This window comes from Oncorhynchus kisutch, linkage group LG22, assembly GCF_002021735.2.
Source record: "Oncorhynchus kisutch isolate 150728-3 linkage group LG22, Okis_V2, whole genome shotgun sequence".
NCBI classification, from domain to species: Eukaryota; Metazoa; Chordata; class Actinopteri; order Salmoniformes; family Salmonidae; genus Oncorhynchus; species Oncorhynchus kisutch.
The window spans coordinates 10,764,598-10,898,763 of record NC_034195.2 but is presented as its reverse complement, the minus strand read 5'-3'; the positions used below and the strand labels follow the sequence as shown (position 1 = coordinate 10,898,763).

The 134,166-nt window shown below is 43.7% G+C and overlaps 3 protein-coding genes and 1 long non-coding RNA gene across 8 annotated transcripts; 2 read left to right on the top strand and 2 right to left on the bottom strand.

Moving 5' to 3' along the window:
• Positions 1-15,118: 15,118 nt before the first annotated feature.
• On the bottom strand, positions 15,119-55,923 carry LOC109866849 (Krueppel-like factor 5). Of its 5 annotated transcripts, XR_004204885.1 has the most exons (6): positions 55,640-55,920; positions 38,680-39,559; positions 38,370-38,429; positions 18,169-18,357; positions 17,100-17,947; positions 15,401-16,516 (listed from the first exon to the last, which is right to left on the bottom strand). XR_004204885.1 is itself a non-coding variant. In XM_020455717.2 (4 exons), exons 1-4 carry the CDS (start codon positions 55,775-55,777, stop codon positions 26,005-26,007), a joined length of 1,257 nt encoding a protein of 418 aa, XP_020311306.1. In that variant the 5' UTR covers positions 55,778-55,923; the 3' UTR covers positions 25,796-26,004. The 5 variants fall into 5 exon arrangements, 1 of the variants encoding a protein (XP_020311306.1); XR_004204886.1 differs by lacking the exon at positions 17,100-17,947 and having other exon boundaries at positions 15,124-16,516; XR_002251743.2 differs by having other exon boundaries at positions 15,399-16,516; positions 17,100-18,357.
• Positions 55,924-63,381: 7,458 nt separating this feature from the next.
• On the top strand, positions 63,382-75,475 carry taf6 (TAF6 RNA polymerase II, TATA box binding protein (TBP)-associated factor). The gene is made up of 16 exons (XM_031801979.1): positions 63,382-63,585; positions 67,625-67,785; positions 67,974-68,060; positions 68,463-68,616; positions 68,871-68,927; positions 69,078-69,194; positions 69,453-69,574; positions 70,406-70,483; positions 71,241-71,342; positions 71,531-71,713; positions 71,863-71,937; positions 72,045-72,170; positions 73,753-73,926; positions 74,165-74,356; positions 74,604-74,915; positions 75,043-75,475. The coding sequence occupies exons 2-15, from the start codon at positions 67,630-67,632 to the stop codon at positions 74,898-74,900; spliced, it is 1,920 nt and encodes a 639-aa protein (XP_031657839.1). The 5' UTR covers positions 63,382-63,585; positions 67,625-67,629; the 3' UTR covers positions 74,901-74,915; positions 75,043-75,475.
• A 16,289-nt stretch (positions 75,476-91,764) lies between these two features.
• sat2b (spermidine/spermine N1-acetyltransferase family member 2b) lies at positions 91,765-116,961 on the top strand. Its single transcript, XM_020457048.2, has 6 exons — positions 91,765-91,936; positions 97,284-97,335; positions 97,425-97,508; positions 115,827-115,928; positions 116,177-116,217; positions 116,401-116,961. Exons 1-6 carry the CDS (start codon positions 91,874-91,876, stop codon positions 116,578-116,580), a joined length of 522 nt encoding a protein of 173 aa, XP_020312637.1. The 5' UTR covers positions 91,765-91,873; the 3' UTR covers positions 116,581-116,961.
• Positions 94,304-95,096, bottom strand: LOC116356351 (uncharacterized). The gene is made up of 2 exons (XR_004204866.1): positions 94,968-95,096; positions 94,304-94,668 (listed from the first exon to the last, which is right to left on the bottom strand). It is a non-coding gene; the product is annotated as an uncharacterized LOC116356351 (long non-coding RNA).
• Positions 116,962-134,166: the final 17,205 nt, after the last annotated feature.

The window sequence follows — 134,166 nt, the reverse complement described above, 5'->3', positions numbered from 1 at the left end:
ATACATGTTTAACTGCTGCTCCAGTTTCAACTTCCACCTGACTGTGCTGCTGCTCTAGTTTCAACTGTTCTGCCTTATTATTATTCGACCATGCTGGTCATTTATGAACATTGAACATCTTGACCATGTTCTGTTATAATCTCCACCCGGCACAGCCAGAAGAGGACTGGCCACCCCACATAGCCTGGTTCCTCTCTAGGTTTCTTCCTAGGTATTGGCCTTTCTAGGGAGTTTTTCCTAGCCACCGTGCTTCTCCACCTGCATTGCTTGCTGTTTGGGGTTTTAGGCTGGGTTTCTGTACAGCACTTTGAGATATCAGCTGATGTACGAAGGGCTATATAAATAAATTTGATTTGATTTGATTTTGAATGAAGACGGAAAAACACGAACAATACAAAAACAAGAAACGTAACGCGAAAGGCTTGTATACATATTTAATAAAGTTGGAAAACACGAACAAACCAACAAACCTTTGATCTAAACGTACTCGGGCAACATCAACCTCAGGGTGCGCACGCAGCCACTTGGCCGCATGACCAAAGTGCCACGGCAGCTGTTCCGCCCGAGGACCCGTGTTAGACCACACCATTACGCTTCTCGCCTGATACGAGAAGAACACCCGCAGGAGGTAACCGGACGGGTGTATCACTGGATGAGCAAGCTCCGTTAACAAGAAAGAAACAAAAATTGCGTCCAGCTTGAGGGGGAAATGTGGTACCCCCCTACCTCCCTCCCCGATGGGACAGAGCATGCGTGCCCTGGTGACCCACTCGCACCTGCCACTCCACATGAACTGAAACACAAGCCTCACTAGAGGCCTCCTCAGACAAGCCGGCAATGGGTAGATTTACGCCAAATACAAAAGAGATGGCAACACATACACCTTTAGGACCAGGACTTTGCCCATAAAAGACAAATACCTAGCCTTCCACATTGCTAGCTTCCTCTGTACCACTGCGACACGCATGTTCCAGTTTAGCGTCGCTGAGCCGGAGGTCTCAAAATGGACCCCGAGAATCCTCAGGGCCCCCTCACAGAGAGATAACCCCCCGGGCACATCCGTTCTACCACGCCATCTTCCGAAAAACTTGAGTCCTTGCACAGCAGCAAGGAAGTGTCGTCGGCGTACTGCATCATCTTAACACGCAGCCCACCACTTCCAGGGATCAACAAGCCTTCCAGCCCTGTGTCTGCCCTAATGGCAGCCCCCAGAGGCTCCATGTACAGAACAAAGAGGAGAGCCGAGAGTGGGCACCCCTGCCTGACCCCAGACGAGAGGTCAAAAACGTCACCCAAGTGACTATTTATACTAACTCGGCACCCCGCTCCGACATATAATGTACGAATCCATCCTATGAACTTCTCCCCAAATCCTAATCGACCTAACACTCTGAATAAAAAGGATCTATTCACGCGATCAAAGGCTTTCGCCTGATCTAGCGCTGCTAACATTAAAGGCAGTCCTCTATCTTCAACCCAAGCGATGGAGTCCCTGATTAACTGTAGGTTCCATCTAATAGAGCGCCCCTCTACCCCACACGTCTGATCCTCATGGACGACGTAGGGAAGGGCTGTGCGCAACCGGTCTGAAAAAACCTTTGCATGTAGCTTGTAATCTACACACAGCATGGTCAACGGCCGCCAGTTGCCAAGGTCTGTTACTTCCCCCTTCTTATATAAAAGTGACAGCACACCAACAGCCATTGATCCCCCCGGGAACCCCGTCTCAAGGATGGCCTTCAAGACTTCGAGGACCACTGGTCCAAGTATACCCCAAAACTTGAGATAAAACTCAGCCGGCAGCCCATCCATCCCAGGCACCTTCCCTTTTCCCATCCTCCTAAGAGCGCTCAACCTCTTCTAGTGAAATCTGGGCCTCCATCACTTCTCTAATGTCCTCCGGAAACCGCCTGGACAAGTGTTCTAGAAACACATTTCCCTGCTCTACATCTATTTCCCTTTCCTTAAATAAACCTTGGAAATGATCAGTTGTCACCCTGACCATATCCTCTGGTTCTCTAACTATACTACCATTTTCTTCCCTAACGCCATGCATTACTTTCCTACTCTGTCTGGCCCTAACCGACTTAAAGAACATAGCAGAACAAGTCTCATTATGTTCTAGAAAGCCACTGTGCGCACGTTCCAGGAAAGCTCAAGCCTTCCGCTCCTGCAACTCCCTGAGCTGCGCCTTTAGGGTTGCGGATCTCTCCCAGTCAAACGACCCGCCGAGGTTGCCTGCCTCGTATTCGAGTTCAATTAACCTTTGGATACGATCCACCTCCCTCCTCTCCTCCCTTTTTTTCCTCTTGCAATACCCTATTATAAAAGCCCTAATCCTCACCTTAACTAATTCCCACCACTCTAACACCCCCTCGCACATGGACCGGAGGCCTTCAAGCCTCCAAAAGAAACCATAAAACCCGTCAACAAAAGCCTGCTCCTCCAGCACATCCCGATCTAACTTCCAGTACCCCCTACCAAAGAAGCAGACTGGCGACCCCACCTGCAGGAGCACCCCGTCGTGATCCGAAAAGAAAACAGGCAACAGCCGCCCAGACAACTTACCCAAAGACCTGGGTACAAAAATATAGTCGAGCCTCCGCTCAACCCCCCTGGAGTTGCGCCATGTAGGACCGGCCATTTTCGGAGTAGTGTGCAGACCACCATCTACCAGACCATGGCAAGCCATTAGCCCGGCAATGGCGCCTGCACTGCTATCCCCCCCTATTCCTAAATCTGTATTAAAATCCCCCCCTATCACTAATTTCCTATTTGTGACACACAGGGGCGTCAGACAGTCCACCATCTCCCTCCTGTCTGCCACCACCTGTGGCCCATACACCACCACTAATCTAAATTTACAATCCCTTATCGTGACATCCACCCCTATAACCCTCCCCTGCATTACCACAAAATAATTCTCCACTTTTACCTCCCTGTGCCCACACAAAATCCCTACCCCCGATGAGTGCACCCCCCCCAATACCCCAAACAGACTCCCCCTTGTCCCACTCCCTCTTAAACCTACTAACATCCCCTCCATCCCTCAGGTGAACCTCCTGTAAAAAACAAAAATCAAACCCCACACCTTCCAAATAACTAAAAACCGCCCTCCTCTTAACAAAATCCCTTAAACCCCTTACATTTAAAGTAACAAAAGTAAAATTAGACCCCATGAAAGAATCAAATAAAAACATGTAATACACTCAAATTCTAAACCCAGACAGAAAAAAAAAACAGGAGACTCACCCGATGCTCCCCTGCTCCATATCTACCGGTGACAACACCATCCGTACTCCCGACATCCCCCCCCCCTCTTCCTCCATCTCACCAACCCAGGATGCAGGAATAGTGTTTGGCTCCGGGGTGCCCTGCACCCTGGGTCTACCCCCAATATCCTCCCCCTCCCCAGTGCTGCAGCTGGATTGGAAAAAAAAAAATCGGGGAGGCTGAGTCCCCAAACAAAAAACTCCCCACCTCCTCCTGTACCCAGTCCTGAGTCTTGTTAGGTGTGTCCCCACCCAACAGAAGTTGAGGGCCTGGGGAAACCAGCAGCAACCCAGAGGTTTCTCCCACCCCCATCACTCTCTTGACCATCCCCTCCCTCTCACTGTCGGCCAATAGCACCCTCCTCTTCATTCTCTTCTTTGGTGATGGCGGCAGTGGAGAGATACCACCCTCCCCCCCCGCCAGCTCCTCCACCATGCCCCTCATCTATTCCACCAGGGCACTTTCCCCCCACTCCACTTGCTCTTCCACCGTCTCCTTCTCCAACACTCCTCCCTCGCTTTCTTCTCTCTCATGCTCCTCCACTCGGTTGCCCTCTTCCGCCGCTTTTCCTGGTTCTCCTACTCCCGTGCCTTCTGTTTCCTTCTCTCTTCCATCCGCCGCTTCTTGCTCCTCCTCCTTCCTTGCGGCCTTCCCCTCTGGACCTGTACTCTGGTCATGAGGCATGCTTCCTTCCCCTCCTCTTCTTCCCCCATCCCCCGCTCCTGCTCCCCCCCCAGCCGCAGACGCATATGACCTCTGACGAGCCGGGCACCCCCGCCACAGGTGTGCTGACGAGCCACACCCGTGGCACGCCTTAGGCTTGTCACAATCCCTCGCCTCGTGTTCCTCAGATCCACAAAATCAGCATTTTCTTGTGCTGCACGAGGCGAAAATGTGGCCGTAGGCCATACAGCGCCTGCAAAATGGGGGCTGACGTGCATAAAACAACGTCCCCCTGTCAGCCCCTAGGGAGAACATAGCAGGAGGATGTAGGTAGCCACCATGTCCCTTTGGGTCCTCTCTGAGGAGGGCCTGGAAGCCTCTCCTCCCATTCCAAAACCCAAGGGAGTCTTTGAGGTGCTTTGCTGAGGAGACGTTATCCATGTATCTCCCCAGAAAGGCCCTCACCTCTTCATCCTTAACGTATGGGTTGTAAATGTTGACAGTTACAACCCTAAAGTTATTCTTCGCCAGGCTTGTTATTTCATAGTGGCTCATCGGCCGCTCACCTCCCACTGCTCTTGCCCTTCTCAGGATATCATCGTGTTTCTCCTGTATATAGTGCCACGTCGTATGCTCCCTCCAACGAGTTGCCTTGGAAACAAAACACGTCCTTCACCATCAGCTTTAGAATCCCCATCAATATTATCCCTCCAAAAGTTTCCCGTCCTAAAGGCTCCAACTCCTTTTCCTTCCAAGCAAACCGAATCGTGTTGGCCAGCCCAATCCCAGGGACCGACCGTGTTGATGTATTTAGCACCATCTCCGCAAGGAGAATGGCGCTCGTTCTCTTCTCTTCCAAAACAATGAAAAAAGAAAATCCAAAGTGACTGAGCCTATCTGGTGACAACTAACACAGAGACAGGAACAATCACCCACGAAACACTCAAAGAATATGGCTGCCTAAATATGGTTCCCAATCAGAGACAACGATAATCACCTGCCTCTGATTGAGAACCAATTCAGACTGCCATAGTCTATGCTAGAAAACCCCACTAAGCCACAATCCCAAAACCTACGAAAAACCCCAAGACAAAAACACACCACATAATAAACCCATGTCACACCCTGGCCTGACCAAAATAATAAAGAAAACACAAAATACTAAGACCAGGGTGTGACATTAAGAGTGACTTTTGGGACAGTGGGAAGAATAACATGCATGAGAGTAATATTGTCAACCTCATGGGGGAGCGCTATGACAGAGAATGATGCACAAGTGGTGAAGGTGCCTGTGAAGCTGCACTGCCTCAGACTGTTTATGCAACTCCGCCCATTCTTTCCTAGCAGCCAATCAAATTCAAATTGTAGATGGAGGGACAGCAAGAATATTTTTGAAATATTTGATGCAGGTGGGAAAAAAAAAAGCACATTGCATCCAAAAACACTGAAATATGTAGATTATTTGCGAAGACTATTTCCAATTTATACAAGCTGATATACTGTAGATTGCTGGTTAGTTATCTTTTCAAATGATCTAACGTAGCTTGCTAGTTAGCTAGCTGCATATTGCTGGCTATTTGTCAACATAATGCAGCAAGTACAGCAACTGTTAAACTGCTTAGCTACCTATTTTCTGTGAAGCAATTAGCTAATCGCAAACTCTAATTTAGCTGGCTGGTTAGATAGTTATAACTATCTTTGCATCTAACAAAATGCAGGCTCCTCCCAGGCTGATCAGTGTACTTAGAGGCCTTAACTAGAGTTGATGTCCGAGCCCCAGTGGAAATCAAATTAGCATAATACAACAATCCCCCCCCAAAAATCTGTCAATTTGAACTAGAGATGCATCTCAGTGAATCCACCGCACCTGCCAATGTCGCGCTTCCGCATCTGCGGTGAAAGGAGAGCTAGAGCCATGTTTGTCAGACAATGAGACAAAATACTTTGTCTGTAGCATCCGAATGGTTTGGCTGACAAAACTATTATGATGGTGTTCTCCATTTTCTCCCACAAGTGTATTGGGACTCGTCTGAAGTCGGTACTGACAATCTGCCAACTTCTGTCTGTAGCATCTGAACAGTTTGGGCTACACACTCATATGAATCCTCTGTGGAAAGTGGAGACTCTCACGGACACAATGGTGTTCTCCGTTTTTCTCTACTACCCCCACAAGCGTCTGAAGTTGGTTGGGCGCCGTCCTCAAACAATCGCATGGCATGTTTTCACAAGAATTTAAGCTTTCAGCCGATATAAGACACTTGTATGTACCTAAATGTTTAATATCCATATTATTTATGATTATTTATTTGAATTGAATGCCCTCCAGTTTCACAGGAAGTTGTCCCGTTAGCAGGATGCCTTAAGGGCCTCCCGGGTGGCGCAGCAGTCTAAGGCACTGCACACCTTTATTTAACCAGGTAGGCCAGTTGAGAACAAGTTCTCATTTACAACTGCTTCCTGGCCAAGATAAAGCAAAGCAGTGTGACAAACAACACAGAGTTACACATGGAGTAAACAAACGTACAGTCAATAACAATAGAAAAGTCTATATACAGTGTGTGCAAATAAGGTAAGATTAGGGAGGTAAGGCAAAAAAATAGTCATTACAATTTAGCAATTAAACATTGGAAAGATAGATGTGCAGAAGATGAATGTGCAAAGAAGGGGAAAAAATAACAATGGGGATGAGATAGTTGGATAGGCTATGTACAGGTGCAATGATCTGTAAGCTGCTCTGACAGCTGATACTTAAAGTTAGTAAAAGAGATGAGTCTCCAGCTTCAGTGATTTTTGCAATTCGTTCCAGTCATTGGCAGCAGAGAACTGGAAGGAAAGAAGCCAAAGGAGGAATTGGTTTTTGGGGTGACCAGTGAAATATACCTGCTGGAGCACGTGCTACAGGTGGGTGCTGCTAAAGTGACTGGTGAGCTGAGATAAGGTGGGGCTTTACCTAGCAAAGACTTATAGATGACCTGGAGCCAGTGGGTTTGGCGACGAATAGGAAGCGAGGGCCAGCCAACGAGAGCGTACAGGTCGCAGTGGTGGGTAGCATATGGGGTTTTGGTGACAAAGCGGACAGCCCCGGGTTCGATCCCAGGCTGTCTCACAGCTGGCCGTGACCGTGAGACCCATGAGGCGGGGCACAATTAGCCCAGCGTAGTACGAGTTAGGGAAGGGTTTGGCCGGCCGGGATTTACTTGTCCCATCACGCTCTTACGGCACCTTCTGGCGGGTCAGGCACCTGCAAGCTGACTTTGGTTGCCAGCTGGACAGTGTTTCCTCTGACACATTGGTGCGGCTGGCTTCCGGGTTAAGTGAGCAGTGTGTCAAGAAGTGGTGCAGCTTGGCATGGTCGTGTTTCAGAGGACGCATTGCTCTCAACCCTCACCTCTCCAGAGTCTGTAGGGGAGTTGCAGCGATGGGATAAGACCGTAACTAACAATTGGATATCATGAAAAAGAGGTAAAAGTACATTTTTGTAATTTTTTTCAATGTATATATTTTTGGGATGCTTCAAGGGGTCTTAAAATTCTAAATCAAATAGCAAAATGATCCTTGGTATGACCTTCTTAAAACAATTGCATATAGCTTAGTAGCCTAAAACCCCAAACAGCAAGCAATGCAAGTGTAGAAGCACGGTTGCTAGGAAAAACTCCCTAGAAAGGCCAAAACCTAGGAAGAAACCTAGAGAGGAACCAGGCTATGAGTGGTGACCAGTCCTCTTCTGGCTGTGCCGAATAATAATAATCGCAGTAGTTGTCGAGGGTGCAGCAAGTCAGCACCTCAGGAGTAAATGTTAGTTGGCTTTTCATAGCCGAACATTAGGAGTATCTCTACCTCTCCTGCTGTCTCTGGAGAGTTGAAAACAGCAGGTCTGGGAAAGGTAGAGAGAATTAGAGAGAGCATACTTAAATTCACACAGGACACCGGATAAGACAGGAGAAGTACTCCAGATATAACAAACTGACCCTAGCCCCCCGACACAAACTACTGCAGAAGAAATACTGGAGGCTGAGACAGAAGGAGTCAGGAGACACTGTGGCCCCATCCGATGGATCTGAGGACCCATGCCAAATCTTTTCAGTCTCCTGAGGAGGAATAGGTTTCTTGTGCCTGCTTCATGACTGTCAGGATGTGCTTGGACCATGTTAGTTTGTTGGTGATGTGGACACCAAGGAACTTGAATCTCTCAACCTGCTCCACTGCAGCCCCGTCGATGAGAATGGGGGCGTGATCGGTCCTCCTTTTCCTGTAGTCCACAATCATCTCCTTAGTCTTGGTTATGTTGAGGGAGAGGTTGTTATCCTGGCACCACCTGGCCAGGTCTCTGACGTCCTCCCTATAGGCTGTCTCGTCGTTGATCAGGCCTACAACTGTTGTGTTATCTGCAAATTTAAAGATGGTGTTGGAGTCGTGCCAGGCCATGCAGTCATGAGTGAACAGGGAGTACCGGAGGGGGCTGAGCACGAACCCCTGTGGGGCCCCTGTGTTAAGGATCAGTGTGGCGGATGTGTTGTTACCTACCCTAATCTCCTGGGGGCGGCCCGTCAGGAAGTCCAGGATCCAGTTGCAGCGGGAGCTGTTTTGTCCCAAGGTCCTTAGCTTATTGAGTCGGAAGTTTACATACACCTTAGCCAAATACATTTAAACCTGTTGTGACTCGGGGGCAGTACTTTCATTTTTGGAAAAAAAACGTTCCCGTTTTAAACGGGATATTTTGTCAGGACAAGATGTTAGAATATGCATATAATTTACAGCTTAGGATAGAAAACTCGAAAGTTCCCAAAACTGTAAAAATATTGTCTGTGAATATAACAGAACTGATGTTGCAGGCGAAAGCCTGAGAAAAATCCAATCCGGAAGTGCTTTCTGATTTGAAAGTGCTGCATTCCAATGAGTCCCTATTGAGCTGTGAATGGGCTATCAACCAGATTACTTTTTCTACGTATTCCCCAAGGTGTCTACAGCATTGTGACGTAGTTTTACGCATTTATGTTGAAGAATACCCGTAAGCGGCAACATTGCGCAAGTGGTCACCTGATGCTCCAGAGAGATTCTCGTGTAAAATACAGAGGTAGCCATTACTCCAATCGGTCCTACTGAAAAACGAATTGTCCCGATGGATATATTATCGAATAGATATTTGAAAAACACCTTGAGGATTGATTATAAACAACGTTTGCCATGTTTGTCGATATTATGGAGCTAATTTGGAATATTTTTCAGCATTTTCGTGACCGTAATTTCCGGTTGATTTCTCAGCCAAACGTGAATTAAACGGAGCTATTTCGCCTACAAAAATAATATTTTGGGAAAAAAGGTACATTGGCTATCTAACTGGGAGTCTCGTGAGTGAAAACATCCGAAGCTCGTCAAAGGTAAACGATTTAATTTGATTGCTTTTCTGATTTCCGTGACCAAGTTACCTGCTGCTAGCTGGACAAAATGCTATGCTAGTCTATCGATAAACTTACAAATTGCTTGTCTAGCTTTGGCTGTAAAGCATATTTTGAAAATCTGAGATGACAGGGTGATTAACAAAAGGCTAAGCTGTGTCTCAATATATTTCATTTGTGATTTTCATGAATAGGAATATTTTCTAGGGATATTTATGTCCGTTGCGTTATGCTAATTAGTGTCAGGCGATAATTACGCTCCCGCATGCGGGATGGGGAGTCACTAGATTAAACAGTTTCACCATTCCTAACATTTAATCTTAGTAAAAATGCCCTGTCTTAGGTCAGTTAGGATCACCACTTTATTTTAAGAATGTGAAATGTCAGAATAAGTATAGAGAATGTATAGAGAAAATATTTATTTCTGCTTTTATTTTCATCACATTCCCAGTGGTCAGAAGTTTACATACACTCAATTAGTATTTAGTAGCATTGCTTTTAAATTGTTTGACTTGGATCAAATGTGTTGGGTAGCCTTCCACAAGCTTCCCACAATAACAAAAATGTTGGCCCATTCCTCCTGACAGAGCTGGTGTAACTGGGTCAGGTTTGTAGGCCTCCTTGCTCGCACACACTTTTTCAGTTCTGCCCACAAATGTTCTATAGGACTGAGGTCAGGGCTTTATGATGGCACCTCCAATACCTTGACTTTGTTGCCCTTAAGCCAATTTGCCACAACTTTGGAAGTGTGCTTGGGTCATTGTCCATTTGGAAGACCCATTTGCGACCAAGCTTTATATTCCTGACTGATGTCTTGAGATGTTGCGTCAATACATCCACAAAACTTTCCTACCTCATGATGCCATCTATTTTGTGAAGTGCACCAGTCCCTCCTGCAGCAAAGCACACCCACAACATGATGCTGCCACCCCATGCTTCACGGTTGGGATGGTGTTCTTTGGCTTGCAAGCCTCCCCCTTTTTCCTCCAACAATGGTCATTATGGCCAAACAGTTTCATCAGACCAGAGGGCATTTCTCCAAAAAGTACGATATTTGTCCCCATGTGCAGTTGCAGACTGTGGTCTGGCTTTTTTATGGCGGTTTTGGAGCAGTGGCTTCTTCCTTGCTGAGCAGTCTTTCAGGTTCTGTCGATATAGGACTCGTTTTACTGTGGATATAGGTAGTTTTGTACCAGTTTCCTCCAGCATCTTCACAAGGTCCTTCGCTGTTGTTCTGGGATTGATTTGCACTTTTTGCACCAAAGTACGTTCATCTCTAGGAGACAGAGCGCGTCTCCTTCCTGAGCGGTATGACGGCTGAGTGGTCCCATGGTGTTTATACTTGCATACTATTGTTTGTACAGATGGACGTGGTACCTTCAGGCGTTTGCAAATTGTTCCCAAGGATGAACCAGACTTGTGGACAAGTCTACAATTTTCTTTCTGAGGTCTTGGCTGATTTCTTTTGATTTTCCCATGATGTCAAGCAAAGCGGCACTGAGTTTGAAGTTAGACCTTGAAATACATCCACAGGTACACCTCCGATTGACTCAAATGATGTCATGGCTTTAGAAGCTTCTGATATGCTAATTGACATCATTTGAGTCAAAGGCACAGTCAACTTAGTGTATGTAAACTTCTGACCCACTGGAATGTTGATACAGTGAATTATAAGTGAAATAATCTGTCTGTAAACAATTGTTGGAAAAATTACTTGTGCCATGCAAAGTAGATGTCCTACTTGACTTGCTAAAACTATAGTTTGTTAACAAGAAATTTGTGGAGTGGTTGAAAAAAAGGTTTTAATGACTCCAACCTAAGTGTATGTTAACTTCCAAATACAACTGAATGTATGCACCATAGAGGTATTTTAGAATGTTCGCCTGCTGTCTGATTAAAACATTTATGGAGTCGTGTTTTGTAAATGATGACTGTGGTCTTTGTGTTTTGCCAATTGCACGATCACACTAGCAGCGAATAGATACGATTATCCTTGTTCAATAGAGCCATTGGACATCTCTACAATGTTCCTACCTGCCACGACATTGCAGGATATCTAGGTGGACTCATTTTCCCTGGTTTTGTAAAGACTACAGCCTGATGGGACCCCTACTTCCTTTTGTGTTCACACCTTCAAAGGCAGGCTTTTCAAAAAGGGGACGGTACTAGTTTCTACAGGTTCAAGGGAGGTATATTACCCTGCATTTTTAATAATGCTTTTTTTTCTGATAAAAACTAGTTCATTGCATCCGCCGTGGAGCCCAGTTTCATAATATGACCATATTTCCCAGCTGCTTGCCTTCATTTTGAAATAATCGCGAAAAAAACAGGCCTTATTTTAGGGCATTTTTCATCCTGCAAGCTCCTATTAGTTCTATTGAGCCCCCGGCACCAACTCGCCTTCCGAACGTTCTATTCCCAGTTTATTGCTCTAAATCACAATGCCTGCTTCGCTATTGTTGGCAATGAGACCTGCTCACGTTATTGGTAGTTAAAATGTAAAGAAACAAACAAAATACTCATGGAACTCTGATGTCGTCCCATTGTTTCCAATAGATGAAATATGTATCTCGCAATGTGTATATTTTGATTTTTTTTAAGTCGTACGCCATTTTAATCTTTAGTATCTCCTATTTATAATTATGTAAGTCTCGGCAGCGAGCTCGGTTGTGATCGATCACAAGACCAGAAATAGTCTGAAGTTGTTACGACTCTGAACTCTCTGTCTCCTGCGTTTGACTCCTTCATCCACTACACCCCGGACATTACAGAAGTTTTAAGTTTTTCCCTACTTTCTCATTACGCAGACATAAGTACAGTTGACACCATCGAGGTGCGGATGTTAACTTTCCACACAAGTCGTTTTTTTACAGTTCCGTCCAACAAACAGATTGTAGTGGTGAAATAAAAAGGGATACATTTTTTTAATGCCATTTAGGCAAAATGGAATTCTAAGCATCACTCCAGTTAAAACAGGCTCTGCGAACATTCAATTCCATTCAGTTGCTATTGGATCGCGCTAGTGTTCCAGCTTAGCCAACGTTCTTCTGCCGTTTTTCAGCCTTGGGTGAATTTTGACTCGTTCTATTGTCTAGCCTACTGCACTGTCTATCCGAGATGGCTAAATAATTACAATGGCTGCTTCTGATGATTAGTCTTTGCAAGAAGAGCTGGACGACAAAACAGTTTATGTTCTTTTATATACTGACATAGGGCAGTATGTCCCTACTAATTTGAGCCAGAATACATAGAAGAGGAACTGAGATAGCAAGAACTGCGAGACCAGCAAGCAGCGATGGGGAACTACAGTCACACTCCAACTGGTGAATGTCTGTGTGGCAACGAATTCGATCACAGACAGTTCTTACTGGAGAGGGTCACTGCAGACCCCCATTGACCGTGTGTCTATGACAGACCATCAACGTTTCGACGCACATATGGATCGAGGTGTGCTGAGATGTTCTTCAGAACCTCCTAGATCAACTAGCAGCAGCGGCCTAGACCAGCTGGACCCGGAGGGAAAATGACGAACGAGTAAGTTGCTGTTGGTAGCTAGCTAGTAATATAAGCTCTCTTTTCACACGAGGTAGTGTTGTTCAGTACAGTATAATTTGGTGATTGATTCGTCCATAACAGGGCTTGCTAATACCACTACAAGCCAAGCTAGACACGTTTGTGCTAGCTAGCTGTGTTTGCTATACCTAAAATGTACTGTAGACTAACGTTATAGCTAGCTAGCCTCAGTGCATCTTATTAGTAGCAAAACTGGAGAAATGTTTTGATGATGATGAGTAAAGGAATGACTTTGGCTTTTATGACCCTTATTAGTCTTTAAGTAAGTATCTGTGTTGTAGCTAGCTAGCAAGTGTTAGCTAACATGTGTCTGTGAGATGTGTATTCTGCATCATGCTGCTACAGTACGAATACAGACAGTACACAATGATTGCCCATGAAAGTCTAAGTGTTTTTGTCATACAGACAATACCGCTTGGTGGCCTACAGATTTTTTTTTAAATTTTGTTCTACGTGGGCGAAGCTAGGCACAGGACGCCAAATGCCTGAGTGCGCTGTTGGGGCCATTCAAGCAATTTATCCCGCAAACGATATGTTGGATAAAATAAGTTAATGACTAGAGGAGATGTCCATAACAACAATCTCCTTGTATCAAAGTGACTCTGGATACCTCACCCCACCCACCAAACACACCCATATGCAAATATTCCCTTTCTATAAGCTTTGTATTCATTATAGGCGTAAGCCCCATATACTACCCACCACTGCGACCTGTACGCTCTCGTTGGTTGGCCCTCGCTTCATACTCGTCGCCAAACCCACTGGCTACAGGTTATCTTCAAGTTTCTGCTAGGTAAAGCCCTACCTTATCTCAGCTCACTGGTCACCATAGCAGCACCCACTCGTAGCACGTGCTCCAGCAGGTATATCTCACTGGTCACCCCCAAAGCCAATTCCTCCTTTGGTCATCTTTCCTTCCAGTTCTCTGCTGCCCATGACTGGAACGAATTGCAAAAATCTCTGAAGCTGGAGACTCACATCTCCCTCACTAGCTTTAAGCACCAGCTGTCAGAGCAGTTTACAGATCATTGCATCTGTACATAGATGGGCTGTTTACAGATGGGCTATCTACCTACCTCATCCCCATACTGGTATTTATTTATTTATTTTGCTCCTTTGCACCCCAGTATCTCTACCTGCACATTCACCTTCTGCCGATCTACCATTCCAGTGTTTTATTGCTATGTTGTAATTACTTCGCCACCATGGCCTATTTATTTCATTAACTTACCTGATTTGCACTTTGTTTTCTTTTGTTCTACTGTATTATTTACTGTATGTTTTGTTTATTCCATGTATAACTCTGTGTTGTTGTATGTGTCGAATTGCTACGCTTTATCTTGGCCAGGTCGCAGTTGTAAATGAGAACTTGTTCTCAACTAGCCTACCTGGTTAAATAAAGGTGGGAAAAAAAGAAAAAAAGCAACAAAAGAACAACCGAAACAGCTCCGTCAGGTGCAAAACACACTAAACAGAAAACAACTACCCACAAAACCCATGTGGGAAAGGCTACCTAAGTATGGTTCTCAATCAGAGACAACTATAGACAGCTGCCTCTGATTGAGAACCACACCCCGCCAAAAAAAGAAATCCAAAACATAGAAAATAAACATAGAATGCCCACCCTAGTCACACCCTGGCCTAACCAAAATTGAGAATAAAAGCCTCTCTATGGCCAGGGTGTGACAGGTGCTGCCTATTTTGGCCAGGACGCTCTTGAAAAATATATTTTGATCTCAATGAGCCCTTCCCGGTTAAATAAAGGTTTAATTCAAAATAAAATTCCACTGACATTTTTCGAATAATTAATTTTTGCAGAGACAAAAAGATCCCACCTTGTCTAGTGTATTTTGTTTTGTCGACATTTGGAAAGTTTACCAAAACATTTTCTGTTACCATCAGGCCTGTCATGAGGTTTTTTTGTCTGACATGTATTTTACTCTCATTAAAAGGTTGGAGGGAAACCTGGGTAGTGTTACCTTTAGTTATTGTGTTGGAGGCAGCATTTTGTAAAGTGGAATACACAGGCATAGGAATATTGAAGTTGGGTTTGAGTTGTCAAGAACATTTTAGATGGTTTACTTTATTTGATTCAAAGTTTTATTTTGTACAGTATATTTATTTATTCATAGTAATCTATATTATTGTTTTTATATTATTCAAACCTTAGAATAAAGATTCATTGAATGCCTGAAGATTGACTGAGTTGTGTGTACTGAGTTGTGTGTACTAAGAAGATAGCATGGTTAGGTAAAGTTTGAGCTAATAGTACCTAACTAAATCGAGGTAATCGGTTTCCAAAAATGGTAAGTTAAGTAAGGTCAAAAGAATGAGTTTCGTTGAAGTTAATATGTTGAGTTGGTACGACTATTGCGCTACAGAGAAAGCATAGCAATTAAAGATGCAGCAATTAAATGTTTTCAATTAATTAAACAATCTTTTAAAGTTAAGTACAGTTAAAAAGAGTTTGCATGAAACCATTAGGTTAACTACAAGTCATTCAAAAATAATTAGGTGTGACCTTACTTTTAACTTTTCAGTTTAACAGACGTTTCTTTTAGGCGATCGTTTTCCCCCCCCAAAAAATGAGTTCACAGAACTTGTTGGGTTTTTCAGTGTAGATAATACAAGACACTGTGATAACCTTCACCCTCCCAACTGCCGAACCTCACATAGAGAACTGACTATCAGATATAGAGGTACCATACTCTGGAATTCTTATCTTTCACATTGCCAAAACATCATTATCCCTCAATAACTACAAGTGAAGACTGGGGGTCAGCCTGATGAACCAAACTCCTCAGTAATCTTCTCCATATAGCCTAGCACTCACAGGCACGCACATTTAAACAAAACAAATATTACGGTTCAATTCATTTATACATGCATAATTAGTAAGTTTCGTTATGTTTTAACAAACCTTTTTTTTATTTTGTACTGATGTATTATATATTGTTGTTTTTTTTGGTGTGTTTTTCATGTAAGCCCTTGGGCTTCCAAACACACCTGCACATCATTTAAAAAAATTTAAAAAAGATATCTGTACTGTTGTCTATCAATTGTTTTCTTTGGTGCAAATAAATGCAAATAAAAGTGTTAATAACATTAATGGACATTTACAGTGAAAGAGCAGCGGTGAAATTAAATGAATATACTCTGTTGGATTTTGGACATTCTCAGCAATTAATTACAATGTAACACTTTTCAGTGATATAAGCAACCTTTACCACCTCAGACGTAAGCAAACAATAGAGTATTTTAGATTTCTACAGTGACACCATCTCCCTGTGGAGTTCATTTGGAAAGAGACCATTTAGCTACATAGGGAGGGAGCGTGGCTTGATCCGGCAGGAATGTCTGGTGAGGATGTACATTGCATTCATTATCTGTCAAAAAGTGGTGTCTAAATGTCCCACACAAAAAACACAAACTAAAACATACCATTTCAACATGTAAACGTATAAATCTCACCATTCAATTGAAGCCAAATGTTGCTGCATAAATTCTTCTCTGTCCACAGTATTGACAATTCTTCAGGTCCCTTGGTTTAGTTTCTTGTATTATGAGTCCTCAATGTTTCCAGCCAGACCTGCTTCGTCCTGTAGATTCCTCTGTCAAGTTCAAATGTAAAAAAAATGTGTGTTATCATTTATGTAGAACAATCAATGCTTTATCATACGTGCATCTGCAATGTAAGTCTGTGGGTTTATATTGTTGGGGATCATTGTGGATGTTTACTGCAATGCTACTGATACGTTGGTAGTGCTATTTATCTTGTTGGGGATCATTGTGGATGTGTACTGCATGCTACTGATAAGTTGGTAGTGCTGTTTATCGTGTTACATCTGCACTGTAAATCTGGGTTTATATTGTTGGGGATCATTGTGGATGTTTATTGCATGCTACTGATACGTTGGTAGTGCAGATGTAACAAGATAAATAGCACTGTCAGTCTGTGGGTTTATATTGTTGGGGATCATTGTGGATGTTTACTGCATGCTACTGATACTTTGGTAGTGCTATTTATCTTGTTACCTCTGTAACTTATTTGTTCTGTCACCAGTAGTAGCATTGTTTACCTGTTTAACTAATTCACATCGTTTCAAGTACAACATTGAAAGTTAATGTGCCTACTGCATGGTAGTATTTCTTATTCCGAGTTTGAGGTTTATCAGTCAACAGCCAATCCCTCACCTCCGTGGGGACGTAGATGTGCTCAGGAGGGCAGGTAGCAGGCGCAGGTTCACTCTCCAGAGCCTGGTGGATGTCCACATCTATGTCCCAAAACACAGGGCCAACAATATGGGAGGACGGATTGATGGGCTGGAGGTCACTCACATAACTCTCAATCGATGTGGAACCGCAAGGTAAGGGACATTCAGGTGCCCAGGCAGTGATTTTCATCCTCGACCAGGAGATGGTGGGGTCATGACGTTGGAGCCACGGAAGGCCGAGGATGAGGAATGGAAGGCTTTCTTGGTGCATGGGTCCCACGGTAAGGGTGAGTGGTGCTGTGATGTGCGTGATAGTGCCGGATTCCAATGGTTGTTTATCAAGGGCTTGGGCCGGAAAAGGAGAGGAGAGCAGGTACGCGGTGATGTTCAGGAAGGAGATGAGGGCCTGGTTGATAAAATTCCCAGCGACACCAGAGTCCACTAGAGCTTTAGAGACAACACCTGAGAGACAGCCAGCGAAATGGAAACCATGAAGGGTATGGTGTAAAATGTGATGAAGGAACACTCACGCCGACCCTGGGAGATGGATGATCAAGGGGAAGTCCCTCTGTCCCAGTGGACTCCGGGTTGGGACGCACCGGACACTGCTGGAGCCAGTGCCCCTCCTGGCCTCAATAGGGACACAGCCCCAGGTGTCTCACGCCAACTATGTCTGGACCTCCTCGTGCAGTCCTCTTGAGAATAGGGTGTGGAGTACACCCTATTCATTCCATCCGTTGAAGGCTGCCACGGTCCGGAAGGTGTACTCTGCAGCGGTCTGGGCACCCTGCCGGAGTTGGAATGGTTTCTCACCTTCCGCTCTGCCCTCTGGTGGATGGTCAAAAAAAACACCCTGAACATAGCTATGAATCCCTCGTAAGAACCCAGATCTTCCTCTCCTCTCTCCCAGGCAGCCGTAGTCCACTCCAGCGCCCGCCCGGTCAGTAGGGAAATGACCGTGGCAACCTTGGACCTCGCGGTGGTGGGGGCTGCCATCTGATGAGCGAAATAGAGGGAGCACTGTAGTAGGAAGCCATGGAATCACTGACCTGGGTGGCCTGCTGGGTAGTCTGGGGGACTGGCTCGCTGGGATGGCTTGTGGTAGAAGGCCCTCTGCTGGTTGGAGGTGAATCCTCTTGGGTGGCGTCGAGATGGTGGTGGATGTGGTGTTGGCGGATTAGGTGTCCTTGTTCATCGACTGGCTGGGAGATGTCCTTATCTTTTGCCGAGGCAGTATTCTGTAGCGCAGGGAGTCAGGAAACAGAAGGTCAGTGTAATAATAATCATGAAGATAATACAAGACAGGAGCTGTGTACTGAATGTAACCTGAATGTAACCAATACTGCCTGATCACTAAGGGCTATATGAAGGAAGAATAATCAGGGTGGTGATGAAGTCCAGGTGTGCTTAACGATGGGGAGCTGGTATGTGCAATGTGGGTTGCCAGTACCGCTGGTTAGTAGAGCGGCAACATCATGCGCCAGAGTGGGATTTGACGTGACACTTCGGCAAGTTTTTAAATTTACACAATACCTGTTAGCAAAGGTGACATGCAAGAGCTTGTCTTGCATAATATCTACTTCGATGCTGATTAGCATTTTCAAATCTGAGAGTAAATAGAGGTTGCATACAATGTTGTCACGTTCTGACCTTAGTTCCTTTGTTTTGTCTTTGTTTTAGTATGGTCAGGGTGTGAGTTGGTGTGGGCAGTCTATGTTCATTTTTCTATGATTTGGGATTTCTGTGTTTGGCCTGGTATGGTTCTCAATCAGAGGCAGCTGTCAATCATTGTCCCTGATTGAGAAACATACCTAGGTAGCCTGTTTTCACCCTTGAGTTGTGGGTGCTTATTTCCTGTTTAGTGTTTTTGTCTTTCACCTTACGGGACTGTTTGTTTGTTATTTATTGTTTTGTTCAGTGTTCTAGTACTTCATTAAAAGCTATGAACACTTACCACGCTGCGCATTGGTCCTCCTCTCCTTCATATGATGACCATTACAAATGTATTATTTATTTAACCTTTATTTAACCTTTATTTAACTAGGCAAGTCAGTTAAGAACAAATTCTTATTTACAATCACGGCCTACCAAAAGGCCTCCTTTCGAGGATGGGAGCTGGGATTAAAAATATATATATATATGTAGGACAAAACACAATATAGCTCTATTTTAATAATTGATTATATACAGTCATTTTTTTTTTTTTGATACTTACAGTATGCAACAAAATCAGTTCTGTACAAATTTGAAAGAACAACTTTTTTGTGTATTGTATTATTTTTGTTGTTGTTGTGAAATCCTGAGAATGAATAAAGAGATTTCAACTAGATACAGTTTTCGTGTTGATGTTCCTTCATTTTTAATGCTGGATATGATTTCTCTGTTACTTATCTAAGTGTTATCTGCTATGAGATATTGTAGGAGGAGTGACTATTTAGCAATCAAACCTGACATCAGAAATTGGGTTAATAGTTCCGTGGACTTCTATTTCACTTCCATGGAAACCAAAATTAATAGGTTCTACTCTTCGGAAGAGAAATGGCCATGAACTGAGAACAGTTCAGAGGCCGGGATTCTCCAAGTCGTCTTATATAGCAGCGCATTAGACAGCTGGCCATGTGCCCTATAAAGGACATTTCCCAAACGTTTGCAGTTATCACATTAATGGTAAATGCTACGCATGTCGGCTCAAGCGTAATGTACCTTTAAAAGTCAACAGCAATATGCTGCTTTTTAGTGCGTCTTGGATTGAATCCCAGCCAGACATGTTCAGTAGGGAACAGCAGATACAGGCTACAGCCACACAGTAGAAAGCAGTGTCTGTAGAAATATAGCAGATTTGCAGTTATCTTTTTCATATGATAGAGATGCATACAATTCTCCAATAGCCCTAATATATTGCTTTGAACAACATTTCTTCCTATAGCATTCTGAATGATGTGAGCAGACTTTCCTTAGATCGCTTGATGAAAATGTATCCTCAGAATAATTGTTTTTCAACTAATGGTCACATAAAGAACATATAACAAATAGATATTAAAAGCCCACACCAGTGAAAATCCAACTGGAAGACAATGCCAGCAGAGTTTACCCATGATTTTTGCAACGATGCAAATCAATAATTGATTGTTTAAGTCAAAGTATGATATATTTGGGTTTGAAGTGGGAAATCCGAAGTGGGAACTTTGTGGAAGTCCGTGTCAATGACGTGTAAGTCCTTTGACTTACGTGACAGTTATGGGGAAGGCTTTAGTCAATTTGTAACTACCTTCCTTACAAACATTTTCGAGCTAACAAGTATGGGCTCCTTACATACAGAGAAAAATGCATGTGAAAATGTTTGTGTGAAATATAAATAATTAAATTCCACACATGTATTCCAAATACATTTACAGATGTATGTCACACATGAAAATACATTTTTAAAATGCATACAAAATAAATTATTTATCCCGTTTTTGCATCCCAAAAATATATTTTAATTTTAAAAAATCTGTCTAGGTATTCTGTTACCAACCTGTTGCTACTGTAGCTTACTGCGGTCTGAAATTCACTTGTTGGATGTTGGATGGGCTGACGCCGGTGAAACGGTAGACATCAGCTATATTATTCTGATGAGTGGATAGATAAGTGTTAATGCAGCTGGGACACGTCGTTTCTGGAGACGTGCACAGCGGCGCTACAGCAAGAGTGTAGCTAGCTTGCTAACAAGTAGCAGTTGCTCAATAACTATACAAGTTTGGCTGGCTATCTAGCTATAGCTAGCATAGCTAACTGTGCAGTGAAGAAATCCATTTGAAATAAGTTATTATGTCGCTCAGTGAGTAAATCACTGCTTTACCAGTACTAACGCTGCTGCATCATAGTTTTGTTACCAACGCAAAGGTGTCTCTACAATAATAAACCTAGCTGTGAAGGAAATACAATTCAGGTACAAAATTTAGTACAAAACATAATTATGTTTAAATTGGCAAGCTAGCTTTCAAAGTGTATGTTGCTAGTGAAATTAGTTCATCCCTCAATTTCGCACTTCTGTGTTTAGCAGAGTAACATTCTGTCCTATCCAACATGCACCATGCCATTTTCTGTCAGGTTACTCATCCCGGCCCCCGTCTGCTCTCATCCCGGCCCCCGTCTGCCCTCATTGTCAAGTTCATAGAATTTGATCCATGACGACAGACAATGTGACTATAATTGTTAGTCACAGTCTTGTTCCATCGCTGCAACTCCCGTACGGACTCAGGAGAGGCGAACGTCGAGAGCCATGCGTCCTCCGAAACACAACCCTGCCAAGAAGCACTTGACAAACGGCTTGCTTAACCCGGAAGCCAGCCACACCAATGTGTTGGAGAAAACACTGTACACAGCTGACGACCGAAGTTAGCGTGCATGCCCTCGTCCCACCACAAGGAGTCGCTAGAGCGCGATGGGACATGCCGGCCAAACCCTTCCCTAACCCAGACTGCGATGCAGTGCCTTAGACCGCTGTGCCACTCGGGAGGCCTATTGATGTTTTAAGCCTACGGTACTGGCTGGAAGAATGGATTTTATGGTATAAACTGGAAGAATGCTTTATGGTATAAACATTGATAAGGTCATAACAGAGGAGACAGACAGATTCCATTCATAAAGACAGAATGACAGACACACAGTATAAAACCAGTTGTGGGTTTTGCCCAAACAGATATGACTTAAGCCCTTTAGTTCAGTTATTACTAAGTAGTTACATAGGTATAAGGGCAACTTAGGGTGAACAGTTACCAGCCCTCTTTCAAAGGTCAGCCAATCGTCACTTGCAGGTGAAAACAATTCACAGCATACAGGGGTGGTTTCCTGGGAACCCATCCCTAAATGTACTCTGCTTTGACCACATTGTACTATATATACCAAAAATGTGTCCATCCAACATCATTACGTTAATGAATAATTATTATGACCAATAGTGTAACAAAAGTGACATTTCCATGGAGTGGTTGGGCATCGTCTCATACCCTGCTGCCAATATCTTTGAACGTGGTAACCTGAACGAATCATATTGGCACACACACTAGAAAAAGATAAACTCTCATCAGGCTACAATACAAAATATAAAAACAGATTTGTAAATATCAAAGTCTGTATGGGACGATTCTAATTTTAAAATGTATTAAGGTTAAAAAAAAATGATATGGCTATAGAATGTATTTTGAGCTGTAGTAGGTTGAACACAAAGAGTTTATCTAAAAAAAACACTATCGACCAATTTTTCACATCTGTGTTTTTTCATCAGAATTGACTTCATCATGATTGCTTATGGGTACCTTCATGTGTGTGTAAAATATGAATGTTCTCCGATTTTTTTATTAATACATTTTTACTAAACACTATACATCCATTGTTTAGCATATCCTACAGCATTTGACTGATATGTGGTGTTCTCACCTGACCATCTTAAGATTAATGCACTTACTGTAAGTCGCCCTGGATAATAGCGCCTGCTAAATTACAAGTGTAAATGTTTTACATACAGATCTCATATTACCGTATTTGCTACTTTTTATAATGTATAATTTGTACAATTCTTTATAAAAAAAAATCTGTTACTTGTTACGCTTGACTATGTAAAACCTAGCAGTACTACTTATTACACTGAGAGTGGGGCACATATTACATTTAGCCAAAAAACATGATTATTATTAAAATGATTTATCAAGTAATATATTTTATAGATGTCTGTCATTGAACAACCCCATGCCATGATTAGATAGTGAAGAAACACACCCATCTCTTTCATAATTTCTGTAAACAATGAAAGCTAATTTACCAACATTTCTGAAAATGTATATATATATATATATATATATATATATATACACACAGGATTTTGGAATGAAACTCTTCATTTATACATAAATAGTGAGGTTCCAGTGCAAGACTAATTAACATTAAACCATAATAATCAAAATAATAATGTATAACACAAGTATGAACTGTTGAACAAACTATAGAAGATAAAACTGTAAATATATGTAGGATAATGTAATGTTATCCTCTGACAAAGAGGTTTGTCTCCAGATATGGAATAAAAATAAACATTACATGACTGTTTCTAAATATAAACATTACTTCCGAAAGATTCTAATGATTGTGGAGGCCAAGTCATCTGATGCAGCACCATCACTCTCCTTCTTGGTCAAATAGCCCTTACACAGCCAGGAAGTGTGTTTTGGGTAATTGTCCTGTTGAAAAACAAATTATGGGCAAACCAGATGGGATGGCGTATCTCTGCAGAATACTCTGGTAGCCATGCTGGTTAAGTGTGACTTGAATTCTAAATTAATCAGTGACAGTGACACCAGCAAAGCATCATCACACCTCCTCCTCCATGCTTCACGGTGGGAACTACACATGCAGAGATCATTCGTTCACCTACTCTGTGTCTCACAAAGACACGTCTTTGGAACCAAAAAACTTACATTTGGACTCATCAGACCAGTCCTTGTGTACTACTCCCTTCACAGAACAGCACAAACAGGCCCTAACCAAAATAGAAAGAGGAGTGGGAGGCCCCAGTGCCCGACTGAGCAAGTGGACAACATCAGTCTCAACTTAAATAGCGAAGAGGCAACTCCGGGATGCTGGCCCTCTAGTCAGAGTTCCTCTGTCCAGTGTCTGTGTTCTTTTGCCCATCATAATCTTTTCTTTTAGTGGCCGGAGTCGCCTCTTCACTGTTGACGTTGAGACTGGTGTTTTGGGGGTACTATTTAATGAAGCTGCCAGTTGAGGACTCATGAGGAATCGGTTTCTTAAACTAGACACTAATGTCCTCTTGCTCATTTGCGCACCAGGGCCTCCCACTCCACAGTGGGAGGCCCTGGTGCCACAGCTGAAGTTCCACAGTTGAAGTTCAACTGTATATATAACATTAGTGGTCAATCCTAGTAGTCTGAATTTTAACCTGTACATACAGTTGAAGTCGAAGTTTACATACACCTTAGAAAATACATTAAAACTTAGTTTTCACAATGCCTGACATTTAATCCAAGTGCAAATTCCCTGTCTTAGGTCAGTTAGGGTCACCACTTTATTTTAAGAATGTGAAATGTCAGAATAACAGTTGAGTGAAGGATTTATTTCAGCTTTTATTTCTTTCATCACATTCCCAGTGGGTCAGAAGTTTACAAACTCAAATAGTATTTGGAAGCATTGCCTTCAAAATGTTTAACTTGGGTCAAACGTTTTGGGTAGCCTTCCACAAGCTTCCCACAATAAATTGGTGAATTTTGGCCCATTCCTCCTGACAGAGCTGGTGTAACGGAGTCAGGTTTGTAGGCCTCCTTGCTCGCACACGCTTTTTCAGTTCTGCCCACAAATATTCTATAGGACTGAGGTCGGGGCTTTGTGATGACCACTCCAATACCTTGACTTTGTTGTCCTTAAGCCATTTTGCCACAACTTTGGAAGTTTGCTTTGTTCATTGTCCATTTGGAAGAAACATTTGCGACCAAGCTTTAACTTCCTGACTGATGTCTTGAGATGTTGCCTCAATATATCCACAATTTTCCTACCTCATGATGCCATCTATTTTGTGAAGTGCGCCAGTCCCTCCTGCAGCAAAGCACACCCACAACATGATGCTGCCACCCCTGTTCTTCACGGTTGGGATGGTGTTATTGTCTTGCAAGCCTCCCCCTTTTTCCCCAAACATAATGACGGACATTCTTGCCAAACAGTTCAGAGGACATTTCTCCAAAATGTATGATCTTTGTCCCCATGTGCAGTTGCAAACCGTAGTCTGGCTTTTTTATAGCGGTTTTGCAGAAGTGGTTTCTTCCTTGCTGAGAGGCCTTTCAGGGTAATTCAATATAGGACTTGTTTTACTGTGGATATAGATAATTTTGTACCTGTTTCTTCCGGCATCTTCACAAGGTCCTTTGCTGTTGTTGTGGAATTGATTTTCACTTTTCGCACCAAAGTACGTTCATCTCTAGGAGACAGAATGCGTCTCCTTCCTAAGCGGTATGACGGCTGCGTGGTCCCATGGTGTTTATACTTGCGTACTATTGTTTGTACAGTTGAATGTGGTGATTGCTCCCAAGGATGAACCAGACTTGTGGTCTACAATTTTTTTGCTGAGGTCTTGGCTGATTACTTTGATTTTCCCATGATGTTAAGCAAAGAGGCACTGAGTTTGAACGTAGGTCTTGAAATACATCCACATGTACACCTCCAATTGACTCAAATTATGTAAATTAGCCTATCAGAAGCTTCTAAAGCCATGACATCATTTTCTGTAATTTTCCAAGCTGTTTAAAGGCAATGTCAACTTAGTGTGTGTAAACTTCTGACCCACTGTATTTGTGATACAGTGAATTATAAGTGAAATAATCTGTCTGTAAACAACTGTTGGCATAATTACTTGTGTCATGTACAAAGTAGATGTCCTAACCGACTTGCCAAAACTATAGTTTGTTAACAAGAAATTTGTGGAGTGGTTGAAAAACGACCTAAGTGTATGTAAACTTCCAACTTCAACTGTATATACAGACAGACAGGCATACAATGTGCATCCATTAACACATGGAGCAATTGGAGGCAGGTGTCCATGGTCCCCTGTTTCTTTGAAAGTCCATACCTCCCAATGATGATGTTGTCATTACAGGAGCAGACATTTTGATCTTTGTGTTGGCCCTCATGCAGTGCAATGTATTCTGGGGCTTCAGGATGGTGGTGATGTGTCCCTCTCTTCTGGTGACGCTTCAGGTGGTCGTAGCATGTGTGTGGGTGGATGTGTTGGTGGTTGGGTGTTTATGCCGGTGCATATGCTCACGTGCATGTACGTATGTGTGCGTGTTTAGTTCTGGTGACATTTCAGGTGGTCGTAGCGTGCGCGTGTGCGTATGTGTTTAGTTCTGGTGGCGCTTCATGTGTAGGGCAAGGTGATCGGACCGGGAGAAACAGCGCCTGCAGGCTACACACTTGAAGGGCTTGGCTCCCGTGTGTTTACGATAGTGTCGTGTCAGCTCGTCAGAGCAGGCGAAACGCCAGTCACAGCCCTCCCAGTTGCAAGAGTATGGTTTCTCTCCTGAAACACACACAGAGAGAGACCAGGGATGTAAATACTGTAAAATACCTATTAGTATGGGTTCAATTGGTGAGGCCTGTGTGGCTGTTAGACAGGGATGTAAATACTTTGCAAATAATCTGTTCGGAGCAAATAGTCTAAGGTACAGGTCTGTGCAGGGAGGCAATAAGAGATAGCTGTTCAGCAGTCTGATATCCTGGTGGCAGAAGCTGTCTCTGAGCCTATTGGTATAAGACGCGATGCTCCGATACGGGTTGGTAGATGGTAAGATGGTGCAGTTGCAGTACCATATGGTAATGCAGCTGGTCAAGATGCTCTCGATTGTGTAGCTGTAGAACTTCTTGAGGATCCGAGGACCCATGCCGGATTTCTTCAGTCACTGGAGGTTGAAGAGGCACTGCTGCACCTTCTTCATCAAGCTGGTGGTGTGATTGGACCATCTCAGGTCCTCTCATGTGCATGCAGAGGAACTTGAAGCTTTTGACCCTCTCCACTGTAGCTCCGACAATAGGGGCATGCTCCTCCTCGTTTCCTGTAGTCCACGATCACACAAGGGGGTTGAGCACACACCCCTGGGCGTCCCATGTGTTGAGGGTAAGTGTGGTGGAGGTGTTGTTGCCTACCCTCACCACTTGGGTTCTGCCTGACAGGAAGTCCAGGATCCAGTTGCAGAGGGAGGTGTTCATTCCCAGGACCTTGAGCTTAGTGTCAAGCTTTTTCTCATATAGGTGTTCCTCTTGTCCAGGTGGGTTAGGGCAGTGTGTAGAGCAATGGCGATTCTGTAATCTGTGGATCTGTTGGGGCGGTATGAAATTTGGAGTGGGTGTCAGGTAAGGTGGAGCTGATGTGGTCCTTGACCAGTCTCAGCAGCGGGGGCCCTCATAGGAGGATCGGTGTTGATTATCTCAAATCAAGCATAGAAAGTGTTTAGTTAATCTGGGAGAAACATTGTGATGTACTATTACGCATTGATGTTGAAGAATACCCGTAAGCGGCTACATTGCGCAGAGGTAGCCATTATTCCAATCGGTCCTACTGAAAAAACAATTGTCCCGGTGGATATATTATCGAATAAATATTTGAAAAACACCTTGAGGATTAATTATAAACAACGTTTGCCATATTTGTCGATATTATGGGGCTAATTTGGAATATCTTTCGCCGTTTTCTTGACTGCAATTTCCGGGCGATTTCTCAGCCAAATGTGAAGAACAAACGGAGCTATTTCGCCTACAAAAATAATATTTTGGGAAAAAAGGAACATTGGCTATCTAACTGGGAGTCTCGTGAGTCAAAACATCCGAAGCTCAAAAGGTAAACGATTTAATTTGATTGCTTTTCTGATTTCCATGACCAAGTTACCTGCTGCTAGCTGGACAAAATGCTATGCTAGGCTATCGATAAACTTACACAAATGCTTGTCTAGCTTTGGCTGTAAAGCATATTTAGAAAATCTGAGATGACAGGGTGATTAACAAAAGGTTAAGCTGTGTCTCAAAATATTTCACTTGTGATTTTCATGAATAGGAATATTTATGTCCGATGCGTTATGCTAATTAGTGTCAGTCGATGATTACACTCCCGGACCCGGGATGGGGAGTTCAGGCAAATGAAAGTTCACATGTTTGAGATGGCATTTCTGACAACAAAAAAACGCATTTTGATAAGAAAATATTTTATGTTTTTAAACGTCTCTCCTGTGATTTGAAGGGTGCTGAGGCCTGGATATGGCAGCTGTTCAACTGACAGCATTAACAGATTGACAGATAATACACTTGAACTATTTGGTCAGGTGGCAGTTGTGCAACAGTTGAGGTTTTATCAGTCTAACATTGCCACACACACATACAGATGTAGGATCTTAATTTGATCGCCCTGTTGCAATGCAGGACATTGAAAACTTGTAGAATATGAGGTTTAAAAAGGCTTCTGAAGTTTCAGACTTGATTTTCCCTTACGAAAAATGTATCAACCCTTACAAAGATGTCCATTCAATATAATCCACATAATAATTCACATTTCCTATTGCTGCAGAATTGTTTTCCTGCTGTAGCAAACTGCCTCAAATTAAGATCCAACATCTGTATGCACGCATGTACAACACACGCATGCACAAACACATGCCTGTTTCATGAGGTATCTACATGGTTTTACTAAAAGCCAGCAAACAATACCAACTCTGTGAAGCCCATAAACCAGGGGTCTCCAAACCTTTCTAGCATGGCTTTCAAAAATAAAACATGTTGTGAGCTACAAAAAATGTCAAGCTTTCAAATAGGAACATTCTCCTCTCTCCTGCAAGTCTTCCTGGGGTCCTTTGTGTACAATGTAGAACATAATTTTTTTATACTAAGAAAAACCTGCGAATGTGTAGATGTGTCCAAACTTTTGTCTGGTACTGTATGTGAAATCAACTCTTGTGGCTTAAAACATGCTAATAATGGTCCTTTGAATATATATATTTTGTATACTTCCACTGGTATGCCATCCAGCCCTGGAGTTTTCCCAACCATAAAGGCCCCAATTGCATCAAGCAGTTGCTCCTGTCATTTGGCCTTCACATGAGACTTTCTGTACAGATGTTAATTTTACAATATTATTAGGAAGAAAATCCATACAATTAGTGTCAGTTAGTGGAGATGGAGGAGACTGAAACGAAAACATATTCTTAAAGTACTTTACTTCCTCTTTCAAAATATAATTTGGTGAATCATGTGACTCCATCATTTGTAACAAGTTAATACATTTTTGGTAGCATTTCTATATTGAAGATTGAAAAATAATTTGGTGCATTTTTCCCCATATTTCCCCATTTTCCCCTGTAACGGTCTGAGTGTAGTGGGTGAGGAGTCAGGCGCAGGAAGCAGAGAGTTCAGGGGAGTGCTATTTTAATGCACTGAGAAACGCTGAACATAAGCCAACGATCACAATAATTAATCCCGCACAAGGAACCCTGCGGGCGGGCTGACTAATAAAACCTTACTACCTAACTCAAAACAGGTGCACACAATCAACACATAAGGAGGGGGAGGAAATAATCAGTAGCAGCTAGTAGGCCGGCGACGATGACCGCCGAGCGCCACCCGAACGGGAAGGGGAGTGTCCTTCGGTCAGAGTCGTGACATTACCATTTATGTAGGAGTGGTTGATTATCAGACACGCAACAAGAAGGTCTGATATCATTATTACTGAAACAGGACCCAAGGGATGGATGGATGGATATATATATATATATATATCCAGTCCATTTAAAAAAATACGAGACCTGTAACACTTCAGTGTTGTGATTAAAAATCCTAGCAAAATGCTTTGCGCATAGAATTAAAAAAGTATTGTCAGATATTATTCATCCTAATCAGACAGGTTTTTTACATTGACGATACATTGGAGATAATATAAGACAAGTACTGGAAACAATAGAATACTATGAATTATTGGGGACACCAGGCCTGGTTTTCATAGCTGATTTTGAAAAGGCTTTTGATAAAGTACGACTGGAGTTTATATATAAATGCCTAGAATATTTCAATTTTGGGGAATCACTTATAAAAATGGGTTAAAGTTATGTATAGTAACCCTCGGTGTAAAATAGTAAATGGCTAAATCTCAGAAAGTTTTAAACTCTCTAGAGGAGTAAAACAAGGTTGTCCACTATCGGCATATCTATGTATTATTGCCATCGAAATGTTAGCTGTTAAGATTAGATCAAACAATAATATTAAGGGATTAGAAATCCGTGGCTTAAAAACTAAGGTGTCATTTTACGCTGATGATTCATGTTCTTTTAAAAGCACAATTAGAGTCTCCCCACGGCCTCATAGAGGATCTAGACACTTTTGCTATTCTCTCAGGATTAAAACCAAATTATGAGTGTACTATATTGGATCACAAAAAAAAAAAAAAAAAAAAAAAAAAAAAAACACATTTTACATTACCATGTAGTTTACCAATTAAATGGTCTGACGGAAATGTGGACATACTCTGTATACAAAATCCCAAAAGAAAGAAATTATCTCCAATACATCAATACATTTTATAGAAAGTTAGCAAAAATAGATGAGATCTTGCTACCATGGAAAGGAAAATACCTGTATTTGTGGAAAAATCACCCTGATGAACTCTTTAGTCATATCACAGTTGACCTATTTGCTTATGGTTTTGCCTACACCTAGTGACCTGCTTTTTAAATTATAAACATAAAATATTCCATTTTATTTGGATAGGCAAGCCAGATAAAATTAAAAGGGCCTATTTATATAACGCATATGAATTAGGAGGGCAGAAATTATTCAATATTAAAGCATTAGACCTCTCACTAAAGGCATCAGTCATACAAAAGTTATACTTAAATCCAAACGGGTTCTCTAGTAAATTGGTACGAATGTCTCATCCTGTTCAAGAAGGGCCTTTTCCCCTTTATTCAGATTACACCGGCCCACTTTCGATTGTTTGAAAAGGAAATAATCTCCAAAATCTTTTTTTAAACAAGCCTTAGAAAGTTGGTTGCAATTTCAGTTTAATCCACCTGAAAAGAGAGAACAAATAAGTTGTTAAATTCAAATATATTTATTGATAAAAAAAAAAAAAATTAAGTATAATTTTTGAGAATGATATCATAAATATGACTGGTGGAGTTGTCACACATGCAGCTAACACAGACATATGGAGATGTCTGCCCCACCCAAAATTACAACCAATTAATTGGAGCATTACCACAAAAATGGAAGAGGCAAGTAGAAGGGGAAAAAAGTAAGGAACTTGTATGTCGGCCCTGCATTAAAGAACATAAATGGTTAAAGAAAAGTGTGATAAATAAAAACATACCAATTTCATTTAAGGACCAAAAAACTGACAGCTGTGCCATATAAATTGCAAAATAGTTGGGAAGAGATTTACAATGGGGTTGCAACTTATAGAATGTTATATATATGGGGGGATACAATCTTCCCAGCTCTGCAGATTCTGCTGTGAGGAGTCATTAGATCATTTATTTTGGTATTGTCCATATGTAGCTCGTTTTTGGTCACAGGTCCAGGAATGGCTGAAGAAATGCAACATTTGCCTAGAACTAACGCTGCAGACACCTATACTGGGTGATTTGAAAAGCCATAGTCAAGCAATCATTAATATAATTATTATTTTAGCAAAAATGTTTATTTTTAATTTACAATCTGTAGAAGCTATGAGAATAGAAATGTTCAAGTTGTTTGTGAAGCATCACAGCACAGTTGAAAAATATATGGCAAATAGAAATCCAAAATGGATGATGTTGAGAGATCGATGGGAGAGGTTGAATGGAGCTGAAGGGTAGGACTAATAGCAAGAAAACATGTAGTACATACGTGGTCTGTAAAATGTATATGTTCAGAACTTTTGTGAAATAGCACAGTTACAAATATATATCAAACTGGACGGACATCAGAAATAGAGGAAGGACTAAAAACAAAAAAGAACTATTGTAAAATAGACTGAATGTAAAATGTGTATAAGATGTATAAATTGAAGATAAAACCTGAAATGTTTATTAGTTTACTCCAATTGGGGGATCGGTGGTAGGGTTTGCGGGAATAATAATAAAGGTATATTCTTTAAAAAAGTATGTATGTCTATATAGGTATGTGTATGTATATATGTGTATATGTATGCATGTATATGGATATATATTTACCCCCCAAAATATATGGGGGATTGGAAATGATGCAGACAATTACATTGATGGAACCAATATTCTTTCTGCAATATTTAGCTGATCCATCCCTTTAAAAAAAACTTTAAAAAAAACTTGTGGCTTCATGTTCTCTAAATATCACTTTCCCCCAAAATTGGTTATGGTTATGGTTATAGATGTGGCCATAAGCTAAAATACACATTTATTTGTTGCAGGGATTTACCGCCCCACATCTGAATTGGTTGTTTTACTGGACTTTTACTTAAATTGGCTTACACCTGTCATGGTTCCACCTGTCACCAGAGTGCAGCAGAGACCGTCCTAGAGACTTTAACACTTAGCTGTGCCCAATTTACTCATTATGATTTCCCTGTTAAGAGAGGTGTTTTCTGTTGTCCTTTGCAGAAGCTTGAATTGTTTACCGTGTGCATTCGTTTCCTGAGTGAGTTTGAGACTTAGTGTTTGTTGTTTTTTCAAGTGTACTGTGATCCTGTGGCTACCGTTTCTCAGTGAAGTATTATGTTTATCCTTAACCAGTGATTCCTCATCTGGTCTCTTCTCTGCACCTGGGTTCCAACCTTATCACATCACAGCAAGCTTCTGCCTAAACATGGACCCAGCAAAGACCAGATCAAGAATGTTGTAACCCACCAAGGAGCACTGATGGGGCAGCAGCAAGAACAACTCTCCCAAATATCAGAGACCCTCTAGGCCCTTACCGACTCAAACCACAGTTCAACCTCAACCCAGGAGGAGCCAATGTCCAAGTCTCACCGCCCAGTGCTACAGGCGTCACCGTAGTTCCTCCAGGGAACCTGCACCGGGAACCCAAGATCCCAACCCGGGAGTATGGCGGCCACCCAGGAGGATGCAAGGGGTTTCTCATTCAGTATTCACTGGTGTTCGAGCTACAGTCCTCCTTGTTCCACATCGATCGGGCCATGATCGCCTAAATCATCTCTCTACTCTCGGGCAAGGCCCTGGCTTGGGCAATGTAGGTGTGGGAACAGCAGCCACCATCCAGCAGCTCCATATTAGCCTTCATTGCCGAGCTACGACAAGTCTTCTACCACTCCGTCAGTGGACGAGAAGTGGCCAGTCGACTGTTCAACACCCGCCAAGGGGCCAGACCAGTGGCTGACTTCGCCATTGAGTTCTGCACCCTCGCCGCTGAGAGTGGGTGGAATACGGAGGCCCAGGGTTTGTCTAATTCCATCATGGATGATCTGGCCTCTCGGGAACTGGGAGAGGACCTCGTCCCTAATATGCTTGCAATCAGGATCAACAACCGCCTCTGAGAACACATGACAGTGCCTTTTTGACACCACCCCAGTATCCCGATTTCCTGAGGACCCCAAGCCCCCTGAACCCAGCATTAAGGAGCCCATGCAGCTGGGACGCACACTTCTGAGCTCACAGGTGCATGACAGGCGCATGCGAAGGCTGCCACTTCTACTGCTGAGGTCTCGGCCATCTCTGTACTACATGCCCAGAGCTGACGGGAAACGCCAGGGCTCGCCAGGTCAAGGGGAGACCCTGACGAGCTGTGCAGTTTCCTTCCCGGCTACCCAGTCATCATCTGTCGCTGCCCGCAATCCTCCACTGGGACAACTGTCGGCACCATACTCAAGCCTTCGTGGACTCCGGGGCCGCAGATATATTCATTGATCAGGACTTCGCCAGAGAATTACAACTCCCCTGCGTGAAGTGTTCCATCCCTCTGCAGATTCAAGCCGTTGAGGGACAGCCCATTGGCTCCAGTCAGGTGGAAAATCAGACCAACCCCATTCTAATGCAGGCTGGGGTGAACCACTTAGAGACTCTTAGTTCTCTTTTGATCACTGCTCTTGAGAACCCCCTTATCCTTGGGTACCCCTGGCTAGCGCTACAAACCCACTAGTCTCCTCGTCCATGAGACACCTACTAGACTGGGGTAAGGACTGCCAGACTAAATGTCTAAGACCCCAACCAAGAGCCTTGCCGTGTCCTCCAGCCTCCCTTCCCTCGACTGTGCCATATAACTCCTACCCTCTCGACCCCTGAAGCAGCAATGGACAATTACATCCGTGAGTCACTGGAGGCAGGTTTCATTCAGCCCTCTACATCCCCAGCTAGTAGAGGCTTCTTCTTCGTTGGTAAGAAGGATGGAGTCCTGTGTCCTTGCATTGATTACAGAGGGCTGAACCGGATTACAGTCAAGAATCGTTACCCCCTACCCCTGATGTCCGTCAACTTGGAGTTGACCCAAGGGGCCCAATTCTTCACCAAACTAGACCTCTGCAACAATTACAATCTGGCGAGAATCAGATGAGTGGAAAACTGCCTTTAACACCCCTTGTGGTCACTGATTATTTAGTCATGCCCTTCGAAATATCGAACTTACCGGCAGTCTTTCAAGCATTGGTCAATGACACTCTTAGGGATATGTCAAATCTGTTCATCTTTGTTTACCTCGACGACATCCTGATTAATTCCAAAACCCTTCTGGAATACATACTGCATGTCCGCCGAGTCCTGAGACGCCTCCTGCAGAGCAAACTATATGTCAAGATAGAAGTGTGAGTGCCATGTATCCCAAGTTTCCTTCCTGGGTCAAATTATCTCTACCGCATGCATCCAAATGGACCCCGTAAAGGTTGAGGTGGTCGCCGACTAGTCCTGTCCCACCTCACTCAAGCAGGTGTAACGGTTCCTCGGGTTTGCCAATTTTTACAGACGATTTATACGCAACATTGGTGCGGTGACAGCGCCTCTCACGGTCCTAGCCCACAAGTTCTAGACCCGTTTTTGCTGGACTCCAGAGGCTGACAGGGCATTCATGGTGCTCAAGTGACATTTCACCTCTGGACTCATCCTCGTTCATACTGATCCTACTCATCTCTTTGTGGTAGAGGTGGATGCCTCAGACACCGGAGCAGGGGTGGTCCTTTCACAGCGGAACGAAGAGGACAAGAAATTGCACCCATGTGCCTTTCTCTCCAAGCGGTACTCGCCAGTGGAACGCAACTACGATGTAGGCTACTGGAAGCTCTTGGCGGTTAAGTGGGCAAATACAGCGGGCCAACCTGGAGCTGGAGAAATTCCTCTGCTGTTTCGTCTCCACCCAGGCCAGCAACTGGAGCAAGATCCTCATCTGGGCGGAGTATGCTCACAACACACTGCCAAACTCGTCCAGTGGAGTGTTGCTGTTCAAGTGTCAGTTCGGGTTCGCCCTCCCGTATCCTGAACAAGAGGCCGAAGTGGGGGTGCCATCTGCTGAGGCGTCTATTCATCAATGTTGCCGCATCTGGATCAGAGCTTGATCCACCTTGCTCTGCTCCTCTGCCCATTTGTTCGGCTTGGCCCTGTAGTCTATGCAGTCTCGTTATGAGAAAAAAAAGCGGAAGGCGGCGCTGTGAGTCTTCCTTCCTTGGAGAACTTTAGCTTCTGCATCGTCTTCTAGAGGGTCTGCAGACAGAGACCAAACGGCTAAGCAGGCTTCCCTGGCTTCCAGGGCCACCCCAAAGTCTGCTCCTGCTTGTCCTGTTACACAAGAGCAGCGCCAGTCTGCTTGGCACAGGTGCTGTTTTACTGCCAAGATGGCGCCGACAGACAGACATGGCAGATTCGCTTCTAGCTCCTAAGCAACTTTGAAGTATTTTTTTTTTGTGTGTGTTATTTCTTACATTATTAGCCCAGAACATTTATGTTATTAAATGCAGCTGAAAACTATTGGATATCAGAGCCACGGTAACTCACCAGCATTACAACCAGGAATACTACTTTCCCGAATTGTATGCTTTGTTCGTAACCCCCAGGGCAATTGAACTTAACCCAGCGGCTGCTCCAAGACGCCGCTCTGCCAGTGGAGAAGAGGTATTCGGAGTGGACTAGTCCGACAAATTGCTTCAGAGTATATTACTCGCTAATATTCAGTCTCTGGGCAAGGGTCTCCTTCCAGAGAGATGTCGGGGACTGTAAAATACATGAGGCAGCAATGACTTTCATGGAATGATGGCTCTCTAGGGATATACTGTCCCCATCCATACAGCCAGCTGGGTTCACAGTACATCTTGCAGACAGGAATAAAGACCTCTCTGGGAAGAAGAAGGGCGGTGCGGTATGTTTCATGATTAACTACTTATGGTGTGATAACATACAGAAACTCAAGTCCTTTTGTTCATCCGACCTAGAATACCTCAATCAAATGCTGACTATTACCTCCCAAGATAATTATGAGGAAAAAGTCACAGCCTTGTATATTCCCCATCAAGCCAATACCACAACGGCCCTTAAAGAACTACACTGGACTTTATACAAACTGGAAACCACATATCCCGAGGCTGCATTTATTGTAGCTGGGAGATTTTAACAAAGCAAATTTGAGGAAAACACTAACGAAGTTCTATCAAAACATTTACAAGAGTGAGTACTACAGTTAAACACTCGACCACTGCTACTCCCCCTTTCAATATGCCTACAAGGACCTCCCCCACCCTCCCTTTGGCAAATCAGATCACGACTCCATTTTGTTCTTCCCTTCCTATAAGAAACTCAAACAGGAAGTACCCGTGATAGTCTGACCAATCAGAATCCATGCGTCAAGATTGTTTTGAGCATGCTGACTGGGAAATGTACCGGGTAGCCTCTGAGAATAACATTGACGTATACACGGACACGGTGACTGAGTTCATCAGGAACTGTATATGGGATGCTGTTCCCACTGTGATTATTAAAACCTACCAAAACCAGAAACCGTAGATAGATGGCACCATTCACACAAAACTGAAAGCGCGAACCACCGCATTTAACCATGGCAAGATGACTGGGAATATGGTTGAATCATACAGTGTAGTTATTCCCTCTGTTAGGCAATCAAACAGGAAAAATGTCAGTACCAAGACAAAGTGGAGTCGCAATTCAACGGCTCAGACACGAGATGTACATTGGGGCAAAAAAGTATTTAGTCAGTCACCAATTGTGCAAGTTCTCCAACTTAAAACGATGACAGGCCTGTAATTTTCATCATAGGTACACTTCAACTATGACAGACAAAATGAGGGGGGGAAAAATCCAGAAAATCACATTGCAGGATTTTTAATGAATTTATTTGCAAATTATGGTGGAAAATAAGTATTTGGTCACCTACAAACAAGCAAGATTTCTGGCTCTCACAGACCTGTAACTTCTTCTTTAAGAGGCTCCTCTGTCCTCCACTCGTTACCTGTATTAATAGCAACCTGTTTGAACTTGTTATCAGTATAAAAGACACCTGTCCACAACCTCAAACAGTCATACTCCAAACTCCACTATGGCCAAGACCAAAGAGCTGTCAAAGACACCAGAATATACAGGTAATGAGTGGAGGACAGAGGAGCCTCTTAAAGAAGAAGTTACAGGTCTGTGAGAGCCAGAAATCCTGCTTGTAGGTGACCAAATACTTATTTTCCACCATAATTTGCAAATAAATTCATTAAAAATCCTACAATGTGATTTTCTGGATTTCTCATTTTGTCTGTCATAGTTGAAGTGTACCTATGATGAAAATTACAGGCCTCTCATCTTTTTAAGTGGGAGAACATGCACAATTGGTGACTGACTAAATACTTTTTTGCCCCACTGTATGGGAAATGTTCGATGTAGAGCTTTTCACATCGTGAGAAAACACACATTGCTGGCTCTGTTGGGAGCGGAAGCTCTCACGTACCAGTGGCCTCAGACCCTCCTTTATGCGTTTCCCTCTGTGTACCTTATTTAGCCCACACTGGTTACGGTGAGTTGGGAGGGCTTGTCGTTGGCCCAAACGACCTTGGCTTGAGCATATTGTTCGCCTTTTTCATATGATTCTGCGTTTTGCATCATTTGGTGGATGATTTCTGTATTTTGAAAGTTACATATCTTAAACTCGATTGCTGACAAGGAAAATATTTTGGGACAATGTCAACAATGGGCTAATGAAACAAATAGCAAAAGATTGTTTTTGGGGTGGAATTTTATTTTAAGAGCATCTGTGCGTCAGTCTAAGCTTAACTCAGTAGAGACTAAAGGATATTCCAGAGTTAACCATCCCTGAGACTGGGTGTGGCAACTCTTATATCTAAAGTTTAGTTTTAGGTAGAGTGGGAATTTATAAATTAAAACATAGCATCAACCTACGTGACATCAAAGAGGGCCAACCAACTTTCTGGTAGAGAATGCAGTGATGAGTCCTAAAATTGTCACCCGTAATAAAGAGAAGTGTGCTATGATAAACTGTATCTAATGGCTTCAATTATGTGTCAGATTTTTTATTGCTTGGATGTGACTGCCCCAGTGAAGAGTGATACTGAATTGAAGGAATTAATCTGTGCCTCGAGTTTATCACCTGAGGAAGGTCATTGGCCTTGTCAGGCTTGATTCTAATGTTCTTCAGTAGAGGGCACTAGTGCCTAAACTTTCCATAGCTGTGTTGTACCTCATTTCCCATCTTCAGAGAAGAGTAGTTATAGTCTGTACATTTTTATTTGTGTAATTGTACAGAGGAAGTTACTCTTTCTTACCTGTGTGTGTCCTTTGGTGTGCCTTCAAGTGAGAACTCTTTGTGTAAACCTTGGAGCAGCCTACAAGGACAGAAAATGGATGTTATTATCACTGAATGGATACCATGGAGAATTACTCAATATTGGCCTCCTGAGGTATTTATTTCCAGCACGTCTCGGTAAGCAAACAATCATGAAACGCATCTTCTGTATCTTTGACCAAACACGCTTTAGCCTTTAGCACATTAGCCTGCAAAGTATCTATATCAATGGTCTAAATGGCACTGTGGGTGCATTCATTCATCAATCCATCCAGAATCAGGAGGCTCACCGTCACAGAAGTGGATCCGTCTCTTCTCGAGCTCAGGGTTGTTCCGTCGGTTGTACCTGGGTCCTGTCAGCAACCATTGTCCGTGGGCCATAAGCATGGAGTGGTGGGACATCTGGGTGACCTTTAACCCCAGTCTGCTAGAGGCCTGGAAGGGCGGTGGAGTGGTCAGCAGCTCAGCCTGGTTCTCAGGACTACCCGGCTGCGAGTTGGGGGGTGAGGGAGGTAGACTGTGGGGCTGTGACTGGGGCGACACCTTGGCGTGGTGGTGGTAGAAATGCTCCGGCATTGCAAACAACGAGTCACCACCGCCATGACCCACCGTTGTCAAGGAGACACTGTTCAGGTTGAGCATGGTTCTACCATTGCCGGCTCCGCTGGTCCCTGATTGGCTGATGCGGGAGAGTGTCATTGTGAGGTCAGCTCCACTGACGGGGATGGGCATCTGGTAGACCTGCGGTTGTTGGGGGCCAATATGCAGCTCGGTATCTGAAACTGGGTGTCCGCTGGTGGCCATATCGGGTTTGATAAACATAGTGTTGACGGTCTGGGGAATGCTGAAGACAGACAAGAAGTCAGGCAGGGTCTGGATGGAGCAGGAAGCTGGGACGTCCAACCGAGGCTCTGTCTTGATGTGCTGGAGGAGATGGGTCTGGTGGTGCTGCTGGGGCTTGTTGGGCCGGTTCAGGCCGGTGCAGAGGTGGGTGGTTTTGGGGAGGATGAGGTTGATGTTGTAGGGAGCTGTGTTGTGCTTCTCCTCTGAGAAGTACTTGTCTACCAATGAGGCGCTCTCTCCGCAGTTCTTGTCTGTTTGGGCCATGGATGGAGGATGGAGGAGACTGCATGTGGTCTGGGGGAGGTACTTTTCCATCTCCAACAGGGTCTAGGGAGAGGGAGGAGGAGGAAGGGGGATAGATGGGGAGGGATGGAGGGAGAGAGATTAGATTAGATGGTGACACTTCCTAGAGCAATGTTGTGTGTCTAGGAAGAGTCTCTTGTAGCTGTGTTGGGAATGTGTTTCCAAAGAAGAATATCTGCTGCTCACTTTTAGATAATTTGTTGTAATGTTCAGACAGAAGCACTCTAATGTTTTGTTATGGATTCATGATGTGCGCTGAGTCAGGAAGCAAGTTCAGGGAGTGAGTGTTGTAATAAATAAATGCATCTCAATACAAACCAAGAACCACACACAGCCATGACACTGAAACAGTAACGCCTGGGGAAGGAGCTTAAGGAAGTGACATATATAGGGCAGGTAATCAAGGAGGTGATGGAGTCCAGGTGAGTGAAGACGTGCAGGTGCGCGCAACGATGTGACAGGTGTGCGCCATAACTAGAAGCCTGGTGACTTAGAGGCCGGAGAGGGAGCACACGTGACATTGACTAGCTTTTCATTTACAAACTAGGTTCTTTTTTTAAACTGTGTTTAATTGAATCCCTAGAAGAAAAAATGGGACATATTAAGCTATTGTTATTTTTCTAGGAAAGTTAAAAATGGATGCCGGATAAATATGGAAATGCAGCCCCAAAAGAAATCTGCCACAACTTTAACTGTGAGTTACTGAGGCCAAACGCTAGGGCACAGGGAGTTAATCCAAGCCAAAGCCCAGCCAATCAGTTGTGTAAAAATAATTCACTGAGCTGTTGATATACTTAAGCCCTATCCAGCTGTGCACAATGGCTTACCCAACATCAACTCTAGTGTTGATGTGCTTTTCAATCAAAATCAATCAAATTGATTTATAAAGCCCTTCTTACATCAGCTGATGTCACAAAGTGCTGTACAGAAACCCAGCCTAAAACCCCAAACATCAAGCAATGCAGGTATAGAAGCACAGTGGCTAGGAAAAACTCCCTAAAAAGGCCAGAACCTAGGAAGAAACCTAGAAAGGAACCAGGCTTTGAGGGGTGGCCAGTCCTCTTCTGGCTGTGCCGGGTAGAGATTTTAACAGAACATGGCCAAGATGTTCAAATGTTCATAGATGAACAGCAGGGTCAAATAATAATAATCACAGTTGTTGTCGAGGGTGCAGCACCTCAGGAGTAAATGTCAGTTGGCTTTACATAGCCGATCATTCAGAGTATCTCTACCTCTCTTGAAGGGCACTTCAACCTGTGTGTGAGGTCAATAATACTTGGAAAATTCCTTATTTTGAGATCCTCCTGTATGAAGCTGCTGCTTTTAAAACAGGGCACAAACAGGTCTTGTGTTGGTTGATTATGTTCTGGCAAGCAGGGAGGACTCAGGCAAGAGTCCTCCCTCTTGCCTGAGTGCCCGTGGACTACCTGGATTGGTCCAATAAGAAACGATTTTGTTTTCAGTTGCAAATGTTTTCCGTTGCATGCCGTAATGAACACAACCCTGGTTGCTTTCCTTCTAACCCTCTCACACACCCTGTTTATCCTCTATGTATCAGGAGAAGAATGGAGTGCACCTGAACCCAAGACTGAGTCGGTTAATGATTGTAGAACATGTACAACTGCTACATGCCAAAGCCCAGATAACAGAGAAAGAAGCGAAGAAAATATTAAACGTCTTATCAGCTCTACTCTGGGTTATGGGGTAAAGGGGGGGGGAAGAGTGGGGGTAGAGAAGAGTCAGGGGGGGGGGGGTTCCACAATTCCGGACCATGAACTTGCCTGCATCCCAAATGGCACCGTATTCCCTATAGTTCACTACTTTTGACCAGGACCCATAGGGCGCTATGTAGGGAATAGTGTGCCATTTGGGACACACCCAGGGGTGTTTCCATACTTCCGGTTCATGACCATGAAAGTGATTTCCAGTCAAAATACCAGCCAAGTCAATCATGCCCAATATTTGAGTACAATACTGTGCGATGAAAGATGACTAATGTCACATTTCATACCATGTCACGAAAGCGAAATATGATCAAATTTATTTCAATCAATCAAATGTATATATAAAGCCCTTTTTACATCAGCCAATGTCACAAAATACCATACAGAAACCCAGCCTAAAACCCCAAACAGCAAGCAACGCAGAGTAACTAGAGCATCTATACTGTCCAACAATACGATAATGCAATACAAATTCCTTTGTCTATGGTTAGCCATGCAAATATATCTGCAACTAATCTCCAAATCAACATCCAACAACACCACTCAAGAGTTCTTTGTGGCCCTCACATTTGGCACCACTATCCTTGACATAGCACTCAATGGTGTCTGAAGTCAAAGTGCAAGTAATAATATATACCATTTAGCAGATGCTTTTATCCAAATCGACTTACAGTCATGTATGGATCAATTTTACGTATGGGTGGTCCCGGGAATCAAACCCACAGCCCTGGTGTTGCAAGCAACACGCTCTACCAACTGAGCCATACAGGTACGTTGTCGACCTCACTATTTCTCCTCTTTTTTAGGACAGTCACTTTGAGGGGAATCAGTCATCTTGGTTTGTGAACAACAATGTAGTGTCATTTAGACTGCTGACTGGTGGTGACATACACAGTCTGGTTACAGAAAGTCTAAGCATTGTGACATGCTTAGACTGGCCATAGAGTATGAGTATTGAGAGATATAGGAAACCACTGTGACTGGTAATGATGTGTAGTTTGGTCAGAGAGGCTGACTGGTAGTAGTGTGTAGTCTGGGCACATACAGTACAGTTTGATTATTGACAAGGATGAATAGATGACCACTATGACAAACACAACAACCCAAACAGAGAGAGGAGATTACAATCATGAATTATAAAGGAAAAGCCAGCCACATTGCGGACACTGACGCCTTGCTCCCAGACAAGCTAAACACCTTCTTTGCCCGCTTCGAGAAAAAAACAGAGCTGCCAACGAGGACCACTGCCACTCATGAGGACTGTGATCTCTTGTTGTCCATGGCCTAGGTGAGTAAGACATTTAAGTGTGCTCAAGTGCCACAAAGAGGGACAGACGTGAAGAGGGACACAGATGGCCCAGAACAGAGCAGCACGTCTGGCCCATAAATGTACACGGAGAGCTAACATCAATGACATACATGTCAATCTCTCCTGGCTCAAAGTAGAGGAGAGATTGACTGCATCACTACTTGTCTTTGTGAGAGGTATTTACATGTTGAAACCACTGAGCGGTCTTTTCAAAAGACTAGCACCAAGCTCAGACACCCATGCATACCCCACAAGACATGCCAAAAGGGGTCTTTTCACAGTCCCCAAGTCCAGAACAGACTCGGGAAACATACCGTACTACACAGAGCCATGACTACATGGAACTCTATTACACATCAAGTAACTCATGCAAGCAGTAAAATCTGATTTAAAAAACAGATAAAGCTACACATTATGGAACATCATGGACTGTGAAGAGACACATAAAACAGGTAAGTGTCAAAACCGGGAGGACTAGTAAAAGAGAATAGAAAAGGCAGGCGCACGGAGAAAACACGCTGGTTGACTTGGAACATACACAACGAACTGGCACAGAGACAGGAAACACAGCGATAAATACACCAGGGAAAATAAGCGACACCTGGAGGGGGTGGAGACAATAACAAGGACAGGTGAAACAGATCAGGGTGTGACAAATACCTAAGTAAGAATGCTGTTCATTGACTACAGCTCAGCCTTCAACACCATAGTACACTCCAAGCTCATCATTAAGCTTGAAGCCCTGGGTCACAACCCTACCCTGTGCGATTGGGTCCTGAACTTCCTGACAGGAACCCCCCGGGTTGTGAAGGTAGGAAACAACATCCCCACTTCGCTGATCCTCAACACTGGGGCCCAATAAGGGTGTGTGCTCAGCCCCCTCCTGTACTCCCTGTTCACCCATGACTGCGTGGTCATGCACGCCTCCAACTTGATCACCAACAACGACGAGACAGCCCATAGGGAGGAGGTGAAGGCACTTGGATTGTGGTGTCAGGAAAACAACCTCTCACTCAACGTCAACAAAACAAAGGAGATTATCGTGGACTTCAGGAAACAGCAGAGAGCGGACCCCCCTATCCACAATTGAGAGCATCCTGTCGGGGCTGTTTCACCACCTGGTACGGCAACTGCACCGCCCACAAACATAGGGCTCTCCAGAGGGTAGTGAGGTCTGCACAACTCATCACCGGGAGCAAACTACCTGCCTTCCAGGACACCTACAGCATCCGATGTCACAGGAGACTGAAAAATATCTTCTATCTCAAGGCCATCAGACTGTTAAACAGCCTTCACTAACACAGAGAGACTGCTGCCTACATACAGAGTTGAAATCATTGGCCACTCTAACAAATTGATAGTTAGTCACTTTATTAATGACACTTTAATAATGATCTTTACATATCTTGCACTTCTCATCCCAGATGTATATACTGTATTTTATACCATCTATTGCATCTCGTCTATGCCGGTCGGTCATGGCCCATCCATATATTTATATGTACATATTCTTATTCCATCCCTTTACTTCGATTTGCGTGTATTAGGTAGTTGTTGTGGAATTATTAGATTACATGTTAGATATTGTTGCACTGTCGGGAATTAGAAGCCCAAGCATTTTGCTACACTTGCAATAACATCTGCTAACCATGCGTATGTGACCAATACAATTTTATTTTATTTGGTGCCAGGAAAATAACCTCTTCCTCAACATCAACAAAATGAAGGTGCTGATGGTGGACTTCAGCAGACAGAGCACGCCCCAACCCACATTGACGGGGCTGCAGTGGTGAAAAGCTTCAAGTTACTTGGCGTACCTTAAATGATAAATTCACACAAAGAGTTGGGTGAATAAGGTGCAACAGCTACTCTTCAACCTCAGAAGGATAAAGATATTTGGCTTCGCCCCTAAGACCCTCACAAACTTCAAAAGATGCATCATTGAGAGCATCCTGCCGGGCTGTATCCTCTCCTGGTACGGCAATTGCACTATCCGCAACCGCAGGTCTCTCCAGAGGGTTGTGCGGTCAGCCCAATGCATCCCTGTGGGCACACTGCCTGCCCTCCAGGACATTTACAGCACCCGGTGTCATTGGAAGGCCAAGATAGCACCGGAGGAGATGGCTGCCGTTTTACAGCCTCCTAACCAACTGTGCTATTTTGTTTGTTTGTAACTTATTTTGTACATAAAGTTGCTGCTAGCGTCTCTTATGACTGAAAAGAGCATCTTGACAGCAATTACTCAATTCGAACTGGACAAAGATTCTTTCTTTAATGAGTCTGATGCGAAGGATATAATGCTCTCTGGAGACCAGGCCCAAATCCCTGTCAGTTGCGTGAAGAAAAGGCGGAGCAGAGGGAGAAACTTGGGGTTTCTTGTTAGGATTTGTAGGCGAGTGAGTAAATCGCCATTACCATCGGTTCTATTGGTCAAAGTGCAATCACTGTAAAACAAACTCGATGATCTACAGTCGAGACTGTCCTACCAACGGGACATTAAAAACTGTAATATCTTGCGTTTCACTGAGATGTGGCTAAATGACGACACGGATAATATAGAGTTGGCTGGGTTTTCGGTGCATCAGCAGGACAGAGCAGCTACGTCTGGTAAGACAAGGGGCTGGGGGGGGGGTCTATTTGTCAAGAACAGATGGTGCGCGATGTCTACTATTAAAGAAGTCTGGAGGTATTGCTCGCCTGAGGTTGTGTACCTAATGATAAGCTGTAGACCACACTATCTACCAAGAGAGTTCTTATCTATATTATTCATAGCCGTCTATTTACCACCACAAACCGATGCTGGCACTAAGACCGCACTCAAAGAGCTATATAAGGCCATAATCAAATAAGAAAATGCTTATCCCGCCTAGTGGCCGGGGACTTTAATGCAGTCAAACTTAAATCTGTTTTACCTCATTTCTACCAGCATGTGTCACATGTGCAACCAGAGAAAAAAGGAAAAGGAAAAAAACTCTAGACCACCTTTACTCCACACACAGAGATGCATACAAAGCTCTCATTTGTCCTCCATTTGGCAAATCTGACCATAACTCTATCCTCCTGATTCCTGCTTACACAAGCAAAAACTAAAAGCAGGAAGTACCAGTGACTCGTTCGATATGGAAGTGGTCAGATGACGCGGATGCTACGCTGCAGGACTGTTTTGATAACACAGACTGGAATATGTTCTGTGATTGATCCAATGGCATTGAGGAGTAAACCACCTCAGTCACTAGCTTCATCAATAAGTGCATTGTCAACATCGTCCCCACATATCCCAACCAGAAGCCATGGATTAGAGGCAACGTCCGCACCGAGGTAAAGGCTAGAGCTGCCACATTCAAGGTGCGGGACACTAATCTGGACACTTATAAGAAATCCCGCTATTCCCTCAGACGAACCATCAAACAGGCAAAGCGTCAATACAGGACTAAGATTGAATCCTACTACTCTGACGCTCGCCGGATGTGGCAGGGCTTGCAAACTATTACAGACTACAAAGGGAAATCCAGCCGCGAGCTGCCCAGTGACGTGAGCCTACCAGACGAGCGAAATGCCTTTTATGCTCGCTGCAAGGCCAGCGACACTGGAGCACGCATGAGAGCACTAGCTTTTCAGGATGACTCTGTGATCACTATCTCCGTATCCGATGTGAGCAAGATCTTTAAACAGGTCCACATTCACAATGCTGCAGGGCCAGACGGTTAACCAGGACGTGTACTCAGAGCATGCGAGGACCAATTGGCAAGTGCCTTCACTGCCATTTTCAACCTCTCCCTGACCGAGTCTGTAAAACCCACGTTTCAAGCAGACCACCTTAGTCCCTGTGCCCAAGAATGCGTAAGTAACATGCTTAAATGACTACCGCACCGTAGCACTCATGTCGGTGGCCATGAAGTGCTTTCAAAGGCTTGTCAGGGCTCACATCAACGTGATCATCCCGGAAACCCTACACTAGACTTCAGTGCAGCTTTTGACATTATCGATGATAGTCTGTTTCTGGAAAAACGTGTGTTATGGTTTTACACCCCCTGCTATAATGTGGATAAAGAGTTACTTGTCTAGCAAAACACAAAGGGTGTTCTTTAATGGAAGCCTCACAAACATAATCCAGGTAGAATCCGAAATTCCCAGGGTAGCTGTTTAGGCCCCTTACTTTTTAAACTTTTTACTAACGACATGCCACTGACTTTGAGTAAGGGCAGTGTGTCTATGTATGCGGATGACTCAACACTATACACGTCAGCTACTACAGTGACTGAAGTGACTGCAACACTTAACGAAGAGCTGCAGTTAGTTTCAGAGTGGGTGGAAAGGAATAAGTTAGCCCTAAATATTTCTAAAATATTTCTAAAACGAAAAACATTGTATTTGGGACAAAACATTCACTAAACACTCACTAAACCCTTCTCCGGCACCATCTAGTTGAACATCATGCACTTAGTGTAGGGATGACCAGAGATTTTCTCTATCTGGCAGACTCACTAAACACAAATGCTTTGCATGTAAATGAGGTCTTAGCTATGGAGTGTGACCATGGCTATCCATACATTTAAAAAACAAGAGAATCGTTGTCTGGTTGGCTTAATATAAGGAATTTTAAATGATTTATACTTTTAATACTTAAGTATATTTAAAACCAAATACTTTTAGACTTTTAATCAAGTAGTATTTTACTGGTTGACTTGAACTTTTACTTGAGTCATTTCATATTAAGGTATCTTTACTATTACTCAAGTAGGTCCAACTAGGTCCAAGAGACTTCTAAACAGCTTCTACCCCCAAGCTATAAGACTCCTGAACATCTAGACAAATGGCTACCCAGACTTTTTTCAGCGCCACCTCTGGGTGAGCGTTTTCTTGATGGCTTATGGCGGAATACAGCTCATTCAATGAGGTCTTCGTGCCATCCCCTACCTAGCTACCAAGACTATTTGCAGTGCCCCCTCTCACCCTATCTTTACACCACTGCTACTCTCTGTTGTCATCTATGCATAGTCACTTTAATAACTTTACCTACATGTACATACTATCTCAACTAACCGGTGCCCAACACATTGACTCTATACAGGGGGGTACCGATATAGTCTCGCTATTGTTATCTTATTCTTATCCATATTTTTTTTTGCTGCCTGGATGGTTAGGGGCTCGTAAGTAAGCATTTCACTGTAAGGTCTACACCTGTTGTATTCAAATTGATTTGGGTTCTTTTTCCACCACTGCGGACGGAGTATACATCATGCAGCTCTGGTTCCCTCTGCTGGACGTGCCTGGTCTCGACGGTTGGGGATGATTGAGGCTGTTGAGTGATCAAGGGGCTGATTGCTCACCAACCATACGAGTCCCATAAACCTGCCATAAGGGCAGCACACAAGGTTCTTTTTCAGCGAGAGAGGTTGATCCTTATTGTCCTCCTCACGGTCTGCTAGAACCATGTCAACAGGTATTTTGCCCAAAGGAGACAGCAATACCCAGGAGCCAAGAAGACGGTAACCTGGAGGAGGTCTCCTGGTAGAGACCAATTCTTTTCTTTTTCTTTATTGTTTTAATAAACACCCTTGAAACTATCACACTATAGTTTGTCTGATCAGTGTAAACATTTGTATCCACCATCCTTGTCTGCCACAAGTGGTGGAGAATGCGGGCATTTGACAACGTGGTCAGATCAGGGTTGACATTTACGGCGCATCAGTATGGACGAGTTGATAGCTCAGTTCGTCCGGGCCCAACAAGCGGAACAGGCGGTTCAGGAACGAATGCTGGAGGAACAATGCCTACAAAATGTCCGCCTGGTTGAGGAAATCAGGAAGCTGCAAGGAGGAACGTCTACCGAATCGCATCCAAACCAGTTTTTAATAAAGCTAATGGAAAACAACATCATCAAAACCTGACTGTCCCAGTTCCTGTCCGTGCCCGTTCCTCTCCGCCCACTTGTACTTTGGTCCGTTCAAATGTGCAAAGGTAGGTTTTGATGTCGTTGTCCTCCATTAGCTGTATTAAAAACAGGTTTGGATGCGATTCGATAACACCCTAAAGGCATATTCTGACCTCAACGCTGAACAGGTGGCTAACTATGATGATCTCAAACGGGAGATACTCAGCCATTACGGATACAACCTGGCCCGTCAGGCCCAACTGGTCCACAACTGGAGGTTCGTGGCCGACACCTCCCTCCAAGCCCAGATGAGCGACCTATTGCGCATCACCAGGGCATGGCTTCTAACCAATGATTCCACCCTCTCCATGATAGACAAAGTGGTCACGGACCGCTTCTTAAGAGCACTACCCCATGACATGAAGAGTGTGACGAGTCTATGCGAGCCCTAGACCTTGGAAAACCTCCTGGGAGCATTAGAGATGCATCAGAACACAGATGTTCTGCTGAAGGGGAGCCGGGCCGAGTTGGGGAACCGTTCGAGTGGATGGAAGGACACCCCCACCGCAGTATTCCCCGGACCACCAGTCAGCCAGGCTAAAGGGCCGCAGACCATCGGAAAAACGGCAGAGGAGGTGTGGGTAAAAAACTCGCCAAGGAGGTGTGGGTATCCCAGCCAAACCCCTTACGCAGTGTGGTGGAACACATGGAGACTATAAGTGAGCGAATGACAGCGGTATGGCCAGTGGTAAGGGAAGAAATGGAGAAGGCCAAACGCACTCAAGTCAAGTTCTACAATCGGGAACCTAAACACGAGAGTTCCAGGTGGGTGACAAGGTGCTGGTCTTCATCCCCCATGTAAGTTCTTGGCAACATGGCACGGGCCGTATGAGGTGATAGAGAAGCTGGGACCTGTCAATTACCACATACGGCAGCCAGGGAGATGGAAACCCCAACATATTTACTACGTGAACCTATTGAAGAGGTGGCACGTGAGGACAGCCTTGGCCGTGTTATGGTCAAGACCCAGGACGCCGAGGGTACCAGTGGTTGTCCCGAGCAATGAGGACCTCGGCCAGGCCCAGAAGCAAGAGCTCCGGGAGTTCATCGATCGGAACACGGCCGTATTCGCCGAGAACATCGAACACCAAGTCCACACCCAGCCCGGGAAAACATTATGAAAGAGGCCATACCGGATCCCAGAGGCCCAAAGGTACACAGTGGCCTATTTGGATTATATCATCATCCATAGCCATGGTTGGGAAGAGCACCTGACGTGCCTCCAGGCGGTACTGGACGAGCTCAGGCATGCATTCCTTCCTGGGGCTAGAGGGATAATATTGCCGGTTAATTCCAAACTATAGTCGTCCTCACGGTATGCTAGAACCGAGGGGCTCGGGTCTTTTCCCCAAAGGAGACAGCAATACCCCGGAGCCCAGAAGATGATAACCCAGAGGAGGTTTCCTGGAGGAGACCTATTATTTCTACCTTTGCCTTCCGTCCTGCTAGCTAACGTTCAATCACTGGAAATATAAATGGGATGTACTGAAACGTATATCCTACCAACGGGACATTAAAAAGTGTAATAGCTTGTGTGAGTTGTGGCTGAACGACAACATTAAGAACATACAGCTGGCGGGTTATGCACTCTATCGGCAGGATAGAACAGCAGCCTCTGGTAAGACACGGAGCGGGAGCCTATGCATATATGTAAATGACAGCTGGTGCACGATATCTAAGGAAGTCTCGAGGTGTTGCTCGCCTGAGGTAGAGTATCTCATGAAAAGCTGTAGACCACACTATCTAACTAGAGAGTTTTCATCTGTATTTTTCGTAGCTGTCTACATACCACCGCAGACTGATACTGGCACTAAAACCTCACTCAATGAGCTGTATACGGCCATAAGCAAACAGGAAAATGCTCATCCAGAGGCGGTGCTCCTAGTGGCCGGGCACTTTAATGCAGGGAACCTTAAATAAGTTTTACCTCATTTCTATCAGCATGTTAAATGTGCAACCACCTGTACTCCACACACAGAAACGTGTACAAAGCTCTCTCTCGCCCTCCATTTGGCAAATCTGACCATAAATACAGTGGGGCAAAAAAGTATTTAGTCAGCCACCAATTGTGCAAGTTCTCCCACTTAAAAAGATGAGAGAGGCCTGTAATTTTCATCATAGGTACACTTCAACTATGACAGACAAAATGAGAGAAAATAAATCCTGAAAATCATATTGTAGGATTTTTAATGAATTTATTTGCAAATTATGGTGGTTTCCTCCAGACTTGACGTTTGGCATTCAGGCCAAATAGTTCAATCTTGGTTTCATCAGACCAGAAAATCTTGTTTCTCATAGTGTGAGAGTCTTTAGATACCACATATGACAAGCCGAAAACGCCAAGCAGGCTGTCATTAAACGTTTATTGAGGAGTGGCTTCTGTCTGGCCCTTCTACCATAAAGGCCTGACTGGTGGAGTGCTGCAGAGATGGTTGCCCTTCTGGAAGGTTCTCCCATCTCCACAGAGGAACTCTGGAGCTCTGTCAGAGTGACCATAGGGTTTTGGTCACCTCCCTTAACCAAGGCCCTTCTCCCCGGTTTGCTCAGTTTGCTGCAGACTTTTTTGGTACCCTTCCCCAGATCTGTGATTCGACACAATCCTGTCTCGGAGCACTACGGACAATTCCTTCGACCTCATGGTTTGGTTTTTTCTCTGACATGCACTGTCAACAGTGGGACCTTTCACAGACTTTCCAAATCATGTCCAATAAATTGAATTTACCACAGGTGGACTCCAATCAAGTTGTAGTAACATCTCAAGGATGATCAATGGAAACAGGATGCACCTGACCTCAATTTCAAGTCTCATAGCAAAGGGTCTGAATACTTATGTAAATAAGGTATTTGTGTTTTTTTATGTTTAATACATTTGCTAAAATGTCTAAAAACCTGTTTTCACTTTGTCATCATGGGGTATTGTGATGTCATCATGGGGTATTGTGATGTCATCATGGGGTATTGTGTGTAGATTGCAGAGGATATGGTTTTATTTAATAAATTATAGAATAAGGCTGTAACGTAACAACATTTGGAAAAAGTCAAGGGGTCTGAATACTTTCCGAAGGCAGTGTAGATTGTATCACCCAGAATGAAGTGTTTGATGATTACTATCATTGAAGTGATAAAAGATAGAAGTAGGGAATGTGGAGGAAAAATATATAGTCTGGAAGGACAGCCTTGAATTGTACATCTTGTCTCATACAATCATTGGTTCCTGTAGGTGCTGGGTAGAGATATGAGGGGGAGACGGTCATGACCCCCTCCTCAGACTTTTTGGCAGAATGCCCAGAACATGTTCTATAAGTTAAGATAGGAGACGGTGCCAGACACATGCAGGAACCAACCGTATGAACTATGCCTATGCTACTTGTCTGTGTAAGCAGTATATAAGACAACTAACGGGACTGCCACGGCAGAGCTATCTTCAGACCGGTACTTTATGCATCTAAGTTGACTGTGACCTCTCCAGCTTGCTGATAATAAATAAGAATTCATTTAAGATTGACTTCAGGTGTCCATGGTGGTAATTTCCGCGACACAATCAAGCTATTTTATTCTCTATTTTAAGACACCTGGGTGTATTAGAAACAAATATGTAAAGATTATTTGGTGAATCTTTTGAATTTGGCCTTTTTTATTTATTTTATTTTACCTTTATTTAACCAGGTAGGCAAGTTGAGAACAAGTTCTCATTTACAATTGCGACCTGGCCAAGATAAAGCAAAGCAGTTCGACAGATAAAACGACACAGAGTTACACATGGAGTAAAAACAAACATACAGTCAATAATGCAGTATAAACAAGTCTATATACAATGTGAGCAAATGAGGTGAGAAGGGAGGTAAAGGCAAAAAAGGCCATGATGGCAAAGTAAATACAATATAGCAAGTAAAATACTGGAATGGTAGTTTTGCAATGGAAGAATGTGCAAAGTAGAAATAAAAAATAATGGGGTGCAAAGGAGCAAAATAAATAAATAAATTAAAATTAAATACAGTTGGGAAAGAGGTAGTTGTTTGGGCTAAATTATAGGTGGGCTATGTACAGGTGCAGTAATCTGTGAGCTGCTCTGACAGTTGGTGCTTAAAGCTAGTGAGGGAGATAAGTGTTTCCAGTTTCAGAGATTTTTGTAGTTCGTTCCAGTCATTGGCAGCAGAGAACTGGAAGGAGAGGTGGCCAAAGAAAGAATTGGTTTTGGGGGTGACTAGAGAGATATACCTGCTGGAGCGTGTGCTACAGGTGGGAGATGCTATGGTGACCAGCGAGCTGAGATAAGGGGGGACTTTACCTAGCAGGGTCTTGTAGATGACATGGAGCCAGTGGGTTTGGCGACGAGTATGAAGCGAGGGCCAGCCAACGAGAGCGTACAGGTCGCAATGGTGGGTAGTATATGGGGCTTTGGTGATAAAACGGATTGCACTGTGATAGACTGCATCCAATTTGCTGAGTAGGGTATTGGAGGCTATTTTGTAAATGACATCGCCAAAGTTGAGGATTGGTAGGATGGTCAGTTTTACAAGGGTATGTTTGGCAGCATGAGTGAAGGATGCTTTGTTGCGAAATAGGAAGCCAATTCTAGATCTTAATGGCCTTACTGCCATTACCTCAATAAATGCACTAAATAACAAACAAAGATACACAAATATCCAAAGGATCTATGGTTTGTAGTGACTGAAATGCATAAGAAAGGTATTGAGGTCATCTGGTAATAAGTATGTGTATGTGTAAAAGTACATCTGCATTGCTGTCAAATGCAATTTTGTCACTGGAAATAAAATGCATATGAGTGAATGAGAGAAAACAGACAGGCCGCGATCATTTGTAGAAAATGTATGAGAGGAATTGTTACGATCTTCCCTAAAAGAAGTAGATTTAAGATGCAGTTTAAAATGTATTGGGCTGTAATCTAAGGTGTATCAGTCAAATAGGCTACAGTGGGAATAGAAAGTCACACTACTTTCAAATTCTGCATGGAAGAAAGGGCAAATGTTGCACAGTATAGGTGTTTTACTACATTTTCAGAAGTTTTTCATTTTTTTCACTTGGATATTGTGGGTTACTGTGTGTATATAAAGCCGGAAAAGGTATAACTGTATGTGTTTTCATTTCAGGCTGTAAGGCAACAAAAGGTGTACATTTTGAAAGGGGGTGGTGACTTTCTATGCCCACTGTACATATTTGAAACAATTGCAGCCTACCTGTGTTGATATCAACCCTAGAGGCATGTAACCTTGGCAGGCTACCTGTGTTGATATCAACCCTAGGCATGAAGCCTTGGCAGGCTACCTGTGTTGATTTCAACCCTAAGCATGTAGCCTTGGCAGGCTACCTGTGTTGATTTCAACCCTAGGCATGTAGCCGTGGCAGGCTACCTGTGTTGATTTCAACCCTAGGCATGTAGCCTTGGCAGGCTACCTGTGTTGATTTCAACCCTAGGTATGTAGCCTTGGCAGCCTACCTGTGTTGATTTCAACCCTAGGCATGTAGCCTTGGCAGCCTACCTGGGACAACAACATAGCACTCTGGAATATTTGGGGGGAACACTTAAACTATACTGACTGGGCCTATGAAGGGGGGCCACGTTTATTTCTAATCCCCAAGTCAATCACAGACTACGGGAGGTGCACAGTACCACATAGAGCCATGGCTACATGGAACTCTATTCCACGTCAGGTAACGAATGCAAGCAGTAGAATCAGATTTTAAAAACTGTTAAAAATACACAGCGGGGATTGTGAAGAGACACACACAACAGCACAGACAGACATACACATGATAAGACACGCACTCTACACACACGCCAAGTGGATTTTGTAGTGTAAATAATGTGATAGTAGAGTAGTGGCCTGAGGAAACACACTATCTTGTGAAAAGTGTTGTGAAATGTGATGTAATATTTTACATTCTATATAACTGCTTTAATGTTGCTGGACCCCAGGAATGGGGATCCTTAATAAATACAAATACTAATCAAGAAGAGAAGGCTTTTGAACTTTCAATAGTCTGATTACTAAAACAATTCCTGAATCTCTGTATAGAGAAAGGAAATGGGCCCTATTCTTATTCTTTCTATCATTAGCCTAAATCCATCCATGAACACAGACAGTCAAATGACTATCATAAACACACCAGAGGCTATAAATAGATCATCAAAGTTAATAGCTGTGAATACCAAAGAAACTTCCATGACCAAAAGAGAGCATCAAGAGTAATTGGACGCTGTCAGATCCCATTCAACAGTTGGCATTCCGCCAGATGTTGCAGGGTAAACATAAAACACGACACCAGAAAGGAAACTGAACTATCTGCAGTTGGGGGTCGGAAACTGGGGATAACCTCACACACACCCTCTTAAAATCAGCAGCAAAATAGCAGTAGACAGATCATGTGCAAAAACTGAGGTCTATAGTATTATTATTGAATTATAATGACATTTTAATAAGAAAACGTGGTCAAATTGAGGTTTTAACTCATTCGTTTTGTCTTGAACCACAAATGAATCATTTTTCGATGTGTTCAATGGTATTACACTGTACAGTTTACTTGCACCTTGTTCGATCCTCTGCTATCCTATTCGAAGTAGGCTACTCACTGTTTTATTGCACACTTGTTCGTACCGGCTAAATAGAGAGTTGTGGTCATACTTTAGTCCACTTCTATTCATAAAACAATCTTTAAACGAATTAAATGCACGACAAATATGCATTTATACCGAAGTGACTAACAAATCTAAAGACATAAAAAAAGACTAATCAATTTGTATGCCCTTTCAACAACATTATTCCAAGTATGGAAGCATGCTTGGGTCGAGAAGACTAGCCTAATGCACGGGTAATAACGCTATAGGCTTTTCTATAGGCTAACAATTTATGGAAAATCATGTATATTGAATAGGCCTACATGTGCTCTTTCTCCCAAGAACATTGAATTAATGAATTCATTATTATGTATGTATATACAACAATGTTTATTGGGGTTAAAGAATAGAGGGGGACACATAGTTTATTTTATTGAGTGGAAGTGCCCACGATCCAACTGACTACAAAATATAAACCAGGAGAAGAGCGGGATAGGGTGGAACCGCTGGCCGTACCTGGCCTACCCTCCATCGGGTTAAGATCTGGACTAATTCTCACCGGGGGTTTCACTTCTTCAAAAACGGACGAGTCATCTGCGCCGTCCGCTCCAGACAGCCGCACAGGTTTTAGTTGCGTGAAAACCGCGCTCTCTTCTGTGTGTGCCGGATTCATGGCCTGTCCTATACTAGTTTCCATAACTATCTCCTGGATAAAACGTATTCAAATAACCCATTCTTTATAAATATAACGTATGTAAAGTACATATAGATTTGACAACTGCTGCGTGATATGCGCGTCTTTATCGGATCCAGGAATTCCAAATGCCTCCCTCTGGCTCATATGTCGTTTTACCTGCGCTCAAGTAGCCTATGGCAGTGAGACCTGGAAGTCATGATTGACAGGAACATTAGCCAATCCAAGCGAGGAGGCGCGGGTGGGGGATAAAGGTCGAAACTCGAACAGCTAATTTTGGGTATTAATTACAATTGGTGAAGCTAGCACTGGCGGTTCTAGCTTGTATAGCTCCTTGGGCGAACCACGCGTTCAGCCCACCCCCCCCCCAAAAAAACATTTAAAACTATATAAATATAAATACAAAAATAAGAATCATAAATATCAAGAAGAAGTAACAAAGACAAAAATAATCAAATTGTAGTATATCAATACAAAATATAATTACATTTTTACACTAAACATGTATTGCCTTGTTAGTTTGGGATTGGATCCAGCAACCTAACCACTAGGCTACCTGCGTGTGCCTTGGGGACCTTTAACAGAATGTGACTGGCAGATCGGTGTTGTATGAGGAGGATGCAGTGGATATCTCAGATAGGGGGAGTGAGGCCTAAGAGGGTTTTATAAATAAGCATCAACCAGTGGGTTTTGCGACAGGTATACAGAGATGACCAGTTTACAGAGTATAGAGTGCAGTGATGTGTCCTATAAAGAGCATTGGTGGCAAATCAGATGGCTGAATGGTAAAGAACATCTAGCCGCTCGGGAGCACCCTCACCTGCCAATCTATAAATTACGTCTCCGTAATCTGTCATGGGTTGGAGAGTCATCTGAATCAGGGTTTGTTTGGTAGCTGGGGTAAAAGAGGAGAGATTTACAATAGAGGAAACCAAGTCTACATTTAACTTTAGCCTGCAGCTTTGATATGTGCTGAGAGAAGGACAGTGTACCATCTACCAATACTCTCAAGTACTTACATGAGGTGACTACCTCAGGGACCCTGGGTTTAGTCCCTGACTGATTTAATAAAGGTTAAAAAATTGTTTATATATATATATATATATATCGTTTTTCTTTGTATATATTTCATATATATTTTTTATATTTTTAATCTCAATTTCTTATCTACTGACTGAACATACTCTCCTGCAACCCACCTCTCCCAATGTGGTATGGATCTGCTATTTTTTATACTTTAGAACCGGACCCCCCTCAGTAGCTAGCCAGCTAACTAGCTACTAGCTAGTAGTCAGTTAGCCACTGCTAGCGGGTCATCCCCGTTAACTCGGACATCTGCCAGCCTCAACTGGTGCAATTCCTGCCAGTCTGCACAGCGCGATATCAACGCAGAGCATATCGGACTGCATTTCTCTACCAAATCTTCGGATTCATATGGCAAGCTCTGAACCTTTACTCCGGATCATTGCAGCTAGCTAGCTGCTATCCGAATGGCTACTCCTGGCTAACGTCTCTGTCCCGAAGCAAGTACCAGTTAGCCTGGAGCCAGGCCCATCTACCGGCTAGTCGAAGAGATCCATCAGACAATTCCTTGGCTTCAATGCTTCTTTTGTCAATTGCCTGGACACTTTGCTGCCGACACGGAGCCCCGCCAATCCATCACGACTGGTCTGCCGACGTAACCGTCCGAGGTGGTTTCAACAGGCTCTCTTGTTGCGACGTCCCCACGAGGACCATCTGCTAGCCCCGGCCCGCTAGCTGTCTGAATCGCCATGTCTCCAGCCTGCCTAGCTACCCACTGGTCCCTATGATCACTCGGCTACGCATGCCTCTCCCAAATGTCAGTATTTTTTTATTTTTTTATTTCACCTTTATTTAACCAGGTAGGCTAGTTGAGAACAAGTTCTCATTTGCAACTGCGACCTGGCCAAGATAAAGCATAGCAGTGTGAACAGACAACAGAGAGTTACACATGGAGTAAACAATTAACAAGTCAATAACACAGTAGAGAAAAAAAGAGAGTCTATATACATTGTGTGCAAAAGGCATGAGGAGGTAGGCGAATAATTACAATTTTGCAGATTAACACTGGAGTGATAAATGATCAGATGGTAATGTACAGGTAGAGATATTGGTGTGATAAAGAGCAGAAAAGTAAATAAATAAAAACAGTATGGGGATGAGGTAGGTAAAAATGGGTGGGCTATTTACCGATGGACTATGTACAGCTGCAGCGATCGGTTAGCTGCTCAGATAGCAGATGTTTGAAGTTGGTGAGGGAGATAAAAGTCTCCAACTTCAGCGATTTTTGCAATTCTTTCCAGTCACAGGCAGCAGAGAACTGGAACGAAAGGCGGCCAAATGAGGTGTTGGCTTTAGGGATGATCAGTGAGATACACCTGCTGGAGCGCGTGCTACGGGTGTTGCCATCGTGACCAGTGAACTGAGATAAGGCGGAGCTTTACCTAGCATGGACTTGTAGATGACCTGGAGCCAGTGGGTCTGGCAACGAATATGTAGCGAGGGCCAGCCGACTAGAGCATACAGGTCGCAGTGGTGGGTGGTATAAGGTGCTTTAGTGACAAAACGGATGGCACTGTGATAAACTGCATTAAGTTTGCTGAGTAGAGTGTTGGAAGCAATTTTGTAGATGACATCGCCGAAGTCGAGGAGCGGTAGGATAGTCAGTTTTACTAGGGTAAGTTTGGCGGCGTGAGTGAAGGAGGCATTGTTGCGGAATAGAAAGCCGACTCTAGATTTGATTTTCGATTGGAGATGTTTGATATGAGTCTGGAAGGAGAGTTTACAGTCTAGCCAGACACCTAGGTACTTATAGATGTCCACATATTCAAGGTCGGAACCATCCAGGGTGGTGATGCTAGTCAGGCATGCATTTGGTTTTACTAGCGTTTAAGAGAAGTTGGAGGCCACGGAAGGAGTGTTGTATGGCATTGAAGCTCGTTTGGAGGTTAGATAGCACAGTGTCCAAGGACGGGCCGGAAGTATATAGAATGGTGTCGTCTGCGTACAGGTGGATCAGGGAATCGCCCGCAGCAAGAGCAACATCATTGATATATACAGAGAAAAGAGTCGGCCCAAGAATTTAACCCTGTGGCACCCCCATAGAGACTGCCAGAGGACCGGACAGCATGCCCTCCGATTTGACACACTGAACTCTGTCTGCAAAGTAGTTGGTGTACCAGGCAAGGCAGTCATTAGAAAAACCGAGACTACTGAGTCTGCCGATAAGAATACGGTGATTGACAGAGTCGAAAGCCTTGGCAAGGTCGATGAAGACGGCTGCACAGTACTGTCTTTTATCGATGGCGGTTATGATATCGTTTAGTACCTTGAGCGTGGCTGAGGTGCACCCGTGACCGGCTCGGAAACCAGATTGCACAGCGGAGAAGGTACGGTGGGATTCGAGATGGTCAGTGACCTGTTTGTTGACTTGGCTTTCGAAGACCTTAGATAGGCAGGGCAGGATGGATATAGGTCTGTAACAGTTTGGGTCCAGGGTGTCTCCCCCTTTGAAGAGGGGGATGACTGCGGCAGCTTTCCAATCCTTGGGGATCTCAGACGATATGAAAGAGAGGTTGAACAGGCTGGTAATAGGGGTTGCGACAATGGCGTCGGATAGTTTCAGAAATAGATGGTCCAGATTGTCAAGCCCAGCTGATTTGTACGGGTCCAGGTTTTGCAGCTCTTTCAGAACATCTGCTATCTGGATTTGGGTAAAGGAGAACCTGGAGAGGGTTGGGCGAGTAGCTGCGTAGCTGTTGGCCGAGGTTGGAGTAGCCAGGCAGAAGGCATGGCCAGCCGTTGAGAAATGCTTGTTGAAGTTAATATGCCTTGTCCATTGCTGTTTTCATTAGTGATTTTTGTCTTATTTCACTGTAGAGCCTCCAGCCCTGCTCAATATGCCTTAGCTAACCCTTTTGTTCCACCCCCCACAAATGCAGTGACCGCACCTGGCTTAAATGGTGCCTCTACAGACAAAACCTCTCTCATCGTTACTCCATGCCTAGGCTTACCTCCACTGTACTCACATCCTACCATACCCTTGTCTGTACATGATGCCTTGAATCTATTCTTCCACGCCCAGAAACCTTCTCCTTTTACTCTCTGTTCCAAACGCAGTAGACAACCAGTTCTTTTAGTAGCCTTTAGCCGTACTCTTATCCTACTCCCCCTCTGTTCCTCTGGTGATGTGGAGGTTAACCCAGGCCCTGCAGCCCCAAGCATCGCTCCCATTCCCCAGGCACTCTCATTTGCTGACTTCTGTAATGGTAAAATAATTGGTTTCATGAATGTTAACATTAGAAGCCTCCTCCCTAAGTTTGTTTTATTCACTGCTTTAGCACACTCTGAAAGAAAGAAAGAAAGAAAGAAAGAGAGAGAGAATTAGAGAGAGGATACTTAAGAGCATACCAGATACAGTGGGGCAAAAAAGTATTTAGTCAGCCACCAATTGTGCAAGTTCTCCCACTTAAAAAGATGAGAGATGCCTGTAATTTTCATCATAGGTGTAGTATCTGGGATCTACATCTGTTTATATTAGTTACTGTGCTGTTACTAAGCAGTAATGCATTACGGCAGTGTTATGTTACTACACCTAATAGGAAATGCACATGCGCACTGGAATGCCGCGAACTGTAGAGCACGAGGGGTTTTGACTAAACGAAAGCTAACTGTACTCCCGTCTCCTGCCTGGTCATTTCTCCACACTCCAAACTCCACTATGGCCAAGACCAAAGAGCTGTCAAAGGACACCAGAAACAAAATTGTAGACCTGCACCAAGCTGGGAAGACTGAATCTGCAATAGGTAAGCAGCTTGGTTTGAAGAAATCAACTGTGGGAGCAATTATTAGGAAATGGAAGACATACAAGACCACTGATAATCTCCCTTGATCTGAGGTTCCACGCAAGATCTCACCCCGTGGGGTCAAAATGATCACAAGAGCGGTGAGCAAAAATCCCAGAACCACACGGGGGGACCTAGCGAATGACCTGCAGAGAACTGGGACCAAAGTAACAAAGCCTACCATCAGTAACCCACTACGCCGCCAGGGACTCAAATCCTGCAGTGCCAGACGTGTCCCCCTGCTTAAGCCAGTACATGTCCAGGCCCATCTGAAGTTTGCTAGAGAGCATTTGGATGATCCAGAAGAAGATTGGGAGAATGTCATATGGTCAGATGAAACCAAAATATAACTTTTTGGTAAAAACTCAACTCGTTGCGTTTGGAGAACAAAGAATGCTGAGTTGCATCCAAAGAACACCACCTACTGTGAAGCACGGGGGTGGAAACATCATGCTTTGGGGCTGTTTTTCTGCAAACGGACCAGGACGACTGATCCGTGTAAAGGAAAGAATGAATGGGGCCATGTATCGTGAGATTTTGAGTGAAAACCTCCTTCCATCAGCAAGGGGATTGAAGATGAAACGTGGCTGGGTCTTTCAGCATGACAATGATCCCAAACACACCATCCGGGCAATGAAGGAGTGGCTTCGTAAGAAGCATTTCAAGGTCCTGGAGTGGCCTAGCCAGTCTCCAGATCTCAACCCATAGAAAATCTTTGGAGGGAGTTGAAAGTCCGTGTTGCCCAGCAACAGCCCCAAAACATCACTGCTCTAGAGGAGATCTGCATGGAGGAATGGGCCAAAATACCAGAAACAGTGTGTGAAAACCTTGTGAAGACTTACAGAAAACATTTGACCTCTGTCATTGCCAACAAAGGGTATATAACTAAGTATTGAGATAAACTTTTGTTATTGACAAATACTTATTTTCCACCATAATTTGCAAATAAATTCATAAAAAAATCCTACAATGTGATTTTTTTTCTCCTTTTGTCTGTCATAGTTGACGTGTACCTATGATGAAAATTACAGGCCTCTCTCATCTTTTTAAGTGGGAGAACTTGCACAATTGGTGGCTGACTAAATACTTTTTTGCCCCACTGTATAACAGATTGACCCCGACACATAAACTACTGCAGCATACATACTGGAGGTTGAGACAGGAGGGGTCGGGACACACTGTGCCCCCACCCGACGATACCCCCGGACAGGGCCAAACAGACAGGATATAACCCCACCCACTTTGCCAAAGTACAGCCCCACACCACTAGAGGGACTATCATTTGTTTTTCAACAGGGCAATGACCAAACACACCTCCAGGCTGTGTAAAGGCTATTTGACCAAGAAGCAGAGTGATGGTGCTGCATCAGATGACCTGGTCTCCACAATCACCTGACCTCAACCCAATTGAGATGGTTTGGGATGAATTGGACTGCAGAGTGAAGGAAAAGCAGCCAACAGGTGCTCAGCATATGTGGGAACTCCTTCAAGACTGTTGGAAAAGTATTCCAGGTGAAGCTGGTTGAGAGAACGCAGAGAGTGTGCAAAGCTGTCATGAAGGCAAAAGATGGCTACTTTAAAGAATCAAATATATTTGTTTAACACTTTTTTGGTTATATGATTCCATATGTGTTATTTCATAGTGTTGATGTCTTCACTAGTATTCTACAATGTAGAAAATAGTATAAAATTAAGAAAAACCCTTCAATGAGTAGGGTTGTCCAAACTTTTGACTGGTGTATATATATATATATATTTATATATGTGTTTGTGTGGCATTGGTCTGCGGACCTACAAAAGGGGGGACATATGGCCCGTTGACCGCCAGTGGCCCATCTGCTGTACAACAAAGTATGACTTGTACTTTGTTGTATTCTAACCACATTCATGTTCCGATTATGCCTGTAGCACCCCTTTTGTGGGGTGAGACATCCCATGTCCCTGTTCATTAATAAAGATGACCTGTAAACTCAACCAGTGGAGGCTGCTGAGGGGAGGACGGCTCAGAATGACTGGAATAGAGTAAATGGAATGGTATTGATACCATTCCATTAACTCCATTCCAGCCATTATACTCCATTACAGACATTATTATGAGCTGTCCTCACCTCAGCAGCTCTACTGAATTGTTTATTTTATTTAACCTTTATTTAACTAGGCAAGTCAGCTAAGAACACATTCTTATTTACAATGATAGCCTATCCCGCCCAAACCCTAACCCGGATGATGCTGGGCCAATCACGGCCGGTTGTGATACAGCCTGGAATCAAACCAGGGTCTGTAGTGACACCTCTAGTACTGAGATACAGTGGCTTAGACCGCTGTGCCACTCGGGAGCCCAATCCAGATTATAGATTGGTCCCCAGATTAAAAAGAAGTGGATAGGTGTAAGAAATATTATGATTGCATTCCTTTCAAACTTGTGGATTGGGGTTGGAATGAGTTGTATGAAGTAGATTTAGGGCAAATAGCTCAGAATAAAACTAAAACCATCACTGACAGGCAGAACTAGCCGATTGGTGAAAACATCCAACTAATCTTTACAGATGTGTAGTATCAAATATTTCTAAAATCGTTTTAAAAAATAGTATATTGTAGGGAAATAATTATTGGAACTACATTTTACAATAAGACCAACTTCATAAACATGTATACCACCATAGATACAAATTTACCACGGTTCAAAATATAGGATGACATTACATTCAAGTAAACATGTTTGAGGACCTTGAAAAACAAAACAAGATGGCGGATTTTCTGAAAAAGGGTTCGGAGCTGCAAACCATAGCTAAATCAGTTAAAAATAAATCTACAAAGAAATAAATACTGTATTAGTTAGGTTGGCAAACGAACCACTGTCAAACATTTAAATAGTATTGGTTTGTTTTGAATAATTTGGTGTTTTCTCCTGTTGCTGTATAACGACCGTATTGGTAACTTTGGAAGGTAAGAGCGCTATGCTAGGCTAATCAACTTGGCTCGCTAGCATTAGCTAACCATTACATCAACAAAATGCACGGAACTGTATACAAATTGTTTGAATAACACATATATCGCAGAATCTGCAGCATATGTTGTTTTTGGTTCTGATATGTAATTCGCTTGCAAATTACCGGGTAAAATCTCAGACCGGGTAGGTAATTTAGGCTGGAACGGTCTAGTAGCTAGTTATGCTAACTAGCCTGCATGCCTGCAAGTTGTTATTACATTTCAATGACTACCGTTCGCTCTCTTTAAGTTTTAAAGAAGAAGCCTAACGTAGCTTTATAGGCTGTGTACCCTATGTAATCAATCAATTGGTTAATTGTTTGGATTCAAATACCAGGCTTGAGCTTCTTCTCATCTCATTTTATTTTATCTCCTGGACCGAAGGCTCGTTCAAAGATTAAGAAATGGAAGCAATTTTCCTCCACTACACACAAGGAGTTTTGAACTCATGAGAACAACCCTGCACTGTAAAAAAAATAATGCTGTTGTTTTTACAGTAACTTAATGGCAGACAGTCACCTGTAAGTTACTGTAAACAAATAGTACAGTATGTTACCCTAAATTCCAAATAAACTTTGGTTAAACAGTACAGTAAATTCCAAATAAATATTGGTTTAACAGTACAGCACTGTTAAACCAATGTTTCTTTGGAATTTACGGTAACATACTGTACTTTTTAACATTAACTTACAGGTAACTGGCTACCAGTAAGTTACCATAAAAAAAACAGTATTGTTTTACATTGTGTGGAAGGAGCTCAGTCTATGGAAAACATGCAGACGAGGTGGTAGGAAAATGATCAGCAAATTGAACTGCGAGCAGTACAACATGGACACCGGGGTCCAAGATCGCTTGCCAGTTCTGCAGGCTGACCCTCAGGCAATTGACGTGACCCACTCCAAGCCAATCCTGTTTATAATTTACATGCTCCCTCTCGGCCAAATCGTCAGAGATTATAACATCGACTTCCACGCTTTCGATAACCAAACCGGACACCATCTCTGCCCAAGCAAAACTCAGCAGCTGCCTAGAGGACATCAGGGCATGGATGAAAGGTAACTTTCTCCAATTGAACAGTAGCAAGACTGAGGCTTTGCTTATTGGGACACCCAAACATTTTACCAGTACTGCAAACATCTGCCCTACAATCACTGGCCAGGCCATCCACGTGTCCTCTGTCATCTCCAACCTAGGTGTCAAGTTTCATCCTTCTCTGTCCTTCGATGCCCACATAAAACAAATATGTAAAACACTATTTTTCCATCTTACACTGAACACAAATATAAATGCAACATTTTCTAAGATTTTACTGAGTTACAGTCCATGTAAAGAAATCAGTCAATTGAAATAAATAAATTAGGCCCTAATCTATGGATTTCACATGACTGCATCTGTTGGTCACATATACCTTTAAAAAAGTAGGGGTGTGGATCAGGAAACCTGTCAGTATCTGATGTGACCACCATTTGCATCATGCTGCGTGACACATCTCCGTCAGAGTTGATCAGGCTGTTGATTGTGGCCTGTGGAAAGTTGTCCCACTCCTCTTCAATGGCTGTGCAAAGGTGCTGGATATTGGCGAGAACTGGAACACGCTGTTTTACACATAGATCCAAAGCATCTCAAACATGCTCAATGAGTGACATGTCAGGTGAGTATGCAGGCCAGTTGGTGGATGAATGGCACAACAATGGGCCTCAGGATCTCATCACGGTATCACTGCATTCAAATTGCCATTGATATAATGCAATTGTGTTTGTTGTCTGTAGCTTATGCCTGCCTATACCATAATCCCACCGCCACCATGGAGCACTCTGTTCACCATTTTGACATCAGTAAACAGCTGGTCTCCACAACGCCATACGTCTGTCATCTGCCCGGTACAGTTGAATCTGGAATTCATCTGTGAAGAGTACACTTCTCCAGCGTGCCAGTGGCCATCGTTGGTGAGCATTTGCCCTCTGATGTTGGTTTATGATGCTGAACTGCAATTATATCAAGACCCTGGTGAGGACGACGAGCACGCAGATGAGCTTCCCTCAGACGGTTTGTGCAGAAATTATTTTGGTTGTGCAAACCCCCAGTTTTATCAGTTATCTTGGTGGCTGGTCTCACACGATCCTGCAAGTGAAGAAGCCGGATGTGGAGGTCCTGGGCTGGTATGGTTACATGTGGTTGTGAGGCCGGTTGGTCATACTGCCACATTTTATAAAGCGACGTTGGTAGAGAAATTAACATTCAATTCTCTAGCAACAGCTCTGGCTGACATTCCTGCAGTCAGCATGCCAATTGCACGCTCCCTCAACTTGAGACATCTGTGACATTGTGTTGTGTGACAAAACAGCACATTTTAAAGTGGCCTTTTGTTGTCCCCAGCACAAGGTGCACCTGTGTAATGATCATGCTGTTTAATCAGCTCTTGATATGCCACACCTGTCAGGTGCATGGATTATCTTGGCAAAGCAGAAATGCTCACTAACAGGAATGTAAACAAAATCTCTCAAAATTTGAGAGAAATACGCTTTTTGCCTATGGAACATTTCTGCAGTCTTTTATTTCAGCTCATGAAACATGGTCATTTATATTTTTTGGGTCATACCCTCACTCTCCCAGCCAGATGCAGATAACCTAATCCATGCCTTCATATTCTCTCGGATCGACTACGGCAATGTGTTGTTTGGGAACCTCCCAGCTAAATCACCACAGAGGCTCCAACTAATCCAGAACAGTGCTGCCAGGGACTTGACCAGGACCAAGAAGTCAGATCCCATCACCCCGATCCTGGCCCAACTCCACTGGCTACCGGTCAACTACAGGATTGACTTAAAAATCCTCATCCTTGGATTTAAACCCTTTAATGGATTGAGGTGCACCTACATTAGTTACCTCATCTCAATCAGCGAGCCACCTCACACTCTCCGCTTCAGCAACTCCCTGCTGCATCAAGTCTCCAAGACACGTCTCTGAACTATGGGGGACCGAGCCTTCTGCTCCCTTGCCCCTCGCCTATGGAATGCTCTCCCTGACCATCTGAGAGCTGCTCCGTCACGCTGAACTTTTAAAACGGGACTTAAAACCCACTACTACAGACTTTCATAGTCCTAGACCCAATGTAAAATGTATTTCGCACCTATTGCTATTTTACCTCCATTGATTCTAAATGTATGTTATTTTTATTGTATATAATGTTTTACGTTTTTCCTCAGTTGAGCTTTGAGAACTCTACTGAAAAGCAGTTTTACAAATGAAATGTATTCTTATTATTATGTAAAGTTGAAGACACATGCATGCAAAGCTTTTGCCCATTCTGACAGAATGAGGGAACATAAGCTGACTGGCAGCTAGTATATTTGTGCTGCCTTCAATGAGAGGTGAAATGTGTGTTTTAATGACGTTACAGTAGAGTGGGAAAGCTGGTGGTCAGTCATCTGATCTGTAATATCTCTAATCATGAGGTTTTTATTTATGCAATCTTGCGTTCACCATCCATTCATTAATTTCCAGAAGCCTAACATTAGATACAGTGACAGCCTGGGATATAGCCTGGATTCAGAGGCATGCTTTTTGTTGAAAACAAGATGAGTCGTTTTAAATGAATCAGAATGTTTGTTTTCTAAGATGCAGCTGGAAGTGAGTTATATTAGAACCCAAAACAAGATTAGTCGTTTTAAATTAATCAGAATCATGTTTGTTTTCTAAGATGCAGCTGGAAGTGAGTTATAACATGGTCATTAGAACCCAAAACAAGATGAGTCGTTTTTAAATGAATCAGAATCATGTTTGTTTTCTAAGATGCAGCTGGAAGTGAGTTAAAACATGGTCAATAGAACCCAAAACAAGATGAGTCGTTTTAAATGAATCAGAATAATGTGTGTTTTCTAAGATGCAGCTGGAAGTGAGTTATAACATGGTCATTAGAACCCAAAACATAGGAAAAATAGTTTTCTTTCAGCTTGACGTCCCTCATTCACCTCCCAACTATCCCTATATCCCACAGCCACCATGGCGGAGGAGCGGAGGCCGAAGCAGTGCACTGTGGTTCTGCCCACTGAGTCCATGAAGGCCATGGCAGAGTCCATAGGAGTGGGGCAGCTACAGGAGGAGAGCTGTGCCGCCCTGAGCGAGGAGGTCAGCTACAGAATAAAGGAGATCGCCCAGGTAAGAGCAGGGCCGAGTTCAGTAGGGCACACCGTAGCAAAGTGATTTGCTGAAAATGAGAATCTGTTCTTTTTGGATGACTCACGCTGACATGTTGCACCTCAGTTCATATCAATACCAATGTACACAGGGTAATTATGTTATGAAATGTGATCCTTTTCTGTTTTCCCCCTCCCTTTGTCTTCCAGGACGCGTTGAAGTTTATGCACCACGGAAAGAGACGTAAACTGACAACAAGCGACATAGATCATGCTCTTAAACTGAAGAATGTAGAGGTGAGGGGGACTATACTACGCCATCATGGAGAAATGGTTCTTTCTTTGGAGAACTTTTCACAGGACCTCAATGAAATATATAGGCTATATTGAAAGCAACATTTTAGATTTTATTTACATATCAGACTTGTCAGAATGTCAGCTTAGTAATTGCTCTACTATCTTCAGATAAATGATTAAAGCCACTACAAATTCAACTTAACCTGTTTTGGTTTGCTAGTGTTACATAATGTATTGATATCAGTCAATTGGTAGCATACTTATTGATGGCAGTCACTACACATGACTTGTACATTTGAAGTCACTGCACATATACATGCACCATTTCAGTTTCAGTGTGTATCTATGCGAACAGTATTAGTCATCCCAGTGCTCGGTTTCATAGAGGCCTCTCCTCCACAGCCTCTGTATGGGTTCCAGTCGCAGGAGTTCATCCCGTTCCGCTTTGCCAGCGGAGGAGGGAGGGAGCTTCACTTCTACGAGGAGAAGGAGGTGGACCTTAGTGACATCATCAACACACCCCTCCCTAGAGTCCCACTTGATGTTTCACTCAAAGGTATAATTCTATTTTGTTTGGTAAAAATGTTGTATTGATTTGACAAAAACGTATACCTCCACACAGAATGATACTGACGCATTCAAACATTTCAAAGGTATAGACCTACTTATATTGATGTTGATTGTATTTTATTAGATCCACTTCCATTGTTATCCATATGTCATATGATGGTATTATCTTTAAACAAGTGTTTGGGTTTGTTGGTTATACAAGCTCTGGTTGTACCTCCTCTCTTGTTTTCTGTTCCTTAGCTCACTGGTTAAGTATTGAAGGTGTCCAGCCTGCTATACCAGAAAACCCACCCCCAGGTGAGATGTCTGTCTGTGTCTGTTTCCCATCCTTCTCTATCATCTACTTGAGTAAAGCAGCATTCTTCACTAAACAACCACATTTCCATCATGTGTATATTTTCACTGTGTATATACCATCTCACTTCTTTCCCCTTCACTTTCCCTCAGCCCCCAAAGAGCAGCAGAAGGCTGAGTCTACAGAGCCCCTCAAGGTGGTCAAGCCTGGTCAGGAGGAGGAGGGCTCCATCCAGAAGGGCCAGGGAGCTATATCTGCAGAGGCTAAAGGTCAGGAGCTTCTGATGTGTCTGTACGCCATCTTAAAATTGTATGTGACACATAACATGTCAAACCGAACCATACTGTGTTGGCTCTGATATTTTCTTTTCACATTGTCCTTTCCAGCACGGTTCAAGCCGCTATGGTAGATGTGTAACTAAGCCAGTGAAGTGCAGCTTGGCTCAGCACGGTAGTGTGAAAAGGATACTAGAAAAGCTATTCTTATTTAATCAATGTTTGTGGTCCCTCTGGTTTGGTCCCTCCCAGGTAAGAAGGAGGGTCTGATGAGGATGAAGCCCCGCAGTACTCACGAGCTCTCAGTGGAACAGCAGCTCTACTACAAGGAGATCACGGAGGCCTGCGTCGGGTCCTGTGAGGCCAAGAGAGCTGTGAGTTTTGTGTCTTGAGTCAACCAGGTTTCTGGCTAAAATGTCCTGGTACTGGGTAGAGTTCATGATGCTGTTGACCTTAACAAGGGCCCAGGACCAGTGGAAACAAACTAGCCCCATACATCAGAGATCCACCACTATATTTTACAGTAGGTTTGGGGTTATTTTCTGCTTATCACATCTTTTTCTCAAAACCACCACAGGTGTGCGTGACCAATTGAGCTATATTTTAATGTCATCCAACAAATGTAAATGCGTGCATTTTGCTAAATGGCATTGGCACTTAGATTGGAATCGGTGCTATGGTCAGATGACATGAAAAGAGAGCTCTTTGTCCAAGCACACCAGTGGGTTTGGTGTCGAAAGAAGAATGTGATTTTGCAATGGCCATCTCCAGACTTGAACCCCATTGAAAAGCTGTGGTTTGAATTAAAGAGAGCAGTCCACAGATTCTGTATGGGGGGGATGGTCTAAGTTCTGTAATCTCATAAAACATGGTAGAATCAGGCATAGTGCCCTTATCCTCCTAAGGGGAGGGTGTATTGAAAACGGGTGCCATCATTTGGACCCCTATCTTTTTGATAGAAAATACGTTTTACTTGTTAAACAAAATATCTTTCTTTGAGCAATTGTATTAATATAAATAATTTATTTTCATTTTTTTTGCATACAATATAGCTAATTATGAATATTATTTATTTTATACAGTATTTTTTTGCTCATTTTTATCAAGGGTGCCAATCATTTGGGTCATGTGTGTATGGTTTTCTTATTGTTGCCACGTTATAATGCCATCTCTCTGACCCAGTATGTCTCTCTTGTCTTCTTCAGGAGGCTCTACAGAGTATTGCTACAGACCCTGGGCTCTACCAGATGCTCCCCAGATTCAGCACATTTATCTCTGAGGGGGTGAGCTTCTCTTCCTTCCTGTCAATCTCTAGTCTCTACTCTGTCAATCTCTATTTCTCAATTGTCGAAAACGAATCTTCCCTTTCTTCATCCTCATCTTATTCACTGCACTGATCTGAAAGAACTGACCAGGTGAACGCTAGCCTAATGATGAGCTTACACTATATTGTTTTCACCTGTCCAATCATTTCCAATCATTGCAGTTGAGGGAAAGGAGATGAGGAGAAGACATTTTCAAGTTATTTAGATAGAGCCTAAGTGTTTCAGTGCATTAGGGATCATGGCCCTGTGACCTTTAGCTTGTTCTTCTCTCTTACGTCCTCCTTTCCTACTGTAGGTCTGTGTGAACGTGGTGCAGAACAACCTGGCCCTGTGACCTTTAGCTTGTTCTTCTCTCTTACGTCCTCCTTTCCTCCTGTAGGTCTGTGTGAACGTGGTGCAGAACAACCTGGCCCTGTGACCTTTAGCTTGTTCTTCTCTCTTATGTCCTCCTCTCCTCCTGTAGGTCCGTGTGAACGTGGTTCAGAACAACCTGGCCCTGTGACCTTTAGCTTGTTCTTCTCTCTTACGTCCTCCTTTCCTCCTGTAGGTCTGTGTGAACGTGGTGCAGAACAACCTGGCCCTGTGACCTTTAGCTTGTTCTTCTCTCTTACGTCCACCTCTCCTCCTGTAGGTACGTGTGAACGTGGTGCAGAACAACCTGGCCCTGTGACATTTAGCTTGTTCTTCTCTCTTATGTCCTCCTCTCCTCCTGTAGGTCCGTGTGAACGTGGTGCAGAACAACCTGGCCCTGCTCATCTACCTGATGAGGATGGTCAAGGCCCTCATGGACAATCCCACACTCTACCTAGAGAAATATGTAAGAGTTCTAACACAACTAAATATCATACACAGTTTACTGAAAACCAAATGATAATATAATTCTAATGATCTTTATTTCTGGAGCATTTTGACACAGACCGACCTCAACTCAGTGCTGATCATAACACCTGCCATTTGATGTGTCCCTCTCTTGCTCCTCTCCCTGATTCCCTGGTGGTGGCCTAGCTGCATGAGTTGATCCCAGCGGTGGTGACGTGTATAGTGAGTAAGCAGCTGTGTTTGCGGCCTGACGTGGACAACCACTGGGCTCTGAGGGACTTCGCTGCCCGTCTGATGGCCCAGAGCTGTAAGACCTTCAGCACCACCACCAACAACATCCAGTCACGCATCACCAAGACCTTCACCAAGGTATGTGGATATGCGTCCGATTGATCAACTTTTACTTGGGACGAAAGGTGTGTGTTTTTAGTTGAAATAAATAACAAATAATACTGGGATTGAGACAGTAAGCGTTATTATGAGCCATGAACATCTCCTTCCCTTCATCTTTCTCTCAGAGCTGGTTGGATGAGAAGACCCAGTGGACGACACGGTATGGCTGCATCGCTGGACTGTCTGAACTAGGACCTGACGTGAGTACTGCCTTTCTGCCATTTGAAGAAATATTCTCACCCTGGTCTGAGCTGTGGTATAATAGTGTACTCTGTCGCTCACCCTCTCATCTCTTTCTCCCTTCCAGGTGATCAAGACGTTGATCCTGCCCAGGCTCACTGTAGAAGGAGCTCGTATCAAAGCTGTGTCTGAGGGACCTGTGGTCTCCAACATCGATAAGATAGGAGCAGACCACGTCCAAAGCCTTCTACTGGTGAGGAGCCGAACACACTGTTATTGTTCTACTTATTATTTAATTTGATTTATTTCACCTTTATTTAACCAGGTAGCCTAGTTGAGAACAAGTTCTCATTTGCAACTGCGACCTGGCCAAGATACAGCAAAGCAGTGTGAACAGACAACACAGAGTTACACATGGAGTAAACAATAAACAAGTCAATAACACAATAAACAAGTCAATAACATAGTAGGAAAAAAAAGAATCTATATACATTGTGTGCAAAAGGCATGAGGAGGTAGGCAATAAATGGGCCATAGGAGTGAATAATTACAATTTAGCAGATTAACACTGGAGTGATAAATGATCAGATGAACATGTGCAGGTAGAGATACTGGTGTGCAAAAGAGCAGAAAAGTAAATAAATAAAAACAGTATGGGGATGAGGTAGGTAAATTGGGTGGGCTATATACCGATGGACTATGTACAGCTTCAGCGATCGGTTAGCTGCTCAGATAGCAGATGTTTGAAGTTGGTGAGGGAGATAAAAGTCTCCAACTTCAGAGATTTTTGCAATTCGTTCCAGTCGCAGGCAGCAGAGAACTGGAAGGAAAGTTGGCCAAATGAGGTGTTGGCTTTAGGGATGATCAGTGAGATACACCTGCTGGAGCACGTGCTACGGGTGGGTGTTGCCATCGTGACCAGTGAACTGAGATAAGATGGAGCTTTACCTAGCATGGACTTATAGATGACCTGGAGCCAGTGGGTCTGGCGACGAACATGTAGCGAGGGCCAGCCGACGAGAGCATACAGGTCACAGTGGTGGGTGGTATAAGGTGCTTTAGTAACAAAACGGATGGCACTGTGATAAACTGCATCCAGTTTGCTGAGTAGAGTGTTGGAAGCTATTTTGTAGATGACATCGCCGAAGTCGAGGATCGGTAGGATAGTCAGTTTTACTAGGGTAAGTTTGGCGGCGTGAGTGAAGGAGGCTTTGTTTGCGAAATAGAAAGCCGACTCTAGATTTGATTTTGGATTGGAGATATTAGTCTGGAAGGAGAGTTTGTAGTCTAGCCAGACACCTAGGTACTTATAGATGTCCACATATTCTAGGTCGGAACCATCCAGGGTGGTAATGCTAGTCTGGTGGGCAGGTGCAGGCAGCAAATGGTTGAAAAGCATGCATTTTGGTTTTACTAGCGTTTAAGAGCAGTTGGAGGCCACGGAAGGAGTGTTGTATGGCATTGAAGCTCGTTTGGAGGTTAGATGGCACAGTGTCCAAGGAAGGGCCAGAAGTATACAGAATGGTGTCGTCTACGTAGAGGTGGATCAGGGAATCGCCCGCCGCAAGAATAACATCATTGATATATACAGAGAAAAGAGTCGGCCCGAGAATTATTGTTGACTACAATGTTAATATTCCATTGAAGATGCATCTTTATGATAAAACATGTTTGTTTTAAATAGGACCACCGACTACATACATTTTGGGCTGGTTTCCCAGACACAGATTAAGCCCAGTTCTGGACTAAAAAGCTCCACTGAACATGTCTAAGACTGGCTACACATACCCACCTGGAAGAGAGACATCCTTGACTAATATCCTCTTCTCTCTCAGAAACACTGTGCCAGCGTTATCGCCAAGACTCGTCCCCTGCCTGACAACATGGAGCAGTACCGGGCAGACTACGGTTACCTGGGGCCCACGCTCTGTTCCCACGTGGTTAAGGCCCGGGCCCAGGCAGCACTACAGGCCCAGCAGGTCAACAGAACCACACTCACCATCACACAGGTAGGGCACCTAGATGTGTAAAACCATGTATATGAACTGCCTAAGGTAGGAGTCAATTCCATTTCAGTTCAATTTATTTTCCAATTCAAATTTTCCTCATTAAAAAATGATACAAATTTCTGTTAACTTCCAGAATTGAAAGGGAATTGACCTCAACGCTGATATGAACTAACAATATCAGCAACTGTAATGATCCAACGTAACGTTACAAAACCCCATCTGTCTGTCTGTGTTGCAGCCTCGGCCCACCCTAACGGTGTCTCAGAGCGGGATAGGAGGGTCGGGGGGGTCCCGTTCCCCCAGCATCATCAAGGTTCCCAGCTCCCTCACCCTCATGTCCACCCGACCAGGCACCCCAACACAGCCATCGCCACCGGCAACCAAGTACATCGTCATGGCAACCAGTGCAGGGGCTTCCTCCACCCAGCAGGTACTGGACGGTAGTCTTGTTGTTGTTTTTTATATTGATTTGCAATTATATGAAATCGTAACAAAAACAAACTCTTGTATTCACTCTATGTCCTCCTAGATTCACTAAACATTTAATATACAGTCATTGATATCCTATACATTCCTTTTTTATAGACCTTCAAGTTTCTCTGATAAAAGCCTCTAGATTATCTCGATGCCCTAGTTAAGTGTTGTGATGTGTAATGTAATATTCCCCTCTCCTCCAGGTGATCACCCTGAGTTCCTCCTCGGGCTCCTCGGTAACCAGCACGGTTGCCAGCGCTACCTCCACCCTGCAGCCTCTGGTCAAGCTGGAGTCCAGAGGGGCCGGCGGCCTCGGGGGGTCGCGACCCCTCCAGAAGTACATTGTGGTGTCTCTCCCCACGTCCGCCTCTTCCTCCCTGGAGAGTAAGAGTGGCATGCTCCCCCCCTCCTCTTCCTCCACCTCTCCCATCTCGCTGGAGGCCGGGATGAAGATGGATCGCTCAGACTCTCCCGGGGCCAGCACACAGTCCCCGCACTAAGATACTGGCTACGTCCCAAATGGCACCCTACTCCCTATATAGTGCGCTACTTTTGACCAGGTCTCATAGGGCTCTGTTAAAAAGTAGTCCAGGATCCATAGGGCTCTTGTCAAAAGGAGTGCACTATATGAGGAATAGGGTGCCATTTGCGACGCAGACACTGGCTTGTAATTGTCTTAGGGTGGTCAGACAGCCCTCTGATTGGATGTTGATGGTGATAATGAGAGATACCTCTACCTCTCTGATAGGACAGAGATTAGGTGCCTGAAGAGGGAGGAAGGGATTACTTTTGGGAGCCGGGGTGGAAACTAGCAACTTCTGAGTCTAGAGTAGCAGAAGAATTGTCAGAAAAGGGGGATATTATGCGAAAGTGATTGATAGAGACCAGATGGGATGGCGGGAGGAGAGGATGGATGGGTGCATGTAGTAAAGTGCACAAATCGCATCTCTTTTCTTATTGTACATACATTCACACGTGTCTAAAAGCTGTGTGGGCATTTATAATGGTTCAACCAACATTCTAATTGATTTTATGTTCCTTTTTTACACTATAATAAACCTGATTTTGTAATGATTTTATGGCGATTGCTTCGTATTTTAATTAGTGGAGGTAGCCTGGGTGTCAGTCAGTTTCTGCTCTCTTGTCAATTCCTTTTTCTTCCAGACATGACATGTTTGGCTTCACAATGACAGCAGTGGAGTTGGCGAGAGATCAAACGGATCTGGGATTAAGCTGAAGTGCAGGAGGATGATTGACAATATGGTGCTGACAATAGAAATAAAACTTAGTAGCCTAAAGACCTACATTCTTTACATAAACATCCTTACATTCTTAGGAAGCAATGCAGGTTGTTGTTGCTGACACTTAACATTGAAGAGGCGGGAAAGGAATTGTGACAAACGTGCCATATACAGTGACTTCTGTAAATATTGGGACTTGAAGTGTTTTTTCTTCTTTTGACTCGTTACTCCAAAAGTTTGGATTATAACTCAAGTAATGACTATGAGGTTAACGTGCCGACTGTCAGCTTTAATTTGAGGGTATTTTCATCCATATCGGGTGAACCGTTTAGAAATGACAGCACTTTTGTACATAGCGCCCCCCCCCCCCCCACACACACAGATATACCCCCTAGACACGCTAACCTCTCACCGTTAGTGGTAGGTCAGCATTTTTAGGGGGGAGCTACCTGTCCCTAAGATGCTGCTCATCCTTCTAACAAATAAAGAGCTGTGCCTACCTTAGCTCTGGTCCTGGGTCCGTTTCCTAAATAAAGAGCTGTGCCTGCCTTAGCTCTGGTCCTGGGGCCGTTTCCTAAATAAAGAGCTGTGCCTGCCTTAGCTCCGGTCCTGGGCCCGTTTCCTAAATAAAGAGCTGTGCCTGCCTTAGCTCTGGTCCTGGGCCCGTTTCCTAAATAAAGAGCTGTGCCTGCCTTAGCTCCGGTCCTGGGCCCGTTTCCTAAATAAAGAGCTGTGCCTGCCTTAGCTCCAGTCCTGGGTCCGTTTCCTAAATAAAGAGCTGTGCCTGCCTTAGCTCTGGTCCTGGGTCCGTTTCCTAAATAAAGAGCTGTGCCTGCCTTAGCTCCGGTCCTGGGCCCGTTTCCTAAATAAAGAGCTGTGCCTGCCTTAGCTCTGGTCCTGGGTCCGTTTCCTAAATAAAGAGCTGTGCCTGCCTTAGCTCTGGTCCTGGGCCCGTTTCCTAAATAAAGAGCTGTGCCTGCCTTAGCTCCGGTCCTGGGCCCGTTTCCTAAATAAAGAGCTGTACCTGCCTTAGCTCCGGTCCTGGGCCCGTTTCCTAAATAAAGAGCTGTGCCTGCCTTAGCTCTGGTCCTGGGGTCGTTTCCTTTGCTCGTTTCCCAATAGCGATGGAATTTAGGCTTACAAGTGTAGGCTTACTGTCCATATTTTCTACAATAGTCGTAAATGTAACATGTGTTTCCCAAAACGCCATGCAGAGAGAACGGTCGCTAAGTGCGTCGTTGGAGCAATGCTGTTTTCGTATCAGATTTCTCCATTCAAATCTTTCCTTAACATTAGAATTATGTCACAATACTAACGACTGAGATATTACCACCTACGGCTGCAAATATTGAGGCGGTTTATTATAATGCTTTACCCAATAAAAATTCACAAAATCCCCGATTTGGCACACCATTGCGCACATGTTAGGTCACATATCATTGAATGCAGTATATTGAGACAAATTACAGACAGTAGCCTACATGCTGCAAAATAGAACTCAATTGAATGAACATGAAATGTAGGCATAAAGCCTACTGCTAGTTAAGATGGTTCTGTACTGGCCACCATTTTGCAAGCTCTGATCCAATTTTTTGTGTGATTATTTTGTCAGGTATTTTTACTCTATTTTCACTAAATGTATCCACTATTATTTCCTACAACCAACAAGAAGTCTTTAACATCAGATTGGGCTCTCTATGTAATTCCAACCCAATTTTCGGGCTACCCAAGAGGAAACGCCAGCCTTACAGAGGCAAGAGAGGGGGGATCCTGGTGAGATTAAGGCGAAGGGAAAACCGACCACCTCTTCCCTCCATTCTACTGGCTAATGTACAGTCACTTGATAATAAAATCGATGACATCCGATCACAGATTTGCTACCAACGTGATTCTCAGAACTGCAATATTCTTTGCTTTTCAGAAACATGGCTCCCGGACAAGATACCCCCCATGGCTATCCAACTTGATGGGATTCTCCATTCACCAGGCAGACAGGACAGTGAAGTCGGGGAAATCTCGAGTGTGGGAGGGTTTTGCCTCTTCATCAACTCCAACTGGTTTGCTAAGCTAATACCCGCGTGGTGGAAGTGTCTTGGAATACCTGATGGTGAAATGCCGACCCTTCTACCTCCCGAAGGAGTTTTCAGTTGTTATCGTGACTGCTGTATACATTCCACCTCCGGAAAATAAAAATAACAAGCTGGTGCTAAACAAACTGTACTAGCCTACAAACAAGCAGGAAAACCTACACCCTGAGGCTGCCCTTCTGGATGCCGGGGATTTTAATTTGTCGTCACTAAGACACGTGATGCCCAACTTCCATCAACACGTCTCCAACAACACTAGGGGCGATAAAGTCCGAGACCCCTGCTATTCTACCCACAAGCAAGCATACAAGGCCCTCCCTCGTCCGCCATTCAGCAAATCAGATCATGACTCTGTACTATTACAGTAGCAGTAGCAGAAAACGGAAGTACCCGCGAATCCCTCCGTTGAGAAATGGTCACCAGAATCAGATGTTATGCTACACGACTGCTTTGCTAGCGCTAATTGGAATATGTTTCGAGACTCCGCCGATAACATTGATGAGCTAACTACCTCCGACACTGGCTTCATTAGAAAATGCATCGGCTATGTTGTACCCAAGCTTAGGGTTCGCTGCTTCCCCAATCAAAAGCCAAACTATCGTAGACAACCCTGACGCTATGGCAGAGGACAGGAATAAGTACAAGAAGGCCCGCTATGACCCCCGCAGAGTCATCCAATGAGCAAAAGAACAATATCAGAATTAGGTGAAATCATATTACATAGGCTCCGACGACCACCGCATGTGGCATACAGTCCATTACGGATTATCCAACCGTGATCTGCCCAACGATGCCTTTCTACCAGACAAACTCAATGATTTTTATGCAGGCTTTGACAACAACAACATTGAGCCGGGTGTGAGCGCCATCACAGACCCAGAGGATTGGGTGATCTCGCTCTCCAAGGCCGAGGGCAGAAGTGTCTTTAATCAGGTCAACAAGACTGCGGGCCCCAATGGTATTCCAGAGCATGCGCAGAACACCTGGCAGGCATATTCACGGTACTTTTCAACGTCTCCTTGTCCCAGTCTGTAATCCCCACATGTTTTAAGATGATCACAATCATTTGTGTTCCTAAGAACATGCCACAATGTCTACCACCCTGTAGCACTCACTTCTGTAATCATGAAGTGCTTTGAGAGGCTGGTTATGGCTCACAATAACTCCACCATCCCAGACACACTAGACCCACTCCAATTTGCATACCACCCCAACAGATCCATAGACTACGCTCTTCAAGCTGCCCTCACCGACCTAGATAAGAAGAATACCTATGTGAGAATGCTGTTCATTGACTACAGCTCAGCGTTCAACACCACACCAATAACCTCTCCCTCAACGTCAGTCAGTAAGACCAAGGAGCTGATCTTGGACAACAGGAAACGCGAGCACGCCCCCATCCACATTGACGGGGCGGCAGTGGAGCATGTAGACTGCTTCAAGTTCCTCTGTGTCCAAATCACGAAAAATACTTAAAATGGTCCAAACAAACACGCACAGTCGTGAAGAAGTGTGACAGTGCCTCTTCCCCCTCAGGAGGTTGAAAAAATGTGGAATGGGCCCTCAAATCCTCAGAATGTCTCTACAGCTGTACCATTGAGAACATATTGGATGGTGATAAGAATCAGGATCCAAGATGGACCCAAGTCATTTGTCTGTGACTAGTAGATTTTAATTTACTAATAACCTATTAATTTATGGTGGAGCAAATCCACAAATTCCTTGTTGTGTAGTGCAAACTATTTTGTTTTGCTGGTGTAAAGATCGCGGGTCTCCCACAACTCGGATACATTTTCTTTCCGGCTTTTTGCACTTCTTTACTTGAAGTTTACCAAAGTAACCCGGTTGGCCTGGGTACTATCCTCAGCTTTCCCTCTGCAGACTGTCTCGTCCAAGCTTCTCCTCTCCTCTATTTCTTAGAAAAGAAAATGTCAATTTTCGTGGTATTTCTTTATGCACTGACTTCTACTGAACTCTGGAGAAAACTAACATTGTCGCTGGGTGAGTACATCTGACAATGTGCTCTCCAGTCCATTAGATATTTTGTCGCCGGGAATTCGCTCTTTTTCACTCGGTTCACTCGTCCAAATGCTGATGCATTTGTGGCATGATGTGAACGGTACGAATGTGTCACTACCAAAGTCTAATTGTTTCAAAATAGTGTTTTGTATTGTCTGGAAACTCACTTGTAGAATTCGCTTGCAGTAGGTCTCTTAAAAAGATAAGCCGTGCAAGGTTATTAAACAGAGGTGCCTAGTTATTCTTCTTTTGTTGATATCAGGTAACGTGCAACCTAACCCTGGCCCTGATATGCAATGTCTCCAAACCCCCTATGATTTTAAATCTAGATCTGGTTTTGTTGTTTTTCATTTAAATGTACGCAAATGTGTGCTCAAAAATGGATGGGGTTAGGATTTGAGCTAAATCAACTGATGCTGATGTAATTGTGTTTTCTGAATTCTGTTCTTGATGAAGATATTTGTATAAATGGTTACAATGTGTATCGCACTGATCGAGTTAAGAAAGGTGGGGGTGTGGCTAAATTCCTTGTAAGTGTGGCAAAGTCTGAAACTATTTGTAAACAGTTGGAATTTCTTGCTTTGAATTTTGAGGTTTCAAAGGGTCTCTCTATAACTGTGATTGGCTGTTACAGACACTCCTCTGCTCTCTATAACTGTGATTGGCTGTTATAGACCCCCCTCTGCTCTCGGTGATGCTTTTTTTTTCTCTGATGCACCTTATGTCTAAACTTCTTTACAGTGAAATAATCTTGATTGGGGATCTCAACTGGTGTTGGTTAAAGTGTTTTGTAATTCTATGAATCTTACCCAGTTGATTAACTCACCCACTCGCCCAAATATCAAATGTCCAGATCAATCTACCCTGATTGATTTGATATTGACAAATGTTCCACATAAATATTGCGGTTGGTGTTTTTTGTAATGATTTAAGTGACCATTGTGCTGTTGTTGCTGTCAGAAATACTAACGTTCCAAAGACAAACCCACGTTTTATTCGTTAGAGAAATTTGAAATGTTTTAATGAGCAGGATTTCTTTCATGATTTGTTTTATTTTGACTGGAGCAAGATTGAGCTTATTCCTGATGTGGAAACTGGCTAGAAATTCTTTCATGATGGTTTTTCCCAAATACTAAACAAACATGCCCCATTCCTCAGGTTCTGAGTTAATGGGAGGGATAATCCATGGTTTTCTTCTGAGCTGTCTTGTATTATTCACAACCGTAATCTAGCCTGGGCTAAAGCAAGGAAATCATGTTCTGATGCTGATTGGCTTGTTTTTAGGCAGTTACGAAACAAGTGTTATTTTCTTCTCAGGAAGACCAAGTCTGAATATTTTATGTCTGTTACCACTGATAACCTGAATGACCCTAGACAGTTTTGGAAGGCTATTAAGTCTATGTCTGGTAATAGTAATGTTAAACCAAATCAAATCAAATGTATTTATATAGCCCTTCGTACATCAGCTGATATCTCAAAGTGCTGTACAGAAACCCAGCCTAAAACCCCAAACAGCAAGCAATGCAGGTGTAGAAGCACGGTGGCTAGGAAAAACTCCCTAGAAAGGCCAAAACCTAGGAAGAAACCTAGAGAGGAACCAGGCTATGTGGGGTGGCCAGTCCTCTTCTGGCTGTGACGGGTGGAGATTATAACAGAACATGGCCAAGATGTTCAAATGTTCATAAATGACCAGCATGGTCAAATAATAATAATCACAGGCAGAACAGTTGAAACTGGAGTAGCAGCACGGCCAGGTAGACTGGGGACAGCAAGGAGTCATCATGTCAGGTAGTCCTGAGGCTTGGTCCTAGGGGAATGGAAGATTCGATATAGGCCGATAGTTTTTTATATTTTCTGGGTCAAGGTTTGGCTTTATTACTTGGGGTAGGATTAAATAGAGGTAAAAAAAATTAAGAAAATAAATAGCAGCAAAGTGGGGACCATATTAATGCCCATGATTTTGGAACGAAATGTTAGATGAGGTGTCCACATACTTTTGCACACCTGGACTTCATTACTCCCTTGATCACTTTATTTAGCACTCTTTTGGGTCAAAACATTTACACAGATCAGACAAGGGCTGGGTAGGATTAGCTCAGTTTCAAAGGTGTTCAGTAAAATAATAGTGCAAAAGAAAAGGTCTCCCACATCGTCTTCTGGGCTCCAGGTCGTACTGTATCCCCCAGGAGACCCTCTTCGGGATACCATCTTCTGGGATCCGGGTCGTACTGTATCCCCCAAGAGACCCTCTCCGGGATACCGTCTTCTGGGCTCCGGATCTTACTGTATCCCCCAGGAGACCCTCTCCAGGATACCGTCTTCTGGGCTCCGGGTCTTACTGTATCCCCTGGAGACCCTCTCCGGGATACCGTCTTCTGGGCCCCGGGTCTTACTGTATCCCCCAGGAGACCCTCTCCGGGATACCGTCTTCTGGGATCCGGGTCGTACTGTATCCCCTGGAGACCCTCTCCGGGATACCGTCTTCTGGGATCCGGGTCGTACTGTATCCCCCAACAGACCCTCTCCGGGATACCGTCTTCTGGGCTCCGGATCTTACTGTATCCCCCAGGAGACCAACTATACGGGAGTCCTTTCCTCCACCAATCTCTTCCCTGTGTGCTGCCCTTCTGGCAGCTTTATGGGACTTGTACAGCTGGTGATCAATCAGCCCATGATTACTCACCAATGCCCAATCAGCCCCAATTAGTCCTGGCCGGAGAGCCCGTCGAGACCTGGCGCATCCAGCAGATGGAGCCATCGCCTCGTGATGCATACTCCGTCTGTCACCAGGCCTCGACGAGTCTCCCCCTGGTGGCTGACCTGCTGTACGCCACAAAGTGTAGACTTTACCGTGAAATGCTTACTTACAAGCCCTTATCCAACAGTGCAGTTCAAGAAGAAGAAAATATTTACCAAGTAGACTAAAATAAAAAGTAATAATAAAAAGTAACACAATAAGAATAACAATAACGAGGCTATATACAGGGGTCACCGGTACCGAGTCAGTGTGCAGGGGTACAGGCTAGTTGAGGTAATCTGTACATCTAGGTGGGGGCGAAGTGACTATGCATAGGTAACAAACAAACAGCGAGTAGCAGCAGTGTACAAGAGGGGGGGTGGTCAATGTAAATTGTCCGGTGGCGATTTTTATGAATTGTTCAGCAGTCTAATGAGAAAACAGTCTCTGACAATTTTAGGGGCTTTCCTCTGACACCGCCTATTATATAGGTCCTGGATGGCAGGAAGCTTGACCCTAGTGATGTACTGGGCTGTTCCACTACCCTCTGTAGCGCCTTACGGTCAGATGCCGAGCAGTTGCCATACCAGGCGGTGATGAAACCAGTATATTCTCGATAGTGCAGCTGTAGAACCTTTTGAGGATCTGGGGGCACATGCCAAATCTTTTCAGTCTCCTGAAGGGGAAAAGGTTTTGTCGTGCCCTCTTCACAACTGTCTTGGTATGTTTGGACCATGATAGTTTGTTGGTGATGTGGACACCAAGGAACTTGAAACTCTCGACCCGCTCCACTGTAGCTCTGTTGATGTTAATGAGGGCCTGATCGGCACGCCTTTTCCTGTAGTCCACGATCAGCTCCTTTGTCTTGCTCACTTTGAGGGAGAGGTTGTTGTCCTGGCACCACACTGCCAGTTCTCTGACCTCCTCCCTATAGGCCGTCTCATCGTTGTCTGTGATCAGGCCTACCACTGTTGTGTCTTCAGCAAACTAAATGATAGTGTTGGAGTCGTGTTTTGCCACCCAGTCGTGGGTGAACAGGGAATACAGGAGGGGACTAAGTACACACTCCCAAGGGGCCCCAGTTTTAAGGATCGGCATGGCAGATGTGTTGTTGTCTACTCTTACCACCCGGGGGGTGGCCCGTCAGGAAGTCCAGGATACAGTTGCAGAGGGAGGTGTATAGTCCCAGAGTCCTTAGCTTAGTGATGAGCTTTGTGGGCACTATGGTGTTGAACGCTGAGCTGTAATCAATGAATAGCATTCTCACATAGGTGTTCCTTTTGTCCAGGTGGGAAAGGGCAGTGTGGAGTGCGATTGAAATTGCGTCATCTGTGGATCTGGGGCGGTATGTGAATTGGAGTGGGTGTAGGGTGTCCGGGAGTATGCTGTTGAAAGCACTTCATGGCTACCGACGTAAGTGCCACGGGGCGGTAATCAGGTCGATTAGAAAAGCACATGCTTTGAGTACGTCCTGGTAATCCGTCTGGCCCAGCGTCTTTGTGAATGTTGACCTGTTTAGATTTAGGTATGTCATTTTAGGGATGGAAATTGAAAAAAAGGGTCCAATCCTTAAATTTAAAGTCTCAGCGTCACTCTGTGGAATTGCCCGATACTGTTTGAGTTCCCTTATAGTTTTATTTTAGAAATGTACTGTTAAAGTTGCTGCAATATGATTACAATAAAATGGAATGGAATGGTTTATATCTCCAACATTCCTAATTGTCCCTCGTCAGGCTTAGCTTAGCTCCAAATGCAATACACTGTAGGATAATGCACATGGGATAAATATTGGACTGTAGAGAGAACCGTACTACCTGTCTCTGCTAAAGTGCAGTGGGAAATACTCAGTAGGGTCTCTACTAACCAAATAGGATTTGTTTTTGAGGGGGACTGTTACATGGCCTGCTGATGGTTTTTCACACCGCCCCTTCCATAGCCCTCAATGTAATTCAATACAATGCACTGTAATAGACTGTATAAATAAGGCACAGTACAGGTAAAGTGATTGTGTATCCATGATACCAGGGTCCGGTCTACTCATTGGAGTGCCTGGAATACAAATCAGATAAGTTTGAAGAAAAAGCTATGTCAATTATCTTATCAATGAAACCAATCTCCATTTGTAATTTTAAACAAAATCCTCATTGGTTAGTGAAGACAGTTTCCTCTGAGTTGGCTTAGGAATGTCTTTATGTTGAGAGGAATCCCATTCCTTGCATTTGACATATAGATTCTACAGACCCTAATGAATACTCCCCACACATCTTTTACATTGGCACAAATAATAGTTTTCCTGTACAGTGCTATATTTCCACCATATAGTGTCCAGGAAACCCATGTTTAGAAGGAGACTGAAAAGGCCAGCAGCACCTCGTATTATTCAGAGCCCCATGAAATGACACCATATATACAGTCTACAGACCCTACTGAGTACTCCCCACCCCACTTTTACTTACCCTAATAATATTTTTCTTCTCTACAATCTAAGCTAGAAGCCCTCAATTTCACACAAATGATCAAGGAACCTACCAGGTACAACCCTAAATCCGTAACCATGGGCACCCTCTTAGATATCATACTGACCAATTTGCCCTCTAAATACACCTCTGCTGTCTTCAACCAGGATCTCAGTGATCATTGCCTGCATGCGTAATGGGTCCGCGGTCAAACTACCACCCCTCATCACTGTCAAACGCTCCCTAAAACACTTCAGTGAGCAGTCCTTTCTAATCGACCTTGTCCGGGTATCTTGGAAGGATATTGACCTCATCCCAACAGTAGAGGATGCCTGATTGCTCTTTAAAAGTGCTTTCCTCTCCATCTTAAATAAACATGACCCGTTCAAAAAATGTAGAACTAAGAGCAGATATAGCCCTTGGTTCACCCCAGACTTGACTGCCCTTGACCAGCACAAAAACATCCTGTGGCGTTCTGCAATAGCATCGAAAAGCCCCCGCGATATGCAACTTTTCAGGGAAGTCAGGAACCAATACACCCAGTCAGTTAGGAAAGCTACGGCTAGCTTTTTCAAACAGACATTTGCATTCTGTAGCACTAATTCCAAAAAGTTTTGGGACACTGTAAAGATAATAAGAGCACCTCCTCCCAGCTGCCCACTGCACTGAGGATAGGAAACATTGTCACCACCGATAAAACTACAATAATCAATCATTTCAACAAGCATTCTTCTACGGCTGGCCATGCTTTCCCCCTGGCTACCCCTACCCCGGCCAACATCTCAGCACCCCTGCAGCAACTTGCCCAAGCCACCCCCCCACCCCCTACTTCTCCTTCACCCAAATCCAGACAGCTGATGTCCTGAAAGAGTTGCAAAATCTGGATCCCTACAAATCAGCTGGGCTAGACAATCTGGACCCTCTCTTTCTAAAATTATCCGCCGAAATTGTTGCAACCCCTATTACTAGCCTTTTCAATCTCTCTTTCTTATCGTCAAAGATCCCCAAAGATTGAAAAGCTGCCACGGTCATCCCCCTCTTCAAAGGTGGAGATACTCCAGACCCAAACTGTTATAGACCTATATCCATCCTGCCCTGCCTTTCTAAAATCTTCAATTTCTGAGCTGATCATGGGTGCACTTCAGCCACGCTCAAGGTCCTAAACGATATCATAACCACCATCGATAAAAGACAGTACTGTGCAGCCGTCTTCATCGACCTGGCCAAGGCTTTCGACTCTGTCAATCACCGTATTCTTATCGGCAGACTCAATAGCCTTGGCTTCTCAAATGACTGCCTCGACCTGGTTCACCAACTACTTCTCAAATAGAGTTCAGTGTATCAAAGCGGAGGACCTCTGGCAGTCTCTATGGGGGTGCTACAGGGTTCAATTCTCGGTCCGACTCTTTTCTCTGTATATATCAATGATGTCGCTCTTGCTGCGGGTGATTCTCTGATCCACCTCTATGCAGACAACACCATTCTGTATACATTCGGCCCTTCTTTGAACACTGTGCTAACTAACCTCCAAACGAGCTTCAAGGCCATACAACACTTCTTCCGAGGCCTCCTGCTTTTAAATGCAAGTAAAGCTAAATGCATGCTCTTCAACCGATTGCTGCCCGTACCCCCCTGCCTGACTAGCATCACTACTCTGGACGGTTCTGACTTAGAATATTTGGACAACTACAAATACCTAGGTGTCTGGTTAGACTGTAAACCCTCCTTCCAGACTCACATGAAGCACTCACATCTCCAATCCAAAATTAAATCTAGAATCGGCTCCCTATTTCGCAAAAAAACATCCTTCACTCATGCTGCCAAACTTACCCTCGTAAAGCTGACTATACTACTGATCCTTTACTTCGGCGATGTAATTTACAAAATAGCCTCCAACACTCTACTCAGCAAATTGGATGTAGTCTATCATAGTGCCACCCGTTTTGTCACCAAAGCCCCATATACTACCCACCACTGCGACCTGTATGCTCTCGTTGGCTGGCCCTCACTACATATTCAGATTCCAAGATGGCATAGCAGTTCAGACGTCTTTTGTCCTCGTCTTGTCGTGTCCCATATATATATATATTTACAACTTTTTTCACATACATTTTTATATATTTTTTTTAATTTTCCATAAACTCATCTTCAAAACACTCTCCTGCAACCCGCCTCACCAATTTATATTTATAAAAAAAAGTATTATTTACCTCAAATCTGTAATCCTCCAAGAAGCTAGCCAGAAACTATCCAGAAGCTAGCCAGGAGCTAGCCAGAAGCTAGCCAGAAGCTAATCAGAAGCTAGTTAGCTTCTTTACTGGCTAATCGTTAGTATTCAGCTAACCACGGTTTGTGGTCATCAGCTATCCTTTAGCTCGAAAATCTATCGCCAGTTTTGTATGGCGCAGCGCGGCTCAGAACGGAACATACCGGACCAATTTTTCTCTCCATGTCCCTGGATTTCAACCGCTAACTCTGGACGTTCATACCTGGATCTCACAGCTAGCTAGCTGCTATCCGTGTGACTATCGGCTTTCGTCAATTCCGGAGCAAACATCAATTATTCTGGAGCTAGCCAGCTGAAGAGTTCCATCAATCACTCCTGGGCTACAATCACCTATCCGGACCCGTTTTACTGCCTACGCGGAGCCCCACCGGGCCTTCACAACTGGACTGCCGACATTATCTCCCCGAAGGAGTTATCCGGCTGGCTCCTCCGTCGCGACCTTACCTGAATGCCCATCTGCGGCCCGCTAACCGCTAGCTGTCTTATCGGCTGCTATCTGAATAGACAATCGGACAATTTATTTATTTATTATTATTTTTTTATTTTCTTCTTGGGCCTCTATAACTATATCTATTGTTTTTTGTTGTTGTTGTGTGATTTGGATTAATCCCCTCTACCACACGGAACCCCACTAATCTACTGACGGAATGCAAGAGGTGGCTAATAACAGACCTCCATCCTATGCTAGCTTGCTACCGATGGCCTGGCTAGCTGTCTAAATCGCCGTGACCCCCAACCAACCTCTCTACTCACTGGACCCTTTTGATCATTCGACTAAGCATGCCTCTCCTTCATGCCAATATGGCTTGTCCATTGCTGTACTGGTTAGCGTTTATTGGCTTATTTCACTGTAGAGCCTCTAGTCCTGCTCACTATACCTTATCCAACCTATTAGTTCCACCACCCACACATGCAATGATATCTCCTGGTTTCAATGATGTTTCTAGAGACAATATCTCTCTCTTCATCACTCAATACCTAGGTTTACCTCCACTGTATTCACATCCTACCATACCTTTGTCTGTACATTATACCTTGATGCTATTTTATCGCTCCCAGAAACCTCCTTTTACTCTCTGTTCCAGACGTTCTAGACGACCAATTCTTATTGCTTTTAGCCGTACCCTTATTCTACTCCTCCTCTGTTCCTCTGGCGATGTAGAGGTAAATCCAGGCCCTGCAGTGCCTAGCTCCACTCCTATTCCCCAGGCGCTCTCTTTTGACGACTTCTGTAACCGTAATAGCCTTGGTTTCATGCATGTTAACATTGGAAGCCTCCTTCCTAAGTTTGTTCTATTCACTGCTTTAGCACACTCTGCCAACCCGGATGTTCTAGCTGTGTCTGAATCCTGGCTTAGGAAGACCACCAAAAATTCTGAAATTTTAATCCCAAACTACAACATTTTCAGACAAGATAGAACTGCCAAAGGGGGCGGTGTTGCAATCTACTGCAAATATAGCCTGCAGAGTTCTGTCCTACTATCCAGGACTGTACCCAAACAATTTGAACTTCTACTTTTAAAAATCCACCTCTCTAAAAACAAGTCTCTCACCGTTGCCGCCTGCTATAGACCAACCTCTGCCCCCAGCTGTGCTCTGGACACCATATGTGAACTGATTGCCCCCCATCTATCTTCAGAGCTCGTGCTGCTAGGCAACCTAAACTGGAACATGCTTAACACCCCAGCCATCCTACAATCTAAACTTGATGCCCTCAATCTCACACAAATTATCAATGAACCTACCAGGTACCTCCCCAAAGCCTTAAACACGGACACCCTCATAGATATCATCCTAACCAACTTGCCCTCTAAATACACCTCTGCTGTCTTCAACCAAGATCTCAGCGATCATTGCCTCATTGCCTGCATCCGTAATGGGTCAGCGGTCAAACGACCTCCACTCATCACTGTCAAACGCTCCCTGAAACACTTCAGCGAGCAGGCCTTTCTAATCGACCTGACCGGGGTATCCTGGAAGGATATTGATCTCATCCCGTCAGTAGAGGATGCCTGGATATGTTTTTTTAAATGCCTTCCTAACCATCTTAAATAAACATGCCCCATTCAAGAAATGTAGAACCAGGAACAGATATAGCCCTTGGTTCTCCCCAGACCTGACTGCCCTTAACCAACACAAAAACATCCTATGGCGTTCTGCATTAGCATCGAACAGCCCCTGTGATATGCAGCTGTTCAGGGAAGCTAGAAACCATTATACACAGGCAGTTAGAAAAGCCAAGGCTAGCTTTTTCAAGCAGAAATTTGCTTCCTGCAACACTAACTCAAAAAAGTTCTGGGACACTGTAAAGTCCATGGAGAATAAGAACACCTCCTCCCAGCTGCCCACTGCACTGAAGATAGGAAACACTGTCACCACTGATAAATCCACCATAATTGAGAATTTCAATAAGCATTTTTCTACGGCTGGCCATGCTTTCCACCTGGCTACTCCTACCCCGGTCAACAGCACTGCACCTCCCACAGCAACTCGCCCAAGCCTTCCCCATTTCTCCTTCTCCCAAATCCATTCAGCTGATGTTCTGAAAGAGCTGCAAAATCTGGCCCCCTACAAATCAGCCGGGCTAGACAATCTGGACCCTTTCTTTCTAAAATTATCTGCCGAAATTGTTGCCACCCCTATTACTAGCCTGTTCAACCTCTCTTTCGTGTCGTCTGAGATTCCCAAAGATTGGAAAGCAGCTGCGGTCATCCCCCGCTTCAAAGGGGAGGACACTCTTGACCCAAACTGCTACAGACCTATATCTATCCTACCATGCCTTTCTAAGGTCTTCGAAGTCAACAAACAGATTACCGACCATTTCGAATCTCACCATACCTTCTCTGCTATGCAATCTGGTTTCAGAGCTGGTCATGGGTGCACCTCAGCCACGCTCAAGGTCCTAAACGATATCTTAACCGCCATCGATAAGAAACATTACTGTGCAGCCGTATTCATTGATCTGGCCAAGGCTTTCGACACTGTCAATCACCACATCCTCATCGGCAGACTCGACAGCCTTCGTTTCTCAAATGATTGCCTCGCCTGGTTCACCAACTACTTCTCTGATAGAGTTCAGTGTGTCAAATCGGAGGGTCTGCTGTCCGGACCTCTGGCAGTCTCTATGGGGGTGCCACAGGGTTCAATTCTTGGACCGACTCTCTTCTCTGTATACATCAATAAGGTCGCTCTTGCTGCTGGTGAGTCTCTGATCCACCTCTACGCAGACGACACCATTCTGTATACTTCTGGCCCTTATTTGGACACTGTGTTAACAACCCTCCAGGCAAGCTTCAATGCCATACAACTCTCCTTCCGTGGCCTCCAATTGCTCTTAAATACAAGTAAAACTAAATGCATGCTCTTCAAACGATCTCTCAAGTCACCCCCAAAACCAAATAAAAAAATATTAGTCGCCAGACCCACTGGCTCCAGGTCATCTATAAGTCTATGCTTGGTAAAGCCCTGCCTTATCTCAGCTCACTGGTCACCATATCAACACCCACCAGTTGCACGCGCTCCAGCAAGTATATTTCACTGGTCACCCCCAAAGCCAACACTTCCTTTGGCCGCCTTTCCTTCCAGTTCTCTGCTACCAATAACTGGAACAAATGGCAAAAATCACTGAAGCTGGAGTCTTATATCTCCCTCTCTAACTTTAAGCATCAGCTGTCAGAGCAGCTGTACCTGTACACAGCCAATCTGTAATTAGCCCACCCAACTACCTCATCCCATTGTTGTTACTTATCCTCTTGCTCTTTTGCACCCCAGTATCTCTATTCTCTACTTGTACATCATCATCTACACATCTATCACCCCAGTGTTAATGCTAAATTGTAATTATTTCACCTCCATGGCCTGTTTATTGCCTTACCTCCCTACTCTTTCACATTTGCCAAGAACATAATACTGGCCTACTGGTTAAGTATATATATGTATATATTTGAATAAATCAATATTTTGATGGTATGATTCTTGTTTATTTACTCTTGTTATTGTTCAACGATTCAATTTTGAAATGATGGTTTAAGAAAAGTCTTACTGTATTTTTGTTGTATTGCACAAACAAATTGCACTCTACGGGAAAAACGATTCCATTGGCCACAATGCGAATCACTGTATATGGAATACATATAAGCGTATAGAGCAAAACTATTCTATGTGCTGCAGTAAAAGTTCTCTAGGGAGTACTCAGTAGGGTCTGTAGAATGTGTATATGGTGTCATTTCATGGGGCTCTGAATAATACAGTGTGTTGCTGAACTTTTACTGTTGTCAAACAGCTTAAAATGGGGTGCCTGGACACTATACGGTACAAATATAACACTGTACAGGAAAAACGATTCTTTATGCCGATGTTTCATTCTTAAGTTTTTAGTGTATCAGAATACAAAACGTTATGAATCATTGTTAGTGTATAAACAATTATTTTTCATATATCGTTAATAAATACAGGCTATTGACGTTTTATACATTACGTGGAGGACTTATATTATTTTTAAAAAATCTGAAATACCGTGAACCGGAAGTCGCTGACGAAACAGTGATGACATCTTTCCATTGATTTGTACAAGTCGATACCAGTCGAGTCGTTGCTGTAGTTTGTTTATACCGTAGCCAACGTCCGCTAAAATACAGGTTTAAAAAATGCATTTTAAAGTCCGCGCTGCTGCAAAAGAGGATTGTAAGGACATATCTAGAATGATTATGGTGAGTTTGCTAAACAACATCGCTACTACAACGTTGGACACTCAACTTGTCACATGTTGCAAAGTGATTTTGCTTCAACGTTGTTCACTCAACCTGTCACATAGTGATTTTGCTGCACTCACTGCTTTATTACATTGTAGCAATCGCAAGACAAATAGCCTATCATTCATAATAGCTGCATTTACATTGCAGTATAATTGCCTGTGTCCAAGTTGTGTTAGGCTACTACAATTTGCTGAGTGCAGTCATTTTGCAGTTCAAGTGCAGATGTATTTTTACATTCTGCAAGTTATGTAAGGATGGAAACAGAATGCTGGTTAGAAACCTGGGGTGCATTGTTTGATTAAAGGTTTGTTACGTTGCGTAACGGCTTGTCCTGTGTAATCATTCGTCCAAAACGTTTTGCAATGGAAACCGTTATCTCCAAACGGAAAACGTTTGGATTCATTTTTACTCTGCTGCTACTCACTGTTTGTTATCTATGCATAGTCACTTTACCCCTACCTACATGTACAAATGCCACGACTAACCTGTACCCCCGCACATTGACTCGGTATATAGCCTCCAGGTAATCAAATGAATACCTGTCCTATTTGCATTGTCCCCCCCCCCCCTCTTTTTACGCTGCTGCTACTCTGTTTATCATATATGCAGTGTCACTTTAACTATACATTCATGTACATACTACCTCAATTGGCCCGACAAACCAGTGCTCCAGCATTTGGCTAACCGGACTATCTGCATTGTGTCCCGCCACCCACCAACCCCTCTTTACGCTACTGCTACTCTCTGTTCATCATATATGCATAGTCACTTCAACCATATCTACATGTACATACTACCTCAATCAGCCTGACTAACCGGTGTCTGTATGTAGCCTCGCTACTTTTATAGCCTCGCTACTGTATATAGCCTGTCATTTTACAGTTGTTTTATTTCTTTACCTACCTATTGTTCACCTAACACCTTTTTTGCACTATTGGTTAGAGCCTGTAAGTAAGCATTTCACTGTACTACACTTGTTGTATTTGGCCCATGTGACAAATAAACTTTGATTTGACATTGACTCGGTACCCCCAGTATATAGTCTCCACATTGACTCGGTACCGGTACCCCCTGTATATAGTCTCCACATTGACTCGGTACCGGTACCCCCTGTATATAGTCTCCTCATTGACTCGGTACCGGTACCCCCTGTATATAGTCTCCACATTGACTCGGTACCGGTACCCCCTGTATATAGTCTCCACATTGACTTGGTACCGGTACCCCCTGTATATAGCCTCCACATTGACTTGGTACTGGTACCCCCTGTATATAGCCTCCAAATTGACTCTGTACCGGTACCCCCTGTATATAGCCTCCACATTGACTCTGTACCGGTACCCCCTGTATATAGCCTCCACATTGACTTGGTACTGGTACCCCCTGTATATAGCCTCCACATTGACTCTGTACCGGTACCCCCTGTATATAGCCTCCACATTGACTCTGTACCGGTACCCCCTGTATATAGCCTCCACATTGACTCGGTACCCCCTGTATATAGCCTCCACATTGACTCGGTACCCCCTGTATATAGCCTCCACATTGACTCGGTACCCCCTGTATATAGCCTCCACATTGACTTGGTACCGGTACCCCCTGTATATAGCCTCCACATTGACTTGGTACCGGTACCCCCTGTATATAGCCTCCACATTGACTTGGTACAGGTACCCCCTGTATATAGCCTCCACATTGACTTGGTACAGGTACCCCCTGTATATAGCCTCCACATTGACTTGGTACCGGTACCCCCTGTATATAGCCTCCACATTGACTCTGTACCGGTACCCCCTGTATATAGCCTCCACATTGACTCTGTACCGGTACCCCCTGTATATAGCCTCCACATTGACTCGGTACCCCCTGTATATAGCCTCCACATTGACTTGGTACCGGTACCCCCTGTATATAGCCTCCACATTGACTTGGTACAGGTACCCCCTGTATATAGCCTCCACATTGACTTGGTACCAGTACCCCCTGTATTAGACCGCATTTTGCATTGGAGGCATACATGTCTACTGTATAGCCTTACCTATAGTGTGCACCAATAAAATGGGGTATCAGCCTACTCAGTGACACCCAAAGATTACAACTCTGTATATTTTACAATAAAATGAGCGTCATAGCTCTTATTGCAGCTTTTTGAATGTGGCAAGTGAGGACCCATAAGGGTCATTTTGAGGGTTCATGAAAAAATTTCACCACCCTTCCCCATTGTTAAACATATTTTCACATGACTCCTCTTGTAGGGTGAACATTTTTTTGCACCCCTCATTGAATTAACTCAAAAATAATGATTATGACCACAAACAACAATAACTGTAGAGACCCATTATTTATAAGAGTGAATATCGACTATCACTTCAGCATGCTTTTGTGGCACAGTCGATGCCACGCAGGGCTACAGGCCAGAAGGTTGAGAGTTCGCTGACCACCACAGACGAGACGCTGCCTGCCTGTTTTATTACACTACAATCAGAGCCAGCTGCAGAGAGCAAGGGGGCACCTGGACGGTACATTGGCTGTTGGTGAGAAGGGCATGGGGGTTGGGAAATGGGCCGGAGAGGTGATGAACCAGGCCAGGGAGATGATAACTCAAGGGCCGATGAACCATCTGTAGATTGGCCCTCAGGGCTCTGCTCCATCTCTGGACTGTCCAAAACACCATCCCCTTCCAACACCTACAAGCAGATGGCGAAAACATTAGAATACAATACAAGCAATCTTAAATCCTCTCCATGGGCTCCTTTGACTTAAAATGCTTAATCAAAATAACTTATTTCATAAACATCTCAATCTAATTAACACATGGTTATTTGTAGTGGCCTTTCAAGTGTCTGTTTTCAGATGTTTTAACTAGCTCTGCTAATCATTATGACAATACAGGGATCTAATATTTCCCTCTCACAATTTCTCCCATCCAGTCTGCTAAACTGTAATATGTAATTATACAGTAAAATACTTCAGTTGAAAAACTCACTCAATACTTCCCCTCAGTCTTCGCAAGGAATGATACGTTGAGTTTCAATTTCCAGGTAGAATAAAACAGCGTTGAACAACGAAGCATATTACAAGGAGCCACTCGTTTTGTGACGAAAAAGGAAATTGCAACACTGCACTACGTCGACTTTGGACAAACACACTGCTATGGCCCAATAGTCATTGCATAGGCTATAAACCTAAATGTAGGCCTACAAAGTCTTACATTGGGGAAGGGCACGATTATTTGAAAAGACGTTAGTATTTAATTACTTAGGAGAGTATATCATTTTTAGAAAAATATATAGGCCTATTTTAAGAGGCTCCATGTGAAGTGGGGTGTTTCTAATCAATGCAAAATGGAATTAAAATGATGGAATTAAGTTGGCTAAATGAGAAGGAGTAGGCTACACGATCATACCTAATACTAATACTTACCTGAATACTGACCTGAGATCTAGACCGCCTTGTGCCCGGTGTGTTGATGCTCAGGAGGAGACCTGTGCGTAATCCTCTCTGCCAACTCCTGCAGGACAATGGAAACACCAACAACAAGCACTCACATTCCAAGTATTCTGAAGAGCAAGTTTCCACCCACTTTCTAGTTGTTATAAAGTTACTAAACCCATCCCCCAACCCAAATCTTTACCCTAAACCGGGTCTGTAATCTATTCCCAACTCTACCCCCCTGAACCTTTACCCTAAACCGGGTCTGTAATCTATTCCCAACTCTACCCCCTGAACCTTTACCCTAAACCGGGTCTATAATCTATTCCCAACTCTACCCCCTGAACCTTTACCCTAAACCGGGTCTGTAATCTATTCCCAACTCTACCCCCTGAACCTTTACCCTAAACCGGGTCTGTAATCTATTCCCAACTCTACCCCCTGTACCTTTACCCTAAGCCAGGTTTGTTTTCTCTACTCAACCCAACCCCCTTCCTAAATTATATATTTTTATTTTTATTCTTTGCATTATATTATCCAATAAAGTTTGTTTGAATTCAAACCGAGTCGCGGAAAACCAAAGAGGAACTCCAACACCCCTCCCCTTGTCCCTTGCCAAACTTCACCTCACCCTATTGCTGGTGACCAGCATGCTGCTACACTGGTGCTGGTCACCAGCAAAATAAAAACATGAAGGCGGTGCTAACTACAACTAAGCATTTAGCCCACTAAGCTACCACTAACCTGCTGAGCTGTACAGACCCCACGGTCCGGCTTTAAGTAGCACACGTATAACCCAGCTAACGGAACATCTCGCCCATAGCTATGATTACTGCTTTCCCTGTACTGGATGAACTAAACCAAGCACTCGAATTTGAACGCTTCGTGCTGCTTATTCCCTCCAAGGTGGAAGAAAGAAAAGGGGTGATTCCAACGCCAGAATAGCCCAATAAATATATGTTAACAATATGTTCACCTGACTGGATGAGTTTAACATGCAGCATTTTTTTATATTCCTTAGACGAATTAGCACATGACATGTGTAGTTAGCATAACGTAGTATAAAACGTTTCCTAATTCCATACATCTGTTCAAATTGTTACAAACTCTGTTTTACATAAAGCATGAAGATATGTTAATAATATGACCACCCTACTTTGAGTGATAAATTACTGTAATGATGTATTCTGTGCAAATAGTCTGGGTAGCCATTTGATTAGGTGTTCAGGAGTTTTATGGCTTGGGGGTAGAAGCTGTTTAGAAGCCTCTTGGACTTGGTGCTCCGGTACCGCTTGCCGTGCGGTACCAGAGAGTCTATGACTAGGGTGGCTGGAGACATTTTTGAGGGCCTTCCTCTGACACCGACTAGTATAGATGTCCTGGATGGCAGGAAGCTTATATGTTTACTAATGTCATAACAATATGACCACCCTATCTTGAGATATTGGACAGAAAGTGTTGAATTTAAGATTCCAGACAGGTAATTTGGTGCATCAACGGAAGGGATTATCATTTACCTTTTCCGATGACTTGAAAATAAGATCTCAACCATAGTAAGTCCTATCCTGATGAAATATAGTGTGTTTCTGAGAAGCTCCTCTATATCATGGAATACACCAGAACCAAAGTTCTATTTTGACCTCCATCACCCTACTTACATGGGAAGTGGTCCGCTATTGGCCGTTGCTCTTGTCAGTCTATGAAAGACATAGTGTCATTGGATGTTCCTGAGACTCTGCCCCTACGAGGAGTTACCCCATAGTGAGACACCATCATAGAACCATGGTTACTTTAAGTAACCTTAAGTTTCTTCATGTAGGCCTACTGTCTTTTTACATTTCCACCCCCCACATGTGTCTGTTTCCCTTAGGAGTTGGCTGTGTATGAGAACATGGCAGACCAGGTGAAGACTTCTCATGAAGGTTATTTTACAACTTTTGCCAGTAATTTAAAGTTATATCTTTAAACTTGAACCTGAACTTAACCTGTCTCTGTTTCTCTGGCACCCCAGACTTGGAGCGTGATGGGTTCTCTCCAAACCCCTTCTATGAATGCCTGATCGCTGAAGTGCCAGATGAACACAAGACCAAAGATGGTAAAAAAAAATCTGCATTTCAATGCAGCTTAATGCGTGTACATGTGAAAATGTATTGTGCTTGTATGGAAGCTCAAATGTTCATATCAAATTTGATCAGATTGCAGTGCCTAATCATTAGTATTCATCCCCCTTGGATTTCTTTACATTTTATTACAAAGTGGGATTACAATTGATTTAATTGTCATTGACCTACACCAAATACTCTGTCAAATGTTAGTTTTTTCTTGAGTGAGGGACCTTACAGATAATTGTGTTTGTGGAAAGAAATGGGCTAGTCATTCAACAATCATGTTTGCACACAGAGTGAGTTCATACAAATGATGTCATTTGCTAAGCAATTGTTTACTCCTGAACTATTAATACTTTGTGCACCCTCCCCTGGCGAGGATAATGGCACTGAGCCTTTTTCTGTAATGTTTTATAAGATGGGAGAACACATTGAGATGGATGTTAGTCCATTCCTCCATACAGAATCTGTCCATATCCATGGAATCCTTCGTTCTGCACCCATTCAAACCATAGGTTTTCAATTGGATTCAAGTATGGAGACTGAGATGGCCATTGCAAAATGTAGATTTTTTTTAATGTGTGTTTGAGGTCATTGTCTTGCTGGAAGATCCACTTGCGGCCATGTTTCAGTCTCTGGGCAGAGGCAACCAGGTTTGTGGCTAAAATGACTTGGTAGTTGGTAGAGTTCATGATGCTGTTGACCATAAAGTCCCCAGGACCAGTGGAAGCAAAACAGCCCCATCATCATATTTTACAGTATGGTATTACTTTCTGTGCATGCATCATTCTTTCAAAACCAAACCCAGCACTGGTCTGCATGGCCAAATAGCTCTATTTTCATCTCATCTGCCCATAGCACCCAATTCCAATCCAAGTGCCAATGCCATTTACATTTTCTGGTTGCTCTCAAGAAAGGCTTTTTTATGTCAACCTTTCTAAGTAGCCTATTATCATGGAAGTGGTGTTGAATTGTAGATTTGTAGACCCCAAGATGCAACCAAGTTCTGAAATTCTCCAACTGTGGCCTTTGGACTTTTCTTTGCCTCCTGAAGCATCTTCCTCACTGTGCGTGGGGACAAGATACACTTGGATCCTCTACCAGGCAGGTTAAATGTCTTGCCCGAATGATGGTAAGATCTATATGTGTTTTTTCAGTAGTTTTGTACCCATTGCCTGATTTTATGAAAGTCAACAACCATTTGTTTCTTTCCCCATGGTGATGATGACAGGGATTGTACAATCTAATTTTATACCCCAGAGGGGACATGAAAAAATGCTATAGTATACTTTGGTCTAAATACTGTAGTATTACTATATTTATACACTATAGTATTCACTTGTGTTTTTGTGGACTTAACTGTAGTATATTATAGTAACGCCTGCCGATTAGAGTTAGCAAAAATTGCATAACTACCAGACTAAGCCGGTTACTGTTTTAATGAGGGGAACACCTCAACATAAGACACACAGGTTCGTGACAGGCTACCTATTGAGTTGGATCAACCCTTCTGAGAAATGCAACGGACCAGACAACACCTTAGCAAAAATATAAACAATGTATTACAATTGTAACATCTAAACGTTAGACAGGTTCTAGGCCAAATAAAGGGAAACCGTATAGAGGCAGATATGAAGAACAAACCGCATTTAAAGCTTAGAGGATTAGGTTTGCTTGTTTGACACAAATAACACATTAACAAGAGTACACCAAAATGACTTTTTTGAACTGTTACTTCCACTGGATATACAACAGTGGTTTCAGAGATTCAAGTTCACAAGATCCCCAAAAACAGAGAGAAACAATACTGTACTTCTGATGGTAGAAAATAACAGTTAACTTAATTTACGTAAATCGATATTTTAGAAATAGAAATGACTACTTAAAGACAGTCACCTTTATTGGAGGGTGCTGCCAATAAACTGCCTGGACCTCAAACCAGCAAAACCTCTTCCAACAAATGAGCTGAAAACAAAAGGATAACATTGCAGTGGCTTTCCATAAGGAACATCTTAAAAATGTGTTACACATGAATAAACTCACTGATGGTCAAACTCAACACACCATTTTAGAACTATCGACCACACCCTTAACATTTATTCAAGACCGGCATGGTCACCAAATGGTTGCTCACAGAAACAAACCGATGCTGCCGTACAGTCTATACACAAAAAGGACCTTCCCGTTTACAAAGCTCTCCCCTGAACATGATCACGGGGTGCTTTTATACAGTTCTTGCATGTCCTCCCTTAATAAGGGTGCCCAGGGAAACACTGACCAAAAATTTGGTTCCTAGCCTGTCACACAATATTCTTTAGTTAAATGATTGTAACTGATTGAGGGTTATGGTGATGCCCATCTACTATGGGACTCCAGTTAAAGAGCAGGTGGAGGCAGTGATGCAGTTAATCTTAAAAGTCTTCATAGATTCAGGTAATGGAGACGATACAGTACAGGGAATGAGTGACAGTTGTTGACATGAGATCAAGACTCTTGAATTGAGTCTTGGTTGGCGTAAAATTTATCTTAAAGGAGACGCAAGTTGCAAATAATAATGGGCAATAACAGCAATGAACATACATAATGAATAATCTTTTAATGGCAATAATCAATGACTATATGCAAATGCAATAAGCATATAAATGGGTAAAGCTATGGACATATATATACAGTATATCACAAAAGTGAGTACACCCCTCACATTTTTGTAAATATATGAGTATATCTTTTCATGGGACAACACTGAAGAAATGACACTTTGCTACAATGTAAAGTAGTGTGTGTGTACAGCTTGTATAACAGTGTAAATTGGCTGTCCCCTCAAAATAACTCAACACACGGCCATTAATGTCTAAACCGCTGGCAACAAAAGTGAGTACACCCCTAAGTGAAAATGTCCAAATTTTGGGCCCAAAGTGTCAATATTTTGTGTGGCCACCATCATTTTCCAGAACTGCCTTAACCCTCTTGGGCATGGAGTTCACCAGAGCTTCACAGGTTGCCATTGGAGTCCTCTTCCACTCCTCCATGATGACATCAAGGAGCTGGTGGATGTTAGAGACCTGTACTCCTCCACCTTCCGTTTGAGGATGCCCCACAGATGCTCAATAGGGTTTAGGTCTGGAGACATGCTTGGCCAGTCCATCACCTTTACCCTCAGCTTCTTTAGCAAGGCAGTGGTCGTCTTGGAGGTGTGTTTGGGGTCGTTATCATGTTGGAATACTGCCCCGCGGCCCAGTCTCCGAAGGGAGGGGATCATGCTCTGCTTCAGTATGTCACAGTACATGTTGGCATTCATGGTTCCCTCAATGAACTGTAGCTCCCCAGTGCCGGTAGCACTCATGCAGCCCCAGAACATGACACTCCCACCACCATGCTTGACTGTAGGCAAGACACACTTGTCTTTGTACTCCTCACCTGGTTGCCACCACACACGCTTGACACCATCTGAACCAAATAGTTTATCTTGGTCTCATCAGACCACAGGACATGGTTCCAGTAATCCATGTCCTTAGTCTGCTTGTCTTCAGCAAACTGTTTGCAGGCTTTCTTGTGCATCATCTTTAGAAGAGGCTTCCTTCTGGGACGACAGCCATGCAGACCAATTTGATGCAGTGTACGGCGTATGGTCTGAGCACTGACAGGCTGACCCCCCCACCCCTTCAACTTTGGCAGCACTCATACGTCTTTTTCCCAAAGACGACCTCTGGATATGACGCTGAGCACGTGCACTCAACTTCTTTGGTTGACCATGGCGAGGCCTGTTCTGAGTGGAACCTGTCCAGTTAAACCGCTGTATGGTCTTGACCACTGTGCTGCAGCTCAGTTTCAGGGTCTTGGCAATCTTCTTATAGCCCAAGCCATCTTTATGTAGAGCAACAAAAAAAAAATTCAGATCCCCAGAGAGTTCTTTGCCATGAGGTTCCATGTTGAACTTCCAGTGACCAGTCAGTATGAGGGAGTGTGAGAGCGATGACACCAAATTTAACACACCTGCTCACAACTGAGACCTTGTAACACTAATAAGTCACATGACACCTGGGAGGGAAATGGCTAGAGTTATTTTGAGGGGACAGCAAGCTGTACACTCACTACTTTACATTGTAGCAAAGTGTCCTTTCTTCAGTGTTGTCACATGAAAATATATACTCAAATATTAACAAAAATGTGAGGGGTGTACTCACTTTTGTGATATACTGTGTAATATATATATATATAGTAGCAGTTAATAATGAAGGGCCAGAAAGGGGGTGGAATAGCATGCAGCATGGTAGGCCGAAGCTATAGCAGACCAAATTATCAATGGCTGCATAGTATGGCAAGCAAACAAACAAAATAAAAACAGCAAGCATAGCCATAAAACAGGCCTAGTTAGCATAACAAAGGCAATGCACCAAAAGGGCAACAATTATTAACGTGTCAATACATCAACAATCATAAATATACTAGGTATTTGAAATGCTCCTCTTTGAGAATATGATATGGGACTTCAAGTCTTAAATATTTATGATTGAGTAGAGCAAGCCACTATCTGGGTATTTATACTGAACAAAAATATAAACACATGTAACAACTTGTAAGATTTTACTGAGTGTAAGTTCATATGGGGAAATCAGTCAATTTAAATAAATAAATATGACCCTAGTCTATGGATTTCACATGTCTGGGACTACAGATATGCATCTGTTGGTCACAGATGCCTCACAATGGGCCTCAGGATCTCGTCATGGTATTTCTGTGCATTCAAATTGCCATTAGTAAAATGCAATAACCCCACTGCCACCATGGGGCACTCTGTTCACAACGTTGATATCAGTAAACCCACACAACACCATACACGTGGTCTGCGGTAGTGAGGCCAGTTCGATGTACTGCCAAATTATGTAAAATGATGTTGGAGGTAGCTTATGGTAGAGAAATGAATATTCAATTCTCTGACAACAGCTCTGGTGGACATTCCTGCAGTCAGCATGCCAATTTGAGACATCTGTTGCATTGTTTTGCACTTTTGAGTGGCCTTTTACTGTCCCCAGCACCTGTGTAATCAGCTTCTTGATATGCCACACCTGTCAGGTGGATGGATTATCTTGGCAAAGGAGAAATGCTCACTAACTGGGATGTAAACAAATTTGTGCACAAAATTTGAGAGAAATAAGCTTTTTGTGCGTATGAAACATTTCTGGGGTCTTTTATTTCAGCTCATGAAACATGGGACCAACACTTTACATGTTGTGTTTAGATTTCTGTTCAGTGTATTATTCATTGTCAGGTAATTGTTGATAATTTCTGGACACGTTAATAATTTAATGTTTATTAATCTTTGTACAGGATTCCCTGCTCTGTGACTTGGATGCAGGGGAGGGCATTTGTGGCAGGTTTGCTCTCTATATAACTCTATGGTAAGGTATTTATATAGGATGGTTCGAGGGCGTCTCCTTTCGAAGGCAAGCAATGTGTTCCGGTGGCGACGGGAGTAGAACAGAGTTGAGTGTTGTGGGTTGTGGGTTGTTGTTTTTCTGTGTGGCGACTGCTCATGCTCTCAGAATGTTGACACTCGGAGAAGACACATTTCTGAGTTGAGCAGGACTATTATGAGATGGAGTTAAATTGAGATGCCACCGGGCTGCAAGCAAAGTCGTGAGAAGAGGAATATTGGGACAGGGACTATCGAGAATTTTCCAGAACATGTGTGGTCATTATACATTTCAGGATAGTCAGCAAGATGAGTGCACTCTGTGGGTCTGGGTCATCAGACACCATTAGACATGCACCTGTCTGGGGAGTGGACATGACTGGTTATTCCTGTGACAGTGTTGTGGCCTAATATGTACTGTTGCTATGGTTATACCTCTTGGGTCATTTCCAGAACATGGGTGTTCCTTTCAGAGGAGATAGCAGGATGACATGTCTGGTTATTTTTGTAAAGTACTATGGACTGTTGCTATGGTCCTACATCCATGCACCTGTCTTAGTCGAGAACAAGTCTGTATTTTTGAACTATTGCTGTGACTTTACAGTTTCCATGCAATACGATAACTGTGGCTAAATGCCAGAGGGGAGGAGTCATTAAGAGGAGTTACTATGTGTGACGTCAGGAGGAAAAATGTGTAAGGAGTCTGTGCCAAGACTGGAAAGGGAGTTGTTTTCATGAACCAACTCCGCTTTTATTATGTCGTAATAAAAGTCTGTTTGAACTCACAGGCTCCGTTATTTGAGAAATATGATTGGCTGAATATTTCCACGATAGGACACCGAAAGGTGGATTTCTGATGTATTTCAAGGCCTACCTTCAAACTCAGTGCCTCTTTTTGCTTGACATCATGGGAAAATCAAAAGAAATCAGCCAAGACCTTTTGTTGTTGACCTCAACAAGTCTGGTTCATCCTTGGGAGCAATTTCCAAATGCCTGAAGGTACCACGTTCATCTGTACAAACAATAGTATGCAAGTATAAACACCATAGGATCACGCAGTCGTCATACCGCTCAGGAAGGAGACGCAGTCTGTCTCCTAGAGATGAACGTACTTTGGTGCGAAAAGTGCAAATCAATCCCAGAACAACAGCAAAAAAAACGTGTGAAGATGCTGGAGGAAACAGGTACAAAAGCATCTATATCCACAGTAAAACGGGTCCTATATCGACATAACCTGAAAGGCCGCTCAGCAAGGAAGAAGCCAATGCTCCAAAACCGCCATAAAAAAGACAGACCACGGTTTACAACTGCATATGGGGACAAAGATTGTACTTTTTTGGAGAAATGTCCTCTGATCTGATGAAACAAAAAGGGAACTGGCCATAATGACCATCATTATGTTTGGAGGAAAAAGGGGAGGCTTGCAAGCCGAAGAACACCATCCCAACCGTGAAGCACGTGGGTGGCAGCGTCATGTTGTGGGGGTGCTTTGCTGCAGGAGAGACTGGTGCACTTCACAAAATGCATGGCATCAGAGGAAGGAAAATTATGTGGATATTTTGAAGCAATATCTCAAGACATCATTGGAATAGACAAGCCACGGTCTCTCCACTCTCTCCCCGTTTGCCATCCTCCTATTGTAGTGGCCCCTCATCTCTTGGGAAATTCCCCCCCTTTCCCTAATGTGGCCCAGCCTGCTCTAACATATCCCGTAAAGATCCATTCCTATATTTTGGCCACTCATCGGGATCTTTTATGTTTTTAGTCTGCTGGGAGTAGCAGCACCACCACGACTGTCATCAGGGACGGGGAGCGAGGAATCTGAGTCCAGGTCCAAGATAGTAGGGTCTCCACCAGCATTGTTTGGAGGTGTGGCTAGGCCTGGTGCTACCACCTGTTCTTGTCCACGCAGAGAGCTGTCGTCTCCACATCGGCTGATGGACAATGCTGCACGTTCACACATTTAGGCAGAGAATTTATTTGGTTTAGAGATTGTGCCTCTTTTCTCATTCGTTTAAAAAAAATGCTTCCTGATCGTTTTTGTCTCTTAGACATGGTAGCAAATCTTGTTTGAAATCTCTATAGCTTACTTTTAGCTAAATTTATATCCACTAGTAGTAGCTAGCTAACGTTAACAGGCAAGGTTAGGCTACTGCCTTAATCACATATCGTCTTAGTCACACACAAACATTAAAAAACAAAACAATAATTTGATTGGCAGATTCATTTTTATTAATGTTTCACAATTGGATAATCCCATATAAACACACATCACCATAGCTACCAAAGATAGTGGGAGTGAATTTTGGGAGAAGCGGGAATGGGGTGGTGGCGGGAACTGAAGCAACGGCTATGAGCTGATGGCTGGGGCACCGGCTGTGTAGTAGCCAATTGCCAAAATGCCACCCCAAATTCAAGCGGCCGCCTAATCTTGCCTAATGGGAGAGCCGGCCCTGAGTATACTACAGTCATGTCCGCAAAAACACTACAGTGAATACTACCGTAAAGTCAGCAAAAATAAATAATAAAGACATGTACACAAAAAACACTATAGTGAATACTAGTGCTGAGCGATTTAAAAAATACGTTGTTGGTTCAAATACTTAAATTCCATTTAGTTTGTATTTTTTTGTGAGCCCAACGCTTCTCGAGAGACATGAAATCAAATCTAGAACCTTGTGGGACTAGCTGGGCTAATGGGAGTTTTCATTTAAGCAAATATTCAAACCTAGTTCGGTGTAGAAACGTAACTACAATGATCATAATCCACTGCGTCAGTTTTTTCTGTTTCGGGCAGAGACCGATCAGAGAGGAAGTCAAAGTGAGAGGTTTCACTCTCGCCAAAATCTGTCAAAAATAAACCCTTGTTTCTATGGGATTATTTTGTCGCCTGCCTTCCCACCTTTGGGACAATGACTCCTATTGTTAGGGCGGAGGCATGAGCATCTCATCGTTATACAGATCTCTGGATGGATACATTTTTACGCCTGTTACGTTAGATACATGCAAACTGCATAGATCACATGAGAGAGGAATGTACACAACAGAACCACGAGGGAGACAGAGACAGTTTGTCAAAGTATAACCTATCTACTAGAGGTTGACCGATTTTATGATTTTTCAACGCCGATACCGACACCGATTGGAGGACCAAAAAAAAGCCGATACCGGTTAATCGGCCGATTACATATACATTATGTAATACATTAAAAAAATGTGTATATATATATATATATATATGATGCCTCTAGCACTGCGATGCAGTGCCTTAGACCGCTGCCTGTGTTATTTCTTACATTATTAGCCCAGAACAATTTTTGTGTTATTACATGCAGCCGGAAATAACTTTTGGATATCAGAGCGGTGGTAACGCACGAGCATTACGACCAGGAATACGACTTTACCGAATTGGATACTTTGTTAGTTCCTCCCAGGGCAATTGAACTTATCCCAGAGGCTTCTAGTCCGACTCAGGAGGCGTGCACACCATCCACTGCTTCCGAGTATATTACTTACTTCAGTCTCTAGACAATAAAGTAGACGAGCTCAGGGCGAGGATCTTCTTCCAGAGAGAGATCAGGGACTGTAACATACTCACGGAATCATGGCTCTCTCCGGATACACTTTCCCTGTTCAAACAGCCAGCTGGGTTCTCAGTACATTGAGCAGACAGAAATAAAGAATTCTCCGGGAATAAGAAAGGCGGTGGTTTATGTTTCATGATTAACTACTCATGGTGTGATTGTGATAATGTACAGAAATACGTACAAGTCCTTTTGTTCATCCGACCTAGAATCCCTCACAAACCACTCTCGACCGAGATAATTATCTTTGCTTATAGTCACAGCTGTGTATATTCCCCCTCAAGCCGATACCATAGATAGAACAATGAGACAGATATTTCACTGGGCGTATAAATAGGAAGCATCCACTTGGAGTTTCCACTCACGACCAAATATGGTAGTGAGAGGAAGCCCACTGGTGGGCAGTGGGAGAAGATGTAGCGAGAGGGATTTTGGCTAACATTCTGCACATTTTCTCATCAATGAAACATTTGCTCTCAATACAGCTATTTGTTCCCAAAACTATAGTCTGCAATGGACAGAGTGGACTAAGTTTTGTAGACAGTAGCCTTTGCAAAAGTTTAAAATTGCGCTGTGTAGAAGGAGTGCAAAGGCGAATTGAGTTACTGCACACGCGCACTTCACAGAGTAGGCTTTCCCTAACGGAAATATGCAGACGCATGCTAGAATGTGCCCATAGGATCTCGCTAGTGCATGCCTGGCTCTGCCCATCTCCTTGCTTGTTCAGCCCACTATGACTCATTTGAATACAAACAGTGTAGTTATTCCCTCTGTAAGGCAATCAAACAGCCAAAACGTCAGGACAGAGACAAAGTGGAGTCGCAATTCAACAGCTCAGACACGAGACGTATGTGTTAAGATCTACAGACAATCACGGATTACAAAAGGAAAACCAGCCACATCACGGACACCGACGTCTTGGTCCCGGACAAGATAAATACCTTAGTCACCCACTTTGTGGATAGCACAGTGCCACCAATGCGGCCCGCTCCCAAGAGTTGTGGGCTCTCGTTCTCCATGTCCGACGTGAGTAGGACATTTAAGCGTGTTAACCCTTGCAAGGTTATTGGCCTAGACGGCATCTCTAGCCACTTCCTCAAAGCATGTGCAGACCACCTGGCTGGAGTGTTTACAGATATATTGAATCTCTCCCTATCCCAGTCTGCTGTCCCCACTTGCTTCAAGATGCCACCATTGTTCCTGTACCCAAGACATACTCACTGAATCATGGCTCTCTCCGGATACACTGTCCCTGTTCAAACAGCCAGCTGGGTTCTCAGTACATTGCGCAGACAGAAATAAAGAAAAGAAAGAAAAAAGTAACTGAACTGAACAACTATTGCCCCATATCACTCACTTCTGTCTTTATTATGTGCTTTGAGAGGCTAGTTAACTTCTCTAGGGTAGGGGGCAGCATTTGTAATTTTGGATGAAAAGCATGCCCAAATTAAACTGCCTTCTACTTAGGCCCAGAAGATAGGATATGCATATAATTAGTAGATTTGGATAGAAAACACTCTAAAGTTTCCAAAACTAAAATAATGTCTGTGAGTATAACATAACTGATTTGGCAGGCGAAAACCTGAGAAAAATCCATTTGGGAAGTAGGATTTTATTTTTTCAATGCCATTACAGGATCCATTGACTTAGGACTCAAATTGCAGTTCCTATGCCTTCCACTAGATGGCAACAGTCTTTAGAAATGGTTTCAGGTATGTATTCTGAAAAATTAGGGAGTAAGAAAAGTCTGAATGAGTTTACCCTGCCGTGTCAGAGCTTTTTCATGCACGCGACCGAGAGTGCATTTCTTGTTTACCTTTTGTATTGACGACGTTATTGTCCGGTTGAAATGTTATCGATTATTTAGGCTAAAAACACCCTGTAAATTGAATATAAACATCGTTTGACATGTTTCTATGAGCTTTACGGATACAATTAGGATTTTTTTGTCTGCCTGTTGTGACTGTGTTTGAGCCTGTGGATTACTGAAGAAAACGTGCGAACAAAACGGAGGTTTACGGATATAAAGAGAGACTTTATCGAACAAAGAGAACATTTATTGAATAAATGAATGTCTTCTGAGTGCATACATATGAAGATCATCAAAGGTAAGTGATTAATTTGATCTATTTCTGACTTGTGTAACTCTTCTACTTGGCTGGTTACTGTTTGTAATGATTTGTCTGCTGGGCTATGTTCTCAAATAATCGTAAGGTATGCTTTCGCCATAAAGCATTTTTGAAATCTGACACCGTGGTTGGATTCACCAGAAGTACATTTTCAGTATTTCTGTATTTGAATTTGGCGCGCTAGCGTCCCACACACCCTAGAGCGGTTAAGGATCATATCACCTCTACCTTACCTGACACCTTAGACCCACCTTAATTTGCCTACCGCACCAAAAACAACAGACGATGCTATCACACTGCACACTGTCCTATCCTTATCTGGACAAGAAGGAATACATATGTTAGAATGCTGTTCATTGACTATAGCTCAGCCTTCAACACCATAGTGCCCTCCAAGCTCATCATTAAGATTGGGGCCCTGGGTCTGTGGAACTGGGTCCTGGACTTCCAGACGGGCCTCTCCCAGGTGGTAAAGGTAGGAAACAACACCTCCACTTTGCTGATCCTCAACACTGGGGCCCCACAAGGGTGCGTGCTCAGCCCCCTCCTGTACTCCCTGTTCACCCATGACTGCGTGGCAACGCAGGCCTATAACTCAATCATCAAGATTGCAGACGACATCACAGTAGTAGGTCTGATTACCAACAATGACGAGACAGCCTACAGGGAGGAGATGAGGGCCCTGGGGGAGTGCTGCCATGAAAATAACCTCAACCTCAATGTCAACAAAACAAAGGAGCTTATCGTGGACTTCAGGAAACTGCAGAGGGAACACGCCCCTATCCACATCAATGGGACCGCAGTGGAGAAGGTGAAAAGCTTAAAGTCCTCGGCGTACACATCACTAACAATCTGAAATGGTCTAGCCACACAGACAGTGTGGTAAAGAAGATGCAACAGCACCTCTTCAACCTCAGGATGCTGAACAAATTTGGCTTGGCCCCTAAGAATCTCACACATTTTTACAGATGCACAATTGACAGCATCCTGTCGCACTGTATCTCCACCTGGTACGGCAACTGCACCACCTGCAAGCGCAGGGCTCTCTAGAGCGTGATGCAGTCTGCCCAATGCATTATCGGGGGAAAACTTCCTGCCCTCATTTTGACAGCTACCTTTTTGAGATTTAATTTTAAACTTTTTAAACAAAAGCTCTTTCTCTGAGAAATTGTATTAGTATAATATAATTTCCCCATTTTCTTTGCATACAATATAGCTCAGAATTTGTATTATTTATCTTTTTTGCTCATCTTTATCAAGGGTGTCAATAATTTGAGGTGACTGCATATAACTAAGACATTTTAGTTATTTCGTTTTACAAGTAGTGTAAGTGAATGTTTTGCATGCATGAATGTGATAATGCAGGGTGTTGAAAGGTGCCAAAGCAAACAAACAAAAGGCCACCAAGAACCACAACACAATCTACAAAGGTGTCTGCATGGAGAGAGTCTCCCATGAATGTGGAAGAGGTCTATTTATCCTGGGAGACACATGGCCCAGGTGTTTCCCATGAAGCTGACGACCCTCCCAACTCCACCCACCGGCATCCTAATAAGGAAACAAGAACAGACAGAATACGGCAGACAGAGTGGGAGGGTCGTCACATTCCCCCCCATAAAACCGGGGACCAACAAGGACCCCGGAACATCATACCAGCCTCTGCGTCCCAAATTGACACAGCCTCTGCGTCCCAAATTGACACAGCCTCTGCGTCCCAAATTGACACAGCCTCTGCGTCCCAAATTGACACAGCCTCTGCGTCCCAAATTGACACAGCCTCTGCGTCCCAAATTGACACAGCCTCTGCGTCCCAAATTGACACAGCCTCTGCGTCCCAAATTGACACAGCCTCTGCGTCCCAAATTGACACAGCCTCTGCGTCCCAAATTGACACAGCCTCTGCGTCCCAAATTGACACAGCCTCTGCGTCCCAAATTGACACAGCCTCTGCGTCCCAAATTGACACAGCCTCTGCGTCCCAAATTGACACAGCCTCTGCGTCCCAAATTGACACAGCCTCTGCGTCCCAAATTGACACAGCCTCTGCGTCCCAAATTGACACAGCCTCTGCGTCCCAAATTGACACAGCCTCTGCGTCCCAAATTGACACAGCCTCTGCGTCCCAAATTGACACAGCCTCTGCGTCCCAAATTGACACAGCCTCTGCGTCCCAAATTGACACAGCCTCTGCGTCCCAAATTGACACAGCCTCTGCGTCCCAAATTGACACAGCCTCTGCGTCCCAAATTGACGAGGGGTTATGTGTTCACACCTCCACCAACCAACCTCCTCCCCAGACCTCAGCAACCTTTGTGCATAGGAAGCAATATTTAAGAGGAAAGAAGAACACGACCAGGAGGGAACAGACATTATGAGGGGTTATGTGTTCACACCTCCACCTGCACCAACCAACCTCCTCCCCAGACCTCAGCAACCTTTGTGCATAGGAAGCAATATTTAAGAGGAAAGAAGAACACGACCAGGAGGGAACAGACATTATGAGGGGTTATGTGTTCACACCTCCACCTGCACCAACCAACCTCCTCCCCAGACCTCAGCAACCTTTGTGCATAGGAAGCAATATTTAAGAGGAAAGAACACGACCAGGAGGAACAGACATTATGAGGGGTTATGTGTTCACACCTCCACCTGCACCAACCAACCTCCTCCCCAGACCTCAGCAACCTTTGTGCATAGGAAGCAATATTTAAGAGGGAAGAACACAAGACCAGGAGGGAACAGACAGGAAAGATAGAACATGACAACCCGAAACAATGGTCAGTCACGTAAACATTCAGAAACATGGCACAAAAGACCAACAGCTACAAACTCCAACGAAAAGAACATCAGGGTCCTTCTTAATTTTTACAACTCCCAACGATTCATAGTCACTTCCAACGATTCATAGTCACTGCCAACGAAACAGAATTTCACTAATTTCAATCATTTAACCTTGTAGTGTTCAGCGATCTTCAACGGCTGTTCTTTAGTACATAATTCTAACAGGTCCTCTGATGGAAAGCGAATGAACTTGTATACATGAGACACCATAGTCATAAGTAAATAATCTTGCTCAACCCCTCTGCTGAGCACATCAGACCACAACCAGAGAAATGACAATCACCCTGAGCACCACAGAAGAGAGATGAGATACGGAGCTTCCCCAAAACCTACAATAACTCAACCCTAGTCTTCGTGCAGATTTGCGGTGGGTATTTACGCACTGTAGCCCGCTGGCAAGGAAATAGAACTCCCCAGCATGCTGGCAAATTCCACCAAGCCACGGATGTGCCCCCGAGACAACTGCTCAGTCCACAGACACCACACAAAAATAACAAACATTTAACCATGCCCAACATGTCCAAAATTTAAACACGTCGCTAAGCCTATCAGGGGAAAAAGGCTATAGCTCCGGGTAGCAAGTTCCACTACCCTACACAAATCTCCTGAGGTACACAGCCGATTTACTCACCTCCTCAGACTGACTTCCCAACAGAAAGTAGAACAAGAGTTTCCAGGCTAGGCAGGGCCTGGAAACTAACCATTCTCTCTCCAACGCAGCACACAAACCAAACAACAAAGGCAACCAATACTGGGCCTATCAAACTCAATATGCAAACCAAACACATACCTCCACGGTCTCCCAAACCAATAGTTCAAAGATCCCGGATGAGCTCCCACTTGTCACGAACCGGCTCAAAGCCCATAACAAAGGGAGACAACGTGGAGATAAGGAGTAACAAAATATATATTTATTAACTAAAGCAACTAAGGAAAATATACAATGGTGTGTGTAATCAGTAATCAGTAGTGTAAGTGAATGTTTTGCATGCATGAATGTGATAATGCAAGGTGTTGAAAGGTGCCAAAGCAAACAAACAAAAGGCCACCAAGAACCACAACACAATCTACAAAGGTGTCTGCATGGAGAGAGTCTCCCATGAATGTGGAAGAGGTCTATTTATCCTGGGAGACACATGGCCCAGGTGTTTCCCATGAAGCTGACGACCCTCCCAACTCCACCCACCGGCATCCTAATAAGGAAACAAGAACAGACAGAATACGGCAGACAGAGTGGGAGGGTCGTCACAATTTGTAAACATTTTTATATTTCTTTTCACTTTGACATTATGGAGTATTTTGTGTAGATCCGTGACAGCCATTTAATGTCCCACCTGAAAGGCGGCACCCTACACATAGTAATGTCCCCAATCGTGCCCTGGGGCATTGGGGAAAGTTTTTTAGGCCAGAGGAAGGGGTGCCTCTTACTGGCCCTTCAGCACCACTTCCAACAGCATCTGGTCTCCCAAGTTCTAGAGTTTCATCAGAACGTTACAACAACATTAAGGTGATTACACATCATGTCTTGTTACTGTTGTCGAACCAATAAAGGCCCTGTTAGATGAACTACTGATCCATTCATAGCTGTTTGTCTGTTGGCAAGGTTAGAGATACTCACACACGGCGCTTTTTTTCCCCCAGAAAGTATTTATACCCATATTCCACATTTTGTTGTGTTACAGCCTGAATTCAAAATGGATTCAATTGTCGTTGTTTTCACCCATCTACAGAAAGTACCACAGGAATGTCGTCTAGGTAAGCAACTCCAGTTGAACCTGATAGGTGTAAGCAATAGGGTGAATGCACGTTGAAGTGAATCTCAGCTGTGTTAGAAGTCAATAGAACACTTTTGATTATAGTGATTGAGGAGTATCTTAGAACAGGTTAATATGCCCCACCAACATTAGACAACTATTCAGAATCATTGATGACCAACACAGACATGGTGGTGTAGTAGGAAGATCTGAATGCTGTGAACCAAGAGGTTGTGAGGTCAAATCCCAGCTGAGGACATGTTGAATAATAATTACTGTATAAATTAACATGCACAATGTCATCATGTACATTGGGGCAAAAATTATTTAGTCAGCCACCAATTATAAGTATTTGGTCAATAACAAAAGTTTATCTCAATACTTTGTTATATACCCTTTGTTGGCAATGACAGAGGTCAAACGTTTTCTGTCTTCAAGGTTTTCACACACTGTTGCTGGTATTTTGGCACATTCCTCCATGCAGATCTCTAGAGCAGTGATGTTTTGGGGCTGTTGCTGGGCAACAGACTTTCAACTCCCTCCAAAGATTTTCTATGGGGTTGAGATCTGGAGACTGGCTAGGCCACTCCAGGACCTTGAAATGCTTCTTACGAAGCCACTCCTTCGTTGCCCGGGCGGTGTGTTTGGGATCATTGTCATGCTGAAAGACCCAGCCACATTTCATCTTCAATGCCCTTGCTGTTGGAAGGAGGTTTTCACTCAAAATCTCACGATACATGGCCCCATTAATTCTTTCCTTTACACAGATCAGTCGTCCTGGTCCGTTTGCAGAAAAACAGCCCCAAAGCATGATGTTTCCACCCCCATGCTTCACAGTAGGTATGGTGTTCTTTGGATGCAACTCAGCATTCTTTGTCCTCCAAACACGACAAGTTGAGTTTTTACCAAGAAGTTCTATTTTGGTTTCATCTGACCATATGACATTCTCCGAATCTTCTTCTGCATCATCCAAATGCTCTCTAGCAAACTTCAGACGGGCCTGGACATGTACTGGCTTAAGCAGGGTGACACGTCTGTCACTGCAGGATTTGAGTCCCTGGCGGCGTAGTGTGTTACTGATGGTAGGCTTTGTTACTTTGGTCCCAGCTCTCTGCAGGTCATTCACTAGGTCCCCCCGTGTGGTTCTGGGATTTTTGCTCACCGTTCTTGTGATCATTTTGACCCCACGGGGTGTGATCTTGCGTGGAGCCCCAGACCGAGGGAGATTATCAGTGGTCTTGTATGTCTTCCATTTCCTAATAATTGCTCCCACAGTTGATTTCTTCAAACCAAGCTGCTTACCTTTTGCAGATTCAATCTTCCCAGCCTGGTGCAGGTCTACAATTTTGTTTCTGGTGTCCTTTGACAGCTCTTTGGTCTTGGCCATAGTGGAGTTTGAAGTGTGACTGTTTGAGGTTGTGGACAGGTGTCTTTTATACTGATAACAAGTTCAAACAGGTGCCATTAATACAGGTAACGAGTGGAGGACAGAGGAGCCTCTTAAAGAAGAAGTTACAGGTCTGTGAGAGCCAGAAATCTTGCTTGTTTGTAGGTGACCAAATACTTATTTTCCACCATCATTTGCAAATAAATTAATAAAAAATGTGATTTTCAGTTTTTTTTTTTCTCATTTTGTCTGTCATAGTTGAAGTGTACCTATGGTGAAAATTACAGGTCTCTCATCTTCTTAAGTGGGAGAACTTGCACAATTGGTGGCTGACTAAATATTTTTTGCCCCACTGTATGTCAAATACTGTGTATAAGTTTAGGCCTCCCGAGTGGCGCAACACATCGCATCACAGTACTGAGGTGCCACTACAGCTATGACTAGGAGCCCCATAGGGTGGCACACAATTGACCGTCCGGGTTTGGCTGGGGGGCTTTGCTCTAGCTTCCCTTTGTGGTGGGTCGGGCGAAGCTGACCTGGGTTGTCAGTTGAACAGTGTTTCCTCTGACACGTTAGAGTGGGTGACTTCCAGGTTAAGCGAGCAGTGTGTCAAGCAGCGCGGCTTGGTGGGACATGTTTTGGCGATGAGACAAGGTCGTAACTACCAATTGGGTATCTCAAAATTGGGGAGAAAATTGTGTAAAGAAAATGCATACTGTAAGTATGTTAAAAGCACTGTGTGTGAGTATACCAAACCTTGCCAACAGACAACAAGAGCTGTACATTTATCAGTAGTTCACCAATCAAGGAATTTATGGGCTTGGCAACAGTAACAAGGTGTGATGTGTCAGGTCCCAAACATTTGGGACCGTCAGGTGACGTCCTGACAACTGATACACATTAATGTTCTTGCACTGTCCCATAAAACGTGTCTAGAACATTCTGGAAACATTGTAACCGTGCTGTAGATATGTTCTGCTTGACTATTAAGGAAATGTTCTCCTAACTTTAACACCAAAACATTCTAAAACGGCTCTCAGAAGGTTTTTGCTAACATAGAAAGGAGAACATTCTCCTAACTAACGGAAAACTGGACGCTCAAACATTAAGGGAACATTACGGGTAGCATTACAAAAACGTTCTCTCTTCATAGAATTTTTAGTTGGGTATCAGCTGACACTGCTTGTTTGTTGTGTGAAGGGTACACCGTCGTTGGGTACGCCCTTTACTTCTACACCTACAGCACATGGAAAGGGCGGTCAGTGTACATGGAGGACCTCTATGTAATGCCTGACTTCAGAGGTAAATATGCACGTACACTTATTAGCCTACTGTACAACTATACTACAGTATCTGTACAACAGTGTCTGTTAAGTTCATATTTGAATCAGCCAAATGTTCTACCAGATGTATAGAAATAAATGGAAAATTGGAAGAAATAAATGCCACTTTGGGCTTTGCATTTGGTGTTTAAACACGGGAATGAGAGTACTGCTGTTAGGCTAGAAATGCTCCACCTTATGTCTGTTTGTTTATTTTTCTCCCTGTAGGAAAAGGCATCGGAACGGGACTGATGGCCAAAGTAGCTCAGGTCGGTTTCATGTTCCACTGTATGGCTGATCCCAACTGGAACTTCATTATTATGTATGATTGACACATGAATGACATTGTGTGATGAGAAGGTTAATTTATTGCCATTGAACCACATCCTCTGAATAGAAGTGATGCTGTGTTCTCTCTATGATTGATTAGTTGTGTATGGTTGCTTCTCTAGGTAGGGGTGGAGAAGCAGTGTGTGCGGCTGCAGTTATCTGTCCTAGAATGGAACAAACCATCACTAGATTTCTACATTGCCAAAGGTGCCGAGGACCTGACTGCCAAAGAAGGTTGGCACTTCTTACGGTTTCATGGACAAACCCTGGACACATTAGCTAAGGAAGCACCTAAAGATTAGAGCATTTTATAGGCCTGGGTCTAGTTTGGTTCCGCCCATAACATCACACAGTGGGCAGGTTCATTTTGCGTTGGTGGGTGGGTAGGGACTAATGGAAACTCCGCTCAGCCGGAGCTCTGGGCGATGCAAAACAAACTCTCCCAGTCATCTTTTATGTTTAATGTGCATTTAAATATAGTCAGACATTATTACATTTTTATACATATATATATATATATATAACATTTGGACACACCTACTCATTCAAGCGGTCATCAAGGCAAACAGTGAATACTTAAAATGTTTAACACTTTTTTGGTTACTACATAATGTGTTATTTCATAGTTTTGATGTCTTCACTATTCTGCAATGTAGAAAATAGTCAAAATAAAGAAAATTCCTGTAATGAGTGGTACTGTATGTGTATAAATATCATTTGTTTAGGTTGATGTGTCCTCAAGCTGTATTTAACCTACATCTATAAATCAAATGTAAATTCTTAACTTTAAGGTACAGCAGTAATTTTTGCTGGATGTGCAGGAAGTGGTGAAATAGCAGCAACATTGCACTTCCACATAGCCGGTTGAGCATGTCTGAACATTGTGAGCAAGCATATTAACTGATTGGCTGATTTCTTTTGATTTCCCATGATGACAAAGGGTCACTGTTTGAAGTTAGGCCTTGAAATACATCCACAAGTACACCTCCAATTGACTCAAAGTACGTCAATTAGCCTATCAGAAGCTTCTAAAGCCATGATATCATTTTCTGGAATTTTCCAAGCTGTTTAAAGTCAACTTAGTAAACTTCTGACACACTGGAATTGTGATACAGTGAATTATAAGTTAAATCATTTGTCTGTAAACAATTGTTGGAAATATTACTTGTCATGCACAGTAGATGTCCTAACCGACATGCCAAAACTATAGTTTGTTAACAAGAAATTTGTGGAGTGGTTGAAAAACAAGTTTTAATGAATTCAACTGTACATATCTCCCTGGCATATTACATCATTAATTCACCAGCATACAATACATGTTTGGGCTCACCTTGTGCTGTGCTCACTTGAACAGTAAGGTGGTCCTTCGTGGGAAAATGTTCTCATCAAAGTCTGTCATTCTCTGTATTTATGGTGCTTTCAAGACAACTGGGAACTCAAGATAAAACAAGGTTGAATCATGACATCAGTGATCCTCAGTTCAGAGCTCTAGAACGAGGCCCCAGTTCCCAACTTGGAATTCTGAGTTGGATGGCCGTTCAAAACATCTTTCCCAGTCTGAGGTAGTTTTTTTTCCTGGGTTCCTGGTTGTCTTGAACTCACTGAAGTCCCGAGATTTCCCAGTTCTGAGTGGCCAGTTGTTTTGAACATGGCAGAAGTCATATCCTTTTAAGCTTGAAAACGTGACCCTTAAACTCAGACTTAGACCACACACCCACTCCACTGAATAGCTGGATAGTGATTGCTTTGCAACATTTGCAGTTAGCCACTGATTCCTTCCAAGCCACTCATTGTTGAATTTGCGATTTCCAACTTGTTGTGTAATGTATATGTCCGATGGCGGATGAGCACCGATACGTTTTATCTATAATTTCTCTTCATATGACAAGGATTGAAAAGGATTTGCCAGTAGATTGTCGACCTGATTCATGATGATGACTGCTAGCTTGCTAGCTAAGATTTTGAAAGTATAATGTTGACATGATCAGTTCAGTCAAAGCTACTGTAGATATAACGTGATTTGAAATCATTTTATCTGTGGCCAATGACCTTGAGCCTTTTTTGGATGGGCGCTTCTAATGTAACTCTATGGCAGCACCAAAGGGGCTTGAATTCATTAGCTCTCCTTGTAGTTTTTGCGGTGACATAGTGTCCCCATGAGTGACAGAACACAGACAATCACAGCTTAACTAGAGAACAACCGCTACATTCCGTATTTTCCGCTGGCTGCCCAACCACCACAGAAAGCACTGAGCTAGGCGGAAACACCTGCATTTTAGAGAAAAAAAGAGACCATGTTTGTATGCAGCTTTTTTTCAATAATTAGGTGGGGCTTTGCCCTGAATAACAGGTTGCCTCTGCTGGTGACAATAAAACAGGGATTGAAATTGTTGAGGGGTTAGGTCTTTATGGTTTCATTCTGCAAAATGTCCCAATGTAGTGTTGAGCTGATAGGCCTGATACGTACAGTAGATTAAGTTTATTTTAAATTTGATTTATAGGCTATACAATTAAAGATAGGCTACATCATATAATTATAATCAAGTATGATGATGATGACAATCATGACAATAGTAAATTAGAATTCTTAATAACCTCTTTGGGATGATGCGAATTTTCGCAGCTTTTTGTTAAAAATCGCGCAACATTTCAGCGTCCTGCTACTCACGCCAGGAATATAGTATATGCATATGATAAGTGTGTGTGTGTATAGAAAACACTCTGAAGTCTCTAAAACTGGTTAAATCGTGTCTGTGGCTATAACATAACGTGTTTAAGGAGTCAAAATGCGTCGAAAAACTGTTCCCAGAAACACAAAAAAAATATCCATCCGCCAGTCAATGTATTGTCTAAGGCTGAAAAAAATACATGAAAACGCCTACAGCTTCCACACGATGTCGCCAATGCTGTCATTTTCATTCGGCTTCATCCTTGGTTTGGGTAGCGTGACGCATTTCCTTTCTTTGGGCTCACCACAGGATGTTATGATTGTGAAAACATGGACGATGATTTCAAGACTTGCTGCTATCGAATACAGATCGCCCCGTGATCAATTTAATCGATTATTAACGTTTATTAATACCTAAAGTTGGTTTAGAAAAGTAATTTGAAGTGATTTGTAAAAGTATATAGGCAACTTTTGTAATTTTAAAAAGTGACGTTGCGTCTTGGAAAGGGGCATTTTCCTGGATCAGACCGGTCTTCAGCAAATCACATTTTGGGTATACAATGACGGATTTAATCGGGAAAAAGACCCAATTGTGATGTTTCTGTGACATATAGGAGTGCCAAGAAAGAAGCTCGTCAAAGGTAATGAATGTTTTATATTTTATTTCTGCGTTTTGGGTAGCGCCGGCTACCGCAAAATCTGTTGTTTTGTTGACGGTCTGGTATTCTGGGAGGTGTTTGCTATCAGATATTCGCTTCTCATGCTTTCGCCGAAAAGTATTTTACAAATCTGACTTGGTGGCTAGATTCACAACGAGTGTAGCTTTAATTCACTACCTTGTATGTGTGTTTTAATGAAAGTTTGAGTTTTATCGAAAACAATAGGTGGCTCTCTAAAATATCCAGCCGATTTTGATCCCGACACAGGGAGCTCATACTTAATTTTTATTTTATTTTTATTTCACCTTTATTTAACCAGGTAGGCTAGTTGAGAACAAGTTCTCATTTGCAACTGCGACCTGGCCAAGATAAAGCATAGCAGTGTGAGCATACAACAAAGAGTTACACATGGAGTAAACAATTAACAAGTCAATAACACAGTAGAAAACAAAGGGGGGGTCTATATACAATGTGTGCAAAAGGCATGAGGAGGTAGGCAAATAATTACAATTTTGCAGATTAACACTGGAGTGATAAAAGATCAGATGGTCATGTACAGGTAGAGATATTGGTGTGCAGAAGAGCAGAAAAGTAAATAAATAAAAAACAGTATGGGGATGAGGTAGGTGAAAAGGGTGGGCTATTTACCAATAGACTATGTACAGCTGCAGCGATCGGTTAGCTGCTCAGATAGCTGATGTTTGAAGTTGGTGAGGGAGATAAAAGTCTCCAACTTCAGCGATTTTTGCAATTCGTTCCAGTCACAGGCAGCAGAGTACTGGAACGAAAGGCGGCCAAATGAGGTGTTGGCTTTAGGGATGATCAGTGAGATACACCTGCTGGAGCGCGTGCTACGGATGGGTGTTGCCATCGTGACCAGTGAGCTGAGATAAGGCGGAGCTTTACCTAGCATAGACTTGTAGATGACCTGGAGCCAGTGGGTCTGGCGACGAATATGTAGCGAGGGCCAGCCGACTAGAGCATACAAGTCGCAGTGGTGGGTGGTATAAGGTGCTTTAGTGACAAAACGGATGGCACTGTGATAAACTGCATCCAGTTTGCTGAGTAGAGTGTTGGAAGCCATTTTGTAGATGACATCGCCGAAGTCGAGGATCGGTAGGATAGTCAGTTTTACTAGGGTAAGCTTGGCGGCTTGAGTGAAGGAGGCTTTGTTGCGGAATAGAAAGCCGACTCTTGATTTGATTTTCGATTGGAGATGTTTGATATGAGTCTGGAAGGAGAGTTTACAGTCTAGCCAGACACCTAGGTACTTATAGACGTCCACATATTCTAGGTCGGAACCATCCAGGGTGGTGATGCTAGTCGGGCATGCAGGTGCAGGCAGCGACCGGTTGAAAAGCATGCATTTGGTTTTACTAGCGTTTAAGAGCAGTTGGAGGCCACGGAAGGAGTGTTGTATGGCATTGAAGCTTGTTTGGAGGTTAGATAGCACAGTGTCCAAAGACGGGCCGAAAGTATATAGAATGGTGTCGTCTGCGTAGAGGTGGATCAGGGAATCGCCCGCAGCAAGAGCAACATCATTGATATACACAGAGAAAAGAGTCGGCCCGAGAATTGAACCCTGTGGCACCCCCATAGACTGCCAGAGGACCGGACAGCATGCCCTCCGATTTGACACACTGAACTCTGTCTGCAAAGTAATTGGTGAACCAGGCAAGGCAGTCATCCGAAAAACCGAGGCTACTGAGTCTGCCGATAAGAATATGGTGATTGACAGAGTCGAAAGCCTTGGCAAGGTCGATGAAGACGGCTGCACAGTACTGTCTTTTATCGATGGCGGTTATGATGTCGTTTAGTACCTTGAGTGTGGCTGAGGTGCACCCGTGACCGGCTCGGAAACCAGATTGCACAGCGGAGAAGGTACGGTGGGATTCGAGATGGTCAGTGACCTGTTTGTTGACTTGGCTTTCGAAGACCTTAGATAGGCAGGGCAGGATGGATATAGGTCTGTAACAGTTTGGGTCCAGGGTGTCTCCCCCTTTGAAGAGGGGGATGACTGCGGCAGCTTTCCAATCCTTGGGGATCTCAGACGAGATGAAAGAGAGGTTGAACAGGCTGGTAATAGGGGTTGCGACAATGGTGGCAGATAGTTTCAGAAATAGAGGGTCCAGATTGTCAAGCCCAGCTGATTTGTACGGGTCCAGGTTTTGCAGCTCTTTCAGAACATCTGCTATCTGGATTTGGGTAAAGGAGAACCTGGAGAGGCTTGGGCGAGGAGCTGCGGGGGGGGCGGAGCTGTTGGCCGAGGTTGAAGTAGCCAGGCGGAAGGCATGGCCAGCCGTTGAGAAATGCTTATTGAAGTTTTCGATAATCATGGATTTATCAGTGGTGACCGTGTTACCTAGCCTCAGTGCAGTGGGCAGCTGGGAGGAGGTGCTCTTGTTCTCCATGGACTTCACAGTGTCCCAGAACTTTTTGGAGTTGGAGCTACAGGATGCAAACTTCTGCCTGAAGAAGCTGGCCTTAGCTTTCCTGACTGACTGCGTGTATTGGTTCCGGACTTCCCTGAACAGTTGCATATCACGGGGACTATTCGATGCTATTGCAGTCCGCCACAGGATGTTTTTGTGCTGGTCGAGGGCAGTCAGGTCTGGGGTGAACCAAGGGCTGTTTCTGTTCTTAGTTCTGCATTTTTTGAACGGAGCATGCTTATCTAAAATGGTGAGAAAGTTACTTTTAAAGAATGACCAGGCATCCTCAACTGACGGGATGAGGTCAATGTCCTTCCAGGATACCCGGGCCAGGTCGATTAGAAAGGCCTGCTCACAGAAGTGTTTTAGGGAGCGTTTGACAGTGATGAGGGGTGGTCGTTTGACTGCGGCTCCGTAGCGGATACAGGCAATGAGGCAGTGATCGCTGAGATCCTGGTTGAAGACAGCGGAGGTGTATTTGGAGGGCCAGTTGGTCAGGATGACGTCTATGAGGGTGCCCTTGTTTACAGAGTTAGGGTTGTACCTGGTGGGTTCCTTGATGATTTGTGTGAGATTGAGGGCATCTAGCTTAGATTGTAGGACTGGCGGGGTGTTGAGCATATCCCAGTTTAGGTCACCTAACAGAACAAACTCTGAAGCTAGATGGGGGGCGATCAATTCACAAATGGTGTCCAGGGCACAGCTGGGAGCTGAGGGGGGTCGGTAGCAGGCGGCAACCGTGAGAGACTTATTTCTGGAGAGAGTAATTTTCAAAATTAGTAGTTCGAACTGTTTGGGTATGGACCTGGAAAGTATGACATTACTTTGCAGGCTATTTCTGCAGTAAACTGCAACTCCTCCCCCTTTGGCAGTTCTATCTTGACGGAAGATGTTATAGTTGGGTATGGAAATCTCTGAATTTTTGGTGGCCTTCCTGAGCCAGGATTCAGACACAGCAAGGACATCAGGGTTAGCAGAGTGTGCTAAAGCAGTGAGTAAGACAAACTTAGGGAGGAGGCTTCTGATGTTGACATGCATGAAACCAAGGCTTTTTCGAACACAGAAGTCAACAAATGAGGGTGCCTGGGGACATGCAGGGCCTGGGTTTACCTCCACATCACCCGCGGAACAGAGAAGGAGTAGTATGAGGGTGCGGCTAAAGGCTATCAAAACTGGTCGCCTAGAGCGTTGGGGACAGAGAATAAGAGGAGCAGGTTTCTGGGCATGGTAGAATATATTCAGGGCATAATGCGCAGACAGGGGTATGGTGGGGTGCGGGTACAGCGGAGGTAAGCCCAGGCACTGGGTGATGATGAGAGAGGTTGTATCTCTGGACATGCTGGTAGTAATGGGTGAGGTCACCGCATGTGTGGGAGGTGGGACAAAGGAGTTATCAGGGGTATGAAGAGTGGAACTAGGGGCTCCATTGTGAACTAAAACAATGATAACTAACCTGAACAACAGTATACAAGGCATATTGACATTTGAGAGAGACATACAGCGAGGCATACAGTAATCACAGGTGTTGAATTGGGAAAGCTAGCTAAAACAGTAGGTGAGACAACAGCTAATCAGCTAGCACAACAACAGCAGGTAAAATGGCGTAGACTAGGCAACGGGGCCAACAGATAAAACAAACAAGCAGAATGGAGTACCGTGATTTATGGACAGTCCAGCGTACATCAGCTATGTAGCCAAGAGATCAGTGTCCAGGGGGCAGCGGTGGATGGGGAAGGGAAGCTGGACTGGCGAGTGTTATCCAGGTTAAAAAAAACGAACAATGACTAAATAGCTTGTAGCTAGTTAGCTGGTTAGCTTCTGGAGGTTCTTGAGTGTGTTCTAAAAATAAATAAAAAATAATAGCGATTCCGTATCACATTGGGTGAGGCAGGTTTCCGGATGGTATAAACAAATTAAAAGTCAAAAGAGATAGAAAGTAAATATGGGTCCGGTGGGCGTTTGGGACGCGGCGATTCAGGCGGTTAGCAGGCCTGTGCTAACAAGCTAACAGTTTGTAGGCCCGGGCTAGACAAGGTAGCAGTTAGCGGACCGGAGCTGGACAAGCTAGCAGTTAGCAGGCCGAATTAGCAAGCAGGGAGATAGCGAGGGCTAGAGAGTTAGCCTTTGGGGGACGTCGCGATGGGGTGAGTCTGTTTATTCCTCTTCATGCGGTGACATCGATAGACCGGTCGTGGGCCCGGGTATTGTAGCTCAGGAGTATGCTACGGTGGTAGCGCAGGCCGGGCTAGCTTCAAGCTAAGTGGGTGGAAACGCTAGCCAGGGGTAATCATCCGGGGTTGCGGTTTAGCTAGATAGCTAGTTGTGAAGATCCAGCGTATTTGGAAGCTTAGGTTTAGCAAAATGTTTTTAAAGGGATAGCTATGTAAAAAACGAAAAATATGTAAAAAACGAAAAATAAACAAAATATACAGGGACACGACACGACAGGACGACTTACTGCTACGCCATCTTGGATCAAGAAGTGTTCCACAATAGTAAATAATGAATGTTTTAATACATTTCCTTTTGTATGAATAGTTGAAATGTATCATTAAAATATTGAAATTACTCGTACAATTTATCCTTCTTTACATAATCATTCTTAAATTAATGGAGTTTGGAACCACCAAGTCTCTTCCTAGAGCTGGCCACCCAGCCAAACTGAGCAATCGGGGGAGAAGGGCGAGAAGGTCAGGGAGGTGACCAAGAAGCTGATGACAGAGCTCCAGGGTTCCTCATCTCTGCAGCATTCCACCAGTCAAGTCTTTATGGTAGAGTGGCCAGACGCAAGCAACTCCTCGGTAAAAGGCACATGACAGCCCGCTTGGAGTTTGCCAAAAGGTACCTAAAGGAAACCAGATTCTCTGGTCTGATGAAACCAAGATTGAACTCTTTGTCCTGAATGCCAAGATTGGGAAACTAGTCAGGATCGAGGGAAAGATGAACAGAGCAAAGTACAGAGGAGATCCTTGATGAAAACCTGCTCCAGAGCATTCAGATTAGGGCAAAGGTTCATCGTCCAACAGGACAACGACCCTAACCACACAGCCAAGACAACGTAGGAGTCTTTGAATGTCCTTGAGTGGCCCAGTCAGAGCCTGGACTTGAACCTGATTGAACATCTATGGAGAGACCTGAAAATAGCTGTGCAGCGACGCTCCCCATCCAACCTGGCAGAGAAGAATGTGAGAAACTCCCCAAATACAGCTGTACCAGCTAGTAGCGTCATACCCAAGAATACTCAAGGCTGTAATTGATGCCAAAGGTTCTTCAACAAAGTACTGAGTAAAGGGTCTGAATACTTATGTAAATGGGATATTTCAGTAATATTTTTGTGCTAATATTTGTAAAAACCAGTTTTTATTTTTGTCATCATGGGGTATTGTGTGTAGATTGTTTTAGAGGGAAAAAAACGATTGACTCCATTTTAGAATAAGGCTGTAACGTAACAAAATGTTGAAAAAGTCAAGGGGTCTGAATACTTTCCAACGGTACTGTATGTGAAGGCTATTCCAGCACTAAGGGATGATGCCTTCGCTTGCCGAGCAAGTTACCTCGTCATGTAGAGTAGGTATTACATTCTTCACATTTTCAAACAGTCCATTTATCTGGCCTGTTCATTGACTACAGCTCAGCGTTCAACACCATAGTGCCCACGAAACTCATCACTAAGCTAAGGAGCCTGGGAATAAACACCTCCCTCTGCAACTGGATCCTGGACTACCTGACGGGCCGACCACAGGTGGTAAGGGCAGGCAACAACACATCTGCCACTCTGATCCTCAACACTGGGGCCTCTCAGGGGTGTGCACTTAGTCCCCTCCTGTATTCCCTGTTCACCATGACCACGTGGCCAAACACGACTCCAACACCATCATTAAGTTTGCCGATGACACAACAGTGGTAGGCCTGATCACCGACAACGATGAGACAGCCTATAGGGAGGTCAGAGAACTGGCAGTGTGGTGCCAGGACAACAACCTCTCCATCAATGTGAGCAAGACAAAGGAGCTGATCATGGACTACAGGAAAAGGCGGGCCGAACAGGCTCCCATTAACATCAACGGGGCTGTAGTGGAGCGGGTCGAGAGTTTCAAGTTCCTTGGTGTCGACATCACCAACGAACTATCATGGTCCCAACACACCAAGACAGTCATGAAGAGGGCACGACAAAACATTTTCCCCCTCAGGAGACTGAAAAGATTTGTCGTGGGTCCCCAGATTCTGAAAATGTTCTACAGCTGCACCATTGAGAGCATCCTTGAGAACATCCTAACTGGTTGCATCACCGCCTGGTATGGCAACTGCTCGGCATCTGACCGTAAGGCACTACAGAGGGTAGTGCATATGGCCCAGTACATCACTGGGGCCAAGCTTCCTGCCATCCAGGACCTATATAATAGAAGGTGTCAGAGGAAAGCCCATAAAATTGTCAGACTCCAGTCACCCAAGTCATAGACTGTTTTCTCTGCTACTCCAAGCGGTACCAGAGCGCCAAGTCTAGGACCAAAGGGCTCCTCAACAGCTTCTACCCCCAAGCCATAAGACTGCTAAACAATTAATCAAATGGCCACCAGGCTATTACATTGACCCCCCCCCCACCCACCCCACCCCCACACACTTGTTTTGTACACTGCTGCTACTCGCTGTTTATTATCTAAGCATTGTCACTTTACCCCTACCTACATGTACAAATGACCTCAACTAACCTGTACCCCTGCACGCTGACTCGGTACCGGTACTCCCTGTATATAGCCTCCTTATTGTTATGTCATTGTGTTACTTTTTAGTATTTTAGAATTTTATTTACTTAAGAAAATATTTACAAAATTTACTAAACTCTTCTTGAACTGTACTGTTGGTTAAGGGTTTGCAAGTAAGCATTTCACGGTAAGGTCTACACTTGTATTCGGCGCATGTGACAAATAAAGTTTGATTTGATAGTGTGTGAACCCCATTTGGACTTCAGGCCATTTCAAGATTATGGCATTTGCCCTTTTAATTTTCTGGTACTTTTCAGGATATGTTGTGTACTGCAGTGCTTCGTCAACAAGTGCAGACAGCAACATACCCCTCAGGTGATGAGATTGAGGTTTTGTGAGATCCACTTTGTTTCTGTAATGCCTTTAAGCTCCAGTGACAGTGTCCTCATATATAGGGGAATTGTCTGGCCATACGTTTTTGGGGGCATCAGTTCCAGATGTTTCTTCCAGGGAGACGCTTCAAGATTAACTCTGTATAAAAAAAAAACACTAAACATTGTCAATTTGAATTCTTTGATCACCCGCCTCCCCCAAGTTGTCTCTACTATTTCAGGTTGCTTTCTTCACTCACATGGCAGATAACGATTGATCTCTGAATTACAAAAACCTCAGATACTGCATGCTAAATAATTATCCCTACATTTTATTTGAACTGATAAAAATAGGACTTTGCTGTATACTCCTTGTGAGTAATCTGGAAGTGAGTCAGCTACTGAGGTGCAAGGGGCCTGGATATTTGGGGATGCCTGAGCCACTGTGACCTTTAGTTTGCCTCTATCTTGCAGCAGAATGTCATCCTTGAGGTCAAGGTAGTCATTTCAATCCTCATCCCAATAATTTGTATCGGTAATGTCCATTTCAGAATCCAGTTGAAATCGCTGTCTTATTGTCTGAAAGACAAAACAATATGCACTGTTATTTATGCCAGTGAATATTTATACAAAATGCTATACCATTACCAAAATCTATTATATTTAAGATGATTGTAGGAATTTCTATATTTAACCCTTATTTTACCAGATAAGTTGACTGAAACACATTCTCATTTTCAGCAACAACCTGGGGAATAGTTACAGGAGAGATGAATGAGCCAATTTTAAGATGGGGATGATTAGGTGGCCATGATGGTATGAAGGCCAGATTGAGAATTTAGCCAGGACACCGGGGTTAACACCCCTACTATTACGATAAGTGCCATGGGATCTTTAGTGACCACAGAGAGTCAGGACACCCGTTTAATGTCCCATCCAAAATACAGCGCCCTACACAGGGCAGTGTCCCCAATCACTGACCTGGGGTATTGGGATATTTTTGTAGACCAGAGGAAAGGGTGACTCCTACTGGCCCTTCAGCACCACCTCCAGCAGCAGCCTTTACAGTGATCAAAGACAGGACATATGTAATGATGTGAGCGGTGAGTCGGAAGCAGTTGAAATGTTTTAATAAAACAACAAAACCAAGAACACAACACTAACATAAGGCAGAATGCTGATACACAAGAACAATACCAACTGGTGAATGAACATGGGAGAGTGACATATAAAGGGGAGGAAATTATGATGGTAATGAAGTCCAGGTGTGAATCAAAATGATTAACAGGTGCGCAGAGGGGAGGAGCAGACGTGACAACATACCTGCTTAAGACCATCCATTGAGACTGGCTCCTCATGTCAAATGGGTTTCGATGACTCACCAATCCTTACCAACAATTTCATGGTAAGAGCTGAATTTAAAGTAAATGACATTAAAAACTCAATGTACATGATTGAACATTATATATTTTATATAAGCAATAAAACTAATTAAATTACTTACCTATAGCTTTAATTGATTAACATCCTATAAAAGTGGAGGTCTGCTTTAGTGTTATGTTTTCCATTTAATTCAAATGGCTATGAATTCACAAGACTTGTACAAAATAGATGCCTCATTTTAAACTCCAAGATATGCTTCTGAATTTTTATTCAATTGGTTCAACAAATGGAAAATGGGCCTCATAATATTGGGCCCTTTTCCTCTGAGTGGATAGTTGTGATAGTTTTTATTTATTTGAGCTGCGGTTGATTCTCCAGTCTGCATGATTTACAAATCTTTTCAACTTCACTTAACTGAAGGTCATTAGAGGCGTCGAATAGTTACACTGTGAAGCAAGCATGTTGTCCTCTTGTAATTAAAAAGATGTGACTGAAGGGTTCTTGTAACATCTTCCTGAGTAACATGTTCTTTCCTTCTCATTGTCATCAGATCATCCAGTAACCGTATCAGCAACACTTCATGTTGCATTCATATCAAATCCTGTGTTTCAATTCATCCGTGATCATCACAGCAGTTTCCATGTTGTCTGGTCATATGAGATCTGTACAAGTACGGCACATTGCAGGTTTTCATTACACACTGCACAGCTTCACAATGCTCATTGTAATGGGAAGTGAGTGCAGTCAAACTTGGCACTCTGTTCACAAATTGTGCAGGATATCTCAAGACATGTCTTTTGTATAGTTGGAGGTATTTTAGAAAGCATTTCTCTATAATGGGCAAACGTGTGCTTTGTAAGCTCCGACACTGGATAATACTTAGCAGCGATTTACAAGTTGCAAGGTGTTTGGCAGGTTACATTCAACTAAGAAAATAGTCATTAGTTCTTGCTATTACAATCTTGCTATTAGTTTAGCAACATTGTTTTTGCATTGCACAGAGGACAGGCCAACATGTTGTATACAAGCTTGCATGGGCATAAAATGTTTGTCATACACTGACTGATGCAATTATCTTCTCCGGTAGTTTTGAATGCTACCTTTTTCTTCTTTTGTGATTGTTTTGTTGTAATTTTTAAACTGGAATAAGGATAAAGTTGTTACCAAGCACTTTCTATCATGTGTGATCAGCATGCAGATAATGTATTGTTCCATGGGTGTGTTATTTTAATCTTGAATATTGAGGAATCTGTAGAGTTATTTCATGTCTAGGTAATTCCATGTGAAATACTGGTACCAGGAAGTATGCTATTTGTTTGTCACATGACATGCAGTCAATTCATTGAGATGGGCTGTATTCAGTAGGGGAAAACAATAGTGATGGCAAAAAGTTCACATTGTTGCAGATAGAACTGACAATCATTTTAGCATCCTTTTATATCACAGCCCAAGGCTCAATGCGATCCACCATTCATTCATTATGCTAATGTCTGTCTATACAGGCAAATGCATGGTTTTGTGTTAAATAAGTGGATTAAGATGTTTCAAGAGTTGGTGTTATTGTTCAATAGTTTGCAGGTTCATTCCCTGGTTGGGTTAAGGTGTTTCAAGAGTTAGTGTTACCAATTTCTGTTGGGTATTAGCATTCTGCTTCACACTTATTAAATGTTTATTTGATGAACATGTAATGCGCTAAATTTATAAAATACAAACTTTGGATGGAGTTTCCTCTTTTAAGGTAGCTCTCGAGGCTAGAGTCTCTTTCACTATAACTAGGCTGGCACTGTCTATCAGTTCCCAATAGCTAGATACTTCCTAGTCCCTAGGAAGTTAAACTCCCAGTAACACATACATTTAGTGCCATGACTGTCCTGTGAGGATCACAATGGGGCAGATGAGCTTGGCAATGGCTGACAATAACCAGAACTTCTCTCACCTGCAGAGGGGAGGAGGGGATTGTTGTGGGGGTTTTGGCACCTTTGTCAGTCCCCTAGGGACTGTTTCATGTAAAGGGTGTATGTTTATTCTGTGTTAGTATTTAGTTAGCTAGTAAATAAATATTTAAACCAATTTGTGTAGTACTGAATTATGAGCAAGGCTGGGGTTATGACATTATGATTAATAAGACTGTTTATCAACAGGGCGTTGTGGTTTATATAGATGACATGTTGGCCAGGTCTGTGCTGGGAAGACTGTTGGAGCATCATCTATATGTTAAACAAGAAGAGAAAAAAATCCAGCGGCCCGTGTCCATTTTGGGCTACCTCATATCCACGGAGGGAGTAGAGATGGAGGAGCAACGCATCAGCGCAGTCAGGTCATGGCCCATCCCCAACTCCGTGAAAGCAGTCCAGAGATTCCTGAGGTTCATCCGGGGCTTCAGCACGGTGGTCGCACCTCTTACCTCCCTGCTGAGAGGAACCCAGTGGCTTTGTTGGACAGCGGAGGTGGAGAGGACGTTCGAGACGTTGAAGACAAGCTTCACCACTGCTCCCGTGCTGGCACATCCTAACCTCTCACCCCGTAGAGGGTCAATCAGGAAGTGGGCAGGTTCCTGAGGTGTCACTGTCAGGCCCGGCCGGAGGAGTGGGCGGATTTTCTACCTTGGGTTCAGTATGCGCAGAATTCCGTTCGCCCCTCCTCCACTAACCACACTCCTTTCCAGTGCCTGTTGGGTTATCAGCCGGCCTTGGCATCCGAGCCAGACCGAGGCTCATGTGGTGGATGAGTGGTTTCGGCATGCTGAGGAGATCTGGAACGCTGTGCACACTCGTCTCCAGCAGTCCGTGCGTCGGCACAAGGAACAGGCCGACCACCATCTTAGTGAGGCGCCTGTTTTCTCTGCAGACGACTGCGTCTGGCTCTCCACCCAGAACCTGCCCTACTAGAAGCCGAGCGCGCAGTTTGTGGGGCCGTTTAAAGTCCTGAGGTAACGTACCATTTGCAACTCCCTGCTGATTACTGCATTAACCTGACTTTTCATGTGTTTCTCCTCAGGCCAGTGGTGCCTGGTCCCCTCGCTGATGCTGGACCCAGTGACACTCCACCTCCTCCTCTGGACATCGAGGGAGGTTCAGCGTACTCAGTCCGTGAAGTCCTGGATTTGAGGCGTCGGGCGGGGCGTCTCCAGTACCTCATCGACTGGGAGGGGTACGGCCCAGAGGAGCGGTGCTGGGTTCCTGCGGTGGACATCCTGGACTATTCCCTGACCAGGGATTTTCACCTTCTGCATCTCTGTGGTCGTCGCCCGGGGCCGGTGTCATCCTGCTGTCAGGGGGGTACTGTTTCGGATCCCCCCCCAGTACTGCTGCTCATTCCGGTCACCAGCTCTGGAGGTCCACATCACCGGCCTTCTAGGCGTCACTGAACTGGATCATTACCACCAACCCCGTACTGTCTTGTCTCATTACTCAAACCTGGTTCCCAATCACCCTGATTAGTATGTGTATATACACTACCATTTCTCTACCAAGGTCTTTGTTTCTGGACATTTTGAGCCTGTAATCGAACCCACAAATGCTGACGCTCCAGATATTCAACTAGTCTAAAGAAGGGCAGTTTTATTGCTTCTTTAATCAATACAGTTTTCAGCTGTGCTAACATAATTGCAAAAGGGTTTTCTAATGATCCATTTAAAATTATAATCTTGGATTAGCTAACACAACGTGTCATTGGAACACAGGAGTGATGGTTGCTGATAATGTAGATATTCCATTAAAAATCTGTCATTTCCAGCTACAATAGTCATTTACAACCTTTAAGAATGTCTACACGGTATTTCTGACGAATTTGATGTTATTTTAATGGACAAAATGTGCTTTTCTTTCAAAAACAAGGACATTTCTAAGTGACCCCAAACACTACCATTCAGAAGTATGTGCCCATGCTCTGTTCCCCATGAAGATGGCTGACAAAACATGACTGTGGAACCAAATGCAAGTAGTTATGATGTCATAACGAGTCAAGCAAAACATGTATAATTGAGAGGAATATGTTAGTTAATGTAGAGAAACTTTTGTGCATATTGTTTTGTCATAAAGTTCATTTACGAAAATCGCTATTTAGAAAGTTATCTGACTAGCTAACGCTAGCTAGTGTTATGACAGGAGAATTCCTTTGTAATTCATGTTATTTAATGTTTTACGGACTCCTGAGGAAACCAGCAAACCAGGCTTGTCTTGTGAAACGGTGGATGTAGAGAATCTAGCTAGCTAAAGAATTTACTGCAACTTGAATGTACAATTGTGTTAGCTTGCCTTGCAATGCAGCTGAAGTAACATAGCTAACTATTTACCTGCTTATTGTGTAGTGGAGGATAAAAATAACTGTAGGCCTAGGGCTGTGTAGCTAGCTACAGTATGTAGCCGATCTGTGTATGGACCCTAAAACGTTAGGTTCTGAGCTAATATTCATATCAATCTATGAACCTCAGCTATCATAGTTGTATCAACTTCCATGAAGCCTATGGATAACATTGTTGTGCCAAGGATGCAAGTCCTATATACATGTACTGTAGTTATTACCACTCATGAGATCCCCACATTGTAGCCTGTACATTGAATATATTCAAAGATCATGTACTCTTCCTTGGCAAATAAAGGTGCGGTTCAGGTATGAATCGCTGAGACATAATTTTTCTGTCATATCAAACTCCATTGATTGATTGCTGTGTCTGCATGTATGTATTACAATTATACACTTCAACAGTGTTTGCTGCTCCTGGGACATCAATGACTACACATTGTAACTATGCAATAGACTAGAAACATGATTTAAGTAAAGGCTGATTTGTAATTCAAATATACAGGGGGAAAAAAACTATGCATATCTAACTCCATTCAGCTGCATTAATCTGAAGACAGTATAGGACAGGATAGTATTTCAATGAGACACTTAATTTCAACCAGTGGAGAATGTGAAACACTTTATTGAAAAGTTCATTACCCTGGTGTTATAACTACATAATACATACATAATTGTAATATATTATACAAGTTCAATCTGTACTTCAATGCACATATTGTGTGCATGATAAAATGAGGAAGAAAGTCGAGGTGGGGAGAGAGGTGTAGATGAAAGGGGTAAGGACAGTTGCAGACAGCATATGTTTAATGAATTACAGTGCTACCCTAATATTCTCTCAGTTCATCACAATTGCGATGTCTCCTAACCAACCTTCGGGCCAACTAGGGGCCCAAGGTTATCTTAAGAGCGGGTGAGGTGACAATGACGGGACTGGCTTCCTCTCACATCAAAACATACCTGCAGACGAGAGACAGATGGATGGAGAGAGCATGATTAAGCCTTTTTTTTTATTTATTCTAACACGGCCAGTCATCTTAAATCAGGAGGTGAAATTCCAAACTGAGCTTGGATCATTAACTCTGGGACTACTACATCGGTCTGTATTTCAATGTAAAGTATCTTTAATTATTCTTCCTGTTCTCACCTATAAAGAGAGACTGTTATTGTGTGTGGTCTCACCTGGTGTCCACACTAACTGGCTACGGAGTACTTTATACTGAAAAACAGACACGAGGACAAACAATAGAAGATACTATATGACGCAGACACCTATTGGAGTGTACCTGAAACATTTAAATATAGACGGCTATGTGTCTCACCACTTGGTTATTGCAAGGCTAACCCCCAGGGAAATCATGACTTGGCAG

What these genes read in the sequence shown, in the direction of transcription:
- LOC109866849 (XM_020455717.2), bottom strand. Translation starts at nt 55,777, where the DNA reads ATGGAAACTAGTATAGGACAGGCCATGAATCCGGCACACACAGAAGAG. An exon ending in TTGAAGAAGTGAAACCCCCG is followed by an intron (nt 39,560 to 55,639) that starts GTGAGAATTAGT and finishes CCCTCTCCCTAG; the next exon opens with ACCCTGTTGGAGATGGAAAA. An exon ending in ACACCAAAGGACACACACAG is followed by an intron (nt 26,184 to 38,369) that starts GTAAGAAAGAGT and finishes TGTGTGTTTCAG; the next exon opens with GAGAGAAACCATACTCTTGC.
- taf6 (XM_031801979.1), top strand. Translation starts at nt 67,630, where the DNA reads ATGGCGGAGGAGCGGAGGCCGAAGCAGTGCACTGTGGTTCTGCCCACT. An exon ending in TTAAACTGAAGAATGTAGAG is followed by an intron (nt 68,061 to 68,462) that starts GTGAGGGGGACT and finishes TCTCCTCCACAG; the next exon opens with CCTCTGTATGGGTTCCAGTC. An exon ending in GGGCTTCCTCCACCCAGCAG is followed by an intron (nt 74,357 to 74,603) that starts GTACTGGACGGT and finishes CCTCTCCTCCAG; the next exon opens with GTGATCACCCTGAGTTCCTC.
- sat2b (XM_020457048.2), top strand. Translation starts at nt 91,874, where the DNA reads ATGCATTTTAAAGTCCGCGCTGCTGCAAAAGAGGATTGTAAGGACATA. An exon ending in GGTGAAGACTTCTCATGAAG is followed by an intron (nt 97,336 to 97,424) that starts GTTATTTTACAA and finishes CTGGCACCCCAG; the next exon opens with ACTTGGAGCGTGATGGGTTC. An exon ending in TGTAATGCCTGACTTCAGAG is followed by an intron (nt 115,929 to 116,176) that starts GTAAATATGCAC and finishes TTCTCCCTGTAG; the next exon opens with GAAAAGGCATCGGAACGGGA.